The 102,386-nt window shown below is 42.7% G+C and overlaps 1 protein-coding gene across 1 annotated transcript; it reads right to left on the bottom strand.

The window, feature by feature from the left end:
- Positions 1 to 16,723: 16,723 nt before the first annotated feature.
- On the bottom strand, positions 16,724 to 101,553 carry ABCA12 (ATP binding cassette subfamily A member 12). Its single transcript, XM_062002395.1, has 54 exons — positions 101,485 to 101,553; positions 97,383 to 97,476; positions 83,488 to 83,635; positions 80,753 to 80,841; positions 79,235 to 79,344; positions 78,168 to 78,353; positions 77,185 to 77,363; positions 73,795 to 73,907; positions 72,625 to 72,721; positions 68,340 to 72,494; positions 67,595 to 67,710; positions 66,831 to 66,937; positions 65,148 to 65,401; positions 64,923 to 65,035; positions 64,336 to 64,460; positions 63,338 to 63,511; positions 62,275 to 62,439; positions 61,108 to 61,309; positions 60,382 to 60,521; positions 59,682 to 59,801; positions 58,488 to 58,578; positions 56,977 to 57,156; positions 55,190 to 55,505; positions 52,547 to 52,661; positions 50,887 to 51,216; positions 49,547 to 49,616; positions 49,311 to 49,445; positions 48,468 to 48,623; positions 47,534 to 47,711; positions 45,834 to 46,052; positions 44,992 to 45,188; positions 44,428 to 44,588; positions 42,588 to 42,812; positions 41,301 to 41,439; positions 39,714 to 39,966; positions 38,523 to 38,609; positions 37,247 to 37,340; positions 35,561 to 35,688; positions 34,595 to 34,682; positions 33,107 to 33,212; positions 29,651 to 29,705; positions 28,999 to 29,176; positions 27,692 to 27,807; positions 26,918 to 27,077; positions 25,329 to 25,597; positions 24,424 to 24,634; positions 22,698 to 22,807; positions 21,987 to 22,131; positions 21,714 to 21,848; positions 20,310 to 20,413; positions 19,956 to 20,048; positions 19,395 to 19,500; positions 18,547 to 18,684; positions 16,724 to 16,843 (listed from the first exon to the last, which is right to left on the bottom strand). The coding sequence occupies exons 1-54, from the start codon at positions 101,551 to 101,553 to the stop codon at positions 16,724 to 16,726; spliced, it is 11,964 nt and encodes a 3,987-aa protein (XP_061858379.1).
- Between the last annotated feature and the right edge of the window lie 833 nt (positions 101,554 to 102,386).

The following is a 102,386-nucleotide window of genomic DNA, read 5'->3' as shown; positions in this document are numbered from 1 at the left end:
GGCCATGATGCCCTGGTGCTGAGGGCCACCTCCTTGTCATAACTGGCACCCAGCCCAGGCAGCACACCCATCCTGTGCTGATGCCTTTCTACTCTTACTTTAAAAATTCTATTTTCTTCTCTCTCTTCCACTCATTTACCGTCTTCAGTTGGACCAAGATACCTCACCAGTCAACACTATTTTGGGTTTCAAGATTGGGTTGTTTTCCTGTGTGTCTAGGAGCACCTCAGTTCTCAGCTCAGTCTCCTACTTTTTAGGTTGCTGGTCTTGAGGTGTACCTCCACAGATGCAGCCCCCACCATCCATGTATACTGTAATTACTGAAGCACATAAAGCAGTTACAGCAGGAATTTATCACTTTCAGGTAGCAATACTTCTGGCCAAATAAAAGATAGGACACAAATGCCAGAAGCGATTTATAACTGGCTTGCTGACATTTTGTGTTGAGAAGCCCCACCGGTGAATAAGCACCAAGCCATAAATCTTGAAGCAAACATGATTAAAGTGAGCGAGTTATTCTTTGAGGGAACTTCATCATAAAAGGATGCAGTGGCACGGAGATGCAAAATTTGGTTGGTGACAGTCATAGAAAACAGCCATCAGAGTAGCATCACAGCAGCCTGTCTGGAATTTGAGCAACGTTTCTTATCCTGCATCTCCCTCTGTTTGCTTTTTTGGGTGGATAGTTTCCTCTTGCCTCTACTCATCAGGCAAAATGAAAGCAGCGAGATATGGGGTACCACTGCTCAGCCAAGCAATGGCAGCTTGATGACAGAGCCTAATTTGACTGCTGGTGACAACAGGGGCATTTTCCACAGCTCTTACCTCATCCAGAGAGAAGGACTTCTACTTAGACTGGTGTTAAATCAGGGCTAAAAACGTTTCTTAGTAAGTTATTCTCATCTGCCAGATAAGGAGGTTCTTCAGTTTTCAGGTATCACACTTCTCTGCTTTGATAGTTTGTTCCCTCTGTAATTCCTGAATACTGGGACTGGTTTAATTTGGGATTGTTTTGTTTAGTTGTTTTTTGCTTCATTTATGGAAGGTGAAATAGTTATCTTTGCACTTAGCCAGAAGTGCAAGGAGATCAATGCCATAAAGGATAAGGAATTATGAAATCTCTCAGCTCCATTAATCCCAGAAAACTTACTGTTGTCTTCTGGAACAAACTGATGTGTCATGGGATGAAACACCATCACACTGATTTGAATGATGATGTATTCAGCCTTAAATCAGTGCTGTCATATCTCCTAATGCCCTTGACCCCAGCAAACACCATCTTGGCTTTCACTGCATTCATGACCCTTATCCATAAGAAAGGAAACTGTGGAGGTGTGTGGAGGGTCTGAAGAGTTAAAGAACAGACCGTCCCTTGCAGATAACTCTGTCCTTGCACAGTCAAAGCCTGATCCCTGACAGAGAGGGAAGGCTGGAGGTGTCACCATCAAGTCTCGTTTTTGTTGGCTGTCATGGCTTAGGCCCATCCAGGGACAAAAGATCACTCTAGGTGGTCCTGCTCTGGCAGGGGAGTTGGACTAGATGATCTTCCAAGGTCCCTTCCAACCCTTAAGATTCTGTGATTCTGTGATTAAACTGAAGTACCACAGACTTGAGAATTGCGAAAGGGCAGGGAGGGCTTAATTGCTGTGTATGGTCCCAGACAAACCAGACCAGGCTACTCGGGGAAGAAAACAGAAAATATTCTCATCCACCAACAACTAAAACATAACCATAAAAACCCAAAATATAACCAACACAACACAGAGTTGTATAATGATGAAGGGCACAACCAGCCCTTTAAGACCAACTTATCCCCACCTGTCCCCTCTTCCCGGGCTCAGAGCCCTGATCACAGTGTCTTTTTCTCCTCCCCTACTGAACAGCTCGGGGGCAGGGAATGGGGATTTCAGTCCATTCCTGGTGGCTTCTGCTGTTTGTCTCTCCTCAGGGCAGGTGGCCTCCTCACCAATCCTCCCTGCTCCTCTACAGAGTACCTCACATACCTAGCAGCCCTGCATGGGCTGCTCTGACTTGCGTTCATCCCGAGGGCTGCAGCTCCTCTTTGCCTCTCGTGTGGGTCTGCTCTGCGGCCCACAGGCTCCAGCACGGCCTGCGCCATGGCCGCCTCCCCACACAGTCTCTCACCCGTCCGGGTGCACTCACCTGGAGCTACTGGTGGCTCTCAGTCCTGCCATTGCCCTCCATGGGTTGCAGGGGTACAGCTGCGTTCTCACCACGGATTGCAGAGGGGTCTCTGGTCTGGGGCTCCTCCTTCCTTCCTCCTTCTCTGACTGTGGGGTCCACATGGTCACCTCCATCTTGTACCACTCCTACATCTCCTCCCAAGCACTTAAAATTCCCATCCTTAAATAGTGATGGCAGAGGCGCCAGATTGGCCCAGCCAGGCTGGAGGTGAGTCTGAACCCAAGAGCCGAGGGAAAGTCCAGGAACTCCTTATGGGGTCTGCACTGCAGCCCCTTTTTCCCTGTTACCAAGCAAAAGTGGCTACTCACAAAACCATGACACTGGCACAGAGAAGGAGGCTGTTTGTTTTCATTGACAGTGCAGTAGCTGCATCTGTGCACTTGGATCCAGCTGTGAAAAGTGTGGTTGTATCTCTGTAATAGCCTGTTGTTTTCTGGTGCTCAGGAAACCCCCCGCTGTGTTAATAACACTGAGCAGTGTCCCTTTTGCTAACGACCTGTCCCCAGTGGTAGGGAAAAGCAGGCCCTCTGCCACAGAGGAAAGCAGCTCTGGGGAAAGAAACAACAGCTGCAGAGGCAAGCATGAAAGTAAAACCATATAAAATGCGAAATGCACCTTGTTAGGAGACATCCCAGACAGCAGGCAGGCACATTTCTGGCAGGAGGTGACTGCAGTGAGCTGTGCCTGAGCACAGCATCCTTCCTGGCTATCATGCAGGAGGAAGGGGGCAGGAAGCTTGCCCCCAAGTCGAACGAGGTGAGGAACTGGCACATCCCATGGTGCCTCTTTCTACCCTGTGTGCATGCACCAAAACATCTGGCTACAGGAGAGGGATGACAGTGAGGAACACAGCTGGATGGGGCACCTTTGCTCCTTTCCTTGGGCTGCAGAGGATGGAGTCGGGACAAGGTCCTGCTCCCCAGTGCTGCCAAAAGCAGAATGAACTCACACAAATAATCTAAACCAGTCGTTTGTCCCTTAAAAATGAATAGATGCAACCTTAACGTCCTACTCCCTCTTACTTGTCTGTTATGTGCCTTTTCTCTGGAAAATCAGCACCTGGTGTTTCCTGGTGCAGCAGAGTTGCTGGAAGATGATGGTAAAATGCCTTGCTGCCGAGGTGAAACTTCAACACAATTTGAAGCATTCAGCGCAGGTTACATGCCACACTTGATCCATAGATCTCTTGAGTCAACCTGGCATTTATGTTCACAAAATATGAGATGCCGATATATACTGTATAGAGCAATAAAACACGTAAGTACCTCGTCTTCCTTTCCTCCGGCTGAAATATGTTTAGTGTCCCTCTCAATAAATCCGCATGTGCAGAAGTAGTCTCCATTGTGCAAAGACATTATGTGCGAATTTACAAACATTTACAATGAAGTTAAACTGAGGCAAAGCACTGCTCTGGGCAGACAGCATCTAACAAATACTTGTGCTCGAGAAAGATGTAAAAGCCATGAGTGATTCATTCTCCCTAATTTTATAAAGGTTAAGGTGTTGGCGCTCTTGGAAATGTAGGAATCGTCTTCCTCTTCATTGAATTACTGAACCAATTGGACAGTCAGAAGCAAAAAAAATGATGCAGAGAACAGGGGGAAGCAAGAAATATATCTCTAAATTTAGTTTATACAGTATTTAAAGTACAAGTAAAGCCATTCCAGGCAGTATAAGGCCCACACACTTTAAAATAAATTTGTAGCATGACAGAAAGCCAGTAAAACGGTTTCAGCAGTGATGTGATATAGTGTGACAGTCGCGTTCAGTAACATGCATGAATCAGCTGCTCCGTAGCCTGCCAAGGCAACCATCATCTTTGCCAAGCTCAAGTGATAATGGGATTTGCAAACAATGCAGGGCTTCAGAGCAAAGCCCGTGCTGAAGGATGGCGCTCGCCTTCCTACCTGATGAGGAAGGTAAAAAATCCTCGTCCATCTCCTGCTTCATTTCAAAGTGTTGCCCATCTGGTAAAGTCACTCTTATGTAAATACACCAGCATCTGATATTTTATTAATTAGCAAAGTTCCCCGTCTGTTTTTCATTAAGCATACAATTATTACGTGGTGAATCATGTAATGGGAAGAAGTGTGCAAAGAGAGGCAGTTCCCTCAGGTCTCACAAGTCAGTCATTCTCCTGGGGGTTGAAAGAGCTGAAGCATCTGCGAAGAGGGGGGTCCCTCTGCTCTCATCCACCCGAATATGGAGCACATCCAGTACCTACTGTGCCAGGAGGAGGTGCTCAGCTCTGACGTGGTTGAACTCTATGATCTTAAAGGTCTTTTCCAACCAAAATAATTCTATTATTCTGTGACGTGTTGAGCACCTGCAGCAAGTGACAGGATGGAGCTGCTTCAGCAGAAGACCTTAAAAAAAGGGAAAGATCAGCCTCACTTTGAATTCCCTCTTTCCCCAAACGTCTGAATCAAAACCTTTAACAGGCTTAGTTTGCTCCTTGGGCTGCCCCTCTGGGGCCAATTTTGCCGCATGCCCAAAGCCCTGCAAGCTCACTGTGGTTTCAAAGGTATCCTGGGCTGGGGCGCCTACTTGAAAGACATCCTGGGCTGCCAGGATCATTGGGCACAGTAATTGGTTAGGGCCATTAGACTAGCAAGTTTTAAGATTTCAAACACTGAGGGATTGAAACCTCAAAAGAAAATAATAAGAAGAAAGTCTATTACACTTTCAGAATAAGCAGCACAGTCAGCATTGCATTACACAGCATTACATTACTAGTCGAGTCTCGATAGTAGGAACATCTGCTGGTGTTAGACATGGCATTTTTAATTAAAGGCAGCAGCAGTGGTTCATCAGCTCTGCTTTCGCTATGTGAATTGCTAAATCCAAAGGGCACTTGTACAAAGGATATGGTCAGAGCACACACTCTGGACGTGGCACTGCAAAAGCACGAGCAGAAAAGCAGCCGAGGTGACAGGTGGTTCTCACCTGTGCCTATCACTTGGCAGGAGTCTCTGTGAATCCTCAAATTGAAACTGCAGAGGATTTTGCAAAATTGAGATTACCTTCAATACAAGTAACACTGAAAGCAAAGCAGGAGGGAGCCCTATGCCCAGCACTGCAGCTGGAGACCCACGTGCAAACTTCGGCTTCATCAGTATACTGGGGCACACGAGCGGGTGGTACAGACCTTCCATATCAAACAGTGGCCCCTGGGAGTTCTACCTTCCAAGGGGAAGGTTTGAGCAGGGAATAACTAACCCTCTGTCAGCTGCCTGCCCAAACCCCTTGCTCTAAGCAGGTCAAGTCAAGGGCCAAAAATAACTGTCAGACCTGGGCTGGGGATTTGAGCGTGGCTGAAAAATGGCCAAAGCCACTAACAGTGTAAGTACACCTAAGAAATACCTGTGCGCAACAGAGGCAACTGAAAAAACCCAAAAACCTTCTTACCCTCTTCCACCTATCACCAAGCCTGGGTCAGTGCTAGGCAGTCTCCTTTGAAGGGATCCAGCATTTCTGTAACAAAATCCAAATGCAGAAGGCCAGGTCCTAGCTCATCTCGGTGGATGAGCAGGGATGAGGAGCAGAGAAAAGCTTTGGTCTTGGGGTACGGATGGCAGGAATGCTAGGCCCCACAGACGCAGGCCGCTGCCTTCCCGTTGGCATGGATGGGGCTAGAATTTCCCTTGACAAGCCCCACAGATGGTGTTTGTTTGCTCAGCCAGGATAAAAAAAGGAAAATATTTGGTGCAATCTGCTAGCAGGCAGAGGCAGACATATGGTCGGTGTGACACAAGCCTGGATGCTCGGGAAAATTCAGTCAAAGCTTTGCAGCGGCTTTTAGATGTTGGCTTGCCCTTGAGCTGGGTGTGATATGAGCCCAAAGAAACCTTTGAAGAACTTAGGTGCAGGTTTTGAACAGTGATTGCTGTAGCTTGAACCCTCTTATTATTAGCCCCACTCTATTTAGTCCTATTATATTATCCCTATTGTACTAGATTTGTTATAATTAACCCAATTTTAATTAACGTGAGCCTCAGCTCTGGCTCAATACTTGGAGAAATTCTCCCTGGGTGGATGTCTCTTCATCTGGTGCACGCAAAACACAGGTTACAAATGACAGAGGTAACTCAAGGCAATGACTTGTGCATTCAGACACAGTGAAGCTGAGGTGCGGATGCAGCATCACTTTTGTTTGCTTTACCTGTGACTTACAAGCCTGTTGTTAAATGTATGATTGCAACATCGACCTTGTGGGAAAACTTGGGGCCACTCCAAAACAAAAATCCTTTTTATTTCCCTTTTAGGTAAATGTTAAAATCCCAAGCCCTTAGTCTTCTAATTTCTGTTTCCCCAATATCAATGCCTGTTTGTTAAGTGGGACTAATCCCCAGCTAGATAAGCGCTCGTGGCATTGAAGGTTTCGGCAAGGACTCCTGGCTGTGCTGAGGGAGCGGTGGGGCGGCAGACCCAGAGCTGTGGTGAGGCTCTCACACACACATCACCATGGAGTCCTGCACCTGTTTGGAGTCCATCCCACCCTAAGGGAAAACGCCAAGGCTAGCACATGCTCTACTGTAAACATTGGGGATCTGGGTGTTGCGGGTTTTTTTTAAGAAAGCACAATCATTTCCTTTCCATCAGAGTGCCTTTGTCAGGATTTAATTCCTTTTTTCCCTGTACATCTCCTTTTGAAGACATACAGCTGAGTGTCCCTTTGAAGTCCTTGCTGTTAAATTTACCTTTTGGTTGCCGTGTGCTCCATGAGGTCGGTCAGGGATCTCCACACTGTCAGCAAGGGCTCAGGATAAAACAGATTACAGGGACTGTGGGCACTGTGTTCATGTCAGGGACAAATTTGCCATGACTTGTTATCAACAAACCTGCCTCACTTTGAAGAATTCAAAGGGTTTTTTTGAGGGTTGAGTAGAAACATCCCTGCCAGCTACACCTGAGTGCTCAAGGACAGGGACAAATGCTGTATCCGAGCACCGAGGTGAGGATCTCTGTGGGGTGAAGCTCTGTCCCCACTGAATTCAGACATGCTCTTCAGGGAGGGATGGGAACACCTCTCCATCCCTGGCATGAGCTCCACACCCATGGAGCTCATACATACTAGTTCCTCTGTGGGCCTGGTGCCCAGGGGATGGAGGAAGGGCCGGAGGAAGGGCTGCGGGACGGCACAGGGAGCTGCCCCTCCGAAACATGTCAGAGGCCCTCTGGCCTAGCTCTGCCCCAGGTGCCAAGCCAGCAGGTAATCACAAGACAGATTTTGCTCAGCTGCAGCTTGGCCTGAACCACAGCACTTTCCCAACTTGCTTCCTAGCAGGAGCAAACTAAGGAACAAAAGCCCCAGCACATCTATATGTGTTTACAAGTAAAGGTTTATATTTTTTAAATAGGTAAGGATATTCTTTTTTCTATACTAATCCATACTTAAATCCAAATTAACACTATAGCAGTTCCTCATGATTTATGTTGTTATAATAAATAACAGCAACTGTGTGCCGCTTAGCTGATGATTAATGGTCCTTATTTACAGCACGTTCAGCTCAGGTCTGCAGTTTACAATTGGAAATATCAGAGGAGAGTTCAGCTTTCCTTTTTCCCTGTATTTTGAGGCCATGTCATAAATCCTGTACGAGCAGCCTTGACAGCTGCATTTTAACCCACAAATGGAATTGCTATGAACTGCTAGAAGAAATGCCAGTCCGACCCAGGGGCTGTGGGACTCTTTCACTTTGGCATAAGGGGCAGGTCTGTTTTTGGGAAGAGTGCTAAAACTGTGACAGCCACTGGTGCACTTCCCCCTCCAAGTTATCAGGGTCTGTCACTTGAACATACCATGTTGTAAGTACCAACCTCTACTGTTGTCCACTGATTTTCCTGTAATCCCTCCTCTCGGTTCTCCTCTGAGGCGAGTGAGATGATTTGTGAGTTCCTCTGCAGAAAACCTCCCCTCCTAGTGCCAGTGCATATCTCCAAGCCCTGTGCCCACACTGCTCTGTCTTGCTGCTGGGACTCTCTGGCCCTAAGCCAGCCCAGCTCGAAAAGCTCCTTTTCCCATACCACCCTACAATCAGGCCCTCTGGGTTGGGGCAGCTCAGAGGCAATAATTCCTACTTGAGGCAGAGCTCAAAAACACTGAAGGTGGTAGGAGGGAAATACAACACTGCAGCTTTGATTTATCGGGAGGAGGCCAATGGCTAGCACAAAAATTCATCAGTCCTGGATGACACCTCTCTCTCCCATTTAACTCAGCGTGAAAAGTGGTGGCATATTGTTCAAAAGAGCAATATATTAGTGTCATGTACAAGCTGATTTCATACACTGAAATCGCCCCATGTAGGATATTCACAGTGGAAAAATAACCCCTGTAACATTAAGACTCTCCAAGGGAGCTGTGACGGTTTCTTGCTCTCACAGGTCAGGGCTAAGGCCCTGCTAATGCTCACTCAGTAATTACATTTTTCTGTAGGGCAGCAGAGCTGTGTCAGTTTGGCACACAGGATGTCTGTAAGTGTTGCAACATGAACTCTGTCTGCAACTGTCTCTCCTGGCTCTGCTGCGTCTGCCATCAGCAAAAGTAGGGCCATAGCAGAGCCTCTGCCCCCACTTCTGTCCCTGCAACAATCTGGGGGCCTGTCTGTGGCATGTTAAAGACCTTGGAAGATCTAGGGCTTTTTTGTTTATGTTTGGGTTTTTTTTTTGTTGTTTCTTCTTGTTGCTGCTTTTTAAAACACCTTTTCCCAATTTGAAACTGAAGCTTGCTGGGAGAATACTTTGTGAGCAGCCGCCCCAAGCACAGGCTTGTACCTAGGTGTGCATGTACTGCCTAGTTTTTATCCCCAAACCTCCCAGTGAAGATCTCCATTGCTGCAGCTCTGTGGTATTCCTTAATCCTGCCCCAATTCACAAACCCCAGTCTATAACCCAATGCCAGAGACTCCATTTAACCCATCAAACTTGAGACAGGCAACCAGGGTGGTTTATAATAAACCTGCAAGCTTTGCCTTTGCTGCCATCCACTGATGTGTGGCAAAGAGCTATTTACAAGTGAAAAAAAAGCTGATTGCTGAGTCTATAATGAAGATGGTGAACTGTTGGAGATGTAGGAAGCAGGTTAAAGAGGAGGCTTCGCTGCCCATGTGAGGGAAGAAACCCTTACAGCCGCTCTGGCATGTTCACACAGAGGGTGATGGCGGTAGGTAGCACCAGTCATGAGTAAATGCTCCCTTTGTAGTGCTGCACTCCCCTGGGAAGATGTCATCACTTCTAGGGAGGCTCTGATGGCTAATTTTTTTTAAAAAAAGAATAAGGAAGTGAGCACCAGGCAATCGCTGTCCGATGGCATGCAGCTCTGATTTTCTGGGTTCCTGAAGCAGAGCAGAGGCAACAGCATCACTGCCTGCTTTGTGGTGATGGATGGCAATGGTTATAACTGTTAATCTGATTAAGTCTATGGTCTCAACTTTTGTTTGTCTTACTGACCTTGAGGGTACTTGAAGAAATACTAGAGGAGGAGCATATGAAGAAGTATGAAGCATGTGCTTCTGGGTATCAATCAGCATTGATCTTATGGCATGATCTGGTGCAAGGTGATGTGATTTTCCATTAAAATTGAGTCTCCAGGTGATCAACACACATTACCTCTCAGGCTGGTGGTACAAGGGGCAAAGAGAAGCCTCCTTCATGTTTGCTTTCTCTCTTTGACAGGGTTTTAAATAGGAATTTGAGGGAGCAAGATGTGGTCCCACCGCTTGCTGCAGTCTACCTACAGCTGCCTGACTATGGGCTGCAACAGAGACTTTGACTAAGGCTTGAAGCCAAGGATCACACTCCTGACCTCATCCACTGCATCACACTGCCTTGAGGGTGCTGCTGTGCTCGAGAGTAGAGGTAGAGAAGTATTTTGAGGTCCCAAAGACTGTTGAGGAACACTGAGAAATACTCAGGTGTTTGCAGCATTTCTTAATGTTTGCATTGTTGATTTTTTAATGAGTTTTCTTATCAAACTCAACTCAAATTCCACAATTCTTGGGAGCAGGGTATGTTCAGTCATTGCAAGAGGGAAAGCACACTACACACTAAAAATGGATCTTAATTACTTTCCATCAATCATCTGTGAGATAAAATTGTTCCAACAAAGCTGAAAATAGTTTCTGCGCTTCACTTTTGCCTTGCCCCCAGGGCTGGCTGGAGATCAATGAAAGGCAGGCTTTTGGCGTTAGGTTACCCAGCTAAAGTAAGGGTGCAAACTCAGCCTGTGAATCATTCCAGGCTCCTACTCTACTACCCAGCTAAGAGAGCATCCTTGAGAAGGTGGCTCAGGGCGCTTTCTACCAAGCTCCATCCCCTATTATCCATCCCAAAACAGATCCATCCATGAAGAGTTTCCCCTGCCAGCCCTAGTACGCTGAGGCTGCAGAAGGAAAGAAAAAAGCCCTCAGGCAGAGCTGCTTGCCCCCAATGAGCATTGAGTGTCCTGTGTGAGCAGTGCGCCTGCTCCCGAGCCCAGCTGGGACACCCCAAGAGCTCTCTTCCCAGCAGAGGAGCCAAGCACACCTTGGTGACACAAAGCCTCACAAAAATCTGGAGCCTCTATGGATACGGGTCACCAGGCAGACTTCAGCTCCATACTGATGGGCCTCTTAGCATGTGTCTATTTCAAACTGCACTGGTGTAATTAAAGGTACTCTACTAATTGGATGTGCAACCCTAAGGGAACTCCCTTAATTGCATTTCAATCTGGTTGGTATCATTTTAACTTAAATTCATTGCTGTCTTGCACAGGAATAACCCAATTGAGCCTGGTTACAGAGAGGCATATTGTCCTTCCTCCTCCCCATCACATTCTGGAAGCTGTCAGCCTCTGGCTGGAAGAAATCCATCGTACATGGAAGCGGAGGACTGGGTAAAACCCCTTTAGCTGGTAACTAGGACATAGTAGAGGGCTGAGAGTCCACCTTCACCTGCCAACAGTGGTAAAAATCTCAACTATTATGCTGTCATCACTTGGATTTTCTCCTGCATGTGTTCCCATAATTTCTGTCATGCCCTGAAGATGTCTTGTTTCTCTCTTTGGAGTCAGTGAAGATCTGAGCTCTTTCTGAGATGCTTCATTTGATCCCGCATGCCTGGCTGTAGTGAAAGACCCACCGCGTAAAATTCCAGAGCCTGAAATTAAAGGAGCCTGAAGTGCTCAGACTGTTGCTTTGCTGTTGCTTAAAGCTTGTGGGACCACTGCTGTTTCTCACAGCATGGGGCCCTCAGAATTGCTCTCCCTGGTGATGGCCTATGTCTAAAAGTCTCCTCTAGCAGCAATTAATAATGAAGTGATGGGCTGCACCAGAACTGAGTGCTGTGGAGAAGCATCCGGTTTTCTTTACCCTGGGCTCAGTGTGGCCACCCTGACTCTCCCCTTTTGGCATGTGCCCTCTTTCAAGTGCTGCAGGATTGCACCACAAGGCAGGTCAGGTCCCAGTCTCAAAATACTGATACCCCTTGGGGTGTTCTCTTGCAGTTGCCCCCACGCTATAGGTATTTTGAGGGACCTGGTCTGGCCCCAAATGGACCACACTCCCATTTCTGAGCACAGATTACATCTCAGTGTCATGGGGCCAACCACCCTCCCTCATTACCCACACTGCGTACGTCAGGAGCATGAGGAGCAGAGCCATCAGCACTGGCTGTATCCCTTACTAATGTTGTTCTTACTATTTCAGTGCCATCTTCCTTATTTCCACTCTCTCCCTGAACAACTAAATTAATTAGAGTGATTTTTTTTTTTATTTACATACTGTCATGGAATAATAATTCTGGTGAATTCTTTTTTCTTTTTGTCATTCCCTGCTGCTTCTTTTCTCTCTTGTGTTCTCTTTTAATACTCTGTTGATATTTCGTTACAGCTATGCAAGATCACAGCTGTTTGTCTGCAAAGAAAAAAAGAGTAGAATCACGCTATGTGCTGTTGCCATCCAACAACCATTTTTCTTCCTCCACCAGCTCACAAAAAAGCCCTTCCCCTGTTAAACACAGGAGCATACATTTTTCTTGTCTTATAAAATGCCAAAAGCCACTCACAGCAGTCATAGGACAGGCTGGGCCCCCTCCTGAGCCTGTCAGGATGTGGGATCCTGCAGATCCTGGATCCCTGGAGTGACCCCACACAGGCTGCCGGTCTGTGGGACACACCCACCTGTGTTTACGTGGATGGGTTCATTTGACCTGTAAACACATTTTCTGATCCAACTTGGTAAAGGAACCACTCCTATAGCTCTCATGGAAGGACAAGGAAATCCAATTAGACTCCGGTTTATGTTTATGGCAGTGGCCAGTCCTGAGAGAACTATTGTGTAACCTTACCCTTTCTGGAGAGCTTTCCTTGGACCCTGCCACACCTTTCCTGGTTCTCTGTGGCTATTTGCATCAAGACACAGGCTAAGCAAGGATTGGGCTGGAGAAGCACTGTGCTCCCAGCAGCAGCAGCACAAAGTGAGGAATGAAGGAGAGCTAGGCTGGAGATTTGAATTGCTGTCCCCGAGTCTGCAGCTCCAATTACAAAACTGATTTAAAACAGTCTCACAAGCCACATAACCAATTACAGGATTCGTCCTTGACTTTCTGGCCCCGGCCTTGTTTAGTGGTGGCCCTGTGTAAACCTTCTGTCTGTAAGATTTGAGAGCATTTTTAAATTTAGCTCATTGGAGGCCCATGCAGTTCCAATTAACACACACAGGCTGCGTGACACCCCGGCGGGGCTCGCCCAGCTCAGTTGCTCCCTGTTGCCTCAAGCAAGGGTCATCAGGGTGGCAGAAGTGTGACTGCATTCAAGAAGAGAGATGAAAAGTTTTCCCCTGGGCCTGCAGCATCCTGGGGAGGTGATGTGCAGCAGCAGGCAGAGCACTCTGCTGACCCTTCCAGGGACACAGGAGATTTCAACCATCCTCCCTCCCTGCTCACACCAAAGAAAGGACTCAGCTTGTTGGCTGCCTGGCTTTGGTCTTTTGAAAGCAGTCTTGTAAAAAGCAAACATTTCTGAGAGGATTCAGAGAGGGCTGACAAGGGAGGGCACCCACACATTGGCAGGGTGGAGGTTACCCCAAGCTCCCAAGATCAGGGAGCATCCCCAGCCCTCCCGTGGCACCTACAGCCTGCACATCGTCTTCAAGACAGATTTTATCAGTGGTCTCTTTAGGCAACGGCTCTGTATTTCAGGCCACCCCTAGAACCAAAATGACCCCTCCTTGGGGAGCAAAGGAGAAACCGGGAGCTGGAGGTGGGAAGCAGGATAGAATTAGCTTCCATGTCGAGCACCCCGAAAGGGACAGGTTATACTTGCAGCTCTGCAAGGAGCAGGAGTATCTGCAGAGTGGCACAAGAGGTAACTCAGTCCCTGGAGACATTCTATCCAAACTTCCTGACAGATGCTTCAATCCTCTAAACAGTTTTAACTGCTTCTCCACAGGTTGCAATTAAATTCCCTGAAGTATGTAAACTTTGGCGTGTTTGGACCAATACCTACAGACTCGATTGCAACAGCAGATGTTTTATTTTTACCTGCAAGTGAAAATGGGGAGCGTCTATCATGGCCATGACACATTTTGTGTGAAGCAGATGTTTCTATTAATGCCAGAATTGGGTGGAAATTCAAAGGGTACTTTTTACTTTTTTAAAAAAAAATCTCTATTTTACCCAATTAAACTGCAACTTGCTAAGTATTCCAATGAATCACTTCCTTTTGTATCTTTTTTTCTTCTTTTTTGATTAGTAGGCTCTAAAGGGACAAAAGAGTAGCTTTGTATCACTCTTCCTCAATTAAATGTAAAGTACATCTGGACAGAGTCTGAAGATCCATCTTTCACTGGCAGTTGCAAAGCCATCGACATAATAAAATAATACTCTGATTGGTATTACAAGGCTGCATTTAAATCATTGGCATTCATGCTCCGAGTCTTTTGCCAGGAGCACAAGCCCTCCATTAGAGAAAAGATTAATTTTATATTGTGATCTGTATAAGATATGCAATGAAAATGTGGAAAAAAAAGAGCTTTTGCAGAGCTGGAGACATAATAATAAAAGCTACAATGAATGTCTGGGCAGCTTTTTCAGTTACTTATAAACTGCGGGTGTCAAATGCATTCTGGAAAAGAGCTGAATTCCAGTTTTAATTACAGTCAGCAGGTTGAGCTGTAATTCTGGGCTTGATAATACATTCAGTCCATAACAAAACTCCTCCTGCTACCTGTAGGAAGTTTACACCAAGATCACCAAGAAAGCATGGCCTCCTTGTGGTAGTTAAACACTGAACTTCAGTATCCCACCATAAAAATCTCAAACACCCTGGATATTTAAGGCACTTGTTCTTCGTGTGATTTCCTCAGCAAGCCTCAGCATCAAATGGGAACTGAACTAGTAAAACACCTCTGATGATCAGGGTGAGAAAGATGTGTCACTGTGGCTTTCATCTAAAGTTTGCTTTGGCTCAAATTAGCTTTGGGGAGAAAAAGAAACAAAACAAAACACAAACCCTTGGGCTGGAATTATGGATGTGAAGCCAAACCCACGTGCCACGTCTTACATGGCAAGTACAAGCTGGTGCCATTGGCAGTCTCTTTTACCAGCAAGATTCAATGAGCTTAAGTTCATTATGTGCTTGAATAGCTCCACGTGCATCAATGCCCTGACCCAAAACAGAGCCTTTGAAGCCTTGAGTTGATATATAGAACACAGTTATATTAACCTCTTTTATCTAGTCCAGGTGACCTTCTGGAGAGCAGCTCTGTGGAGAGGGACCTGGGAGTTCTGCTGGGCAGCAAACTAAATGTGAGCCAGCAATGTGCCCTCGTGGCCAAGAAGGCCAATGGCATACTGGGATGCATCAAGAAGATTGTGGCCAGCAGGGCGAGGAAGGTTCTCTTCCCCCTCTACTCTGCCCTGGTAAAGGGAGTATCATATCCAGTTCTGGGCTCCCCAGCTCAAGAGAGACAGAGAACTTCTGGGGAGAGTTCAGTGGAGGGCTATGAAGATGCTGAGGAGTCTGGAACATCTCTATAATGAGAAAAGCTTGTGAGACCTGGAGCTATTCAGCCTGGAGAAGACTGAGAGAAGACCTTATCAATGCTTATAAATGCCTAAAAGGCAGGTGTCAAGAGAATGGGGTGACAGTGTTTTCTGTAGCACCCAGGGATGGGACAAGGGGTATTAGGCACAAGCTGGAACACATGAAGTTCCACTTGAACATGAGGAGAAACTTTGTTGCTGTGAGGGTGAGGGAGCCCTGGCACGGGCTGCCCAAGGAGGGTGTGGAGCCTCCTTTTCTGGAGGTTTCCAAACCCTCCTGGCCTGTGTTCCTGTGCAGCCTGATCTAGGTGGACCTGCTTCAGCAGGAGGTTGGACTGGATGATCTCTAGAGGTCCCTTCCAACCCCTACCACTCTGTGATTCTGGGGAAAAAAAGCAGGATGTGTGTGCTGGTGGTCTGAACTCGTGTACTGCCAGAGCTGCTGCTCAAAGACAGGCAGAGGTCTCATTAAAGGCAGCAGGCAGTCAGAAGGAGAAGCTCATGATGCCCTATTCTGTGGGGAAAGGCAGCTCGAGAGTTCCAGGGGCAGGCACTGCTCAGGTGGGAGGAGAAAGGTCACAGAAAGGAAGCAGAGAGGCACAGCCATCTGGACAGGGAAGTTTTCTGAGCAAGGGAGATGCTTATTGCTATGACTCTGCTCAGGGAAGCACAATCTTAATGAAGAAAACTTCTTCATGTCAAAGAACTGAACCCAGTATACCTGTGTCATACCACTCTGGTGTAACAGAGAAGCCCTGAACACTAGCCAAAAAGAGGATGGGGCTGGTAGTAGAATGATCTTCCATGGGGTACCAAGAGCCAGGAAGTGCGTGAGACCAGATGGCTTCCTCAAGCTGAAATCAGCTACAGGAACAAACCAAAACTCCTAGAAGTGCTGACTTTTCAAGTAATTATATTTGTACTGACACAACCCACATGTACAGACGAGCTTTATGTTGCCGCTGAAGACAGCCCCCACCAATGGCACTTGCAGTACATAACCCCTGCGCCCCCACAACACCCCTGTGGGGCAGGGAAAGGGCAAAACCCCATTCCCCCAGTGGGGAACCCATCAAAGTTGAGTGACTGTCTCATGGCCACCCAAACACTCTGTTGCTGAGCAAGGAGGGGAGTGTGGGCTTTCAGAGAGGACAGCTGTTGGGGCCTCACAGACATTTGTGCTGCAAGCAAATGGCCACAAGCAGCAAGTGATGCCAACTAAGTACTCACAGGTGTTAAAATTATCATAAAACAAGAACTGGGAAGGAGTGGGAAAGAACCTATGGAAACACCAATCTGATTTGTAATCGAATGCCAGTCTTAAACACCTACCATGATCCTAGTAACAAAATAAGGGCATATAAAAAAAAAAGTACTTTAAGAAAATGGGATTTTTTTAGCCCCACCATCCCAGAATGACAGAAAATAATGCTGGAAGAACCCCAAGGAGTCATCAGGTCTTTTCCCCAGCTTCTATGAGCCCTGTGTTTGGGGCCCCTCAATAGATGGAACTTATGGTGCTATCGTGGCTACTCGTGTCAGAGCTGTCCAGTGTCACATCGGGACCTGCATCCACACCATCAGGGTCTGCTTGATCTTTGGCAAAGTTGATGAAAACCTGTAAGTTCAAAGGAAAACAATCAGTATGTGATAGCATAAATATTTATAATAGGAATAGTTATGAGAAAGGAAAGGCTGTTCACTTGACTGTGAGCATGGAGAGGGTGCTCAGGAATGGATTCACACTGGATTCGAGAATTGCAAATGTTGGCCTTTTATGAGCTCATGTAAACAGATGGATGCACATGCCTGTAACACTGAATCGGCACCCGGAACACAGACATTTCAGTACAAAACCTAACTGTCCTGCAGCTTGTGGTTACAAAGTACTCACAAGGTAATATGTGGTGGCTGATTTTCAGCCTCGTGTGATACAGGAATATTATTAGTTTATCAACCCATTGTCTATATATAATTGACATAAATGCATTCACAACTGCATACAATCTAGATAGGGGTATATAATCATGTGTAACAGTCTTCATTTGAACACTGCCTAATGAATACATAAAATACTCTTACTAGTACACTACCTGCAGCCATATTTGCATATACACAAATCCACGCTGTCCTCCCACCCCTTTAACTTGGTACTAGTGAAATTGCATCTCAAGTGCTGTGTTCAGTGTTGGGCCCCCTCACTACAAGGTCACTGAGGTGCTGGAACGTGTCCAGAGATGGGCATCAGAGCTGGTGAAGGATCTGGAGCACAAGTCTGATGGGGAGAAACTGATGGAACTGAGGCTGTTTAGTCTGGAGAAAAGGAGGCTGAGGGGACACCTTCTTGCTCTCTACCACTACCTGAAAAGCAGGTTGTAGTGAGGTGGGGGTCATCTCTTCTCCCAAATCACAAGTGACAGGACAAAAGGAAATATCCTCAAGTTGCACTGGAGGAAGTTTAGATATTGGGAAATGAATGGTTGTCAAGCCCTGGCACAGGCTGCCCAGAGAGGTGGTGGAGTCACCATCCCTTGAGGGATTCAAAAGCTGTGTAAATGTGGTGCTGAGGTATGCGGTTTAGTGGTGGCTGTGGCAGTGCTGGGTTAATGGCTGGACTCAATGAGCTGAAAGGTCTTCTCCAACCTCAACGATTCTGTGATTTCATGATTCTGTGACATGGGGCTTCCTGTTCTTTGTCTGTTTCTCCCACAACCAATGTCCCTTATGAAAAGAATATTGAGGACTTCCTTCCCCAAGAGGGCTGCAGTTTTCCTCCTCTCTGTGGGACAGACCTAATATATCAGATGCTGATGTTGAACAGGATGATTTCTTCTAGATAATCCTTGAGACAGTCTTTCATTTGATGTGTTTCCTGCAAGATTTTAATGCCAGTGGGAACGTTCTTCCAAGGGAAAATGGAAGGATCCTAACCAGAAAAGCTAAGTTTGGAGTAATACTAAATTAACTTACAACCCAAATACATAATAGGAAAGAGCAAAATCAAGCAGAAGTGGAGAGTCTCACACTGAAAACAGGGAACAATTCATAACCCTGCCTTTCATCCACCCTCAGGAAGCTGCTGAAATCAGCAGTGACAGGGAGAAGAACAGATCCTTTATGCTACAGGCAGCTTTCTCTGTGCATTTTCCTAGTGCCAGCACAGGTATCTGGAGGCAGTACTACTGATAAAGTATCCCCAGGAGGAATATAGATGAAAATCCCTTTTAAAATATTGCGTGCGGCACTCCATTATGTATAACCATTGGTCTGCTCCCCTGTTAACAGTTTTAAATGGATGGTCACACATCTTTAATTCCTTACCTCCTCTAATGTTGTTTGACTCACTGAGAAGTGCCTGATATTGAAGGCTGCTTTGCTGGCTTCCAGGAGATCAAATATATTGGCTACTCCTCCTGCAGACACTGGAACATGATACTCCACCATGTTGAAATGCTGATCCTGTGGGAACAGGAATGATGGGATAAAGTTAAGAAATTGCTGCCTATGAAGAGCCAACAGATCTGATGGCTAGCTGGCTGAGAATGGAAGCAAAGAAGAGCCAAATGATGGGAGAACTAAAGGGCAGAGGTTCTGTTCTCTCCTGGCATCTAAAGGTGAGGAGTATTATTCTCCAGTATTGATCATGTTTCCCCATGGACTTTTTGTAGAGTTTGTGCCTGGGAGATGATAAGTAAGGCCCAGATCTGGAAACTTGAGCATACCCATAGCATTTTCCAGCTCCAGGTCTGCTGTTTTGATTAACGCAGAGATTGAGTTACAGGCAATGGATGGGATTTGTAAAACCAGAGTAACTGAGTCACAGTTGCTCAGTTTCTCATTTACTGGAAGCACTGGAAGCACCTGACCATCTTGTTACTTAGTATGATGTGAGTCTCCACGCAGTCGAGGCTGCACTGAGACCATTCCCAGGGGCAGAGGGTCACCTAACAGCTGCCTCACAGGATCACTGCAGCTGCTTGGCTGAAGTTATTGGGTGAAGCCACCAAGGAACTTGGACAATGCTGCTGATAGCCCTGACAAGTACATGTGTAAGAATCCCTTACACTCTGGGAGCAGGGATCTGTGTGCACAGAATGTTAGATGTCTACCTCGCGAGATCCTTTTGGTTAACGTGAAGGAACTGAGACAGCCTCTCCTGTCCTGCTTACCTTAAGGCATGTGTTTGGAAAGTGTGACTTCATGAAATCTGTCAGCATCTCAGTACAAACTGTGTTGCTATTTAAGTGCATCTTCACAGTGAATCCTCTTCCAAACCTAGGCGAAAAACAAAACCACAATTAACACAGCAGAAAAGAGAAACAGTTAGATAAACCCCCCTGAGAGTGCTGCACAGCCTCTTTGGGGAAATCTAATCCAGGCAGAGTGCAGCTTGAATGGGGTCAGAGTTGTTAACCTGGAGTGAAGCTTAATATAAAGCCAAGCAATTGTTATAACTAATAAAATTGAAGTTCAACACTAACATGCATTTAACATTTTCAGCAGTGAACAGATTACTTTGGGGAACACATCTCTGGGAAAAAAGGCTGTGAGAGAGTAGAAAGTGCATTAGTTAACACAGAATTTCAGTGGTGTAGTAAGAAACATCAACCAGAAAACGACATTATTTTGAGGCCCTGTTAGCAAAGGTCTGGTGCTCTGAGTCCCCAAAGCTGTAGGTTATCAACTCCACAGCCCACTCAGTACAAGCAAAATCGGTTAGTTTCTCTGACCTGCTCTTGATGTGCTGCAGAGAGCCCACACACTGGAAACTCCCGTTCACCATAATAGCCAGCCTGGTACAGAGCGCCTCACACTCTTCCATGCTGAAAAACCAAACAAGAAGCTCTAATAAGTCATTGAGAAGGTATAAAAAATAGCTATTTCACTAATCAGAGAACATTATTGATTTTTTCCTAAAGTTTTGTGGGTCTCTCTGGGCACTCAGGTTCTGCCACAACAACCCCACAAACCTGTCATAGCTCAGTTCCCGAGATTCTGCGAGGACCAAGCAGGAGTGTGAAGGATGGACCTCTCTACACCTCCTGAGGACCCTGAAGCTGGAGGCAGAGCCAAACCAGCCCTACCTGTGGGATGTGAGTATCACTGAGCATTTGTTCTGCACTTCCTCACTGATGATTTTCCACAGGTGGCGTTTCGCATTTGGATCCATTCCGGAGCTTGGTTCATCCTATTGGGAAAGAGAGGGCTGCATTTAAAGTTGCACTCACAGTCTGATTTCCCTAACACTTTTATTAGGTCTGTCAATAGTGTTAGGTTTGCTAGTAAGGGCCCACAGGAGAGCTTACGCTGGTGCAGATCTGGGAGAAGGACAACCATCAATTGCATTATGGATTTGACTGAGATGTCCTGCTCTCCCTTCAAGAAGCAAGTCGGCTTGACTAAGATCTCCATCCTCACTGCCCTTGGGGTTGCACAGCTCCCCTGGTGACTGCTGGAAACTCAACCTCCACTGGACTCTAGAGAGACTGTCTGGCTGTGAGAGCACCATTGAAGATGCACCCTACTGTACATTTTACACCATGGTGGTTTAGATATCCAGAAAAAAACACTAATGTAGCCTCAGAGAAGGAGCTGTTAACTGGCACTTGGCTCCCATGTGCACCCACATTTTGTTTCCTTCTCACATGCTGACAAAGCAAGTGTTGCATTTCTACACAGAGAGAGCCAATAAGCCAGAGATGAGAGGCAGCGCACTGCCTCATACCCTATGCACTGCTGCTAAAATCATTGGCTAATTTCTGATTGACAAATTCTTATCAATAAGCACACTACCTTTTATATAAAGCAGAAATAAACCTACATGGGTTCAGCCAGCACTCAGAATGGAGGAAGTTTCTCCGTTTCTATTTTTATTGAGATTTTTTTCTCTCAGAAAAGCAGATAGAGCACTGGCGTATGTGGCCAGAAGTGAAAGCATCAGTGCTGGGCTCAATGTAAGCTGGGGCAAGGGAGATTGATGTCCAGTAGGCATAAATTTAATATTGGGAAATTTGCTCACAGAGCACTGTACAAATTCAAATCATGTGGAAAAACTGCACAAAAAGGCATGTTTTAGCAATGGCATATCTCATGGAAGAACTGGGGAGTTCAAAGTGAAAGACATCAGGGGAAGCCAAACCTAGAAAAACAGTTTTCTATTCTAATCCTGAAGGTAGTTGCTCCTTTGCTGTCCTATAGACTTGGAGCTTTAGATGCTTGCTTTTCTTGCAAGACTGTACAGATTAATTGATAAAACAGAAACAAACCAAGAAAGAGCTGGGAACAATAAGAGTTTAACTGGCAAAAATAGGATCTATCTTTGATTTATTATGCCCTCCAAGAAAATGATGGTACTTGTTAGAATGTGAACTTTCCTCTGACACATGTTGTCAGGCTATGGAGTGTCCTGAAAGCCCAAGGAGGTTTTGCTAGAATGTCAGAGTACCCCTGTCAGCCCAAAGACCCTCGATGAGGCCCTCATTTCTCACCAGCAGCAGAATTGATGGATTCCCAATGAGAGCCAGAGCAGTCGACAGCTTTCTGTTAGTGCCATAACTGCACATTGAGGTAACTCTGTCTTTGTAGGCCATCAGATTCAGGCGATGGAGAAGCTGGAGTACAACCTATGGGAGCAAGAGCAAGGCCTTCATAACAACAGACAATTACCAGGCGCAAAGCTAGTTAGTGGTAGACTAATTAAATCAATGTGAAGGCTCTCAATAAATGGAAAATGCTTATAGTCAAGCCCCTGTGTTACTCACTCCTTTGATCTCTCTCTCTGGGATGCCGTGAAGCCTAGCGTAGTAATACATGTGCTCTTCCACTGTCAGCAAGTCATCCAAGGCATCTTCTTGAGGACAGTAGCCAAAGAGTGACCAGTGTGCCTCACTAATGTCGTTCAAGGACCTGAGTAAGGAAGTTGGCAAGTCATATGAAACACATAGAATTGCCATGGCACTCTGGAATCAGTAGAGAGAAAACCCATTTCTACCGCTTCCTTCCCCAATCCTGAAGGAAAATGCTATGAATTTTCAGACCCTTAGTTCATGCATTTGCAATGACTGTTAGCCTGTCTAGTATGTGGCTGCCCAGCACTGACTGCCAGTGCTTCGGATGGCAGAGCTGCCACCAAGCCTGCTCCTGCAAAAGTGTGTTTTTAGAGGAATTCTGTTGGTCTCCAGATTCCAGCTCCTAAGTGGAATCACACTGAGCTGAGGATCTGAGTCTTGTCCCATTTGCAATGGAATGAAGTGGAAGAAACATTACCAAGAACTGCAGAGGTATGGCAGAAAAATGCAGGCCTCTATGGAAGCAACCATGTCATCTTCAGAGGATGAAATTGGCTGCCTTATCTATTTTTGCTCAAACGTTTTGGTTTAGCCTTCTACATTTCTTTTCACTTGTCATCCCCCTTAAAAACTGCTCCCAGGCTGATTTGCCCATGCACCTTCCCCAAATCACATCCTCCATACCCAGAACGATCCTGGACCCGCAGCCTTCCGCTGGATGCTCCTATATCACCCGTCAGCATCTTAAAGATGGTTGTCTTTCCAGCTCCGTTCACACCAAGCAAGCCAAAGCACTGGGTTGTGGGAAAGAAAAGTGGAAATGTAACCACACTGTATTTATAACACAGAAATATTGCTCTGAGATGAGTGTTCAGTGCATCTTGTCTCTTCTTTTCCCTGGACCCTTGAGCAAGATGAATTGCAAGAGCAGCAGAAGTACTCAAAGCACACGAACAGTCTAATGGAGGTTGTTTATGGCGCAATATACTGCAGCTTATATTAGGACCGTTTGTTTAATGTGGTGAGGAATCAAGGAGGTGTCTCTATTACAGTCATTCCTTTGACTGCAAGGCACATTTTTGCAGCAAGCTATTCTGACAGGCCAAATCCCGATCATCTCATTTGTGCAAAGCCTTCCATTGACAAGAACACAGCTATTCATAGCAATGAGGTGAGTGAGGTTTGGGCTGTCATTGGGAAAACCTTAATGCAACACAAGACTTTTGTCAAATAATCTCACTAATGCACTACATTAATGAGATTAAGAACTGGCTCCCTGTAGTGCAGCTCAGCATCTCATGCTAAAGATCCAGGTTTTATTGCTAAAGTTGGAGATATGCAGTTGCACATTGCGTAAGCAATTACCATTGTGCTGCTAATTACTATTATTTTGATCCTTAGTGCAGACCAGTTGATGTGATGATCTTAGGTGCTGTGCCCGCTGCAGATGCACAGTGCAGGTCAGGGCTCTGCCCCTCTGCCAAGCCCTGCCATGGACAGCACCGGCATGCAGCCTGTGGTGCAGGGAACAGCCTGGGCTGACACCGCATCTGGATGATTTTCAGAAGTTAGAAACCTCAATGCCAGCTGTGGCTTGGAAAAAATCCTCTGCCAGAAAGATCAGTGCTGCAGTCTTAATGTGAGGCTGCTGTCCTCCTGCCCAGCACCCTATGTCCTTCCATTTGCCTGTTATCTCAGTGGGACCCAGAAAATTTAAAAAATCAGCTACCAGGGATTACTTCCAAGCTTCCCCTCAAGCCAGGTGCAGAGCCTGAGGCAGGATCTGGACTCCAGAGGCCCCATGAACTTCCCCTTGAATTTCTGAGGTGCTCTGTATGCTCTTGTCTTTTCTCGAGTCAGTGTTTTTGCAGGTAACCTCACTGATGCGAGCAAAGAATCTTTATTTCTTTAGAGTTTAAGTCTTGATTCATGGAAGCATGCGTTCAGCTGAAGTGATTTGTCTTTCCCTGATGAGAAATACAAGCAGATAAGCCTGACTCACTGTCTCCCACACAGTTTAGGTGAATAATTGCAACTGGACAAACTCTGTTGTCTTCATTTACCACATGGTAACCGACAGTAACCCCCCAAGACTGTGCTGTACAAAAAACTGCATGTAGACGTTTTTCTTTGAATACAGCACCATCACTGTCTCATCCGCATTTTTCTTTTTAGGGCCTTCAAACTGTCACTCTGTGTCCCAAATCCACCAGGAGCCTTTCGCCACTATTTGAACCCCAGGAATCAATAAATGAGGAAAAGGAAGGAAGAAGCCAGAGCAAAACAAACCATTAGGGTTGTGCTGGGACAGCAGCAAGGACCAGGAGAGAAGATGACAGTGGGACTGTGGATCTGTTCCAGTTTCCCTGCCCCAGGTGGAAGGTGCCCGCAGCCTTTTCCCCTCACTTACCTCTCCAGCTGGAATCCCGAGGCTTATGTTTTTCACAGCCACAATGCGTCTGTGAGGAAGGTGGTAGACCTTTGTGAGATTCTGGAGCTGCACCACATCGAAGTCAGCTTTGCCTGACTCCACGCGATTCCTCTCTGCCTGGACATCCCTGTCCTCTTCACCTGGGAATGGCAGAACTGACGCTTTGCCATGTACTCTGTCAAACAGGAACCTGCAGGGAGGGCAGAGAGGGAACCTTACCATCTGGCAAGCAGACAGGAGTGAGCCTCTGTGCTTGGGATAGTAATGAGCTGTCCAGTGAGATCCCAGGACATGCAAAAATACACAGATATGCAGACAGTTTGTATTCTGTCCTGATATTTGCAGCATTTAGGGAATTTAAAAAACAGTGTTCTCTTCCCGCTTTTTTTTTTTTTCCTCTTTTTCAGCAAATGTTCTGAGCTGGAGGAGGTCCTGCCCTGTGGACATGCTTGTAATGCAGGTGGCAAGACTGTTCTCACTGCTCGCTGTGTTTGCTTAAGCCAGAGAAGATGGAGAGATTCAAATGGAAGAGATTGTTAATGGACTGACAACTCTTACCGTGACTTACCAACTCTTAATAATGACTGACTGCTCTTACCAACGAGCTAGATATTAGTCCACTGAACCCAGAGCCCTGAAACGAGGGCCATAGTCTCAGCAAGCAAGGACTACCAAGGGATTCTGGTAACCTCTACCTGTAGGAGCTAGTACTATAATTACTGGTAGGTATAGGGACTGCAGGCAAAGAAAGCTTACTGCATGTTTGCAAAGTGTCGTGGAATTTATGGGCTTCAAACTTTACACTGATGGTGCGAGAGCCCAGAATTAAACTGCTGAGCTCTGGCTTGGTCTGTTTTTATTGCGAGACTCCCGATGTTACTTACTCTAGTATGTTGTTCCAGACTCTCTGAATCATCCTGTCGTGAACTGTAAGACGAATGGCAAAAAACACAGTGCCCTGAATAAACATGGCAAACAGCTTGGATGTGGTCTTGTCCAGTTCAAAGGTTTTGTCAGGGTAGTCCACTCCATAGGCTTTTAAGAAGCCCAGCAGTGCTTGATCCTGTGAGAGTTCAATCAAGCCATAGCCAAAGCAAAATTGTGGGAACAGAAGGAACACATGCCTTAAGTTTTCAGCAAGATCATGCAAGCCCTGAAAAAAAAACAACCAAAAAGCAGCATAGTCAGTCACTGTTTTTTATCCATGGAGCAAATTCATAGGTTTTACTGTGGGACTGAAGTGTAACAATTACATTGGGATTTGCTTGTGTCTCAGAGCAGAGATAAATTGAGAGCCAAGAGCTCTGGAGACAGCTCGTTTCACAGGCACAAGGTCAGAAGAGTCAACAGCCAGCTCTGAGGTTGTGATCACCCATAGTAAACAGTAGTCATTTCCCAGCACGGTCCCTCACTGTTGCTCCAGCCACTTCACCCTCCGCACGTAGCAGCCTGAAAGCAGCCATTAGCCAGGGGCTAATCCTGCTGCTGAACTACATTGGGCCTCCTAGAACTGCACAGCTGCCATACCAGCCTGCTGTGGAGCACAGTCTGCTGTCCTGTAACACTCTCCTATCTGTTTTTCTTGGGCAAACATCTCCATAAAACACAAGAGCTGGCTTTAATGGACACAGAAGAGCTCTTCTGGTTAATTCATGGTAAAACAATTATGAATCTCTCACTTATGAACTCTCATATGCAGACATTTGGTGCAGATTTCTAGTGGAAGAAAGGATTAGGTGCACAGCAAAGTGGAGAGGCAGCATGCATGGAAGCAGACTGACCCTTGACAGGGGGGTACAGAGATGATCATAATTACACATTCCTAAAATTCAGGGGGTTGCTAAACAAGCACTGTCCAGCTAGAGAGAAAAATCTAACCCAAAGCCAATCCAGATTACTAATGTTTCACAAAGTAATCACCCTTCACAAGAAAAGAAAACTAAATGCAAGGTGTACATTTGATCCCAGTGATTTCCAGGGATATAGCTCTAAGAGCTATCCCCTTTACTTTAGGGAATCCTCACTTTCTATGAGTCATTTTTCATACTTGCAGAGAGAAGATAATTACGTTACAGATCAAGATGACAGACAGCTGGTGCTAGGCTTAAAGCAGCACATGTCAGACTCAGGGCAATGACATCTGGTTGTCACTCTCCACAGTTTGTGCTGCCAGAACTTAGCAATGGTTTGAAGTCCCCATCAGCTTTGTTTCAAGCATCTATAGCCACCTCCTGCCCTTCTCCACACAGGCAGTATTCTACCTTTCTTTTTGCATTCTTTCCTCTGCCGAGGGTGCAGATTTACAGACATGTAAGATGTGTATTTGACTCATGTCCTCTCTATAGGTCCTCTGCTTGGTCTCCCTTAAGCATGTTGCAAACAGCCAGCTGCTAAGGACCTGACCAAAGCCATCAAACTGCACAAGAAGTCTCCTCTTGTTTCACCATTTGCTTAGTACTAGTGGTGCTCCTACCTTGTCCGTGGCCTTCTCTTGAGAGAGCAGAAATACAACTGAGTGAGTAATGATGGTGTTGATGCCAAAGAACAAGTTGACACAGACATAAACGATGAAGGCCATTCCTGTTTCTTTGAAAACTCCAGCCAGCAAGTACATCCATGAAAATGTTGCATATCTACAAATTGCCAAAATTTCAGAGAATACTATAGTAACTTCAAGTGTGATTGCAAACAAACAACTAAAGACCCCAGACAACCATTCTGTTTTGGATGTGACAAGATTTCCATCTTACAGGAGCTTAAAGAAGGAAAAATATCTTCTTATCGGTTAAAATTTGGAGAAAAAGTTTACAATACATACTTTGAACATGGAGGCCCAACCAAAACCAGACAGACAGGGCCTGGAGGGTTCAAACCCAGGAAGATAGTTTTGCTAAGTTTTCTGAATTGTGCTGATGTTGTTGGGGGTTTTTTTCCCTTCTCTGATTTTGAAATGCTCCTATATCTTGAACTTTGCAATAGTTCAGTGAGCATGGGCTTACAGCTTTGGCTGTCACTGTGACCCTGAATATTTCATACCCTCATGCCAAGTTTGCTTTGAATAAAGCAGGCATGACAACAGTAGTTTAGCTCACTGTTCCCGGAAGGAGCAACTAGTCACCATTTGTAAAGTGCACATTGAAGAAAGAAGCCCGCATATTCCTCCCTTGGATCTCAAATTGCAGCAGCCTACACTATCCAGTTCCTCATTCTGTGAAATTATATTTAAACAACTAAGCTCTACACTTACCCAAAAAGTAACAGCAGAAGAAATACTGCCAGTAAGTTATTGTTGTTGCAGAAAGCTGGTATCTGGAAGCTTGAAATGACTCCTATTGAGAGTCCTATAGGAACCATAAAAAGTATCTGCAAAATTATATTAAAATAATGTTATTATTATGATAATTCTTAAACATTTTCCTAGAACTATGCAGAGGTGGCAACACTGGGTCTGAATCTGGGCCCACAAGTGCTGTTTGGGTCTTCCAAGGGAAGCCAAGTACTGGTGGGGGTTTCAGTCCTCCTGAGACTTTTGGAAGTCTTGCAAATGACTTCCCACAAAGCCTCTTTGAGTCAGTTAAGCCTCAACACTCAGGACTGTGGGCATGAAGTGCCTTAAAAAAAAGTTGTGAATGAAAAATATCCCTTTGGGTTTTCCGTTAGCCTTGCAGTTAGACCACTTCATTGTGACCTGTAAATCTAGTCTTTATAATGTTGAGTCAAGTTAGAGACCTGCTGAACATCTGCCTTGAGAGATTCCTCTCTTCCCCAGCTTTGGGATTTAACAGAATTTACTGGCAGGGATTCACTGAGAAATATCAAGTTGCTGAGAGCGCTGGATTAGTTTCAGCCCGCTGAATACTGATTGTGGCAAGGACTCTGGGTGTGCCCACGCCACGTAATGCAGCACAGTGCTGGAGAGATCAACTATCTGTAGGGACAAGGTGGTAAATCTAAACAGCGCAGTGCAGCACTGGAGAAAGGAACTTGCTCAGGTTCTGGAAGGCATGTAGCTGCATTGGTAGCTTTCCTTGGCTTAAAAATCTTTATAATATATAATTTTAAAGAGACCATTCAACCTAGCAATGGATTTTTGCCCAAAAGGGGAGTGACAGCTGTGAGATGCCTGCTAATGTCCCATCCTGTACTCGCAGGGTTTCCAAAATGGCTGCAGCCTCAAGCCCCAAAGCCTTACCTCAGACACATAAAGCCTGCATGACAACTAATCTAGCTCTGCAAGCTAACAGAAAAACAGCTTGCTGCTTGCATGTTAAAATTGAAATCAAGCTCTGGCCTGTTCTGTGTTGCTCTCATATAAATGTGCAGAGTGTTTTGCATACACTTGAGAGAGGAGGAGTAATGCCTTCGCTTAGCAAAATCCAGTGTTGCGGTTCACATTTAATAGTCTCCAATGCCTTGGAGAACAATTACTACATAACACTCTTGGTAGTAATAATATTAGGAAGTCTAGGCAACCAACTTTTATTTAAAGAACTTTTTCTTTCCCCCCCTGCTGTGCAATGCTACTCTTGGTGCATTTAAGAATGAATTATTTACCAGATCATAAACGAAGTTAGTCACCCAATAGCTTGTCATCCCAATGCCTGAAATATGCTGCAGTTGTTTGGCTTTGGTTTGATGTTCTCTTACCACATAGAGTACAAAGCTTGCTGTTGTGATAGAGTAGCCAACCAAAACAGACATTGAAACTATGATGTCAAGTAAGCTGTTGAGCCTGGGGAGAAAGCAGAGAAAGATGTCTATGGTGAGACAAAGTGGCAGATTTCCCTCATGATAGAGGCATTGTTCAGAGCTCAGAAACAGAAAGGTCCTGGTTCTGTGACAGCATCTTCTGCTGATGGTAATTACTCCAAGCAAAAAGGACTCACAGCACTGAGTCATAATGCTGTACCACAGCACTGATTGGAAAGGCCAAAGGAAAAATTATTGTTATTATGCCAAAGCACAAAAAATGTGTAATACTGTAACTGTGACCTCCAGATCTATCTAGGATTCTGTGAAGAAACCCTAATAGGAACCTGCGCCAATATGCTATTCATTCACAGAGGAAACTAAGACAAGGGAGAGAGTAGTTCTATCATTTAGAGAAAGATATTCAGTAATTTAGGCTACTTTGTGTTTTCCAAGAAGTTGGTTTGCTTCTTTTGAAGCCAGACAATTCAAGCATCAGCCAAATGAAACTTCTTACATTACTTGCTCTTGACTCTGTCCTCCAGGATATGGGTGAGCTGATAAGAAAATACCTGTAAAAACAAAACAAAACGAAAATAAATTGAAAATGTAGCCAACTGAAAGCTTCCTTCACCCTTCTTGAGACTGACAGTAATGCAGAAAATTGCAAGTAGACAAGAAAAGCGGATAAAAAACTGGATTCTGCTCTGATATCTTGGTGTGATCATGGGTAGAATTTTGAAGTGCCCATTTTTCCCATGACTTCACTTTGATGCACAGCAGATCTAAAATTCAAACCCTAGGCCTTGTTTCTGCATCCATCTGGCCGATAGTATCAGTCACTTCAGTGAGAGCATTCTCACACCTAAGATTAGGCACATGCTTGTGGGTCCATGTATGTTAGGCTGGATTCCTCAACAGTGACACATTCAAAACTGGTGAATTTGTTTCATTTTAAACATTGCTGCTTGATGATCTCACTTCATTTCATTTGTTCTTTTATCATCAGAAACAAAGCGTTCCCCATTGCTTTTCCACACAACTAGTATCTTCCTGTCTTCCTCAACACGGGCAACTGTTGAGATGCTAGCATACACCCAAGTAAGCTACAGACACTTTTGTTCCCAGTTTGGCAATGAGCTAATTATGAACTGTTCTGTTTTACTAAAAAGATCCCTTAAAAATGGGTTTGTATCAGGCACAAGCTGTGAGAGAAGAAATTCTCTGCTCATGTGCAGGCATCCAGAGAAGACCTGGTTTAAGTACTTTTTTACCAAGGAGAAACCCTTGACCAAAATATACTAGTACAGTTCATCACAGGGCATTTGCTATGTTTAGAGGCAATTTCAGCCTATAAAAACAAAAGGAGGGACTTAAGGAGTCTAGCGGGTCAGTTCCAAGCTCCAGTGAAGTTCCCTGCTTTGGTCACACCAAGACAACATACCAGTCTTCAAGACTAGCACCTGAGAAAGGGTTTAGGCTCAGATGTTTATGTGCCTAAACCCAAAGTTCTTATTCTGCCTGTAGGCACCTAAGGAGAAGCCTCACTTCCCAAGGAGTGCTGGAGAACCTCTAGCTGCTATTAAGTCCAGAGAGATTTGCTAGAACGCGTCACCTCTGAAATTTAAGCTCCTTACAGTCAGGTGCCTGACTTTCAGCAGTTATATGAGGAAGAACTACTCTGGGCTATCTTCCGTAAGAACGAGCACTCTGACATAGAGATGAGAAAAGAGGAGAATGTGGGTTTAGCTGACCAAATGCCATACTGAGCACATGCTTTTGAAAGGAGAGATTTCATAGGAAATTCATCTCAAAGAGGGGAAAAAAAAACCCCACGTCAGTTTGTCATCATTGAGAAAAAAATAGAATTAAAATCTTGGGCTGCTGATAAAGCCACAGAAACAGACAGGAAATGTTTCCCTTCTCTAAAAGGGAGAGAGAGAAAGAAAGATACTGTCTGTCTAATCTCTTAATACTTCACTATAAAGCCATTTTCCTTTACTGAAGCTTAGGCGAGAAGTTAAAATTTCCATTTCAATGCTTTCTCTTTTTTGTTGGTTGGGATTGAGAGAAGAGAAAGCACAATATACATAAGTCAAAAGCTATTATGACTTGCTTAGTGACAGGGTAAAAAGCTTTTTATGTCTTTTTTAAAAATATCTGCAGCCTAAGTCAAACCTCTAAAGCGGGACTGGCACCTCTTTCAAACTGCTGAAGTGACAACGCACTTTTATCTGGTCATTTCAATGGCTCTTAAACTGTCATTTATTTGTCACAACAACAAATAGATTTAGCTGCCAAGAACATACCATGCAGAACGTCTGTTCAATTGTATTTCAGACTGGATTTACACTACCCCAGGGGAGCTATCCTCTTCCATTCATTTTATTTTCCCCGTTCTATGGCTTGGATCATTAGTGGGAAGCGGAGAATTATCCGTCTGGTCATTCACTACTAAGCATTTTTTTCCAAAACCAGATAAGCAGCAGGACAGATGGAATAAAAACTGCTGCTATTCTTTCCCACTGAAAACTGTTATTTTGCTGGTATAAAACTTTCCCTGTGAAAACTTTCTGACTGTTCACACGAGCCTCCTGCCTTTGCTCTTGCTACAGCACGTGTTGGGAATACAGAGACAGGGCAAGGAACTTTACTGCTTAATAATTCAGCTGCTCTGGGATGTTCCTGCTGCTGGAAGCGCCTGGCTCAGGGCTCCTCTCTCACCAACAAGGCAGGGGCTGCAGCTTTGTGATATGCTCTTCCAGCACACACTGAAGAGCTTGAACCCCTTGACCTGGAGGGCATGTTGCAAACCTCAAAGGCACAAGCCAGTGGGTATGTCAGGATGGTGGCAGGGATGAGGCTCTGCTTTTGCTTGTTGTGAGCTAAGGCTGTTGTGAAGGGAGCTTCAGTGCATCAGTATGTGGAGGTGGGAAGAGAGGCATGCTGTTTTGACTTGTAATCAGCACTTTGCTGTTTCTTTAATTCATGGCATGACACTCGAAGCTTCAGATCAGATACCTTTTTTATTATGGTTGAGTTCAGACACATCAGTAATGAACACTCTTATGAGCAAAGAGACACTGTCACCTGGAAGGGCAGGCCTCTGAGGTGAGGGGGGCTAGGCGTGACCAAGACATGGCTGGAAGGGCACCATTTGTCAAAGAAAATCAATTGGTAGGGCATTTCTGCACACAACTGCTACTCTTGTCAGATCCCATAAATCTCTGTATGAGATTTCTCAAAATGGCATCAACATAAATCTTTCTGTTCCCTCCTGCTCCCCCTGCATCTCTGGAGACAGGCATACATACACAGACATGTTTGTGCCCACAGTGCACCCTTAATGTAGGCTAAACTGTAAACAGTAAGATAGGGTGCCTTGGTTTATGAGCAGGAATCTGGGTTGCTGCATTATATTACCCAGGAGAAGCTATGAGAACCAGTAATCCCCAAACAGGCTACCAGCACTCTGTGGGGTCTGTTGTGTTGTATCAGGGGAAAAATATAGCTGAAAATTGTGTTTCTCAATCTCACTCTTATTCTCATTCAAACACAAACATACAGCCTAAGTTGCTCTCAGCAGAAGGGTAACATTAAAATTTACTAATCTAAACCACCTCCACAGATGATCTAGAGTAGCCTTTCTATGCATAGCTAATGGCCACCTACCAAGAGACAGTTATTTCCATACCATGATGAGAGGCAATAAATCAAATACTAGCCATTGGCATTTTGGGGATGAAGGCAGAGTTTTATGTAGAATCTGGGGTCCTCCCTGTCCAAATCCCCTGAGTCTTTGGCTGGGTATGTGATTTATTCATGATTTCAGTTATTTTTTTAAAAGAATTGTCTAATTGGAAATAAAGAAACATCCTCATTCAAGTCAAGGTAAGTGTTGTCGTCGATTTCAACAGAGTCAAGATTTTTTCCCACGTGGGAGAAATTATATGCTCATGTAAATGACACTTACCATATCTGGAAGTCTCATTTTCTGGCAAGTTAGCTCGAAGAATGAAGTTGTTCAAGCTGTTCAGATAGGCTGGAAGGCTGTGATAACCTTCGGGATTATACCATACCTGCACACAATTGAGAAATTAAGGCGATTTGGGAGCGAAATTCTTATTGATAACATTTTGACTTGTTCTGCTTGGACAAATGAATAATTCCATGGCTGTTATCTAAAGTCATAAGCTCTACAAGTTGAAGTCCAATGATGAAGCCAGATCAGGCACTAAACGAGTATAAATGCACATTTCACTTTCAGCACAATGAGTCCCATTACCTTCATTGGCCTTCTGGGAGAAAGGAAAGAAGCACTAGCTGTGTACTAGCATATGTGTGATAAACTGCACAGAAACTTGGTTTCTTCTCTTTAATAAGTTGCTCAGATCTGCTGAACACCAGCAGTGGGGACTTACCAAAGAAGGCTAAGTAGTCAAATGTCTAACATCCCTTGAAAGCTGGGGGAAAAAAGGTTGCTTTAAGGCAAATTCAGCAACAGCTCTTCCCTAGCCATGAAAACCTTTCTAACCTATGCCATGATAAACTGAGGAATGAGAAGGAAAAATGGATCACAGGACATGCATTTTGGAGGGATTTAACATCTACTTAGGCACAACCTGCACAACTCAGGTTAGAGGTTTAAGTTACCTACCAAAGGACAGAGAGGTTAGGCTATTAAGGTTAGAGGCTTAATCACAGCCCCCAGCATCCACTTTTGCAAATCTCCAAGTCCTGCATGCTCAGTGATTTCATTCTCCTTGCCATAGGAGAGCAAGGGCCGGAGTCTGCCCTGCTTCCAACACTGTCAAGGTTTCCAGGTGTTAAATCTGATTTGATAAGCAAATAGTTATAGCTTTCAGATCCAAGATGAAGCTGTAAGACTGGAGGGTTGAAGACATCTGCAAATTCATCACATGAGCTCTGAGTGTTAGTGAAACAAATCCTGTGATTCACTTTTACTATAGCCACCTCTGAAAACAGCACCGTTCTTGCAGGAACACCCTCCTGGTAGCTAGGTTTTGCAATGAGACCACAGGATCTTCTCAACTCTCTTGCCTTTCCCTGCTACCTCAGCTTTCAGCATTCGTGCTTTTAACACTGATGTATTACAACATTTTCAGTGAGCAGAAACAGAAAAATGGGTATATTGGAACACACCAACCCGTTCTTCTTAAGGTACATATGTTATCTCACAAGATAAAGGTGCTGCTAATTGATCTTTTCACCTCTGTATAATAAAATTATAACAGCAGAAAAATTGTCTTCAGCTAGCAAGAGAAGTCAGACCAATAGGGGAGAGAAAAGGAAATTAACTACAAGTCACCTCTCCCTTGCCAAGCTGCAGATTTAGCTGCTGAGGGTTCTGCTTTATTTTCTGAAATATCTGTCAGCTCAGCACCACTCCTCCATGGTCCCACACTTCGCACACTAGGCTGAACACATGGAAGTTAGTTACCTTAGTCAATGTTCTGTTGGGGGGCACTGGCCTGATATCAAACTGGAGATCTGTGGTCAAAGGCATTCCGAAGCTCCAGCCACCATACCTGAGAGAAAACCAGAGGAAAATGCATTGCTGCCCTCATTCAAAAGCTTTAATACTTTTGGTTGGTGCATGTTAGCATGCCACTACCACCCCAGTTCATTCTAGCTTGCCTTAACAGGGCTTATGCCAGTATGCAGTGTGTTGCCAAGCTGCAGAAGCCCTTATTTGGGGGAAAAAAGGGAAACAGCACTATCACAAAACTGTGCTGAAAGCCTCAATTTGAATAATATTTTGGAGCTGTGGACTCCTAACCTGCTGCCTACCATACTGCAATAAAATGACTGCTTCTTGCCCAGAAGATGAGCAGCTCTGTTTAAATCAATGGCAGATGAACATCTTCTTTGACAACTTTAATGGTAGTCTGGTTTTACCCCAAGACATGCCAAGCAGCTGTGTTGCATAGTACACACTAATAGCTCTAACAGCCCCATGGTGCAAGGAAATGTTCAGCCTAATTTCACTGGAATGGATGCACTTCTTTAAGAGAAGCACACACTGAGACTCTTCAGAGAATCAACCTTGGAGGAAAGTCTCTCTCTGGGGTTTGCTTCCTGACAGACTGTGTCAGATTTTCCTTTTTTTAAGCATTTCTGAGTCAGACAAAGGCTTGTCTGCAGATCCAGCCATCAGCGTATCAGGTGATTGACATGTTATCCCTAGGCTATCTCTGCTATGATCATGCAGAGCACTTGCACAAACCTTTATCTTTAACTCCATGATTGCAGGACATTTTACCTCCTTTCACCAGATTCAGAGACCATCAGCAGAGGCCCTTCTAAACCCCTACTGCGCTGTCACCTTTCCAAGCGCAGCAGATATGAAATGGATACGAGGCTGCTCCCAGCGCAACAGGAGGAGAACTGGAGATTTATGCTGTACCGTTTTTGCAGGAAGTCTTTGGTAGTTGCCAGAATGTAGGTCTCCACATTTTGCCCTGTAAGGTTATAAAGTGTCCGTGTGGAGAAGGTCCTTCTGTGAGGGGGAGTGTAGTTCGTCTGTGGACACATCTGAGCGGAGACAAAAGAACAAAAATGTTAGTGTCTGTGTTTTCACTGAAAACAAGCAAATCGGGACAAGACTGAGAGCAGGTAACAGCAGCATTCTGGTCCTGGGACTGACTGCTGCAGAAGCTAATGATTCACAAATCTGGGCACAAGGACACAAGACATACATCCCTGCATACTGTCCTGAACTTATTTAGCGAGGTGATTTAAAACAACCTTTGTTTAAGTCTACACTTCAGTTCTACTGACATCAGTGAGACCTTGAAATGAGCTTCGTGCTACGTAGGAAGATTTTTTTGCTGAATTAAGGTTGATCCTACTTAGCAGAGCATCAAGGTGACTGCACAGACAACTGCAGAGGGCAAAACAAGTCACGGAGCAGAAAACTCCGTGGTGGCCTCAAACTCTCATCTTGCATTTCACAGCAACTACACTCTACATTTTTGCTTTACTGTCAGTCATTGGGAATATTTTCCCGAGCTTCAGAGAAACCTTGGATTAGTATTGAATATATAATTTAACAGGCTGAAGGTCTAAGTCACATCGACCATTCCGTAAGGTTGAAGTGTCCTACCAGACAGCATGCTGGCTGCTTCTCTCAGCTCATCCATAACAAAAATCCTGTCCTCCCCCATTGTGTATCTGTTCATAACTTTGCATCAGAATACACAAAATAGCTTCCTTCATGCTGAGGAACACCTGCCTGTGCCTGCTAGAAGTAAGAATCAGCTTTGAACATTATCCTGACTTAGGAGAGAAATTATGCCAATGCTTTTAATGATGTGAAATTAAGTATATGTCCAGAAAACTGCATAAAATAGCTGCATTTTAAAGAATGACTGGGAATATTCAACTAAGTATATGCTTTATCTTACAAATGGCATCACCCTGCACCATGAGTCTGATTTCCTGGTGGAAAAAAAAAGGCTGAAGACAGGTGAACAGCACTGGATGGAGGAGAACTCAGCTTTGGACTGGACTGTAAAATCATAACATCTTTGGGACAGAACCTGCCTTTTCCCCATGTGCATGCAAGAACACTAAGCCCAGCAGTGCCCATGTCTGGTTCTGTACGTACCACTGCAATGCAAATAACTAATATTATTAATCATCAATACCTGTAATATGGAGCAGAGTAAAAGCAGAAGCATCTAGACTTTGCATAAAGTTAATTTCTGAAGCGCAAACAGCAATAACAGCTGTGCTTGCATATAATGACAGTGCTTGTAAAAAATTCCATTGTCCTCAGTACACGTTCACCTCTGCTACATGGGACAATTGTAGAACACTCAAAACCACTGTTAAGCCTTTTCCCACCACGGGGAGCAAGACAGACACCTTAGCATGCACATATTCAAAGGATGCTGTTCCCTTTTCTGTCCCCAAACTGGTGCAGACAGTGGTTATCCAAGGTACAAAATCAACAAGGCCAAAATGAGACAGGAGGAATTTGAACACTGAGTTCCCCTCAGTGTCATACCTGCCCACAAAACCACTCCCAGCCTACAAGGCCCCCAAATATGCCCTTAAAAGTCCTTACTTTTGGGTTTATTCAAATTACCTGGATGCCATCTGTGCAGTTGCAGGCAGAATATCTTGTTCTCTGGTTTCCACTGATAATCCACTGGCCAAGCATGTCCTCCTTTAAGCACTGCCTGAAAATGAACACATTTTCCTCTGAGGTTCTCTTTGCTCAGGTGTGCAAAGTATGCTAATTGCTGTCATGTTCAATGACAGCAAGGATGGCAGTGAGTAGCTTCAGCAGAAAAGCGGACTTTCTTGTCAGCTCTGAGAGCTTCGGGGAGTACCCATCTTCCAGCTGCCTTTGGTGTCTCTCAGCAGAGAGCCCTCAGTCCTGCTCTCTACATTTCAGTTCCTTCAGCTGATTAGAAGGAATCCAGCCACCACTTCATTCCCACAGTAGACAGTGTAAGGAGTTAACATGCAAAGGCCAAAATGGTCTTACAGTGCAGAACTGAGGGCTGTTGTCACTGCAATAACTGGAGAGTCCTGCGATGGTCTGTATAGACTAGGAAGTCACCCTAAATACTCAATATAGATATGTGCCTGAAGATACGTGGCACATGAGCATGCAAGTCTGCTCAGAATCTTACTACCAATTTCTTGAATGCATGCAGAGCCCAAAACAAACCAGCCCTCATAGCACATCTTTCAGATACAGGTAACAGAAGCTATGCTGGGAACTTTCTGGGTGAACTCAGTGTAGTAACTGGGATTATTGGGGAGGCAAAGATGACTTCCCATGTACCAGAATGGCTTGCTCTCATGCTGGCATCCTGCCACCACCAAAGCTGCTTGCTTACTACTCATAATAATAAAGGAGTCCTCCTGTGGAGGTGAGTATGTGAGGCAAGCAAAGAGCACTACTGCCAAGGTTCTGGGACTATATGGAAGTCCCACTCTTAGCCTTAAAGCACAGGAGAGTTTCCCATCTCCAAGAATACCTACAGCTCTGTGCTGACAGATACAAACCTTTGCTCCAAGCTACTTGGGAGACACACAGGCTCTCAGCAGGGCTGAGGTCTGCTTCACATGACTTCACATCATGACTACACAGTTCCCTGCTCAGGACTGCCCTGCATCCTGCTTGCGCCTGCCTGCAAAAGGCCAGTGAGACTTCTCCTAATGAGCTGAAAGAGTCTGCAAGCTCATCTGAAGAGAGGCAGGAGAACTTTTTTATCTCTGCATGTGCCACTAACGTATGAAACTTCTGCAAAATAATCGAAGATAGTTATTAAGGTCTAATGGCTAATAGTGCTATGTCAATCCCCTTGCAGATTTGGAATTTAAATGATAGAAAACCGAGAACTACTTACGAATTGCTTTCATTCATGCATGTGTTATCTGTTCCAGGGAAAGCCAGCATCGAAGCAACTAAAGCATCTGTGGTTTCATTAAAATTCCTACCATTTAACAAAGAAAAAACAGGAAAATGTTCAAGGTACTTTCACTACCACTGAGCAGAGGAAAACTGTGTGTGAATGAAACAGGATGTATTTATGATATTAAATAAATGATTATTTGTGGTGCTAGCCCTGTAAATCTTTGAAGTACATGCACTACATGAGGATAATCACACGGATTTAAAAGGACTGCTCATTGCTCAGAGCTGCACAGCTACTCCAGTCATTTGGTGCTTCTAGATCTACGCGAGATAACTGATGAACTTTTGGACAATCAAGATTCTGCTTCCAGGGAAGAAGTATTTACTGCAATTTTCAGGCACTACTTCCAGTCTTGTCTCAATGAGCTCTCTCATATGTGATGTCCATTTGGTTTCAGTCATTAAAGAAGTAGCTCCTCATTTCTGATCCAGCTTCTTAGCTGTGATCCATCAGGAAAAGCAAAGAATATTAGGAACAGAGGACTCAGACATTTAGGTCCCACTCATTCCCCCATCTGGCAGGCCTGAAGTGGAAAGGGATGAGCAGTCCTGGGGAAGAACATCCCAGAGCAGACATGCTTGCTTTAGAGCTAAATTTTGCATTTGTGACTTAAAGCTGAGAACCACTGGAGAAAGACAGCAGTTTACATCATGAAATCAGAATGATAGAAAATATAGTCATTTCAGCTACAGGATTTTTAAACACAATAAAGTAATTCAGTGGTGACATCTTAATCACACTGAAAAAGCATGTGACAACAGATGCAGGGACCTTCATTTCAAATTGGGGGAAGAGCAAGTGTATTAAGGAAATCCCTGTGGGGCTGTATGGAGGACTCCAACATGAAACACAAAAAATATTCCTCACACATGTCACAGTTAATTCTGTTTGGTTTTTTTCCTAAAGCTCTCTGATTGCTGGTCTGAGATGATCCATCTCCACCAGAGATCCCTTAGGAACAGGACTTCTACAGGTTATCAATGTAACATAACTACACAGAGAAGATAGCTACATGTTATCTGTATAACACTTCTCCACCAGATGTGCTTAGAAATAATCCTGATGGTAAAACTGACTCTTCATAAAAAAATGGGTTTAGGGATCAAAGAGAACACCACTCACCCAAAGAAGTCTGCCTGGTCGGATGTGCCATACAGAGAGGGGGAAAGAATTAGTTCAGGATATTCGGTCTCCTTCGTTCTCAGCGTTCCAAGCCCCATGGCAGCCATCACAAAGAGGACCGGGAGGATGACCTGAGCAATAAAGCCTCTGACATCCCGCCGGGTATGGTGGAATCTCTTAATGAACAAAGCTGATGTCTTCTTAAGTAGCAATGGTAAACCCTGCAGGCTTTTTGATCTAATTAGGAGCTGATCTGGGTACAAAAGAAGAATGTATTTTGTCATGTATTTGTGAAATGCAGGGAACTGATGGTTATAGTACCCTGGGAGTGTATTTAGTATCCTGCACTCCTTTACAGATGGGAAATCAAGACTACTAAATACACAAGGCTCAGACTTGGGACAGAACTTGTCTTTTGGCTCTTAACTCACAAGCTCATGTAACACCAGGGGTTTTGTTTAATTATAGACGTGTACATATAGTGAATTCATTTTGAGATCTTGCAAGAGGAACACAGGCTTCCAGATACAGCAAGCTATCCACATCCTATCTATCCAGCTGCAACTTGTGGGGGAAACATGGTATTCTTTTATATTTGCAAACTGAAAATGTTTATAATTTAGCAAATAAGTCCTCAGACAAATCAATAAGAATTAATCCTAAAATAAGAAAACAAGGCACATAAACCAGTATGCATGGACAAGGTTGTGGTATACTAAAAGCAGAGACAAATCCTGTGCAACCCATTCCTCTTTATGAAATACTAACCTACATAACACAATATAAAACAAATCCATTTCTATGCTCTCATTAGGGGTGATGCAAAATTCTTCTCTACACATACAAGTTACTGTTTACAGTAACTTTTACAGTGCAGTTCCTCTTTAAGAAGTGACTACAAAAATACCTCTGTGTCGTCTCTTGGATGCCTCCCTAACTATGAATGGTATGTTTGCAAAAAATGGTAAGTGCAAAAAATGTTTCTACACTGAGAAAGCTGTTCGACCAGGTATTTACTCATTTTTTGAGCCTTGTCACCTTTTGTAGCTTTCAAACCCTCAGAGATACTGTTGCAACTTGATTTTCTTCTGAATATGAATCTGTCCCACTGTCTGACCCTTTGAGCTGTTATACCATCCTGCAATGGCTGAGACACATCAAAAAGCAGTAAAATGAAGACAGCTCAGAGCTCTGCTGCTTTTGCAACAAGCAGAGGGGTTTCTCTCCATTTCTACTAGTTATGTAGAAATAATCCTCTACCTCAATTACAGCAATTAAGTTCAGAGGCATACATTTGCTCTTTCACCCACACACTGTATTTGATTAGATTAAAACCTGAATCAATTTAAAGGAAGGCGGATGCAAACAAAACCCCACTGTAATTTATTCTGTGTTTCAAACTATTCCAAAACAGGTGGATCTAAACTGTTGAGCACCGTACTCCTAGTGATTTATTGGTTTTGTGATTCCTGGTTGGGTGAAATATGGTCTTCAACAAAGAAAGAAGATGGGGAGCTCAAATCAGTTCATCTGTCACTGTTTGCATTTGCAACAAATCTGGAACAAAACATGGAGGTAATTAAGTACCATCTCTTTCTGTGAAGGTATCCGTGCTCACAGACATTTCATCACTGCTAATTTGATCACTGGCTCCAGGCAACTGTTGGGGCAGTTCAGCATCTTCTCTCTGGTCCTTCATTAGCTCTTTTGTCAAATTGAGAAACACCTATGGAGCAAGAAAACATGAGGGAAAATTGTTCCAAATGACTCCATTTATCAAAACAATAATCAGAATCCACTCTCCTACTTAAGCAATTGTGAATTATAATCCTCTTTCTGTTTCCCTTGTGCTCTGTGAGAAAAAGTCTCTTTTTTTCCAGTACAAAATTGTTGTCCAGCTCCTTTGTCATCTCCTATCTCTCTTCTGCTGCTGCAGCAGTGGAAACTTAAACCTTTGAAGTTGCCCCCTGGACTTACTTTGTCCTAGTACTAGCTGCTATGTGACTAAGTGTAAACAAAGCTGCATTTCAGCTTTGGCCCTATATACCTCTACTCCCTCCACACCCACACAATAAGCAGCTCTCCCTGCACAGCATCAGAGAAGGAAAAAAGAAGGGCTGTTTCCCTGGGATATTTTTCCCCCGGCCTCTGGCAATCCCAGCTGCCTCCATCTTAGGAGTATGCACAGTTGTGGCACCTGAGCTGCATGCATCTAAACTTATGACTGCATCCATAAATAAACTTGGGTTCATGAAGACAAGGAGAATAGTTCAAATAGAAAGACATCAATGTTCTCTCTCCTTAGTCTAACTCCAGTATCTCATTTTCTGGGTAAAATGCCAAAAAACTGTTAGTAAGGTGAGACACTGGTACCCTTTGTGCACCTTCAAGGATGGGGCAAGTCTTTTTTTGTAGCACGCAGGGATGGGACAAGGAGTAATGGGCACAAGCTGGAACACAGGAAGTTCCACTTGAACATGAGGAGAAACTTCATTGCTGTGGGCGTGAGGGAGCCCTGTGGCACAGTCTGCCTAGGGAAGATGTGGAGTCTACTTCTTTGAAAGTTTTCAAACCTGCCTGGATAAGTTCCTGTGCAGCCTGATTGAAGTCAACCTGCTTTAGTAGCTGGATCATCTCTAGAAGTCCCTTCCAATCCTGACCATTCTGCAATTCTGTAATTAGTATACTCATAGATTTATGAATATATCTACACACTCACATGTTCCTAAGTGTAACACAGTGAACAAACAAACAACCGCTGCAACTCACGTATCCAAAACATGCCACTGTCTAGCCCAGAAAGCAGAGCTACACAGTGCTGTGAGGTTAATCTCCATAACATTTCATTAAATCGAGTGGATCCTGAGCTCATACCTCTTCCACAGTTGTGTTTGAAATCCCATAGCAGCCAAGGTGGAGATCACTCAAGCTCCTATCGAGGGCTCTGAGAAGTGCCTGGTAGGCCCCTGAGACTGTGGACTTGAAGGGAGGAAGTACATAGACAAGCTCTCCACCAATATCCTCTTTGAGATAAGCCTCTGGGAGGTAAGACTGGATCAAGGAGGTCACTGCTGCGGTGTCACACTCCTCTGTCATGTTCTGAAAAAGGAGGAAAACACTCTATGGTCACTGAGAGGGCTGTGAAATCAACATTTCTACTGCAAGATTTAGCCCAGATCCTGTCCCAGAGCATAACTGCTAGGTGATCTCAGACCAGGTATGCAACATCTAAAATTAACTATCAAAAGGAGATGAAAGTAGGTTTCTGGCCCTTGAAGAGGGAGGCATGGCACTATGCCCATCTTGGTGGGTTTGCCCAAGATGTTGCTGGGCTCCCTCTGTGTACAGGAATACCAGCATTGGGCTGAATCAACCACTTTGCACCAGCTGAGAGATTTGTAGTACAACAGAGAAAAAGCATAACTACAAGAGAGCTGACTCCTGAAGTTGACTGCCAGCACATATACACTCTTTTTCCTGTGAGAAGGGGGCTTGCACACGAGTGTTTTTTCATTTTCTCCATTGATATTGCCAGCAATTTGGAAGAGTGGCTGATCTCTTATGGTTATCTTCACATTATCCAGCATGTTGTGGCTACCAACAACACTGTAAGAAACGTTATCAAGAGCAGTTTCTCCCTTCCTGCAACCAGAACATTTTGCCTCAGTTCAGATACTTACTGATGGATTCTTCCCACCTGCTTTATTTCTCTGAACTCCAGCATTCACTCTGTGCACTCAACCTTACCTTCAACCCTCAAGGAGACCCTGTTCTTTTTCAACAAAGCAGAGCACTGACATTCCTGTTTCCCAGAGGCCATGCAGGCTGGGCCAGTGGCCCCGCTGGAGAGCCTCTGCTTTGTGGGAAGTGGGGACGACACATACTGTTAGCCCCTCTCGTGGAGAACCAGAATGCTCACATCCAGATCCTCAACAGTTTTTGGTAACGCTGCTTTCCTTGGACCTGTCACTCAGCTCCTGACAAAACAGCCTTGCCTGCATCCCTGAACAACCTTTGATGGCCCCCTCAGAGACGGAGCTGCTGAGAGCTCACCACACAAGCTCACAAACAGGAGGATTGTTGCCTCTGCCCCCAGCAGAGCCTGCTGCAGTGGCCAGGTTCACAGGGTACAAAGGTGAGCAGAGAAGGGAGAATAAAAAGGACTGCATTATGCACCTGGGATACAGGAGACTCTAGTTCAGACATCTGCTTTATCTATTACAGCTGCAAGGCTTTGTGCAGGAGGCCGAAGCTTCCTATATTTTGGGGAACTCTCCAGCTAGTCTGTCTTTCTGATGGAAACTTGTTTGTAAACAAAGTATGTGAATTCCAGCATGGGACAGACAGAGTGAGACCTGCACTATGACCCAGGTATCTCAGTGGTTGAGGTGTATGAAAAAGTGATCTTACTGACAGCCCAAGGAAACAGTCAAGCATATTCTTGAACCTGTGTAGCCAAAACCAGGGTTTTCATACCAAAACACCTCCCACTTTCACCTGGGCATAGAGTGGTTGCATTAAGAAGTTATTCCATGAAAGTGAAATTACACTGAAACAACCATTTCACTGCATTTCATCTAAGACTGAGATGAACCTCCTGCATCATGCTTCCTTTCTGTGGTACACTATGAATTGCCTCCTGCCTTCCTGTCATATGACTGATTGAGTTTCTCAAGCAAAACACTGAAAATGTAGGATCACTTCAGACACAAACCTTCTTTTTTGTGAGGGTGAGATGGTATCCATCACCAAAGGTTTCCTTGAGGTAGAATGGTGAACCACAACATTTGAGCCCTCCATGCTCGAGGAAGGCGATTCGGTCACTCAAAACTTCTGCTTCATCCAAGTGATGTGTTGAGAGAATGATGGTTCTGCCTGTAAAACACAAAGCTGATGTCATCCACCACAGAATAAACACCCATGATTACAAGAGACAGGTGAAAACTATGCTGAATGAAGGGACACAGAGTAGCAGGTGAAAATCAACTGAGCTTTTTTGGTAATTATTACTGAAATTGGATGACAGGCAACATTAGAGAGAGGCTGAAAGTTAGTGTATTGTAAATTACAAAAATAACTTTTTTCAAATAACTTTTCAAATGTTTTTCACACTGTGAATTTACAGAAACCAACCAGGATGTACCCAGAGAACCTAGGTCTCCCACAATTCATTCTCTCTGATCTCCAAACCCCACAGTTCAAAGCCACTAATACCACATTTGCAAAAGTGACACAAATCACTTTTGCCACCTGGCAGGATCTCATCTCATCACAGTACCTTTTTTATTCTTGGAGATAATTTCCCAAATACTTCTTCGAGAGCATGGATCCACCCCTGTGGTTGGCTCATCTAGTATCACCACCCTTGATCTGCCCAGGAGGGCAATAGCTATAGATAACTTCCTCTTCATTCCCCCAGACAGGGAGCCAGCTAGCTTGTGGCGGTGGCTGTACAGTCCAGTCTCCTTCAAAGTCCTTGAAAACAAAGAAAAAAACAACCCCCAAAGGCTGCCCTTCAGCCATCTTTTAAAATCTGAAAACACCCAAAAAAACCATAACTGCAAATGAAAAACTGCTCAAGTATAGACTGCTCTACTGAATGGTCACAGTGCAGGGAGATGATTCACCCTGTGAGCTCGGTCACTGGGATTTTAATTTAAAACATTTTTTTAGGATGTTTTCAAATTTTCCATCTGACAAGTCAAGGTTAAAGGCTCAACCTCATAAACCGAGAACACTGTGATCCAAACTCTCTGGGATGTTCTGGCTGCTTCACTTCTTCGCAGAACCAATAAAGCCGACATCATCTTTCTGACTGGTTGATTAAATCTCTTTCCAGGGAAAACTGTAAAGCAGCAAGGACTAGACCCTTAGGCCTGTAAATTCATCTCCAAGGAATTGCCACAGTAGCTTGTAAACACCCTGGAGAACAGCTGTCGTTTTCTTACAGCCACAGATAACAATATATTCCTCTAATCAGATCAAAGCATTATTTGAACTCTACATTGGACCTTCAATGGTCCTCAAAATCATTTCTTTGAGTTTTGCAGCAGCAATGGCACTACTACACTGTCATTTTGACAGCCCTCTTTCCCTCCTCCAATGCTGCTGTCCTCATACCTCTTCACTTCTTGGTAGAGCTCCTGTTTACTCCAGTGAGGGACTTTGATGTAGCCATAGAGCAGCAAGTGTTCCTTTGTGGTAAGGTAGTTAAAGAGCACATTGTGCTGCATACACACACCCATGTCCTTCCTGATAACTTCCTGGTCTGTCCTAATGTCTTTGCCATACACAAAGATAGTACCTGATGATGTAGGGAATAACCCAGTCAATATAGATCTGAAAGGGAAAAAATAAATCGAAAATTAAGTTAGAAGAAGAGAAAGTCATAGGTGATTTTTTTTCACATGGTCCCATACCTACCATCACTCTCAAAGTTTCCTAACATCAACATCACACTTCCAGCTGGAGACCACTGACCACTGCTGCTTCTGCTGTCTGATCATGCTTTGTCAGAGCAGTGGCCAAATTACATCAAGGGACGTCCTTGTACACCTCTGCAGCAATGCCAGGACAAGTACTGAGCTCACATACTGCACTCTGGCTAATTTTTACATGTACCTTAGTCTTCTTTAGCCTTTCTCTTCCTCAGACCATTGCATATTCCATACATCAAAATTCATGAGTGCCCTTGACTACTAATTTAATCACTGGAAATTCATGTAATGCAGTTACCCTTCGTTCTTTGAGCTTTGTCTGCAGTATCCAGACATCCTCATATTGCTAACCATAACAGATTGAAAACCACATCTTCATCTGACTACACACATCAGATTTCACTGCCATTATTAAAAAGAAATGGGAGAGGACTTCCAGACAAGACACCTCACAGTGGCTAGCACTTTCATCTAGTTCAAGCAAATAATTACCTACCTAGCAATACCAAACAGACCTGAGTCAAACATTCTCTGCTCAGAATAACTACTTGCACATTATAGGTAACTTTTGGTGCTGTCCTGCAGGGACTAAAGGGAGAAGATGCATCTCAGAATGCCCTTCACCTTTCCAGAGCTTCTCTCCTGGGTCTTTGAACCATCTTTAAAAGGGAAAGAAATTGCTTGTGACCTTACTCAGGATTTGAAGCCTGCCCTAAGTTTCAAGAAGCTATTATACTTTTCTGCATCTCACCTTTGCCTGCACTTCGCAAACAGGATATGAGGTGAATTGATAATAAGCTGAGACGAAGCATACATCTACTTTATTGGTTTTGGCTCTTCTCAAGCTTCTATTTATCAGCTCAGTGTTGCTTTCAGAGTGATGCACATATATATCAGTGAAGAATTCAAGTTCCACAGGTCTGTTTTAGTGCTGTTATCTAACAACCCATATAATAATTTATAAATGGCAAGGCTGAAAGGCCAGAGTATTAGCCCCCTGCCATTCCAGCCCAGTCAACTCATGAGTTTGTACAGCTGTAGTGTACCTTTATTAAGCTTTCTTGCTAATATCACTTCAGCTTTGGTGTGTGCACAAGCTACCCACAGCTTTCAGAACAACCTAACCACAGGCACCAAAGTGCTATGCTGTATTACAGATATCCTACTAGATTAAAAAGCATGTTCCTAAGAAGAAAAAGAATCTTTAATTCTAATAGATGAAAGGATTGCTGAGGTCATCCATGAGCAAGAGAAAACTATGAGACAGATTTGCCCTAATAAAGTATCTTATTCAGTCTCCCAACACTGCACAGCCCCACTTGCTCTCTTGTTCACCCAATTATGACACATAGTTTTTAAAAAGTGGTTCTAAAGTACACGCACATGGTCGTCGTTTTCCCAGCTCCATTGTGTCCCAGCAGGGAAGTGACATTCCCTTCATAGAAGTTGAGGCTGAGGTTGTTCACTGCAGCTTTGGATCCATAAACCTTTGTTATGCCATGGAGGGAGACTCCCAAGGTGAGATCAGTGGGCTCTGGTTCCAGATGAGCTGGGGGGGCACCTTTAACATGAAAGGGAAGGGTCAGGGGACAGTTACTGCACTGCAGATATGTTTGCTACTTTCTTCACCTAAGAGATAAGCAGGGTTTTTAAAAACAAAATACAGCAAAAGCAGGTGCTCTTCAGCTAGAAGTGCAGAGAACATTTCACAGGATCTGTGTCATTTTGAGCTCTCTGGGATTTCTCCATTTTCTTCTGCAGCTTCTAATAGCTCCTGAAAATAAGCATTAATCACTTTTGAAAAGGTCTCACATTTAGACGTTTTGGAGCACCTAACTTAATTTATACTAAGGAAACAGAGAAAATTAGAGGACATACAGAAAAACTAACAACTTATTTTCAGTTGGGCAGAAACATCAAACTTTTATGTGTGATCTCAGTATTTTACAGGCTAAATATTTAAAGAGGTGAACAAAGCAGCACACATCCCTTTTGTCAAGTGAAAATCTCTATTTGCTTGCACAAACAAAAGCATATTTCTACAAGGAGCATTGTAGACTGGGACACATGCATCTAAGGCAACTGCCCGACTACAGCATACACAAATATGTACATGAGTATCAGTACTGGATTTCCACACCCAGTAAAAAGAACAAGTATCATTTCAAAGCCAAATCTCCATTTGGGTAAGTAGCAGCTTCCAATTTTTCTACAAAATAAGGATCAATACAGAAATATGCTTTCTGATTATGGTGTCCCTTAAGAACTTTACCTAAAACTTAAGTTAGTATTGCTACCCCACCCAGCATCCACGTACATATCTTATTGTTGAGGGTGGCTTCTTTCCTTAACATCAGCTTGGTGAAGAGAAGGCTGCCTCGTTTTTCATTCCAGAAGGGGAGGTAACTGTTGTAGTCAACCCAGTAAGATGGAAGCAATGGGAAATACCAGGGAGCAGCCATGCCGTATCTGCCTGCAAGGGGAAGAGGAATCTCATTCAAGTATCCGTTTCTGAGGTAGTATCACTATTGAGATGCACTCAAAATACCATAAGTAAACTCCACAGAGAGCTCTCGCCTCTTGATGTGCTCATCAAGTATTACTGATACTTGCTAGATAGTTTGTCCCATTGACACGATGGGAAGCATTCACTAATTTGTTATTCTGAGTAATTTCATAGCTGGAGGGCAGGAGTACTTTACATTTTCTACTGGGTAGATTTCTGTATGCCAGTGGAGTGCTTCATTAGGTGGGGAAGAAAGGCAAAAGGCAAAGGTTCTGGCCCTTGCTCAAGGCAGGAATCACTTTTTGAAATCAAATGATGTAAGTAACACATCACAAAAATCACTCAGCTGACAAATGCAGGCTAACATGCTCTGTTCTCGTTTCCACCAAGCAGACTGCCAACAAATCCTCCCGTGTCCTTGCTTTCAGCTTCTTCAGGAGACCCACCTACCCACTTGATAAGCAGAGGAACACAATTCTTTTTCTCTGCTCTGTCTCAGTTTCATAAATACATCTACAAAGTCATGCTCCCTTTGATCTAGAAGCAGAGGCAGTCTGTGTGTGCAAGACTGTCTTACTGTCTGAACATGGAACTGTATTAATTCTTTTCCAAACAAGATGGTACAGCACCAGCCTTAATGCTATGTATCCTTACCCGGGAAAACATTCCTTATATACCATCCCAGGATGAAGTAAATGAAAGAGTCTATCAGAATGAGCCAGCACATCCAGCCAAAGGAAGTGTTGTCTCCAATCATTGGGGACTTATACATGTTGTCCCACTGCAGACCTGCAGAAAGGAATTTAGAAACATAAACAGAATCTGTATTAGGCAATGAAATGTCACAACCATGGGAGCTCAAAGCCTACTTTTGTCTACAATAAACATACCTATGCCCTGTGCCTCATATCGAGCAATGTATTGACTTGCATAACTGAATGCAGTTGGAGACAACAGACTCTGTGGAATAAGCAAAATTGAAAACAAAAAACTTATGAGTTACTTTCAAAGAGAAATCAAGTCAGTCAACCAATCAGGTACCTCATTTCTCTTTCCAATACAGAGCACTGGACCAGGCTTATGATGGGTAATGCTTCTGGCAATGGGCTGAAATGCTTCCTTAGAGACTGCTCACTTTTTGCTTCCACACCTAGGACCCAACCTCCTCTCTCATATGGGGATTTATTTTTGGCTTTTAAAATACAGGCTGACTTCTGGACTCTTGCTTATTTTTACTCTTGTATCTATTTCCATGGCTAGGAGTGTGAGATACATAAAACTAAAGGATGAGCAGAGCCAGCAATGAGCAGAGCCATCGCTCCTTCACTGCCCTGCTACCTAAACTCCTTACTTTGTTTCAAGTCTCATTTTCCACAGTACTTTTGCTTTGCAATTTGAAAGGGCAAAGTACATAACTTGAGCTACTCTGATTCAGCTGGCAAGTGAGAAGTCCCTATAATTCCACAAGTATTACTTTCAGTCATGGGGCACAACTAATTCCAGGTCTCCCTCAAATAGGCCATAGTCAACTCTCCTGTCATGCTGTCATACCTGTCGACACCCATGGATGGAATTTAGAAAGGCACTCAACTCCCCTGTATTTATGATACAAGCTACAGTAGGAGCTGAAGTTTATTGAAGTCGAGTGTCTGCTTCATTGGATCACAGAATCGTTTCAGTCTTCTAGGATCATTAGGTCCAACCACTAACCTAACACTACCATTCCCACCACTAAACCATGTCCCTCAGCCCCTTATCTACACAGCTTTTAAACATCTCCAGGGATGGGGACTACACCACCTCCCTAGGCAGCCTGTGCCAATGTCTAACGATCCTCTGAGGGAAAAAGTTCTCTAATCTCCAATCTAAACCTCCTCTGGTGCAACCTGAGGCCGTTTCCTCTTGCCCTGTCATTTATTAGTTGAGAGAAGACATCAGCTCCACCTGACTACAATCGCCTTTCAGGTAGCTACAGAGAGTTATCATATCTCCTCTCAGCCTCCTCTTCTCCAGGCTAAACACCCCCAGCTCCCTTGGCCACTACTCATCAGACTTGTGCTCCAGATCCTTCACTAGTTTCATTGCCCATCTCTGGATACTCTCCAGCACCTCAATGTCCTTCTTGTAGTGAGAGGCCAAAAACTGAACACATTAGTAAAGATGTGGCCTCACCAACAGCAAGTACAAGGGCTATCACACACGGTCTCTCTCATTGAAAAGCAGAGCTTACCAGTAGGCTCTTCACAGAGAAGCTTAAATGATTTTCGATGACAAGCAACACGATGAAGGGGAAGAAGGTGAGGATGTACACAAGACTGCCCACCAAAGCTGCTATGTTGGTGTTATTGAAGAAAACACTGATGAAGTAGCTCATGGCTATGATGGACAGGCTGTAGTCCATAAGGTACAGGAATAGGAGTGCTGTGTTTGTTTTGGGAAGGATGTCACCGACTTTTAGAACAATGATGAGGAAGGTGACAGTAATTAGAAGGAAGATGGCACACTCTATGAACCAGGCGATGAAATGGCTGCTTGCATTAACACCCATCATTTTCATGTACTGCAGAGAAAAAGGTGGAAAAAAGAATCACAAATTACAACTGTTTATTAAGAGGTCTTTCTGCTGATATTGAACTGTTTCTTTTTTCAGTTTCTGGACAGGTTGCACAACCAAACCATGCTCTTTCATACTCTGGCATACTACATGCTGACAAGCAGGAGAAACCATGCACTCAGATTTCTGTAAAGGCCTAGGTATGCAAAGCAGTTGATCGCAAAAGAACAGCACAGACAGTATCTGCAAGTATGAAGTGTCACAGCCCACAAATTCCAAAGCAACTTCTGGCCTTAGATTTGTAGCTTTTCTAAAGCATTTTGTTTACTTTCTTAAATAATGCTAATTGATCCAGTGGCTTGAGTGTAAAGCTTTTGAAGCCAAACTGTTTCTTACACAATCCCAAGGCAACAAATAATAGCTAAATTACCACCGTTATAAGGAAGCAATAGTAATTTTTATTAGCTGATGGTCAAATCCACAAGACTTGTATAAAACTACATGTTTGTATTGATAAATGCAAAAGAAACTTCAAGTGCTGGTGTCTTGTAGGTTATTACACAGCTAAAAAGATTACCAACACCCTGATTCTTAGAGACTGTGAAACTGGGTTCCCTAAACTAGAGTAAGGGGCTGTCAGCTTAGCCACTGGGGTTTGCTCAGTTTCAGTCTCATCACAGTTCATAGAGTGTCCTTTCTTGGAAATATTTTTGGTGAATCAGTGTTTGTTCCCATGGTATCAGATAAAAACCAAATCCGCTTGAGCTTTTGTTGCATTCTGAAGCTTAGTTTTACAAAAGTTCTTTGCTGCTCATCTCAGCTGATGCGTTCACACTGAAAATCTGAGTTAATTTAATAAATTCCATATGTCTCAATGTCACTTCTTTTCCAATAGGCAACCTGAATTAAGAACTTTATTTCAGGGGAGCTGATGGAATATGTAGTACCTTCTGAAATATTAAGTATAATAACTTCAAGGATAGGAAATAAGTCACTTCTCATGTCTTTGTCCCCAGTAGGTATGACTCAAAGTCAATTTTTAGAGAGCTTTAAATCTTCAGAAATCTTGTAATTTTGTGAGGTCCTCATGTTTCCAGCATTCAGAGCTGCAAAGCAATATTCTCACTATTTGAAGGGCAAACACCCTGCATTTCTACATTCCTGAGCTCTGTTACAATGTCAGAATTCAAACACTGCAGGTTAAACAATAGATATTTGGAATATTATTTTCCTTAATGCTTGTTTTGCTCCATTTAATATTGCACATGAGACATACCATCCACTAATAAGGAAAATCTGTTTATAATTTTGCATGCCCCAGAAAGTTTCACCATACCTCATAAAGCCTTAGATCTTTCTCTTGAACAAGTGTTTTAACAAAATCAGCTATAAACAGCACCCAGGCAGCCATCAGAGCAAATGGAAGAGAGTAGGTCACGCTGGTTAAGAACCTGTAAAAGGCAAACGCAGGCTTTAGCTGAATACAAAATGTTCTGGGGATTAAGGCTTTGTACGGAATATATGTTTCAGAGTAACACTTTGGCACAGAAAAAGACATGCTTATATTTAAAAATGTGGAGTATAATTAATAATTACAAAAAAGTCTATCTTGCCATTGCAGTGGATTTTCTATTCATGAAACTCCTGACTGTTAAAAACTTTTTTTCTTTTTTATTTAAATTACAGAGAGATTTTCTGGAACTTCTGCTCAGCAGCACCACTGGCAGGAGCAGGAGCTGCCACAGCCAGTGGTGCCTCCTGGCTCTCTGATAGGGTGCATCTGATTTTGAAACAACGCAGCAGTGAGCCATAATCCCCAGTTCTGTTAATAAAGATAATGGCCAAATATTGTTATTAGCCCATATTTCCTGGTGCTGGAGTTTGGATATAGGTGTTTCCCCTCAGAGCACCTGTCCTGTTATCCCATGGGACAGGTATTGCAGATCCAGGTCTACAACATGGGCTTCACAATTCTTAGCTCCTCTCTTCCTAAAACCTTTTTCCTGTGCCAATTTTTCCCTTTGGTGATGGAAAGCAAGTTTTTATAGCAGGAGATTCACTTCACTGTATCTACAGGACTTATGCTTTCCCCCTTCATTTCTAAACCTGGCTTAAAAAAAAAAAAATCAGTGTTATTCCTGGGAAAAGTTTAATGTACAATAACAGTAAGTTAATATGTTTACATTTCTTTAATTTTTTTTTTTAACTGCAAAGCTGAAAATTTCCCACAAACCAGTGCTTTCAGGAAATGTTTTTATGCAAATGAAGCCATAAAGAACAATGAAAATGCATTTCTGTAGCTCTATTCGGGTTTTTTTTGTTATTTGGAGTTTTGTTGTTTTTTTTTTTCTACCACCTTGTGCATGATCTCTAGGGTATTACAAATGCAGCATTTCCCAACACCTTCTGTGTAATGGTATATAGATTCCATCCGTTTCCCTGCAGGATGCTAACTAAGCAATAATAATGGATAAACAGTCATTTTATGATGACTTCTACTGGATGCAAATCCAAAGCCTTTAGGTATTTTAATAATTGAGCAAACTTATGTCCCTCTGAATCTGGGGTGGGGAGGGAAACCCAAATGCAAGAGGTTTTCTCAGCAGCACAAGAAGAAAAAGAGCAGATAGCACTGTAGTAAATGCCTCAAGCGGACAGTTAATCATTGTACAAAACTATCTCACAACAATAATCCGCCTATTTGCTGCAAGAAGTTGACACTTAGTTTGAATGCTTACTGCCTGTGAACTTGTAGGCACTTTGCATGCTGTTACCATGAGAAGAGATTACAGGTCCTCAGCTCTCTTAAGTGACAGACTGACACAGGAGATTAATGGGTCTGCTCAACTTCCCAGATAGTATTTTCCTCAAGCAGTAGACACGCAGGCTTTTCAATAGAAAGAGCTCCTAGCTCTAGTCTGTACTTTTGGTTCAAGGGAAACCCTCATGTTGGGGTCAGCCTACCAATACTACTTGCTGAACACCCTTCAGTGCTTTCTGACAGACATTGAAATCCCTGTGTGTTTTCCACTCACTTTGACCACCTGCTGCAGTCAGGGTAATAATTCTGAGGAAATACCACATTGCCAGCTTTCCAATACAGATCAAAATTGCCTTTGCCAGAGGGGCAGGTCCTCAGCTGTGAGAGATTTGCTTCTCTCTATTACATTTTGGCAGAGATGTAGTTTATACTAGCCGCAGTTCTGGCTCTAGACAAGTGGAAGGGAAGACAATCCAAAACTTTTAGATCTGCTTCAGCATTCAAAACTTATTCTGGTCCACACAGTTCATGCTGCACTGGTCTGCTTAGCAGGGTGTTAATCCTGGCAGCTCAGTATATTAAAAGCTCCTCTATCCTCCCTCATTATTGGAGAGATGAATGGCAATATTTCATCTTCCCTCTTATACTTCTGACTGCATCAGAGAGGCACCTGTGTTGAAAACTATTCACTATACACTAAACATTAACTAGAATCACTGGAATGAATAACAAATACCACAGATGGATAGCAATCTCTAGGAACAAAGGTCATAAACCTAGAGACTCTTTTTTTTTTTCCCTCAATAAATAAATTTTCTACCTCCTGCTACATTGTCTGTATAAAAACACCTGCAGGAGAAGCCAATGCCCTTATTTAACCCATGTCGTGCCAATTCCAGTCTCAGTTCCACCACATGTAGTAAACAGGGACAGTGAATTCTACCTGCTATAAAACCTATAGTTACCATGACAATTCAGGTACATACAGAGCACTGAAAACAAAAGATGAGGAAAACTAAACACAGACCATTTCTACTAGAGTCCACAATTCCCTCTTTTGTCCAGACCCTTGAAAAGAACCCCAAAGAAAGAAAAAAATGAAATTATTTCTGTGCCATGTGAACATGATATTATGGAAACCAGCACAGCTGGTGAACTCCACCAGTCAGACAAGACGACCTTACACAAAGCATGAAGACAAAAGCCACATAAACTCACATATCCTTATTGTAGCAAGGGTAAGGCATGGCCTGGACTTGAACAGCTATTTCCTCTGGATTCTTGCCAGTCTGTAACTCAATAATAGCTCTTTCAATGCTGTCCTGGATATAAATGAATGCCCGGCTGTAAATCTGGCTCTGTGATGTGGAGTTGTGAGGGCCCACCGTCCAAATGCGCTCCCTTATTCTGTTGGTAGTTTGTGTGATCCTGCTGCTCATTCGAATGGTATAGTTGAGCACAGGAGGGAGGGCCAAGCCCCCGTAAACCGAGCGTCCAGGGCTGCTATGGCTTGAAGGCAGCTTGAAAATGATACCTTGGAAAAGAAAGGGAAAAGGCTTTGCCTCAGCGTCAATGGCATGGGAACAGTACACACAGATATGTAGGAACTCCTCGTTTTATAGGCCTTTTCTACATTACAATCCATCATTTCATTTCTTTGCTGCACAAATAATGCTCAGATGGGTAGCCTGCTTATTGAGGGTCTCGAAGTAGAAACTATACATCAGTGCAGCTACTCATACTGTCAAATGTGACCAATGATTCTGGGTGCAAAATACACCCCCAGAACCTTTACATCTTCTCCCATCGAGCATTCATAAACCAAAAGCTCTCAAATAACCAGTTATATTTGGAAAAATCTGGTTGTTTATGCGGACTGTCAGATATCTGTTAGGTATGTCACTCAGTACACACACCTCTCATGAACGTGCCCAAAGATACTCTATCAATAGAGCTCACTTAGTGATGCTGTAACATAAAATCCTCAGGAATGCAGTGTTGAAAATTGTTCACGACCTATACACATATTTTTGTGCCCACATGAGTTCCTGCAGAGCTGAGACCTCTAAGAATATAAACCTCTACAAGTTCCCATTAGGAAATGGGAATAGCTTGACAGACAGGACTTTTTTTTCCTTTAAAATGTCTGTTTGAGTAGATGTGATACCACAGAAGTTTTACTCTCCAGAATATTTTTCCTGATTATTCCACATACAAAACATGGAATGGGATGGTGAATAAACATGGTAGAAAACTGTTCGTATAGGAATAGAAAAATATCACATGGGTCTGAAGTTCCAAGAAAGGGAGAAGTTTCTATCTACCCCTCAACTATGAGGTATAAAATCAAATAGGTCACAGAATTTATTAGTAAATCCTAATTGAGGAGATACTAGGTGTTCTTTAAAAAATTAAGAGACATTCGTATCATTCAAATCAATGTAAGTTCCTATTCTCTACTTCCCCTTGCCCCTCTCTGTGGTCTGATCTGATGCTGCAATCCAATCCCATAAATATGAAATGTGAGACTGAAAAGACCCAATAGTGTTTGGCTGGAACACCTCAGGAGCTTTATGACCTTACAATAAATTGAACTGTCTCATATTTGGACTCAATGACCTGAAAGGTCTTTTCCAGTCTAAATGATTCTATAGTATCTTTCTTGATTAAAGCATCTTTTCCTGTGGGGTCATGAAAGAAGGCAGCAGTCATGAAGATCTCCTAAGGGCAGTGGAATTTCGTCCAAACTGAGAATTAACAAAGAGAAAGCATCAACTGACCAATGGCTTTCTATACAGTGGAGATGTAAGAGACGAGAAGATATAAAAAGGAGAGTGTAAAAAACTGCCCTAAGAACGTTTTCAGGTCCCACACACACTGGCTTAAAATTTATCACTATGTGGTGGGAGCCGTGACCACAACAGTTGCTGGTGGAAAGCCAAACTTCTTATGCTGGCTGCCCACCCTAACTTTAATTTACAGGGGAATTTGAGACTGTCACATACTTGCAAAAAGCTCGTTCTTCAGAAAGAGCTCTTTAGCCACCATTTCCATTTCTTCTACATTTCTAACTGCCTGAATGCGATTAAACGAGACACAGGAGGACACATTTACAGCAAGGGTAGCTAATATATTCAGCTGATCAACAATGTCAGTGTTGTCCTGTAATTCCAGCCGAATGTCATCTGAAAAACAACAAAAAAAACCAGAAATAAAAACAGTAGCATCACTACAAATAGCAAAAAATTCAGCATATCGTTCTGCTCTTTACACCAACAATGACACTAGAAAGGAAGGAAAAAACCCGTCATACTAAACGGCAAGTGCAAAATACATTTCTGCACTTAGCAGTGCAATGAAAGCATGTTGTTGACCCAATTTTTATGTTAATCATTTGAAATATGCCTATGAGTTTGCCTTTGAGAGGAAGCCAGCAATGGGATGTGACAGCCATCCCAAATCAGAAGTTGCAACCAACCTGCAGAGGTTTTGGACTCTCCTGTGATGCTCTCCATTCATTCCACATCTTATGGTCTTTGATGTAATCAACTCATCTGTTCAGCTGCTCTGTCTCAGGGCAGAATGTACTTTATCCAAGCACATCAAGGAAAAGTTACGCCTGTTGTGCTGATGTGTGTACTAAACCTGATAATGCAGTTTAATGAAGAGGCTGCTGTTTCCTGACCGTTTTGAAAGGTGACTGCATAATGCGGTGTGACTGATATGCAACAGCTGCTTCTGGATGATGATTGTATGGGAAGTTAAGACAGGACATGCTACTCATGAAATAACACAGGGGTCATCACCAGCTGTTTGTAAATCTCCTTCTGACTGCAGTAGACTACAATCGCTCTTGGTTTATGCTGGGTTTTGCTGACATAGTGCAGATTTATGTTGACATGTATGTCTACTCACTAAAAAAGCAGGTAAGGACATTAAGACAAGTGAGAAAGCGACTGTGATCACCGTAGTGTGCACAGTGTTAGCTGACGATTCCCACAGTGCAGAGCAGCAATTCCCACTCTGAAGGACCATGTTGAACCACCACATAACAGTAAATTCCAGCAAAGCATCTCCTCTAATGATGCCTCTGGCTTCATCAATCTGGGTACCTTTATCTGATCCCTTGCTTTTCTGCTCTGGAAAGCTTTTATGTTTTTGATGTGATGCAAGTGAGCTCTCCACATTTCCTAGGAGAGTCCCAGGTAGCGCATTTAAAGTCATAATTATGGCTAAACAGTGTCCTCCAGTGGCCATACTTAGCTGCAGAGATTCCCGTCCTACCCCTTCCAATACTCAGGAGAAACATCTCTTCATACAAGGGCCTTTACTTTCTAAGACTTTTTTTTTCCCATAGACCACAAGATTTTTGAATCACAGCTGAGATTAGCCTTGCACTAAAGCAAGCAATACGGGCCAGAGAACTGCAGAACCAGAGGATGGCTACAGTTTGTCAACTCTAGAGCTCTCAGACATGAAGTACAAATAAGGGAGCAGCAAACGTGGACCAACTTACCCAGTTGGTTTATTTGACTCAGCAGTTCAGATGCATCCAAATCCACCATCATCTTAATAAAAACCTGCACAAAGGGATTCTGCAGGGTGTTCTGTGGAGCAAAAAAGAAAAAAACATAAGTTTGTCCAGAAGTCCCATTCAGCATATTTCCAAAATATAACAGACCAGCTGCAGCTGCCTTCATTGTGCATTTGTACAGCCCTCTCCCTCTCACTCTGTGTATCAGTATGGGGAAATGTTAGCAATGAAAATGTCATACAGAGCCCTATGAGTCCAAGTTTCTTGGAGCCAGTAGAAGATGGCTATTGGGTCTCCACCAGGCACCAGGATCCCATGGAAAAATCAGGGATAATCTGATTTCATTTCTATCTGTTTTAAGTCCTGTGAGCATGGCCAGAGCACAACAGGTAGGAGACCAAAATTTAGCTTGGAAATCACCAGACAGATTTTTGTTTGTCTGTATAGTTCATTATTCCACCACTGAGTGCAGTCAGCAGAGAATATTTCACTTCACTTTTGCAAATTCCACTGTGTATTTTCTCTCAGTGCCATGGAAATTACAGTGAATTCCAGGCAAGGAAATAAAATTCTAATGCTTTAAGGTTCCCGTTTTCCTACTTTTGTAGGAGAAGGAGACAATTTTTACTACAGAGAACAGGAAGCAAGTATGTGAAATACTACAGCCCACTGCTTTCTGTATCCAGGCAAGGCTAGGCTCTTTAAGAGGGGAAAACAGAAATTTTGTTTACATTCACTGAAGTACAAAGACATCTCCTAGCTCTTATGTGTATACCCAGAGCTACATGCTTATTATAGATACTGTTTCATTTTCTGAAAAAGTCATTTCTTGCCTGGTCTTGGCTGGCTGGATCACGCCATCAAGCAGAAAGTTAATTTACAAACTGAAGAGCGTCCCCTGCTCATCTTAGCCCTCCAGCAGGCCCCAGCACGGCCAGCATCAGTGATCATATTACAAACAGATCATTTCAGAAAGAGGGTTTGCGTGGACAGGTGTGTCAGTGGTATTTCTGTTAGGGGAACAGGCAGGCACAGAAACTGTGAAATCCAGAAAAAAAGCCTGAGAAGGGTTCCCCAGCTGATGTCCCTGAAGTCTGTGGAATTCCACTTTATTTTAGTTAAGAAATCCATCCTCCATTCTCTCCTACAAGAGACAGAGGAGGCAGGATCTCATACCTTGATCATCGGAACTGTCTGGTTTAACTTAGTCAGTGAATTCATGATGACAGGAGACATGTCCAGCCACTCCTGAGACTTCATGGCTAGCTCAGCCATCTGCTTCAGGGTCGCATTAGACTATAAAAAAGGCCACAACATATATGGATTCATTTATTCATTCCTTTACAGCTTTTAAACAATAAATAAATCAACAAAAGAGCTAAGATCAAATTTGGCTTTTTCAAGGCTTTTCTTATCACCCTATCACTCTTTGGTAAAATGTCCCTTTAAAAGACTAAAATTGGATGTAAGTACTTAAAAATATGATGTCACATATGACATTTGGAGCATGTCTTGAATATCAACTTTCCTTCTACCACCAGTGTACTTGCAAACAAGTACTGATTACAGCATTTGTCCTGGGAGACATCTCTCTGTTGGTGGCTGAAAATATCGGGGGTGAAACTTCATAAACTGAAGACTCTAAAAAATCATGTAATAAATATCATGCCAACAGCAATTTTTTGAAGGAAAGATTCATTCAAAGATAAAAGATTACTCATATGACCAAGAACACAACTAGGAAAAGATAATTTGACTAATACTCCAAACAGTCAGTAAATGTATTTCTGCTTCTCAAAAAAAAAAGAGCCAGTGCTAGACAAATTACAGTACTTTTGAGCAGGCACATAGTGATGTCCTGCAAACAGAGCCATACCTTGCCCATGATTGCCCGAGTTTCTATCGTATCTGGTGTATAAAGGATCTTGCCAAGCACCATTGGTTTTAAAAAAGACCAAATTAAAGCTCCAGTTGGGGTCTTGACCAGGTCCAGGTAAAAGGATAAGCAAAATGGTGCTGTAAAGGGAGAAAAGCAAACAAATTGCACAGAGCACAAATAGATCAGACATGAGAAAGCTAGCAGTGTATTTTTTCCCATTTGACCAGTTTGTTGCTGTGTCCAGTGAATGACTTCAGGGCCCTCTTCACTGACTGATATAATGTGTCTTGACAAAATTAATCCACCCACTGAGATCTCTTGCTGCTGAACTGAAGACAACAAGAGTCTCGGTGTTTGAGCCAAGACTCTCTACTTGAAGGTTAAATGGAGTTTTGTGAACTCAGAGGAGCTAATAATGTCAATACAGTCAGAAAAACTCCACATCAAGAAAAAGCAGTGACCTGTCAAAGCCTAAGACCAAATCATCAAGAAATGAGAAACCGTGCAGTGTCAAGCACTGCTCTGCTACATAGACTATTTTCCTTTTAACATGTATGGAAATAAGCCACTAATAATTATGGCAGAGCAGATCTTCAGCTAGCATAAATCATGAGCATTTACAGCCCTCCAGAGACATACAGGGGAACAGCTCAGTGCTGGATCTCTCTGGAAACAGTAGTTTGGCTCTGAAATGTTTTTGCCATAAGGAAAAGTCAGACTTACTGGAGTTATGAGGGATCCCATATTTCCTCATCATCTTTTGGACATAGACATCCTCCACAGAAGAACTGTTGCTTACAGGGTCTCTGAAATCTGGAAGCAAGGACTCAAAAAACAGGGGTGTAATCTCCTGATTGCAGAGAACTTTTGACATGGACTTAAATGTGCCACGTGTCATCTTAAAGTTGTTTGGTTTAAATAATGCCTGCAGAAAAGACAAAATGCAATAAATCCTGCATTCTAAAAACACCCTATTCTGAGAGAAAAAAATAAATAATAGAATTAGAAGGCAAAGACTGAACCTTTTTATGCTGCTTTCCTATGAGAAGTTTGTCTCTATAGGAAAAAGAGACTTTCCATGGAAAAAGTTGGCTAACCTCTGCTATGACAAAGCTGGTAAATTCATTTCCAAGCACAAGACCCAGTGTGTGAATTGTCTATAATATGTACTCAGGAACTGCCTATAATGTATGTCTGGTGACATATGTACACTCAGGGTTACCAGACAGAATTTGTCACACAGGTGTGCACATCTAGTCCATGACTGCGGTTGTTTCTGCTATGAGCAGGCAAAGAAAATCAGAAACAATTCCTGTGAGGTATGTCACTGATATGGATCCAGTGCTGGATGAAGTTAGTGGGACATGAAGTTATTGCAGCTGCCAGAGCAGGACAGGGTTTGTACTGAATGTTTTGGCCAGCCTTGAGGCTTTGGGTGTGATCTAACACTCTAAAGCTAGAGCAAATTTTTGCTGTTGATTTGTATGGTTTTGGATATCCTTTAGTGTGCAGTTCTTCAGTTGTTTTTACAAGCTGACCCCTTCCAGTATTTTGTTGGAAGACTATCCTCCTTCAAGACAGTTGGTCATCTCCTGCACTTTTGTTCCTAGCGTCTCTTCCAAAGTACGTGTTCCTAGTGCTCTCCCTGTCACAAATACGTTCCTAATGTTCCCCCTGTCATGAGTACACAGCAGTCCCACTGCTCCAAATCAAAGCTCTCTCAGGAAAGCAACATCTAAGTTTGACAGAGATTCTTCTTAGAACACTGTTGCTTTTAAAGAGAAACAGTAATCCATTATTTAATTCATCTTTGGCTTCCAGGGTAAGAAGTTCTGGTGGAAACTGTTCCAGTGGTGTTTTGCCTCCAAAGCACGTGCAGACTACACATACCTTAGTCAGTGGCATATTTCTAGACTGACGGAGTTTTTTCAGTGAGTTAATAGCTTGTAGCAATGGATCAACTTCAGATTCAACCTTGTGTCTGAAATATTTCATTTTTGTCAGAAGGCCTAACATCTTGTCCACAGGTTTCTGAAGTTCCTTAGGGAAAAACATCTACAAGAGGCAGGAAGGAAAATCAATTAGGATTAGCAGGAATCTGTATGCACATGCATGTACACACCCATGGTGTGTTAATTCCGAGACAAAGACTTTGGGATTTTCAAAATTGTTAGGAGGCTTAGGGAGCGGATGTCCCATGGGAAACAAATGGGATTTGTATCCCCAAATCCCCAAGTGCTTTTGCAAACCACTCCCCTGAATATTACATATTCTGAGCAGTGCATGTTCCCAAACACTTAAGGTTGGGAAATGTGCATCAGATATTAGCTGGGACTTAATCCGAGTCTCTAGGAGGAAGCATTTTGTATTACATAGATGTCAAACACTATGAGTAATGTTTGACTTGAGCCAAATTCATCAGCACTCTCATTTAGTAGTTTGAGGTTTTTTTCCCCAGGATCACTTCTGGAGCATTTTAAAATATGTATTCAATATGCATTTCTCCATGAATGGCATTTGTACATGGCCTTTATATAGTTATGTGTATGGGATACTTGAATCATTTCATATCTTAGCAGTGCCAACTAGATTGGGAAAATATCTTTTCCAGGGCATCCCTTTGAAAGGAATAAAAATAATTTATCCCAGTGCCTTCCTATTTTTGGGAAGCCTGAAAGTGACAGGGTGTAAACGATGCTAGCAGACAGAGAGGCACTTAGAGCAGGTCTAGTGCCTTTAAATGAGGTTTGCTGGTTTACACCAGCTGGGATCCTCATTTATATCCACACTGTCACAGCATGGACATGCAATAAAAATTACTGCATGAGCAAAGCCTGATCTTTGGCTTGTGTAAATCAATGTAGCTGCTGGCCATGGCAATGATATTTTATGACCTTTCAGCCACTACATGCAGCAAAGACTATAGAAAGCACTCTACAAATCCAGTACTAACCTTGTATAAGAAATGGTAAATGTCCAAGTGTCGTAACAGAGTGACCCCCAGGATGTACGTCTCACGAGTCCTCTCTGGAAGAGAGAGATTGCAGAACTCCTCCACTACTCTTTGGAGCTGTGGGTCAGCAGGATTGATGTTACAAGACTCCAGCTGGAGGATCTGAGAAACGAGCTGTGTTTGCACAAAGGAAGAAAAGATTTGTTAGGAGGTAGACTGATCATTCTGGTATGCATGGGCTAACTTTCCCTTGCTGCTGGCTTTTTCCCCAGTGTTATATTTCAACACTGGGAACCCAAAAAAGGTTTCCCATGACATCCATTTCAAGGGACAAATCCTAACAATTATGTTTTAGTGTCCAGTTTGCACAGTAGTAAAAACTTTTGTGGCTTTAATTTCCCATTGACTGATGCATGTGAAGTTTGGAAAAGCACGCACTCTTTGGGGATCAGTCCAGAGAAGATGACTGGGAAGAAGAAAAGCATCTGGACCTCTGCGTGCACAAGAGACTGAGGAAGGCAAGCTCATTCCTCACTTATGGTAGGCTATTTTTGGACCCCAAGTGCTCTCACAAATTGTGGCTAGTAGTGTGTTTTTCCATCTGGTTATTGCAGCAACTCCTCAGCACTGAGGATCCTACTGAGGACCCCGCTCAGTCCTCATTTGTCTGCCACAATGAACTGTGCCCTTGCTATGGATTGGAACAATCACTTACCAGGCAATGCATGGCTGCTCACCAGCTACTGGTGACAGCTAGAGAGACCATATGGCTCTTGGTCTCCAATGGCTGCACTGACATCAATAACTGCTCTTTCCACATTTCTGATGGCTATTTGGATCTGCAACGTGCTACACTGTCCATTCCTGTGGGGTCACCTGTGGGATCAGCTGTCATGCAGGCAGTGATCTGCTCAGCTGCATTCACTAACAAATTCTGGTTTTAATGGTCTCAGAGTTAGAAAGTAGCAAAGTCTAACACAGGGTGACAGCAAACTTACCTGACTGCTGTTTTCCGGAAGAGATGCTTCCAGAAGAGCATCGATACTGGCTGTGGACATTCCTGTTGTGTTTTTGAGATCCTCTTTGAGCTGGACCACATTTTTAAACACATCTCTCAGCTTTTCTGTAAAGAACAAAGAACTATTGATTTAACAGATTTCTCCAGAAATAGAGCAACCTCAAGTACACAGGGAGGACTTTAGGTAAAGTATGGAAGTGCAGTACACCGTGGCTGGTTAAAAAAACCCAAATTAGCACAATGTAATCACATTTCCTAAATTTTCCAGTCTCATCTGTCGGCTGAAGATGAAAGGTCTAGTGATAGCAAAAGTTGCACAAGTAGAAAAACTTGGGACTTTCAGCACCTAGGACTATTTGGGCTGTACAGAAAACAAAGAGTGACCTAGAATAAACTGTAGAATTACCCTAGACAAAGGATCTCAACCAAGGACATGGGACATGGTATATGGTTACTTCATTCATATCACTTCTTCCTGGCAGCTAAACACATCTTGGGTTTTCTAGCTGAAAGTATGGTACTGGTGATGATTTTTCACAACATTGTACAGTAAATACAGAAACCTACCTTGCTTGCTAGAATCTGATACATCCTCAGTGAGGTTCAACATGGAATTCAAAGCAGCCATATACCGAGGAATCTCTTGAAAGAAAGCCATTTCTGGTATATTTTCTTGAAACCTAAATTGGGAAAACAAAACAATACATTTGGGAATATTAAAGAAAAGGCAAGAAGTCATTTTATCATTTTATAAAGAGAATATTACAGTCTTACTCAGAGGGAGAGCCTCACCACTTCATTTGTGTCTCAATGTTTGTGGTGTCCCCGATCAGTATATTTTTAAGCTCTTGGGAGATTCTTCTGGGATTCAGTACATTGGTCACAACTTGACTGCTCAGTTCAATAGCATGGAGGAGCTGCTCATGGGATCGACCTTGTTCACACAGTTCTCCAAAGCTAACGTTAGGGAGATGGCAAATATGCTGTATTGACTTAAAGCTCTCATAGTCACAAAGAAGTGTTGTCAGATCACGGAAATGAGATATCTTCAAAAGAAATTTTGAAAAGAAAGAGAAATGCATAAACATCAGTTAGATGGCAGAATCATAAAAGGCAAGTTTTAAGAGTCTACCTGTCTTTTTCCATTTTTCTTTAGGAATGAAATTGTAATACATATGTTTTAGTTAATTTAAAAGGTCTCAAACAGAACAGTTCATAACCATCACTCCTATATGAGTTTGTAGCAGATCTGGCTACACAACATTGCATAGGATCTAGTAAACCTTGCAAGCCTTAACACAGCATTTCCCCTGCCCAACATGCATAGAACAACAATATTCCATTTGGACTTCTCTGTTGACCAATTAATCTTCCCAGAGACAAAATAAATCCACCTTGTGCAAGAGGTTTAGCCTTTCAGGTACCACCCACTGCAGAGTTGGCTAGAAGTCAGGACTTCCACATCTGCCAACCTGTATGAAATTATAGTCCTTTGCCTACTCTGCTATTATGGGCTTCCCTCTTGTGTGACATGATTATTTACATTATCAGTCTCTTAAAGTAAGAACTGTTTTCTTGTTTGCACCTATAGGTCACACTGAGGCTCGTGTTATTGTCACAGATATATTAATCCATAACAGCATTGCATACTGTTATCTTTTATTAAAAACACTTTTAAATTCTATTTCTCATATGGAGAAACAGAATATAGCACATGCATGCTATTAGTGCAGTCACGTATGTATGCTGTAAGAAGCATTTTATCCAAATGAGGCTTTGCCAAATCCAGAGCTGGTGAGGGAAATCCATGAACCAGTATTGCTTAGGTGCTTAATCTCAGACACTATTACAGTGTTGTGGGACATCCAGGGCTAAAGGAGCAGGTGGGGACTTGGACTCCAGCCAAACTGGCATTGGTATAGCTTCTTAGGCATAGCTGTAACTGAGTTACTCATGCTTGTAACTGCTTATTGGGTATGCATAATTCCACCAATTTTCAGCCAGGCAGAGGTACCTAACAACTACTTGCACCTTCGAGAACTCCTCCCTACATACTTCTCAGATGAAGCCGAGGCATCCCAGAATTATCTTAGCTCTGCAAGGTGCTTTGCTAAGTGTCATTGTGCTGAACTTCAACACTATCGTGTACTGAGTTATGAGGAATTTCCTTTTAATTTGTCTGGCAGAAAACAGAAGCCATTCTGTCCAACAGACTGGAAGGATAGGTACACCTCTACCTTCTCAGAAAAATGGGCATACACTGGGCAAGGATTCATATAAGAACAACTTCCTCAGCTCAGTTTAATGGCAATTTTAAATATAGGCAGCAGGCAGAAAACAGAGTTTCAGTCCTATTTTTTTATCAGCTGTCCTTTTAAGAAACTTCTTTTCCATACAATGTTTTTCAAAATCTCTATTGCACATTCATGTATCACTGCAGGATGTCCTTCAAGTCAGCATTTTAAGCAGACTCACTTTTAGCTTCAGGAGCTCTGGTATGGATGAATGTTTCTCAGAGGTATTATTTTGCATAAAAGAGTTCTTTTTCAGATGAGTTTGCGTCAAAAGAAGTGTGATGTTTTCTGTACAAGGAGGAAAATAAAAGTTACTTGAGACAAAAAAGTTAGACTTGCAGAAACTTCACAGCTGGGAATATCATCACTCTTATTCTGAGGCCTACTGAGCAGTGAAGTTTTCGACCAAATTCACATGGCTCAGGACCTCTGTAATCACAGATTAATATCTAGACTGTAATCTGGATTGTAAGGGATCCAGTCTGAGTAGGTGCTCTGGTCCTAAAGAAATCCACCCCACACTGGTAACAGGACTTCTGACAGCACCCTTCAGAGTATCTCTGTGCTACAAACAGATAAACCTCTCAGGTTTTACGATAAGCTCATATGATTAATATCTATGTGAAGTACCTTTTTATGAGTACATAAAGCTGTGATGTTTTCTATTTGTAAGATTTCTTTATCTGAGTGTCAGCAACTTGTCATCACATAGCAAAGAGTAGATGTGCCTTTTGGATATAGTTAGGAGGAAAACTTATATCCACAATGTGACGTAACTCAAACAAAACAGGAGTCTGGCTTCCCAAGATCCCACAGATCCAGTTAATTGCCAGTGGATGAAAACTTGTAGCAGCACTCCTTCCCATCATTAGACAAAACACTTTGAAAAGACAGGCACAACATATACCAGCTGAGGTCCCACAACATTAATGAAATCATGATTACCTGTCAGTTTGCTGGCTTCAGCTTCAGTGGCATTTATTAAACACATCAGGTAAGGGTTATAGCTGTTATTCATTGTGACCTCTAAGATGGTGTTTTCAAATTCTAAAAACAGAAATCTGAAAAATAAGATGAAACTTTAAATCAGTTTCTCTTTCAGAAACAAGGTATATCAGAGAGCAACCTGTCCGTTGTGTAGGTGACATTCCTTGGCATGCAAAGAATTCCAGATAAAGCCATGTGTCTCCCATGACATCTCCTAAGCGGGTACCTTCCCAGTTTTATTTCATCAATTTTTTTTTGCTTTTATTTCCCAAAGCTGTCATTCACTCTCAAAACACACATATAAGAAAAGAGACTTGAAAGGTTCACTGTGGATGCAAGATATGGATGGAAAGGCATGCCTAGGGGAGACTGAGAATCAAAAATTAGGGAGTCATACCACAAAGAAAGAGTTTCTGAAAAGTCTACTACTGGTGGCAAAACTCCTACAAGACTCTGCTGCCATCATGAACTGATACATACCTACAGCAAAAATTTTTGAAAGTCTCACTTTTAGCTATGTGTTCACTTCAAGGAGAAATTTCCTCTTGTTCAATTTAAACCATGTTAGACTCAGTGTTCTAAATTACAATGATTTCAGGGTTAAGTTGCTTCACTGGAAGAAAATACCATACTTTACATGCTGGAATGATAATGATGGTCACTACTCATAAATGCAAATGCAATACCCAAAAAGCAAACTTACTGTGTGATCAATCTGGTTGGTGACAGAGTTTGGTCACTCTGAGTCCAAGGTAGAGTCTTGTTGTACAGGGTCTCTGCCATGACAATAAAGTTATGAGTGACAGTATCAAACACATTCTCAAAACTAATTTTGTTGGAGAGAAAAGCTGAACTGGAACTTATATTGAATTCATTTAGCAGATCAGAGAAGTTTAGCCTCTTGAGAAAGTAGTGACTGGCTTCTATGATTTCTAAAACTGACACATTGTTGGCAAAGTTGTTTGCCATTGCTTCCAACAGCTTTTCAAAGGCACCTGCTTCATTTACACTCCTTTGAGTGTATACGAAACTTTCAACCACATCCCAGACACCTGAGTAATACTTCCATTTCATGAGGCTGAAGGCAACTTTGAGTCTTTCCAACAGGTTGTTCGTGTGGAGTTCATCCTGTGCCACACTGAAGAGCACGGACAGGTTATCCCCACATGCTGAGTTGTCAGAGAAATTTAGAGAGTTCAGTACTGTCTCATTCCAAGTGAAAGGAATAAGCATGTTCAAAAGTTGACATGGGAGCACATCACCCCCATCTTTGAGAAGGACAGGGCACGAGGCATTACTCTGCAGCAGATCCTCTGTGAGACCAGTCAGAGCTCTCATCTTCTTCTGTATCCAAGAGTTTTGCAGCTCCGAGACAAAGTCTAATTTAGAAAGGAAACTCAGAGAAAACTGCACAGACTGGATGATGCATGATAGCTCCTCAGAAAAGTGTTCCCTGCTATTCTGGTAGAGAGCAGCAAACTCTGGAGACAGCTTCAGGTTTGTTACAGCAAGCTGGAACATCTTCGTAAAGGTGTCATTGCGCATTGTTCCACTCTCCACGCCCACAGAATCAAAGAGGAGTTTGCAGGGGCTCCCCGCTATGGACTCTCTTAGAGTGGTATTTTCAAAGAGCAACTCAAGTGTGATGTGAAGCATGTCCTGAGCAGAGCAGTTCTGGGGTATCCCAGAACCATTGTTGCTGTTCTCAAGGAAAGGACTCAAGGATAAATGCAAGACCTCCCAAATATTTGCCTCTAGTGAAGTATTGCGCTGTAAAGAAGACTCATTGAACTTCTTCCACAGCAGCAAATGTGAGAAATTATAGAAAATATTCATTTTTTCCTCAAATGTTTTGTTTAAGTTGGTGTCATGAAGAACTTTCATTCCTGCTGTCCATATATCTGTCAGTCTCTGGGTATAGTTACCGTAGGAATCAAATAATAAGTTGATAGTTTCGAGTTCACTGTTACGATAACTTTTCTGCAAATCTTCTAAAATTAAGATACTCCTTTGCATGGCTTGCAAGTATAAGGAGATGTTGGTTCCTCTGGAGTCTTCTGCATCATATAGCTCAAACATGGAGGACGCAAAGCTTACTAGCTGTTTCCGTTCCTTACTGAAAGGAAGACTTGAGTCATTTTTCTTGGCACTGAACAGATTTTGCAGTATGTCTAGAAGTGAGTGGGAAGTGAAATTGCCTGTACTATTCAAGTTCATGGACTGGAATACTTCATCAATATGCATGAAAACACAAAGTTCATTTCCCTGTCTTCCATTAGGGAAACACTGGAGTTTCTGTATTAGTTTAGACAAAGAATAGATCAGCAGATAATGATCACTGGCATTCACCTTTGCCATGGCAGCAAGAAGCTGCTCAAGGGACAAGTGTTGTTCTGCAAAATTTTCAGAAGTTACTGGGGTCAACAAGAAGTCAAAAAATAATGATGAGACTTTTTCACTTATGATTAGATAATTTTCAAAGTCTTCAAGTGAGATTGCAGGAAGTACAATCATTTTTACATCCTCCCATGCTTTCTCTGTATTAAAATGAGTCCTATTTAAAATTATCTGATTCCAAATCACTTCAGCCATAGACAGAATATCTTGATTTTCTTGTCCGTAGGGATTAGGGTAGAACAATTCTTCACCACCAACTTCATACAGCGGGAGTACCTGAAATATTCTTTCCAAGTCCAAAGTGCTGTTACTGGCAGAAGTTGAATTGAAAAAGAGTTTTAACAAACCATACAAATAATTCAGATCTGGGGATCTAATTCTTCCATTAGAATGATGAAAAAGCTGACGTACTAATGTTTTCCCAGGAGCTACCCCAAAGTGCACAAGAGTTAGAGCTTTCTTCATAATTTCTAGGAGTTTCACATATTCACCCACATTTGTTAGGTTCCATTTGGTGGTCAACATGTTGCCAGTGGCATGCCACAGCCGTGAGAAATGTTCCCACTCAGACTGATTGGAAGCACTTCTGTTCACCTCTAGTAGCTCATATATACTGTTGTTCCTAACGGAAATGGGCCGTAAGAGACGGGGAAAAAAAGGAAGTCTATGCCAGTCTGCTGAGCTGTCAGAGAGATTTAGAGAGTTCAGTACTGTCTCATTCAAAGTGAAAGGAATAAGCATGTTCAAAAGTTGACATGGGAGCACATCACCCCCATCTTTGAGAAGGACAGGGCACGAGGCATTACTCTGCAGCAGATCCTCTGTGAGACCAGTCAGAGCTCTCATCTTCTTCTGTATCCAAGAGGTTTGCAGCTCCGAGACAAAGTCTAATTTAGAAAGGAAACTCAGAGAAAACTGCACAGACTGGATGATGCATGACAGTTCCTCAGAAAAGTGTTCCCTGCTATTCTGGTAGAGAGCAGCAAACTCTGGAGACAGCTTCAGGTTTGTTACAGCAAGCTGGAACATCTTCGTAAAGGTGTCATTGCGCATTGTTCCACTCTCCACGCCCACAGAATCAAAGAGGAGTTTGCAGGGGCTCCCCGCTATGGACTCTCTTAGAGTGGTATTTTCAAAGAGCAACTCAAGTGTGATGTGGAGCATGTGCTGAGCAGAGCAGTTCTGGGGTATCCCAGAACCATTGTTGCTGTTCTCAAGGAAAGGACTCAAGGATAAATGCAAGACCTCCCAAATATTTGCCTCTAGTGAAGTATTGTGCTGTAAAGAAGACTCATTGAACTTCTGCAATAGAAGATGTGTTAAGTTATAGACAGGGTTAATTATTTCTCCACCGGAAGCTTTGCTGACACTTATATAATGAAGGATTTTAATTCTTGTCCTCAGGAGTTCAGACAAATCCTCAAAGGTTTTATTGTCAAAATTAAAGAAAAGATCCACAGATTTTAATTTACTGACATTATAATTCAGCTGTAAGTCTTTTAGTATGTACAAGGTCTTTTGAATGGCTTGAGTGACTAGTGAGATATTGGCTACTTCAGAGTTTTCCTCAAACTCTTTAAATACTGCTGTTATAAATTCTGACAGATGATCCAGTCGTTCATTTAAGACACTACTTGAATTATTGTTCAGCTTTTGTAGATGTCTGTTTAATACATCTAAAAACTGCCCATAGGCTATGATGTCTGTGTTATTCCAGTTCATCGATCTCAGTTCTTCCCCGATGCGCCAATAGGCATTCAACTCATCCCACCAGGCTTCACCCATGGAGCTTTCTACTTCACGCATCAGTTCAAACACAGGCATTAGTAGGTACTGATAGCCTATGCTGGAGTCTGTCATCAGAAAAAACATCTTCTGGAGAGCCAAGAGGTGGTCTGGAAAGTTTCTGTAGGACACAGGCTTAAGCAGATGATCAGAAAACAAAGATGGTATTTCTTGCATTCTTTTTAAACGGTCTCCAAAGTCTTGCAGAAATGATGGCACGCTCGTGGAGAGCAACACTTTGAGAGCATCCTTAGTTTGCATTGTACTAAAATTAGAATTATTTAACAGGACTGGATTCCAAATTACTGTAGCTAATTTTAAAGCACTCTGAATTTCTTTCCACTGGGTCATTATATTGAAAATGGAAGTCCTATTAAAGTCACTAAGTAATTGCAGTGATGTGAAGTTATAGATTTCATCAATTATTTCCTTATTATATGGTTCCTTTAATTTATAATCATGATGTGGATTCATTCCCAGTTCAAGAATTGCATACAATTTCTGTAATGTTTCATTCTTCAAATTTCTGAATAGATTTAAGCTTTTAAATTCACTTCTATTCATTTTTTTCTCAAAGCCTTTTAAACGACGTAGAAACTTTTGTATGGCTTCTAAATCATCTGAATTAATGGACCTCTTGGAGCCTTTTCCACCAATCTCTGGTGACTTTATTTTTCTGGAGGAGGAAGAAAAAAAGCATTTTAGTGAATATGAAATCAATGCAAGTAGAAACGTAAAGTGATTTAGAGCAAAGATCATAGATTTGAAACATACTGTTAATAATATCCCTTTAGTTAATGTCTTACCTCAGAACTTCTTCTAGTTCAGATACTAAAATCTGAGTGTCTTTCCAGGTAACAAAATGATTACAAATATATCTGGTCACCAAATCTTTTTCTTTGTCTACAACAGAGACATAAAAAGTATATCATTAAAAGTCAACATTAATTTGGAAACTGAGAAGAGCTCTATGGCAAGTCTGTTGGTGATAATATGCATGTATGAAGTTAGGCTCCTATGACAAGACATAAGATGCTGGTTAGAAATGCAACTGCTCTTTTGGAGTCTAACTCTCCCTGGCCTTCTGAAGGTAGTCATCATAGAAACAATTTTCAATCCCAGGAACAGCTCAGTGCCCCTGAGAACTGGGTGCCAATAGAGCTCTCCTCCTGCTTTTGGAGCACTTTGCCATCAGTGACACAGCACAACCTGGCCTAATACTACTGTTTCTTTCCCTTCATATGGGAATGATTTTTTACTACCCACAGGTAGCCTTTGACTGCAGCATCATTTATGTCTCCTAGAGTCTCTCCACAGCCATTTACACTCATCTTGATATCCTCATATTTCCAGTTCTCTCACTAGCCACATTCCCATGCTTTCCCTGATTGCACCACATTAATCTGCTTTCATTTTACCCACCCCAACTTCCACAATCTCCATTAAACAAGGACAGAGTGGATAGCATTGACCAATCTGTCTTTTGTAGCATTTAGATGCTATGCCTCTCCCTTGCTAGTTCACTTAAACTCAGTTAGAGGTGGCTGGCGAGGACTCTTCCTCAGCTGTAAGCTGACAGGGGTTTAGAGGAACAGCTAATCTTGACATTTTGTTGTGCAGCCCGGCTCCAGCTCCTACTTTGATATATTGAGGTAAGACTGACAGAGCCCACAGCTAGAGGCAGATTTTAATCAAAAAAACCCCAAAAGCAAAAACCAACCAACCAATTACCACTCCCCATTTCCATCAGGACTGCAAGCTTATGTTAATTCATTGCATACTGACAAAACCATGGTTTTTTTACTTTTCCATTTGAAATGAAGTATTTTATTCACATTTGTAAAAAGTTGAAAGAAGAATTTGTTGTGCTGAGCCCTGAACAGTATGCGAGCTGTATGGTTACTTATTAGCCTGCAGTTTGTTTCTCATCAGCACCACAGGTTTTCAGCAGATATATAACTATGGAGGAGTCTTACCTTGCTCCAAGCAGTTCAGGGAATATAGAGGATCTGCCACCCCATTCTGAACAGTTTTGAATCTATTATCAGTCACAAGTGATGCAGAGACATTCTGAGCTGCCGGCACAACACTAAAGGAGTAAAAAACCACACACACACACACAAAAGGAAAAATAAATTGTGGTTACAGGTTTATGAGAAGAAATAAAACAGTGTTCAAATAGTAAACAGCTGGAGTACAGCCTATCATTCTTAAAATGTCTGACAGACAAGACATAGCTCCTATTTGTAATTATTTGTTTGATCATGCACAAAGTACAAATGGAAGAGGCTTTGATGGGAAAGCTATGGGGGTATATTAGCACAAACATATGTGTTACACTCATTAGGTCCACTTATTCAAAGGATTATGTAAAATCTATAGACCACTTAAATCCTCCCAACAGGGCTTAGAAAACAATCAGGTGATGTGCCAGCCCAGTGATAAACTGCTATGTGTGAATCTCCTAAAAGAAACAAAGCAACGAGCAGACAAGGCTCAAGGGAGAGCAGGGATCTCTAGGGGACAAGATCTGTGGGAGGAAGAAGTAATCACAAATAACTGTTACTGTTTCCAGTTCTCCTTCTTTCCACTTTTATACTGTAATAATCAGGCTGACGGGGAAGCAAAGGATGTTTTTCACTCTTAGGAAAAAACAATCTGATAATCAGCCATATTATATCACAGAGGAAGTAATTTAAAAGACTGTCTGTTCAATGTGTGCAGGTTACTGAAAACTTCATGGTGATTATTAGTCCCTTTTGCTTCTCCTGTATATAAAGGAGCTCTTCACTGTAGGCACAGGGTCACCATGAAATGCACAATCTCTCGCCTGCTTGAATTTCTGCAGGTGATACACAAAGAACCTCGCTGAGCCTGTTTCAGCAGCATGAATAAATACATACTGATTTGTGGGAAGAGACTGTTAGTGAGAACACAGCACCAGGGATCTCTTTTCTCTCCTTTTAACATCATGTCTCCATGCAGATTTTGTGGGCTTGGTGCTCACCATTTCCCTTCTCCAGAGGTGCTTGTTAGCAAGTCTTAGAGGGGGAAAAGGGGGAAGAATCTGCAGCTATAAATGACATACATAGTCGAGCAATGGCAGAGCCAAGGAAAACGGAGGCCAAAAAGCTTGCCAAAAGCAGATACATATGATATAGATCAGAAGGTAGCAAACATGTAAACTAATGTCGTTGGTGCTATTTTATTTCAGTCCTGCAGGTTTTTGCAGACATTGGCTTTGGAGAAAAAGTTCAGCTCACATGCTTATCTGAAAAACAATCTTAAAGCAACAAACAGGAGCATTTTTGAACTCAGTCTGTAAACCGGGTTTCATAGAATCATAGAATGGTAGGGGTTGGAAGGTCCCAGGATGCCATTGGCCTTCTTGGCCACGAGGACACATTGCTGGCTCATGTTTAGCTTATTATCAATCAGGACTCCCAGGTCTCTCTTTGCAGAGCTGCTCTTCAGCAGTTTGACCCCCAGCCTGTACTGGTGCAAGGGATTGTTCCTTCCCAGATGCAGGACTCTGCACTTGTCTTTGTTGAACCTCATGAGGTTCCTCTCTGCCCAGCTCTCAAGCTGGTCGAGATCCTGCTGAATGGCAGCACAGCCTTCTGGGGAATCAGCCAGTCCTCCCACTTTGGTGTCATCAGTGAACTTTCTTGTTTGTGTGGGTAATAAAATTTACTCCTGAACTTTCTATAGTAATCCTAACTTTGAAGTTGCTGTTTCACAGTGGTGGTGTTTATCACACAATCAATACAGATGCCACAATGACCAAAAGTTCATTTCTTCTTATCTTCATATTTACAATACAATTCCCCTCAAAAAATAAAAAAAGCCCTGCACAGCCTCTCTGTAGGTCAGCACTGCCTGAGTAAAAGACATCGCTAGGTTTGCTAAGATATGCTTTTGTAAGCATCATTAAAAATACTATTTGTGCAATCTCTTTGCAATAACTTTTTACTCATGTACTTACACTGCCAGATGCTAGGTATAAAAGCACAGCACAGTTCTGGTGATGAAACTCTCTGTGCCTCTTTGTTGTGTCTATGACAACTTTGCCCAGCTCTGCAGCTGCAGAGAAAAGCAGAGCAGCACAGTAAACACTAACTCTTTCTGGGTACTCAAACAGAGGTGGTTCTTAGACTTGATTCTGCAAGTCAGTAGATGCAAACACACGCAATAATCCTCAGCATCACTGAATAAAATTAAAATTCTTGCCACACTGCTCCTGATGCCTTTAAGGATAAAGACATCACAACTTACAAAATAGTTCTCACAATGCAGTATAGCAAATTACCTAGATATTAAATGTACAGGGTTTTAAGGGCCTTGGCAACACGCCAGCAATGAAAAGTGAGTCCCTCTAAGCCTGGAAGTAATCAAAGTAGCAAATTTTCCACAACTTCTTTTGGCATCTTTACCCCATGGCTTATGTATTGAAGGGGAAAAAAAAAAAAAAAAGTGTGAAGAAGCTCAGTTGCTTGCTGTCCTTGTGCTGTAACAAAAGAATTTTTCAAATAATTTATAGCAGTGTCTGTCATATACCTGGTAGATGACTTGGAATAGAGTTCCCTAATTTCTAAAGTAACTCAAATCTTCTAGAGATCAGCGAGAGTTTAGTACAACTATGAACCAGGAAAGGAATTCCAAGGATAGCCCATTTTGGAAGAGTTTTTATTGTACTAGCTGCATACAGGATCAAATATTTCAGCATATTTAGTTAATGCAGTTAAGCCAGCTCCATTTTTCATACAACCACTGAGCAAGAACATAGCTAGTACTTTCTTCTTAGAGCCAGGCGTATTCAAAGATGCACGTGCATCCTTGAACTCCTTCTCTGCTTTCTTGGGACCAATCTTGAAAGATAAAACTGTTGTAAATCGGGTATTTGATTAAAAAAAAAAAAATATGGCCCCCCTAGAAACATTGAAAGTGTTCCAAAGCAACTTTGATTTGGGCTTGTGTTTTTTCTGGAAAGAAGCAGCCATCTGCTTTCTTTAGCAGAACAACTATCAAGCCAGGAGCGCTTTGCTTCAACCAAAGGCAGTGGTTGTTACTTATCATCCTTTGTATCTGCACATGGACCTGACAGTGCCTCTGAGCAGGCTGGAAGACCAAGAGCTCATATCAAGCTCCCATTTAAAAAGTAACACAAGGGTCATTGAAAAATCAAAACACTGCTCACTGCTCACAGAGACCTTCAGAGATGCATTAGTATGAGGCCACGTAATCCCCAAATAAGTCATGCTTTTAAGGAACAACCTTTCTTCAAGATGAAAGGTAATGTCCTTAAGAGTTCAATACACAAAGTCATCAACTTTCACTGAATCTCCTGGTATCTTTGGCATTTTTACCTGCTTAGATTCTGAAGGAAATCAATTATGTCTTGCAGTTGCATGCTGTCCTGAAACACATCTGGGGCCAGCAAAAGGAGATGCCACAGGGAGGTGTCATTCTGCACTTGGGAGATGAGCATTAGAAAGGAGACCATTTCATTGACGAATGCTGCCTGGTACTGTGGGTTGTGTTGCACCTTAATAAATAACAATAAAAGAAATTATTCAAGAACATGAACCCTTGCAGCTGGTGGGCCTTCTTATATTTTTCAGCTTGCACTGCACCTGTACAGAACTCTACCAATAATACATTCAAACGAATCTAGTGACAAGCAATAACTAGGAGACTGACTGTGCTTTACCTTCACACTCCAGTTTGTATCATAAATTTTCTATTTAGACAAGCCCTACAATTCACAATGTTCCAAAGAGTCCAAAGCCTAGGCATACAAGAAAAATTAATATGAATCCTCACCCTGGCAGAAAAAAAAAAAAAAAGATATTATCTTTAAAAGATTCCTCCACTTCAATGATATAGCTTTACCAAAGACAAGTACTGCTTCAATCACAAATTGTTGGATTAGATGCAGGAGTTATTGGATGAAGTTATACGGCTGAGGTAACACAGGATTAATTTTATTGCCTCCCCTAGCTTTAAATATTCTTATTTACGTGACATTCTCAAGCTGTGCTACCTACTTGTCACTGCAGCAGAGCAAATAAGAGGAGAAACAAGACCAAGGCCTTGTGAGAACACTTAGTGACCACTAGCTGACAGCTGGATGTCCTTGGCTGAAATGCATCCTCAACTCTTAGGTCGTTGGGTAATTCCATTCACAAGAATTAGCTCAGCCTCATCATGGAGTATATGCTCTTTGGTATAGAGATGAGTATCTCTCAGCTGTGCGGGGTCACAGTCTACCTCCCAAACACAGTAATAACACGTGTGAATTAACACAGCTTTTAGCTGCAAATACTAGGAAAATGTCCCAGGCACTTACCTGAGAGAGCTGACTTCTGAACTCTTGAGTAAACGACTCTAAAAGTGATAAGTCAGTAAAGCAGAATGTATGGTGGATATTGGCTGCCATCTTCTCTTCAGTGACATTGGGATGTGCTATGTATTTTGACAAGATCTCACACAGAAGGACTTTGAGATTTGCTGCTGTTGAATATTGGGTCTGGCTCTAAAAGTAAAGCATAATGTTAAGAGTAGCTTTAAAGCAATAATCTATTTCAAATGGTTTTAAACACAGCCTTTTTTAAGTGGTAGTAATGACATCTGAAAAGCATTGTCATTACAAGCACTTACACACCTACTGAATTCTAACAGGTGAACAGTGTCACAGAATCATAGAATTTTAAGGGTTGGAAGGGACCTTGAAAGATCGTCTAGTCCTGTCCTGACAGAGCAGAGCCACCTAGACTAGGTCACACAAGAACTCGTCCAGGTGGGTTTTGAATGGCCTCAGAGAAGGAGACTCCACGACCCACCTGGGCAGCCTATTCCACTGCCCCGTCACCCTCACAGTGAAGAAGTTTTCCTTGTGTTTCTTTGGAATCTCTTATGTTCCAGCTGGTACCCATTGCACCTTGTCCTATCATTGGAAATCATTGAGAATAGCCTGGCTAAAGACACAGTGCCTCTAATGCCACTGCAGGAATATTGAGGGCAAATAACAAATCAAATGGCAAAGTCTCTGACATCATACCTTTAATTTCACGTGAAAGAAAACACACTCCTAAATAACTTAACTAACACAGGTTAGGTGAGAGCTATTAAGATATTAAGCAAAATACCTCAGAGTATTGTGAGGAATCATATTTGGTAATTCATGGTATTATGTCCCAAAGTGTCTATATATCTGGTTTCTGCTTAGAAGATAATAAACTTACTACAAAGTTTAAAAGTCCATCCACACTAATTGTCTTCCTAAAACAAAGCACAACCACATAATAAGGGGGATTCAAAAATAAAAGTTTTATGTTGGTACTTTGAGTTTCTAATTTGTTAAATATGTCAATACACAAATGTTCACACTCAGTTACTATGCAAATACAGACTTACCTTCCCAAAACTGAGGATTTTGTTGAGCATGTTGATGCTGGAAGTCAAGTTGGATGATGATGAAATATTCCAAAAGTTTTTTTCTCCATGAGATACCAAATCCCCAAATGCTGCAATATAGTTTGAAACACTATATTTTACTTAATGTCTTTTAACCTTTTTGCTACATCAAACTATGACCAGAGCTTTGGGCATGCCATCATTATAAACCTGTTTCTGAAGCTACAGCCAATGGCATCCTGTAATTACTTTCTTAAGGTTATTTCTGATGTTATTAAATCTTGGATTGCCTTATTTATTTCTGATTTTTTTTTAATTAATGCATTTAACTATCTTCTTGCAGTTCAATATTAATTTCAACCTCTTTTCTCCAGTCCTGCAGCTCCCCCACACAGGAAGAGGGATGGGTAGCCTCACAAGGAAGCCCCCATCAACTCAAGCTGATAGCCATGTAAGACACAACCCTCCAGGTGTCTTTGGCACCAGTGGGTGTTACTCAGTATTCAGAAACAGCTCCAGCACAGATTTGGAGCACTGCTGCTCACTCTATAGTGGCACACTGCCAGGTTCCCAGCTGACACATACCAAAGCCAACACTTGCACTGAGCTGCACTCTCAAAACAACACAGCCCACTGAAACCAAAGGAACCATGCTAGTTTACACCAGCAGAAGCTATCACTTATGATTTTTATTTTTTAAAAATAAGATGTGGTACTGAGTTCCTCACTAACCAACTGTGGCCATGAACTCCAACTGATAGTTCCCATAACTGTTCATTGATTTACTTATTTTTTTCCACACACTTCTACATTCCGTCCCTTTCACATCCTGCCTTTTTCTGCCCACACACCAAAGACTGAGTGCATTGGCAGGAATGCTAATGGGAAGCACGAAGGGCTGAGGCAGGACAGTCACAGAATGCAAATCTGTAATCCTTTATTTGATCTGTGAACTCTCTGGAGAAAGGACTATCCATCGTGATGGCTTGCAGATAGTGCTCGCCTTTACCATCAATAAATAATAAATGTAATGATTTTGTGGAAAATTTAAGTCTGAAAGTTCCTTCAAGAAAGAGAATCACATCAGAGGAGAACATCGCCAACGATAAATATCCACAGTGGCACAGAAGAAGACTTATTTGCTGGGTAACCAGGAATAAGAAATACATTTGAAAAAAATCATAAGCCATTTATGGACAATTTGTGGGCTGTAAAAGGGCAATATCCCATAAATAGTCAGGTCTTTAATTAATATCCAAACAGTCTGTGATCTCTCATTGCTCCTGTGAACCGCAACAATTTAATCCTGGTTTCTTGGTCAAATTCCAAAAGTCTTTTCTACAGACAGCTACTTGTAATTATTCCCACGAATTTACACTAATGTCATGGCCATGGTCATGTGCCTGTATAGAACACATAAATCATCTCAGCAGTGCTCTAAGAACTTCATCTCTGTCCAGAGAGCTTCAAAAGATTAGCCTTTACAAAGAAGAACTTGAAGAGCAGTGAATAACCTACCCAGTGAAGCGTTCCTGCTTTTAGGAACCTCTGCACTCCACAGTGATGGATGATTGTCCTTGGACACACTGGATGAGCTCCTCCTCTTACTGAGGGGAAGGTAAAATGGAAAAAAAAGAAAGACACTTTTAACAGTTCTCAGAGTTTCTTATGGTGAAGCTTAGACTTAGCTGCTGTGTAACTCAGAATAATGGGTCTATAGCTAAATTTCACAGCAGATATGTTGAAATCTAGGTTGTGCAAAAGTCTGGGTCCTCCTAGCGGCCTGGTATGTATTTTGGGGAAGCACACTGCAGTACTTTCAGACACAAAACAGAGGGAGGGACAACATTCATGCAGGCTCTGCAGAGGCACCAAGGACAAGCAGGGCTTGATGTTTATATTTGGTCTAATCTTAATCAAATTCCCGCTTCTGGAAAGAAGGTCTCAAGGCAACCAGTTCTGTTCTGTTCACCAGTATATGCTCAGCAGAGGAAACAGTGCAGAACTTCATGGTACCATTAATGACAGACTGAGCAGAGACATCTTGACATAGGCTGGAACTGCTCTAAGCTATCACAGCAGGTTGCACGCACCTATTAAGAAATCCTTTAAGTCAACAGGACCTTACATCAGCCTTCATAAATATTTCACTACACTGGAAGATGGTGATGAGCTCAGTTTCTGTACTTAGTTCTCTTTTATTAAGGAAAATCTCAAGTGACCATGTCCTGCACACCTTAGTAAATGCTTCAAGAAAGAATGAAAGGTGAGAAACTCGCTCATTTTCTCTGCTGGCCACTGGTAAGCCACAGTTTCAGAGCAAGTTATAAAAGAGTTTAATAAGAGCTTCAGTGAATTGCACAATGGGAGGGGAAAAAACCCAATCTGGGTGAGCCAAGTATTACGAACTCTGGAATATTACACAATAATACATCCAGATAGCAAAGAGTCATGGCTCAAATGCTTTGCCTTTCTCACAAACTCATCCATGGTGATTCTGCTCCTCAGGCAGAGTTGCACATCTATTCATGTTGTCTTTTGTAGCTTTCACAGTCAACTTTTTGCTGAGCTTTTAAGCTCTGCTGTATGCTGCTGGGTTTGCTGTGACCACTTAATAGTTGAGTGTTTTTCCTTGAAGAATACAATGCATTTCTAAAGCTGACATTGATCACACAATAGGTGTATCCACATAGTTGTGTGATACTTCTTAGGGCCAACTTTTAGCGTCAATAGTGGTCACCATGCTTATTAATGACTCACATAACTTCAGCTATAATTTGGCCAAATTCTTCATTTTCAGTTGTCAGGAAAGAACAGTTATTTCCTAAACAGCTGTACAGAAACCAAAACCAGAAAGTAAGAAGGATTTGTAGCTATTGAAACCTATGGAAAACCTCCAGCTTTGGCACTGGAAGTTCCCGTTTCTTCACTTCAATACCCCAAATCAACCATTGTTTAACATTCCCAGGGAAAAACAATGACACTGAGGAAATGTGTGAAGAGTTGTACATCCAGGCATCCAGTCTCTGTGCTGCTCCATCTTCATGTGCCGTGTGACCTTGAATTTGATTAGGTTTCACCTTGTATAACTTCAGTCATCCAGACTCCTTCTAACCAAGTGAGAGATCCTGACATTGACCTGGCATGGGAAATGCCAGCCCCTCTGGAGGAGGACCTTTGAGGAGCCACCAACTACAGGATTTCCCATGCTGCCTGCTGGGCTCTTTGGTGGAAGGCATGGGGCCCATCTTAGTTACACACAGAATCACAGAATGGTAGGGATTGGAAGGGACCTTTAGAGATCATCTAGTCCAAACCCTCTGCAGAAGCAGGTTCACCTCTGGCCAAGGGGGATTTTGACATGCTCTGACATGAGTAGCCTCTCACCTGAAAGCAAAGATGATGAACCAGGGACCTGGCATGTAAGATGTCTGGATTTTCAGCTCTCCATTAATAGCTAGGACTCAGAGCAGCATCTCCAGGGGTGTGCCAGAACCCCTGGCACATAGACGTAGAAACAGCTCTGGCTGGCATGTCTTAAAGCAAATGCTACTTGACTTCAACTAGAACATCAATGAAATTGAAATGCCTCCACCAAACATTTCAACTTCAACAAACTGACATTCCAGGAAACCTTCCCAGTCAGCTCCATGCAGCAAATCAACATGCTTTTGTGGGCAAAAAAATTTCTGTATTTTCACATGTTTCCCAACATGTTTGATAGCTTGCAGAGAAGGCATCCCTTTTGGCAGTCACCTGAAGGATCTGATGAAAAAGCAGTGACTCCAGAACAAATGTACATCAAACTAGAGCTGTTGTCCATCCAAGGCATTCTGAGCCAATCGCCACAGTGGCAGATAGCATGCTGGGCTGCCCTTGGTACAAGTCTTATGTACTGACACCCTGCAGGACCTGACCCACAATCAGGCACAAGAATTTCTTTTGCTCTGATCTGGATGAGCAGAAGCATTTTTCTCAGGGAGTAAAATTATCTTCTATCAATCCTGGATAAACTGACACATTACTGATACCTGCCTCTAATATGCACATTTTTTAAGTGTCCCATGTTGCAGTCCATATTCTTATCTCTAGGTATTCAGATATCTGAGACCGTATCTAAGAAATATCTGAGATTTTTCTGTTGTGGACACACTTGCACAGTGTGCACACAGATGCGCATGTCTACTCGCTCCACCTCAAAGCAAGTTGTGCTTTACAATTTGTAACACCCAGAAATACTCAGATTCCCTTACAGTCTGAGGGATGAGATGTCATTAAGTCTTGGCAGCAGATCCTCTGGCGTGTACGGTGTGCCTTTACATCTGGCATCTGAATCACACAGAACAGTTTGCAGGAACGGAAAGAAGCCCGCGCTAGGAAGGTTTCGAGGTGCAAGATAACCTGGACAAAGGAGGAAAAAGAAAATGTCATTATTATGATGTGGACGTGTACTTTTATGCCTTGTGTTTCTATCAGTATTTTCCCAAAGAATAGGATTGATTCTCAGTTTCACTAAGGCTCTTTTACTCCGTCCCAGCAGCACTACCTGCCAAATGCCACTAGAAGTGCCACCCCAAAACTGACAAAGCCATAAATGGCTATGTAATGGAAAAAAGAGTCAAGCCATTTGTCCATAAGAAACCTGTTAGTCCTGAAGACACTGCAGATTTCCCCTCTCCACTCCAAAATAAAGAAACAAGTAAGAAGTGACAAAAGCATCCTAACTTTATGATATCCTAATTCTTCTTTTAAAAAAACAAACATTAAAAAAACAAAAAAAGCAGATGGCCAGACTAATCTAAAGCATCCATAAGAGCATGTCATAGAATCATAGAATGGTAGGGATTGGAAAGGTCATTTAGAGATCATCTAGTCCATCGCCCCCGCTAAAGCAGCACCACCTAGATCATGTTCTCCAAGGCCTGGTTGGATCCATTTCTATGCAAAGCCACAAGTTTCAGTTTCAAGCCAGGTTGTTAAAACAGGGCTTTGTCTTGGCTTTTACCACAGGAATAGGCAATGGATCCAGCACCAGACAACCTCCTTTGCTTTTTGTGCAGACCTGTCAAAGGAAGGTAGAGGGGCAATCTATCACCACCACCCTCTCCATGTCTCCTGCCATCCCAGAACAGTTGTCGTGCTGTGTGCTTTGTGACCTGTGATGCTGGCAGCCAGCACTGAGGGGCGAGATTTATGTCCCTATCTCCCATTTCTGCAAATACAGAGTGGACCCGAGCAATTAGAGACTTTAGTATTTTATGTGCCATTTGCCCCGTGCTGCTTACTGCCAGCCTGCAGAGTTCACTGGCTGCTCTTTCTTTCACTGACAAAAGCTCTAATAAATTTCAGAACTCTTTTGCTGGATCACAGCAACATATTATTTTAAATAATCATTTGGAAAATTACCTGGCAAAAGACATTGCTATTATTTCTACTACGGCAAGGAGTCAAATTTGCAAAGGCTGCAGGCAGGCTTGTGGTAATTGATTACCTTGCTCTTCAGTCTCCAAAGATGACCTGCTATTCTCAACCAGGCACAGCTTTATCTCTAACCCCTCCAACAATGACACTGCACTACATTTGTACTACTTTTAGTAATTACAGTGGTGGTCAAATAACAGCTGTTCCCAAAGTGGGTGGCAGTGCTAGGTGGAGTGCATGGCTGTCAGTCTCCTTGAAGGAGACTTAACTTTACTGAGATTTTCCTGATGCCATAAAAAATTAAAGGAAATACTTTGCCAGAGGAGAAGGCTACCTGCTGTGGGAAGCTCCCCTAATACTCACTCCATCTCCTAGGCCACCAAGAGTTACTTGTCAGGCTGAGCCAGTTCCTGGTAATCACAGAGCAACAAGGAGAGTAAAAGATCTCTCTTGTCCCTACAGGTAGTCCTTTTGTTTGGTGTTGATGCCAAAGGACCAAACATATGCCACTAAAGGTTTTGAAGTGCAATTAAGTCGACTGCCCAAGAGGCAAAGTTAAGAGTAGGGCACTTTAATCTAAATATCCTTGTGTGAATATCCCTACTACATCTGGGGTGCTTGCTCTTTGACATCACAAATTACAACCCCACAAAAAGGCATTTTGCACACATTGGCATTTTTGTCTCATCTTCCTTCTGATCTCCCGCACTCTCATTCCCATGCAGGAAATTGGCTCATGTCAGTCCAAAAATGCCCACCACAGACCTCACTTTATCAGAGTCCCTACCAAAATGAAGTTTCAAAGACCTGGGAAACCATGAGGTTTAGAATGGAGAAAATAACCACAATAAAGTGAGACAGGTAGGAGCTAGGAGGGAAATGGTTACACCCTCCACGGCTGTCAACATCTACCACCAACAACCAGGGTCAGGAAATAAGCTCATATCTCTCAGTAGACCTGAAGCAGCATGGAGAACACAAGGATGGGGTGCTTGGGGAGCATTAGTCTTCTCTGGAGAGATGCAAGATGTTTAGAGTCAAATAGCAAGACATCATGATGAATCCAGAGCAGAGAAAGACAAGATACAAGTGGCAATAATATTTTTTTTAATTGGATTCAAAGGTGGAACTTGAGCTAAGTGGACAGTTAAACAATGAGTCACTGTATCACAAGTGAGGTATACAGCATAAGAACATGGTGATGACATCAGCTCTTTCTTTCACTTTGAAACAGCAGCCTGAAAAATAAAGAGATAGGAATTCATGGTCTGAAGTTTGGAAGTGCTGCTACTTAAGCTAGTGGCAAGATGCCTGTGAAGACATCACTGGTCCAATGCAATCGAGGTGTTCTGTGGGGCTCTGCCAACTTGCATCAGATGTTGAACAGTTTTCTGGCACTTGGATACAACTACAGGTCCTGATCCAGCACTGAGTCACTGCAGGCATGAACTGCTGTAACCCTAAGATGTTTTTGGCACAAAAGCAGTGGCAATGCCAGAGAGGATTTTTCTGGAAGAGGCCTGGACTCTGACAGCATTTAGAGAATTAGTTTTTCAAGAAAGAGTATGACACTGAAAAATCTGAAATGTCTGGGCCAAATTCCCATTTGGTGTGAGTTAGATTGTTGGTTCTAAACCCTGAGTATCTAGCACAACTATGTTCTGTGTCAAGCACACAACACACGGGATTATCCATCAGGATGAAATTAATTGATGCATTGATGAGACCTCCCTTGACTCCAAAGAAGGCTTAAAGACCTGTTCCAATTGCAGGCATCCCTTCTGCAGATATGTGCTGCTGGGAGACAAATAGCACCCTTGCTTTCTCATAAGGGAAGCTGAAAGAACCACATCATGCACACTGCCTTCTTTATGCACTGGCCTCACTGAGCCAAGAACAGGGTGGCCAGATTGGTGTGACAGGTCTGTCACTCCCAGATAAAAAGCAGTCAATCTCACCACCATCAGAACCACCAGGCACTCATCCCCTTGTTCATACTTTCCTGAAAATCATGTCTTTCAGGGGCCGCAGAGGCCAACAACTCAGTTTGATAGAAGCTGAGAAGCACAGCCACAAGAAGCTCAGCTTCTGACTATGGTGCCTCTGGCCAGCATGCCTGAGATCAGAGCAGAGCCAGAGCATATGGCACTGTGAGGGAAGCACATCTGATTTGAGAGTCCAAGACCCAGACAAACATGGTGTAGACTCAGAGTTCTCTCTTGTAACTCCTTCTCACCCTGCAAAGGAAGGAATTTACTGATGAGAAGGTGAGTCAAGAGATGAAGGCACTCTCTGCTCCATCCTCCCACCCTCCACCCATGTGCTCGTGGCAGGGTAACATGACTCCATGGGCTGCTCTGTCCACACATACAAACTCGCCACCTGCATCCGCCCTGTATGTAAAGGCAGCCAGGGAGGACGCTGGCTCCTGACATACTTCCGTGCTTCAGGAGATGTTTACAATTACCTGTCTCTCCCTTGGCTGGGATTTATCCAACGTCAACTACACTAGAACATGACATAAGCACTAGCTAAGAAACATTTTTGAAAGAAAGTTGTAAACACCTTGCAGATTTTAAAGGACAGGTTTTTGGTGTGGATAGTTTTGCAAATGGAAACATAATATTTATCACCATTAGTGTCTTTTGTACTATTTCTACTGTTGGGAATCCCTCCAGTCTTCCATGTGCTGCAGAAGGCAGCTCTTTCTCCCACTGAAGTCTATGGCAATGTCATATCCAAGCAATATGGATTTCCTTACCCTGTAGCCCCCAGCTTTATGATCCCACATTATGCTGTTCAGTAGATCCACAACACATGACATAATTTTTCACTCTCCTCACTGCCTTTAGCTTTAAACCTCTAAATTTCCTAAAACTCCAGTTACCTCTGGGGAGGGTCCCTCTACACTGCCTATGAGCCAAGAGGGAGAGATCACTGCATCCACTGCTGTCCCATGTCTGAGCTGAGAGCCCACTCTAGAATATTTCTGGTCAAACTGATTTGTCTGCAACCAAAACCTGAGCCCAGATCCGTATCCTATTGGTAAAGACTGACTTCTGGGTTTGCCAGCAGTAGAATCCCAAGAGCAAAAGCTTTTGATGTGTTCTCTCAGTGAGAGCTTTGATTTTCTATCACCATTGAAAGAAGGGCACTGAACCAGAAAAAAACGACAGGCATCCCCAAGGGCAAAAGAGGTCAAGGGCTCAGTGCTACATGGGCTGGCAGGTTCTTCCTGCTCAGCAGTGTCCACCTAGGCCAGATACATCTCTGAATGCTGAAATTAAGTAAGGCGTGTGGAGCGGTAATAACCAACACAAAATACCTATAATATATGCATGCCACTGGAAATTCCAGAATCTCCACATTTGCTTTCATTTGGAAGAAAATGAAGAAAATTAATTTATCTTACTTTCCTGAATGTTGTAACTTCTAACATACTTCTCTTCATCACAAGCTAAATGTTTTGGTTTTTTCAGGTAAAGGTGCATGGTATAACAACAATGAAAAATGCCAGGGTAATAACAAATGTCATTCAAGAAAGATGAAAATTACTGTTTCACTGCAATCTATAAGATTGACTGAAATGTTTAAATCTAAATGGACCGTGTTCTATGTTGCTACATGGATTTTGCTGCTTTCATCATACTGAGGTTTTAGGCAACCATTCGTTTCAAGGAATTAGGCGCTTCAGCGGACCACAGGCACAGCACCACGAATGCAGCCTCTGATGTCACCTTCTTCAGCCTGAGGTATGGAGGCTGCCTACCCCAAAGGACATAAGTGCTAGGAGGATAGCAGCCAGTATTACCCACCCCAGAGCAAAGGGAAGTAAATAGATAGAATTGTCACATTATCACTTCTTGTATTTACTGTTGTGCATGAATCAAGGGTGTAAATATAGGACCACATCTTTAGTACAGGTTACACGCTAGTTTGCATCAGTCAGTGGTAAACTATCAATCAGCTCACTAAGTGTGCTGCCAAGTACCTTCCTCTCCCTCAATTCCCCAGTCTCAGCTCTGCTATCTGAGAGACATTAACTATATTGCAGCTTCATCATCCAAATAGGCAAATCTCCTTAAATTTAATGGAGCTACACAGTCTATATCCTTTTGCTTTCAAAATATCATCCAGGCATTCCTTGTCCCTGACTCTGAAAAATCAGGCAAAATCTATATGCTATTTTATTCATATCAAAGACACAGGATTTCACTATGAATGGCTACTTATTAAATAAATTTAGCTACGCTAACTATATTTCCTTCCTCCTTTACCATTAATTTAAAAGAGAATGCTGAGTTCTTCTGTCTTCTATCCACCCCTAGTTTAATGTCATATCACCATGATTCCTTGGGCATGAAAATATTCTCTTGGATATAGATTTCACACACTCCAATACTGCATGTAACTTATGCTGATACTGTAAGTACTTTATGTTTTAAGTCCTTCCGTATTCCTTCCACAGTTCATAAAAAATCCATACAATTCTCTGCTCCTCCACTGATGAATTAATGGCATTAATGAGCAAATTACTTCATTAGGATGTATTGTGTTTAATTGAAAATGCATTCATTCATGGCTAAATCATACAAAGAGACTTAATAACTGGGACTCTTCAGCAAAGAAAAAGATGGCCAAAAAGTAGTTTGATAGAGAACTAAATAAAATCGTGATTAGCAATGAAAAGGGTAAATGATCATCCCTTGCAACACAAGGATGAAGAAACACAATGAGATCATGAGGTAGCAGGCAAGTGAGACAGAAATTACTTTTTTAAACAAATACCAAAATGTTGTGGAACTCACTGCCAGAGGGTATATAAAAAAAAAATTAGACACATCCACAAAAATAGATTTGTAAGTGGCTACCAAGTACGATCACTTGGATTCAACCCCTTCAGCTTCTGGCTGAAGAAAACTTAAACCTTTGACATTCCCTCAGTGATTCCCAAGAAGCAGCAGGGGTCTATCCCAGAGGGGCAATACTGACCATTGATGAGCAGTGATTTATATTTATAATTGTACAAATTTTAAAAGTCACAAAGCACATAATGAAAGCACTTATTGTTGGGGTGATCTACTCCCAACTCCCTGAGCAAAATGTTTAACTATACTGTGTCTTTCCCATAATTACACAGCTTTGCTTTAAACTTTATTCCTTTGCTTCATTAGAGTCAAAGAACAACATGTCTGTTTCATGATATGATGACTACACTGCTTCTTCTCAATCACATCCAGTTTTGTTCACATCTATTTATCAATAGCAAATGAAGCTGTCTGTTTTTTGTATAAAGCTTTATGATAACACCAGGACTTTTGATCTCTCTCCAAAAACTAAATCTGATCATTAAATTCTTGGGATAAGATTAATTCTGAATCAGTATATGTTTTACACACATGAAGAATGGTCCAAATAGCTGTCTGCCCTGTCCTTTATCTATGAAAAAGAGATTATTTAATCACCATGGCATGAGTATTGCTGTGACATTTAGGCACTCTGAAAATCGTATCTGTTTCCTAGTTACCTGGGAAGGAAGTATTTAAGAGGGGCAGGACCAGGAGGCAAATGCCAGCTGAGCCTTTCCCTTACCATTTTCACACCTGCAAGATTAACGCCCACATAAGTCCCACACTTGTTGCAAAAAAGAGGTGAGGACAATAAGTGTTACAGTTCCCAGCAGAACAGCCCAGCTCTTGCTCAGCGTATCCAAAGCCTAAAGCACAGCTGTGATTAGCCCTACTGATTTTAATGGGTTTACTCAAGACTTCTGGTTAAACACATTCTTAAGAGTTGTGTTGGATCAGAGCTAATGGTTCAGTATTGTACTCCCACTGTCCCTATGCTGCTGCCTTCCACATCACAAAGCCAATTTTTAAGGCCACATTGGGTGTTAGCCCAAGTCTCACTATCCCTGAAGCACAGATGTTCCCACTTTGCCTTCCTATTACACTTTAAAAATCATCGTCAACCACTTTCCTTCCCTCAGCTTTATTTTTTTCATTTACCCCATATAAAACAAAAAAAGATATTGTGAGCATCTATTACAGGTACATCAGTTCACCTGTGTACCATATAGCCTACCCTGATTTACAAGCCACACATCCATTACTCAGCTCCTGTTTTTCAAAATGAAAGCTCAGCAGAACCCCACATAGCTCCACTCAACCCCCCAGATGCCCAGTGTGAGATTCAAGAGCCTGCATTTTTCATCTTGACAGCAACATTCTTGTTTTCTCAAGTGTCTCCAGAACGTGACATCCTCCATTGCGTGCCTACGACAGTGAGATTGAAGCAGCAGACAACTCACTATAAGACTCCTCCCTGTGTTGGTGGCCTCAATGCAGGAAGCATTTCATTGCCTAATTCTTCCCTTGAGCATTTCAGGCTCTGCAAATCAGAAGGGCCCAGAGCAGAGAGCATTTATTTCCACGCTTATTAAGACTAGGCAAACTAGTTTTTACTCATCCACAGACCTTCACCTTCCACCTCCCTTATTTAATAAATTACAAATTGGCACTTGAATCTGAATGCATTGGGTTCACATACTGATCAGAGAGATCATGAAGACAAAAGACCGTAAAAAATTACAAAGGAGAAGGAGCAGGTGTAAATGGAGGAGAAAGAACCTCAAATCAAACACAAGGAACAAAGAAGGGGAGATGGAAACTTTCTAAGAGGTATTGCAAATTCAGATCAAGATGAGAAAATGTCAGAGCTGATGTCTGCACTGCAGGGCAGAGCTGATGAGGAAAGATGGCACTGGAGATTGACAGTATTGTGGAGGGATGCTCCACTGCCTGAAGCACAAACACATCGAGAGAGAAGGAACCACACAATAGCCCTTTTTTTACAGGGCTTTTTTAAAGCAATATTTAATGCAGACAAGGCTATCTTGCTCTTGTTGCGATACAGCCAACTTGCTGATTTCCCAGCTAGAAGCTGAAACCTAAAGCCTAAAACCTCATCTAGACTTTGGAGAAAGAAATCTGAACACAAGCTGTGTTCACTAAACCAATGACTTTCAATCCTGAGTGCCTCCTGGCAGTCTCCAGAATTCAGTTTTGGAGCCCTTAAACAAAAGTTACCTTCTCTACAGAAACAAATACATCAACAAGTTCTAACTTCAGTGCAAGTCAGAACTGTTCAGCACCTCTGGAAAAATACTTCCACATTCCTAAGTCCCAGCATCCAGATTCAGATGCTTCAGGAAGTCAATTAGAATTGACTACCCCAACACTCTGTTGCAATTCAGTGGGGAGGAAAAATTACTGGTAACTCAGGAGTTCCCATCTCCAACTCTAAGCATCCTTCAGCTGCATCTCACAAGGCAAAAGAATCCATAAAGAGAAAGGGAAGTGTGGAGAGTCATGAAAAGGGAGGCATTATAAATATCACAGTGCTCTGTTCAGGCTATGGGTCTCTGAGCTAAGTGGAAGCTTGGGCAAGTCATAGGGAACTGTATGGCAGGGCACTACTTATGTATGTAAGGACATCAATGTGTATGTCTATTCCAGTAAATGTGGGACAACTGATACAATTCATAGCCCCCTTCAGCACAATAGAGCATTATATGGCACCCTGCTCCCTGGCACAATGATAGCACAACAGAATGAAACAAAATACAGTTCACACTAAAGTAAGGAAATGCTTAAGGAGAGACCTGATGAGGTCACTTTGCTGATCATGCTGCAGTTGAGTAGAGACAAAAATCTGGTGTTGGGCTGTGGAGAAAAGGGGAGAAAATGCACAGAAAATAAAGGAAGAAAAATGAAGCTATGTAAAGGGAAAAGAGGAGTGGGAATGCTCCATCACAGGCCAATTGTAAAGGAGAGCTGGAGTCTGATGCATGCTTGTCTGTATACAGAGTAGGTTGAACCCTTGGGGAGGACTATGTCTTGCATAAACACCTGTGACTTATGCAAACTAATGGAATGGCCTTCGTGGATGAGCCATCTCAAGTCCCTGTTATTAGCATGGGAACCTATTAATTTTTCCACACTACTGGGGAAAGAGATGATTTCAAGTCCTTCCAACTATGCTTCATTCCTTCAGAGGGCAAGCATCTTTTCAGAGCTTTCTCATCTCCAGGATGGTATCTCAGAGGAAGGATACTGCTGTGGCCTACCTTGGTCCGTGCCATCTGATCTCACATGGGTCCTCCAAGCCACCATAGCCATCATTCACCTGGATAACTAACCTTGAGTTGAGTTAACTGTAGACAAAGTTAGTGTAAGAGTTTCTGCATGCTGTGCACGAGGCAGGGGATTGCCAGAGCTAAAAGTGATTTGAGGTCCTTTGTTACACAGATCCACAGGGCATGAGCCTGAACTCATCTACTAGCATGTTGCTGGAACAGTCAGAAGGCCAGAGACACACATGGGTGATGAGGATGGAGGGTGATAGGCACTGCCTGTCATGGGCTTGGCAAAACATACATATTTCCCCCAGAATACTGGCTGCAAAGAGCAGCCTTGCAGAGCACTCTGCAACTGAGTATAATATGTCTGAGTTAACACGATACACCCTGCTGTCATCTCCACAACTGGGATGAATCCCGAGTGGAAATTCTGGGCAGAAGTGAAGGGTAAGATGTGCTTCACTGAGAAAAGTTCGGGAACAAATTCCCTGGCAGAATTTGATGGACTTAAGACCAGATCCAAGAGCATGGCTTTCTTTGTACGAGGAAGGAAAAGATGTTTGTGAATGAGATGTGGTATTTGCAGCTCATTGGCTGTGCCTTGGAAAGTCAGGAGGAGCAGAGTTTTGGATCTACCAGGAGAGCAAGGTTCTACCACATCTTCTCCATAGTACTGAAGGGGAGGGTTTTTTAATGAATAGACAACTGATGACACCTAAGAGAGCTTCTACAGAGAGTAATGAGGACAAACTGACAGGAGAGGAGAGGAGAGGAGAGGAGAGGAGAGGAGAGGAGAGGAGAGGAGAGGAGAGGAGAGGAGAGGAGAGGAGAGGAGAGGAGAGGAGAGGAGAGGAGAGGAGAGGAGAGGAGAGGAGAGGAGAGGAGAGGAGAGGAGAGGAGAGGAGAGGAGAGGAGAGGAGAGGAGAGGAGGAAGAAAGCAGGTGGGGAGGGTGTGACAGGGTGTGACAGCGCTCGTTTAAAACAGGGAGTGTAAATGGGCTTCTCTGTGAGTAGGTTGAGCACTGAGGGACAGATTGTATCTCATACACAGTTCTCATATCTTGCAAAAACCTATAGTGATGGAAAGAGACTTTTGTCCCTACTCACTCTAAAAACCAGGTGACATAGGCACAAAAGACTGGAAGATACCATTAAACTCAGTTCCTTGGCTTTCATGCTGCAGGTTTCCAACCAATTCCAACATGGATGCCACAAAACTCATCCCAATACTTACTAGCAAATACAAAGGCCACAATAAAAAGGTCAAAAGCCACAACTGTGCTGTGCATACTAAGCTGGATGGGGAAATTGTGTGATTAGACTTTCAGATTATCACAGGAACTGGGTATGCAGAGAAAGAGAACTCTCATTTCTCCTGACAATAATCTCTGCTGGCCTGGAAATACATCATCAAACAGATACCTGGGAGAAAAAAAAAAAAGGAGAGAGGTGCATTTTTTCCCCTCTTAGACACTAAATGCTTTAGTTGTGAGGAAAGGAATATATTGGATGAATTTCAGCTCCTTGTTTTCCTCAGTTCATAGCTTTCCTGTGAGCATCTTCTTGACTGGTGACATCTATTTGGCATGTCATTTTGCTTTGGAGTTCAGTCTGGCACAAACTCTCATTGTATTAGGTGCTAGACAGCATAATTCACAATTTGCTCTTGCAGGGAGCTCTTGCTACTTGTTTATTCTTGCAATTTCTTTACATAATCCTCTATCTATTGAATGTGTACTAGGCATCCTTCAGAAGAACTTACAGTCTTGAATTTAAGTCATTTTAATTGAGCAAATAATAGATTTCATGATATTTCTCTGGACCTGAATAGATGAGATAAGCTTACTGCCGGACATCTTCTGTGGGGTTATCTCTAAGGCTTCAAACCTCAGCATCAGAGTAGCATATTTCATCTCTGTGCCATTGTTTCTGAACTTCCTGACTTTTGCCTACCTGCAATACTCTCTTGACAGTAGAACTGGAAACAGCTTTTTGTCACAGTTAATGACAGTGTCTTTTAAGGCAGGCACTGGAACTCAGCATGAAGTAGATTTTATTCCTGTTCAAAATGAACAAAAAAATCCCCTCCTGTAATAGTTTTTCTAGATGTGTTCACCTGCCCTTTTTTTTTTCCCATCAGAAAAGAAAGTTCCCAGATTATTTCTCTTTTGCTTTTCAAGCAAAAGGTGGATATATTTTTTTCAGTCGTCAAAAAAAGAAGGTAATTGTCAAGTGGATATTCTTATTTAACAGCAGAAACTGACTGTTTGATGTTCTGGTTAACATGATGTTCTGGTTAACATTCTCAGTCCCCTTGGTATTCTTAGATGGTCTCTGAACATCTGTATCACAACAACACACCACAACCATAATTTTTCAGCACAAAAACCTCTCTTCCAATAGAGTTTCTAACATCCACTTTTAAGAGAGACAGACACCTACTCAGATACTTACGAAGACCTGTACCAAAATAAAATCCATCTATGGAAGAAAAGGGAATTAGTCCAAAGACAGAGCCCAACCTTCCCTTTTCCTGCAAAGCACATCTGATGGAGCTACTTGCTGTTTCTAAGAACGTTCCCTCCGGAGATGCACCCATACAGAGCAAACATGATCCTAATAAATACACATTCAAATAATAGCCATGTAGAGTAAAAGAACAAATATTTCACCATCCTGATAGCTCTCTTGACATTCATCTTATCTGATTTATCAGGGACAGGATAGAGCAGCGTGGGAGGACTGCCATTTCCACACTTGGCAATATCTAGGGTTTCAAAAAAGTATGTGTCCTGTCTTGCCTGCTCCAACCCGATCAAGAGAATTTGGGAGAACTTCAAATACGTAACATGCCTAGAGAGGCCTTTTGCTGACAGCAGAAGGGCTTGGGGTTAAAAGACCACTCTAACATACCAAAAATTAACTTCTCCATTAGAGTCTTCCTGTGATAGTTGCAGAAAGTCACTCTGGCTTTCTAACCCTGTGTACAAAATGAGGTACACAAACCTTTAGCCAGATTAGGCTTTGAGCTCTTTGGAACAAGAGCTATCCTAATTGTATACCCAGTATTTGTCACCATGTGGCCCTTTCTCATACATTATACAGAAACAAAGACTTTTTAACTAGAGAATCACACACATCATTGGGTCGAACAATACCAGCACACACATAGCTGTATGATCATCAAGTATAGATCCCTCACAACCACGTTTTACACATCTGATAACTACAAAATCTGGAAGCCAACTGCTTGTCCTCCTTGCTGCCAGAGTCTTGTCTCCTCTGCCCTTGCATTGGTCTCCTTGCCACAGATATAAAAAGCCAACATTGTCTATGCCAGGGCTTTGTTCTTGTCAAGTTGATGACACCCTGACGCAGATCATTCATTATAGTGTCTCTCCTACAAATCAGATGTTGCAAATCTTTTGGTAAGAGTAATTTTTCAGGGCCTATTCCTACCTTGTGCTGGGAAACTATGGCTCTTACTCATAGCTCTCTGCACAGCTTTGTGCTACACAGATGTGATTCAGCAGACTTAAATGTGCAACACAAAGCAAGAGTCTTGCAAACACTTTCAGATTCTCTGAAGGGCAAGGAACCCCTCTAATGAGCAGAAAACAAACAGTGCCACTCCATGATTGATTTCTCCCAACACAAAGGTAAGCAATCACTGAAAAGAAGGGCCCAGCCCTCTCTTCTCCCTTCAGACCATGCCTGTGAGGCCACAGACAGCAGAATCAGGGATTTGATCCAACTTAAAATTAACATTTTAGAATGGAAAAATACTTCCATTTGGATAAACTCCTTTCTCTGTTTTACCATGTAACTTAATGAGCAAATGTGACCATGGTCAGGGACATGCTGCTTCTGATGATGATAAGGACTCACTAAATCGGTGTAAGTATTTTAGAGTAGATTTGAGTACAACCATGCTCCAAGATGTCGACATGTTCTTCTGACCCAGGAAGCAAGGCTTGCAAGCAAAAATGACCTTAAGTAAACTCTTCACCCATTTAACCACCAACTATTCACCCACCCAAATTGCTGCTCTTTGACTTGCTAGAAAGGGCTCAGATATACCATCAGGTCACAGGAAACAAACAAGTTTCCACTCTTCACCTGAGTCTTAGTAGCAAGCTGCCTAAACAGGGGCTTTTTGCCTGTAGCGTACACAAGGTAAAACCTTTCATGCTGATCAACCCCATGTTTATTACCTCACTTTCATAAATCCCACTTGAAGCTTATGCCCTTACTCTTTTACTGAGTAAGATCTCCCTCAGCTGCCCTCATGTTCCTCAATTTATCATGTAAATCTATACTGCTGTCTACAACAGCAGGATTTGAGTGCATTTTGATGAGACAGTTCTTCAAAGTTGTTTTCTAATGATAAAAAAACCCCCAATATAAACAGAAACAACCTCAGAGGAACACAGATATTTTATTTACAGCGTGCTGCATCCCAGGAAATCTCCACTAGAAACTACACAGAACCAAATTTGTAAAAGTTACAAAACACATCAAATTAACACATCAGTCACTGAAATGAGAGCTAAATCCCAAAGACATAAAAACAAACCAGTTACTTACAGTTTGGCTGTGGTTCTGGAGGGAATTTCAGTCGGATAATGGCCAAGATTATGAAAACAACCACAGGCCAGGAAATTAAAATGAACGACCATACCTATAAAACAGCAATGCAAATATATTGGTTACGTTTGTCGTATTGATGTGTCTAAGAGCTTGTCTAGAAATTACAAGTACTACCCTAAATGAGTTACAGGATGCACTGCAAATCATGCCTGTCTCGGTATGCATACTATTAAAACCCAAGTATTATCGACGCAGGAAGAAAAACTATGTAAGATTTCAAGAGCAAATAATAAGCCTGAAAATAACACAGGCCTTCCTGTGTTTCAGATAATTAAGGGGGACAGTGTTCACGTAGCTTTGAGACACTGCTCCATAACAGTAAAAGCATTCTGGGAAGCACTGACTTTTGGGTGCACTGATGGCACAATAAGACCTAAAGTGCAAAAGATGGGCTTCACTTTCAAAGAAACTTTCACTTCACGCTCAAACAATGGAACTGACAAATCTAAATCTGACAAAACATTTTTTCCCACAGTTCTTCACAAACAGTAGTTGAGTCTCACAGTAGAGCTGAAAGGATTTCCACAGCAGTCATTTTGCAAGATGTGGGGCTCAAGCATAGTGAAGGAAAGGGTTCATAAAGTTGTGTAACCAGAAAACTGTGTAAGTCACATTTGAACACCAGTCACCAGGATCCTGTATGAGTTTTTAACTTCAGCAACCTAACACTCTGGCACCTTTCCATTTTCAGACTGTAGCAGTCCATATAGATGAGCTGAGACGGAAGAGAGGTAATGTAAAATTGACCTAGTATATTGGAAAAAACACAAACATTTATGGAGTCTTGACTCTGATGTGAGGGTTGACTGTTTGAATGGGACAGAACTAAGAAAATACAGTCTGCTAATCACCTAGCATAGTAAACCAATCTAGGTAGGAGGCTCAAAGGTAGTATTAAAACTACAAGCCTTGGAGTTTTTAAGCTAGGAAAGTGCAATTATTCAAATAATTACTGCTTTTGCACTAGCTGGCTAGCTTGCTCCTGTGCTTTCTAGTGTAGAGTTTTCCATCCGTCAGTAGTTAAGTTCAAACTACTCTGTGCTACAAAATTGCTGTGCTATCTTCATGCCAATTTTGGAAACTGCAAAGATGTCTTTCTTCAAAATCATCCCATTTTTCATCGTTGCATTGCTATTTTTTTTCAGATCAGCACATATTACCCAAAATTGTTTTTCCAAAGTAATTCCAGGCCCATAACAGTGTTTTTCATTTCCTGTAACACTTACTGAAACATAAAAACAAACAAACAGACAAACAAATCCTGAAGAGCAATTCAGGTTAAAGATGGTTGTTTTACAGCAACTCTGTCTCTATCATCCCTGATGAGATGACACAGCTGTGAAAGCAGGAGCAAGATTCATGCCTCAAAACAGGCAACTAACAGACATCAAACCACAAGGCAATCCCCACACATCTCTTCAGAGAGGGTATTTCTTTAATTTCAACATTCATCAACATTTTAGCTTTGACAGAACTCTTCCTGCCCTTCATACATACACTGCCAACTTATAATAAGATTCCTCACTGAATCTAACATATTATGTATGTTTTTGTATCACGTGCTTTCCCTACAATCAGATCCCAAATATGCTCTTTAATTCTGATATTAATTCACATGGCAAATGGTATTAATAAAGTATCCTCCTTGTAGAGTACCATATAAGCTAAAGCATAATTATCAGGTAACAGCACAGAAACTGATATTAGTCAGAAGTTGCCGAAAGGAAGGGCAAAAGATCTGCCATATTCCTAGGGGAAGAGATGAATATTGATTGTTTCTACTCACTGAAATCTTCACACCTTCCCATTTTGAGCTAAAATGGTGCTTATACTCCCCTCTTAACAGACAGCTCTTTCCTTAATATCTCTGTTCTTTGACTTAATTGGATTTAATAGTAGCCAAGCACACCAGTTGCAACATAAGAGCATTCCCACTGTCCCAAGCACTTCTATTTAACAAAAACAAGACAACCACCCTGGCCAAACTGCTTGCAGGTGGAACACATTTACTTAAATAGAGCCGTAACCAACTTCAACTTGGTTCTTAGGACATTAAGCACTGTGATGTAGGTTGCAGAATCCTTTGGTTGCTGGACTATTTCACTGCTAAATGTGGATTCAATTGCTCAGATCTTACTTAATATCTCCAGATGAAGGTATATTTTCTCTCCCTCCTTCCTCCATTTAAAAAACCAAGCTGCATAGAAGTGACATACAGAAAGCCACAGAAATGCAAGAGGCACTGATTTCTCCAGTTCTCCTTGGTACACAGGCCAAACCATGCTCTCAAGAAGAAAGTCCCCACCTAAACTCATGACTATTCTTTTCTCAGGAGGATTAACCCATATTGAGGCCCCCTCCAGCCATGGATGCAGAGCTTCTGCTGATTTCAATAAGCTTACAGTCAAGGAAGCTGTAGTTATCCCCATGCTGCATAAAGAGAGGCAGTCTCTCCAGGGGCTCCACAGAGCTCCCAAAGGAAATAAAATGTAAAGCAAAAGACAAATGTGTTTTCCAGCCCTGGAGAGGCTGATCAACAGAGCAGGAAAGCACTCAAGTTCACGGAAGGGAGGATAGGGGCTGCCTGGCATCAGAACCTGTCAGCCCCAGCAAGGCTTCTGTAAGTGAAATCAGATCACACAGGTAAAAAGCAGGTCAGAGAAAGCAGGATGTGTTTGGGAGCAAAGATCTGGGGTTACCTCTTCATACCCTCTCCAATCTGAGCAAGCTCCCTAATTTGGAGCAAAAGAAGTAACAAAGGAGGGCTGCCTGCCATAAAATAATTAGTAGAAGCGAGATTTTTATTGTAATTGACAATTCTATAGAATTGATATTTCAACTCCATGGGAAAACATAATTCAAGTGAAAGAGTCTGTACTGGTTAAAGTTCAGGCTAGCATTTACTCTGGGTACACAAGAGCTGAAAGAGACCCAGGCCTTCAGCTTTTAACAAGGCTGTTAAAATTTCTCTTGAGAAACTTGGGGTAATTTATTGTGTTTCCTCTGCATCTCAGAAAAAAAGTCTCCTGTATGCCTTGCAGCCCTTAAGGATGTTCTAAGGTGCACAGCACATCCACAGCTTCTATGGAAGATGACAAGGAGTCAGATGAAGTCAGTACCGCTTTGAATCAGGCTCCAAAACTGAGACACATGACAGGGCAGCAAGAACAGACCTTGCAGAAGCATGTGGTGGTAAGAGGCTTTTCAATCCATCCTCATATCACACCCTACATGGCCTTTTCTCTTCTGTCAGCATTTTCTGGATCTGCCAAGGCTTCCATTCAACTAAAGCAAGTTTAAAGAACATTACATTTGTTTTACTAGCAAGATAACAGTTTGCAATACAAGCCCATGAACTGCAGCATGCTTCTGCTGAATTACAGTGTAGCTGTATTGAAACCAGACTGGGACAAAACTACTGGGTAGCTCTACCTGGACACCCAATGTCACCCAAAGTAACTGATGCTGCTGTAGTTCAGATTGCTTTCTGGACAATCTGGTAATGGTTTATCTTTTGGTAGGAAAGACCATTTAGGGCATTTGATTTTTAACACATTGGATTGCGCTGAAAATCTGTCTTATCTGGCTTTTTTCAGGGCTACTTTTTATCTTGTCTGTCCTTTACAAACAGCTCTATATAATGGCGCTTCTCAACACCTCCAAATCCCAGTGACTCCCTGGAGGCTGTATGCCAGCTGTGGGGTTTGCTCCATGGGAGTAGCTTTCATTCAAGTTTGCCCATGAGTTTGTGCAGAGGGTTTTTTGCACAGATCATTGCCCAAGAGAACAACAGTGGCATCCATAATACTCAATCAGGACACTTGAGCTTTCATGCATGAGCTCCAACACAAGACTCAATGACTTTGACTTAAAAAGACCTATCTTCCACATGATTCCCTACCTTCCCTCTGCCTCCATCACCAGCCTCAAAATCATTTCTGGTTTAATACTGTGACCTTTCTCTCCTGCAGTGCTTCCCTTGCTCCTCAGCACCGGTGATATCCCGATTCCCCCTCCTCTACTATGTTTTCACACTCACCGGCTGCCTCTTGACACTCAGCCAGTTCTTCCACAGCAGGATCCTCAAGTGCTGAGAGAGCGCAGACATCCTTGGCCTACCCAACCAAAAGCGAACAGGCCGTATGTTCTTCCTCCCCAGATTTAGGAGGCAAAAGCAGAGGCTCTAACCCAAAGGGGCATCCAGTGTCCAATATCCAAGCCTCTGCCTCTTCCCCACAGCATAGTTCTGAAGCAGCTACTTCATCCACTTGTGGCTGCACTAATCCCAGTAACTGGGGCTCCTGTCCTCACAGCAATAGCTGCTAGCAAATTCAACAGGTTATTCTTCTCCAGGCAGGCAGGCAGACGCAGCAACCTGCCTCCACTTGTGTTAATTACAATATCCAGCCTCTCCTGGTTGCTTGTTGTTCAAGCCCTAACCGATAAAATGGATAGCATTCCAAAAAGATGCTTCTGCTGAAACAAAAGATGATGCATGCCTCCTCCTCCCTATGACGAAACTACCTGTCTGCCCACACACTGCTTCTGCTGAGAGGTGTCAACACCAGAGAGTTAGGCTGCTTGCCAGGCCAGTCTGACTTCCCTGAGTTCACGGGGAATGCCTGGGAACAAGAACCTACCCACACTATGCATCTTCCTGCTGATTTGGAATTAGGAGTTTTTAAAATACCTTTTAATGTCTTAAACTTAAGCATCCGGGGAAATTAAATGAAAGAGTTTTAAAAATAAATATTTAAATGAAAGAGTTAAAAAATAAACATTTAAATGAAAACCCCAGAGATTAATCTAATTGCTCAGCTTCCTGCATCTTCTCTTTCTTCCAGGAGATCAGTCCTAGAGTTCACACTGATCCAACATACCACATCAAATCCACTGGTAATGGGATTGCAGGATCAGACCCCACAAAGATTTCAGAGCACT

This window comes from Colius striatus, chromosome 9, assembly GCF_028858725.1.
Source record: "Colius striatus isolate bColStr4 chromosome 9, bColStr4.1.hap1, whole genome shotgun sequence".
Lineage (NCBI taxonomy): Eukaryota > Metazoa > Chordata > Aves > Coliiformes > Coliidae > Colius > Colius striatus.
This window is presented reverse-complemented; position numbering and strand designations above follow the sequence as displayed.

Bases quoted from the DNA above. Each gene is read 5' to 3' on its own strand.
- ABCA12 (XM_062002395.1), bottom strand. From the start codon at position 101,553: ATGTCTGCGCTCTCTCAGCACTTGAGGATCCTGCTGTGGAAGAACTGG. The intron at 47,712-48,467 runs GTACGTGGATGC...TTCATGTTAAAG, and splicing joins CACCCTCAACAATAAGATAT to GTGCCCCCCCAGCTCATCTG. The intron at 18,685-19,394 runs GTAAGCAGGACA...CTGTTCCCACAG, and splicing joins TTCCAAACACATGCCTTAAG to GATCAGCATTTCAACATGGT.